The 143,204-nt window shown below is 47.7% G+C and overlaps 7 protein-coding genes, 1 long non-coding RNA gene and 1 pseudogene across 9 annotated transcripts; 3 read left to right on the top strand and 6 right to left on the bottom strand.

Annotated features, from left to right (window-relative positions):
• Window positions 1-43,625: 43,625 nt before the first annotated feature.
• Window positions 43,626-44,304, top strand: LOC125539385 (copper-transporting ATPase HMA5 pseudogene; annotated as a pseudogene).
• A 5,142-nt stretch (window positions 44,305-49,446) lies between these two features.
• HMA5 (heavy metal atpase 5) lies at window positions 49,447-55,080 on the top strand. 2 transcript variants are annotated; one of them, XM_048702825.2, is made up of 6 exons: window positions 49,447-49,894; window positions 51,847-53,238; window positions 53,316-53,570; window positions 53,659-53,781; window positions 53,885-54,361; window positions 54,455-55,080. In XM_048702825.2, exons 1-6 carry the CDS (start codon window positions 49,559-49,561, stop codon window positions 54,905-54,907), a joined length of 3,036 nt encoding a protein of 1,011 aa, XP_048558782.1. In that variant the 5' UTR covers window positions 49,447-49,558; the 3' UTR covers window positions 54,908-55,080. The 2 variants fall into 2 exon arrangements, with proteins under 2 accessions (XP_048558782.1, XP_048558783.1); XM_048702826.2 differs by having other exon boundaries at window positions 49,462-49,894; window positions 54,509-55,080.
• Window positions 55,081-59,434: 4,354 nt separating this feature from the next.
• LOC147986390 (uncharacterized) lies at window positions 59,435-61,251 on the bottom strand. The gene is made up of 3 exons (XM_087540036.1): window positions 61,092-61,251; window positions 60,188-60,547; window positions 59,435-60,105 (listed from the first exon to the last, which is right to left on the bottom strand). The coding sequence occupies exons 1-3, from the start codon at window positions 61,101-61,103 to the stop codon at window positions 59,557-59,559; spliced, it is 921 nt and encodes a 306-aa protein (XP_087396162.1). The 5' UTR covers window positions 61,104-61,251; the 3' UTR covers window positions 59,435-59,556.
• A 1,751-nt stretch (window positions 61,252-63,002) lies between these two features.
• On the top strand, window positions 63,003-64,869 carry GPX6 (glutathione peroxidase 6). The gene is made up of 6 exons (XM_048702824.2): window positions 63,003-63,176; window positions 63,466-63,542; window positions 63,839-63,900; window positions 64,080-64,198; window positions 64,376-64,543; window positions 64,638-64,869. Exons 1-6 carry the CDS (start codon window positions 63,129-63,131, stop codon window positions 64,668-64,670), a joined length of 507 nt encoding a protein of 168 aa, XP_048558781.1. The 5' UTR covers window positions 63,003-63,128; the 3' UTR covers window positions 64,671-64,869.
• A 152-nt stretch (window positions 64,870-65,021) lies between these two features.
• Window positions 65,022-68,373, bottom strand: LOC125539382 (AT-hook motif nuclear-localized protein 10-like). Its single transcript, XM_048702822.2, has 5 exons — window positions 67,945-68,373; window positions 67,227-67,285; window positions 66,178-66,315; window positions 65,789-65,950; window positions 65,022-65,592 (listed from the first exon to the last, which is right to left on the bottom strand). The coding sequence occupies exons 1-5, from the start codon at window positions 68,057-68,059 to the stop codon at window positions 65,389-65,391; spliced, it is 678 nt and encodes a 225-aa protein (XP_048558779.1). The 5' UTR covers window positions 68,060-68,373; the 3' UTR covers window positions 65,022-65,388.
• A 32,841-nt stretch (window positions 68,374-101,214) lies between these two features.
• On the bottom strand, window positions 101,215-103,199 carry LOC125533854 (cis-zeatin O-glucosyltransferase 2-like). Its single transcript, XM_048697185.2, has one exon. It carries the CDS (start codon window positions 102,877-102,879, stop codon window positions 101,485-101,487), a length of 1,395 nt encoding a protein of 464 aa, XP_048553142.1. The 5' UTR covers window positions 102,880-103,199; the 3' UTR covers window positions 101,215-101,484.
• A 25,575-nt stretch (window positions 103,200-128,774) lies between these two features.
• LOC125539380 (putative cis-zeatin O-glucosyltransferase) lies at window positions 128,775-133,033 on the bottom strand. Its single transcript, XM_048702820.2, has 5 exons — window positions 132,430-133,033; window positions 132,230-132,335; window positions 131,893-132,108; window positions 131,695-131,774; window positions 128,775-130,498 (listed from the first exon to the last, which is right to left on the bottom strand). Exon 5 carries the CDS (start codon window positions 130,493-130,495, stop codon window positions 129,092-129,094), a length of 1,404 nt encoding a protein of 467 aa, XP_048558777.1. The 5' UTR covers window positions 130,496-130,498; window positions 131,695-131,774; window positions 131,893-132,108; window positions 132,230-132,335; window positions 132,430-133,033; the 3' UTR covers window positions 128,775-129,091.
• Window positions 133,034-133,169: 136 nt separating this feature from the next.
• LOC125539381 (putative cis-zeatin O-glucosyltransferase) lies at window positions 133,170-135,041 on the bottom strand. Its single transcript, XM_048702821.2, has one exon. It carries the CDS (start codon window positions 134,988-134,990, stop codon window positions 133,590-133,592), a length of 1,401 nt encoding a protein of 466 aa, XP_048558778.1. The 5' UTR covers window positions 134,991-135,041; the 3' UTR covers window positions 133,170-133,589.
• A 3,550-nt stretch (window positions 135,042-138,591) lies between these two features.
• LOC147986389 (uncharacterized) lies at window positions 138,592-139,017 on the bottom strand. The gene is made up of 3 exons (XR_015615201.1): window positions 138,940-139,017; window positions 138,814-138,866; window positions 138,592-138,709 (listed from the first exon to the last, which is right to left on the bottom strand). It is a non-coding gene; the product is annotated as an uncharacterized LOC147986389 (long non-coding RNA).
• Between the last annotated feature and the right edge of the window lie 4,187 nt (window positions 139,018-143,204).

Raw genomic sequence — 143,204 nt, 5'->3', positions numbered from 1 at the left:
GCATTTATCACGCCATACGGCCCCTTCTGTTTTAACACAATGCCCTTCGGTCTCAAAAACGCTGGCGCAACATATCAGCGCATGATCTAGACATGTCTGGAAACGCAGATCGGTAAGACTGTGGAGGCATATGTAGATGATGTGGTCATTAAAACCAGACACGTCGACTCTTTAATAGACGACTTGAGGCTCACATTCACCAATCTCCGAACATACGACATTAAGCTCAATCCGAAAAATGTGTTTTCGGTGTTCCCGCCGGAAAGCTCTTGGGCTTCATCGTCTCCACTAGAGGAATTGAAGCAAATCTAGCTAAAATCCGAGCTCAGTCGCAGTTGGCTATCCCAACTTACCTCAAGCAAATCCAGAAATTAACTGGATGTGTGGCGGCTTTAAGCCGCTTTATCTCCCGATTAGGAGAAAAGGCACTTCCCCTTTATCGCCTTCTTCGGTGCACCGAACACTTCGAGTGGACGGACGCAGCCATGGCCGGACTGGAAGAAATAAAAGCCATCCTGGCCACCAACCCAATCTTGGTCGTGCCAACTGTTGGCGAACCAATGCTATTATATATAGCGGCAACTCATCAAGTTGTAAGTGCAGTGCTCGTCGTCGAACGAGAGATGGACGGACATAAATTCCCACTTCAAAAGCCGGTATATTATGTATCCACCGTCCTCACTCCATGCAAATCACGGTACCCACATTATCAAAAGATAGCATACGCGGTATTCATGGCATCCCAGAAATTACGACACTACTTTCAAGAGTGTTCAATCACGGTGGCCTCCGAAGTACCACTCAATGACATAATAAACAACCTCGATGCCACGGGCCGGATTGCCAAATGGGCCATCGAGCTCCTCCGGTTTGACATAACATACAAACCATGACGAGCCATTAAGTCGCAAGTATTGGCCGATTTCGCCGCCGAATGGACGGAAGCCGAACTCCCTACAGAGTACGGCGCATACTCCAATTGGATCATGCACTTCGACGGCTCTAAAGTGTTGGCTGGTCTGGGGGCTGGCGTCGTCCTGACGTCCCCCACCGGAGATACAGTGCAATACGTACTCCAAATACTATACACAGACTCCAATAGCGTAGCCGAATACGAGGTCCTATTACACGGTCTCCGGATGGCAGTCTCCATGGGCATCCAACACCTAGAGGTGCGTGGGGACTCGAACCTCGCAATATCCCAAATAAATGGAGACTTCGATGCCAAGGATCCGAAAATGGCGGCATATCGCAATGCCGTCCTCAAAATGTCAGCTCGGTTCGAGGGGCTTGAATTCCACCATGTGGCTTGGGAAAACAACTAGGCGGCGGACATCCTCGCCCGTATCGGTGCTAAACGCAACCCTGTCCCACCGAACATCTTCCTGGAAAGACTGTTTAAACCATCTGTGGTATAGGAATGGGACACCGGCAAAAACAGTCCGGACCTGGCCACAACCCCAGATACCGAACAATCTGACACAATCGGAGGCTCTGCCACCGAAATAACACCTTCAGCCCACGTGATAATGCCCGTCATCGCCCCATGGACAGAACCATTCCTGGCCTACCTAACTAGGCAAGAACTACCCGAGGACCAAAATGAGGCACATTGCATAGTGCGGCGATCTAAAGCCTACAAGGTCCACGAGGGAGAGCTTTATAAGAAAAGCACAACCGGAGTCCTTCAGAGGTGCATCTCCGAAGAGGAAGGGCGGAAGCTTTTGGCAGAAATCCATGCCGGACTCGGCGGCCATCACGCCGCAGCCCGGGCCCTTGTAAGCAAGGCCTTCCGTATAGGTTTTTATTGGCCGACGGCCCGAGCAGATGCACAACATCTGGTACAACATTGTGTCGGTTGCCAGCTTTTTGCAAACCAAAGCCACATGCCACCTACCGCCCTCCAAATAATCCCAATTACTTGGCCCTTTGCGGTCTGGGGGCTTGATATGGTCGGACCCCTCAAAGGGGGAACCCATAAGAAAAAATACTTACTGGTCATGGTGGATAAATTCACCAAATGGATAGAAGCCAAAACTGTCAAAACGGCTGAATCTGGACCGGTGATAAACTTCATATCCGGGGTTGTACACCGTTATGGCGTCCCCCACAGCATCATCACTGACAATGGCACGAACTTTACAGCCGACGAGGTGAAATTTTGGTGCAGCAACATGGGCATCAAGCTCGATTATGCTTCTGTCTATCATCCGCAAACTAATGGTCAAGTCGAACAAGCGAATGGTCTTATCATGAGCGGAATTAAACCCAGATTAGTGTGGTCCTTAAAGGAATCAGACACTCATTGGGTAGAGGAGCTCGACTCCGTACTATGGGGGTTGCGGACCACGCCGAATTGCACTACCAGATACACACCGTTTTTATGGTGTACAGCGCTGAGGCGGTGCTGCCTTGCGACATAATTCGTGACTCACCTCGAGTGCGCATGTACGAAGAAAGAGAGGTCGAGCTCGATCGGCAGGACAGTTCGGATGCCCTGGAGGAGGAGTGCGACGTGGCAAAAGCCCGTTCCGCATTCTATCATCAACAGGCTCGAAGGTATCAAAGTAGAGAAGTGCGGGACAAAACCTATAACGTTGGCAAACTAGTTCTACGTCTGCAGGAGAAGAAAAAGAACAAGCTCAAGCCCAAATGGGAAGGTCCCTTCATTAGCTAGGTTCTGACTGGCGGAGCATACCGTCTGTGGGACGCATTGGATAACCGACTCGAGCCAAACCCATGGAACGCAGCCAGACTCCGAAGATTCTACGCCTAGCACCGGACTCTATGTTCGTCTCCTTACCTCCATCAATTTTTTGCACATCTATTTTTTCTCTCTTTCTTTCTCTTTTTTCTCTTCAAGGCCCTAAAGGGCTAAACTTGTGTCTTGGTTACAGAATCTTGATGCGCTAACCGCGCTCAATATACTTGGGGGCTTCTTATACATAAGCTTAATCTAATTATCTTTCCAGGCTTTATGCCCCGCACATGTGTTATTCTTCCGCATGTACCTTTTTTGCCATTATATGCATCGATATGACTTAAGTTTTGGACAAGTTGGGTTGCCTGACTCTTGTATTTATGCCCTACATTCCCGTTAATTCGGCTAGGGCATAAGGGGAGCACCTCTGTGATTGTTACTGCCAGGTCAGCTGGACGTGTACCTCAGACTGGGTGAAGCCGAAAGCTAGCGTTCTTAAGGGAATATTCGGTCGGTGAATAAAAGACAACTTTCATTTAATTTACTACACGTCCCTAGATGTTTTTAGCCTGCGTCTCGCAGTTCGGACATGCACATTAGGGCATGCGTACCCAGGAAAGGAACCCTTAACGGAACTATTCTCCCTGGAAGATGTTTCTTACTATCCATGTAATATAACATAGCTAGTTGGGTACTTGTCTGTTCAAGCACTTATGACCCCTACGCCTGGTTTCCATGCATACCCCGATTTTTACATAACCGAGTGGGTATTCAGATACACTCCGGACTATCGGGTCCAGAGGTCGAAGCGAAAAGGTCCGCCATGACAAATGATTTATGATCCGGCTAGGGACATTACATATGTCACTTGAAGTACACAGTCACTAAGACTGATTAAATTCTTCCTCTATACCATCCAATAGGCTGTCTAGCCTACAATCCTGTTGGGAATACTTTGCGGCTAATTCGACTTGATCATACACTAAACTGACGGGGATCTCTTTCCCATCGGGCCCCACAGGTCCGACCTCGGCCATGTGGTTTCGGTCAGCCTTGGTATATCGTGTCTTCACCATAGCCCAGGCTTCCCTTGCACCTTGTCGGCGGGCTAATATCTTCCATAATCGGAAGCGCCACCGCGCTCCCTTGAGCTTCTCTATAAGCCCCCCCATGCCTCCTAGCACGGACGCGGATGGCCACAAGGCTTGGGCAATACCCTGCATCACCTGCCGAACTTGTTCGTGCAGTTGTGAGAGTTCTGGTAGAAGATCACCCGAAGACTCGGGCATCTCCTCCGCGGGACGACCCGTCAGCATACCTGCAGACATAACGCTGTTAGCAGGCTTCTTCGCTGAACTCCTTTAAAAAGTTCGTTCAAGCACTTACTAAAAATGCCATGCCGAAGCCGTTTATTCTCCTTCACGGAGTCCGCAAGCTGGGCTCGAACATCCTTCAGTTCCACGCCCAGTCGGATATTGGCATCTTGGAGATCATTTTTCTCCTACCTGACTCGCTTCAGCATGCGCTCGCCAGCATTTCGCTGTCGATCATCATGTGCCGTATCCGCCTCCACGGCCTCCGGATTCACTCCGGGGCCACCTGCAACATCTATTGTTAGGTGTGCATACATGCTGCATACTACCTGGTACCCATATTCTTTGCAATATACAAAAGTGTTACCAGGGAGACCCTTTTTGGACTCCTTCAATGCGGCAACAGCGGCTTCCAGCTGGGCCTTGCACTCGTCCAGCTCTTGAGACAATTGGGAATTCTTCTCCGTAAGAACCTGCACAAATAATGATCCTTAAATCAGTTGTGTCAACTGTTTCAAGTCTCAGGGGCTACTGATACATATAATCATCAGATTTGCTTACCCATATATCCCTTACATACTGGTCCGTGGCTCTGGCTAGACCATTTTGAGCATCACGGATGTACGCGTCTCCGGAATTGAAGGCATCAAATGCCTCTGGCGAGAAACAAGCGTCACGGAGTACGGCCCAGAGACGCCTGTGATTCATGGCGCTCTCCACTTCTGAATTTGTATCGGATAGTTGTCGGTTCAATATCCAGCGTATCTCGTAGTAGGGGTCCTAAGCTAGGCGTCTTGGAGCGATGGTAACATGGACAAGGATTTTACTCAGGTTCGGGCCCTCTTGGTGGAGGTAAAACCCTACGTCCTGCTTTTGATTGTATTCATATGGGGATAGTACAGAGTACATGTGTCTACCACGAGATGGTAATGAATATGAGATTTGTCTATTGACTAGCCTGGCCTCGGTTTATATATGCACCGTAGGCCTAGGGTTTAGAGGAGTCCTTGTCTTGGGCACCAAGTCTTGTGGAGTCTTCCTTGTATGCGGTAGGGGTTGTCCGAACTGGCCCATGAGTATGCAGCCATGGGGTCCTCGGCCCAATCTACCTGATCGGGAGATGACGTGGTGAGTACGCCTAGTCCAGGACACCGTCAGTAGCCCCCTGAACCGGTCTTCAAGTTGGGGACGCTCCTCAATTCTTCCGAACTGTTCTTTGTCTTCGGTCGTCGGTCTTGAAAACTGGTTCAACAAATCTTCCCATCTTCTATCTTGAGGGTTGCTGAGCTAAATCTGAAGATCTCACACGTCGGGTATCCCAGGAGCCCTTTGAGTCTTCGGCCCTTATCAATGCCTTGTTATTTTTATGCCACACCTCGGGTTTGAAGTCATTCCCGGGCGGCAGCGTCCTCTTGCGCCCGAGCTCCAATGCCGGACTGCATTCAAGGTATCTTTTGCAGCCAAGCACCAACGTCGGACCGCTTTCCGAGCTCCAACACCGGAATGTATCCGAGCTCCAACGCCGGACTATGTCCAAACTCCAACGCCGGATTGTATCCAGGCTCCAACGCCGGACTATATTCGAGGTGTCATATCACCTTGGTTCAAAAAAGTCGAAGGATTTTAGCCGTGCTTAATGCTAGAAATGCCCTCTATGGAGCCAGCCACTCGCGCCTGAGCTTTATGCCGGACTGCTTCCAAGGTGGTGCACCACCCCGACCGCGGGCTGATTTTTGTGAATATTTTTAACTGGTGCAGTTTATTCTCTGCCGATGTATATCCAGTAGCCCTCAAGGTGTGTATCAGTCTAAAACCCGAGATGCACCTGAAGGCAAGCATAAAACCGTTGTTCCTAGTAGCCCCTGAGACTCAGGTTGATGCGCGAAATCGGCCTGAGGATCAACTCCTAGCTCGACAGCATACATAGGAATAAAAACGCAGTGTAATATGTTAGAGATAATAGTGATCGGCGAATGGGCCCCTGAGAGAGGGTCGTGAGAAGTCGCCGTGATATATTAGCTTGATGCCAGATAGGTCCAGATGGTACTTATTGTTGTCCGAAGACGCACTTTCCCATAGTTCGATCAAGCCAAACACTAAGCCCTTTGAATTTCTGCATTGAATAGGCAATGCAGTAGCCCCCGAGACACTGGTCGGGTGGCAACACCAGATCAGGGGATCGATGTGCCCCTTTAATATTTGTAAATAATGAGCGCAAAGCCCAGTAGCCCCTGAGCCTTAATGTGGGCACGGGTTGCCGAATTAAGGATCGATATCCAGAGTAAAATCATAGATTATGTGTAATGATTCTATGTATGCAAGTACTTTACATCATTATTTTGACTCCATTGCGACCGTTTATCAGTTGAAAGTGGCCCATCGTCGACCTCTAACCCTTGGTAGATACTACGCAGGGTGTTTCTGCAATAACAAAACAACCCTTAGCCGACGTCTCGGTGCCCGAAGGCGGTTGTGTTAGCGGAAACGAGGCAATCAGATATGCGGGGTTTATAACTTTCGCTTAGTCATAGGAGCTTTAAACTAGGGAAGCTAGCTATGAGCCCCCGGTTAGTGTTCGGCAACATCCGAGGTCAAGCCATAAACACTTCGGCCAATGTTATGAATGGCCCGTGTCGGTGTCAAAACCGGCGGATCTCGGGTAGGGGGTCCCGAACTGTGCGTCTAGGCCGGATGGTAACAGGAGGCAAGGAACACGATGTTTTACCCAGGTTCGGGCCCTCTTGATGGAGGTAAAACCCTACGTCCTGCTTGATTAATATTGATGATATGGGTAGTACAAGAGTAGATCTACCACGAGATCAAGGAGGCTAAACCCTAGAAGCTAGCCTATGGTATGATTGTTGTATGATGAAGTTGTCCTACGGACTAAAATCCTCCGGTTTATATAGACACCGGGGAGGATTAGGGTTACACAAAGTCGGTTACAATGGTAGGAGATCTTGAATATCCACATCGCCAAGCTTGCCTTCCACGCCAAGGAAAGTCCCATCCGGACACGGGACGAAGTCTTCAATCTTGTATCTTCGTAGTCCTGGAGTCCGGCTGAAGGTATAGTTCGGCTACCCGAACACCCCCTAATCTAGGACTCCCTCAGTAGCCCCCGAACCAGGCTTCAATGACGACGAGTCCGGCGCGCAGATTGTCTTCGGCATTGCAAGGCGGGTTCTTCTCCAAATTCCGTGTACCTGCTAAATAATGTCCGATTTTCGTAATGTAGCGCACCTTGGCTTCCACGCCCAATAATGGCCGTCTTCCACATATCAAACGAATGCGAAAAGTCGGGGTATTTTTACATTCACACACCTAGCTGCATAAACGAGCCACCTATTTAATGGGATGGGGATTCAGATCCAAACCACACCTTCTCCTCTCCGCGAGTAATCATCAGAGCGCCTCCAGCAAAGGTCCATTCCAACATGGCCAGCCGTCGCAGCTCCTCCTCTCGCCCTTCCAGTCCTAAACCTGGAGACTGGGAGTGGTGCTCCATCCCGCACAGCGAGCTAGTGTCGCTTCAGGCCAAGGGATTTCTCCCTCAGGCCTATATGGTCCCAGTCCGAGCCGGACTCGCCACCTATAATGGCGGAGAGCACCCCCAATCCCTCCAAAGGAGAGCGGGCGTGCCTCGTCCCTTATCTCATAAGAGGACTTGGATTTCCAATTCATCCATTTCTCCGCGGGCTTCTGGAGTTCTACGGCCTCCAGCTGCACAATCTCACGCCCGGCTCTATATTGCATATCGCGGGCTTCGTCGCCCTTTGCGAGCTATTCCTGGGTGTTGAGGCTCATTTCGCGCTGTGGAAGAGGTTATTCTGCCTGGTGCCCCGCTCTAAGGAGGGGTCAATGTATCAAGTGGGCGGAGCCGAAGTGTGGCGCATCGCCGGGACCGGATATCTATCCGGAACCCCAAATAAGGCGTCCGAAGACTGGTCTTCGGAATGGTTTTATATAGAGGACGTCCCGCTGCCGGATCCTGTTTGGATCGGCCTCCCTGAGTTTGACAATGCTCCCTTAAAGAAGTGCCTAAGCTGGCGGCCACGGAGCCCTCAGAGGGAAAGTGACAGGGACATCATTTACCTGATGGGCCAAATAAGATTGTTAGCCCATTCTGGACTGACCATGATCAGGGTTATGGCCGAATGCATTATGCGGGGGGTGCAACCACTTCAGTATAGAAGCCACCCCATGTGGGACTTCAACGGGGAGGACGACGCCACCCGCTACGGCCATAAGGGGCCGGATTCGACTGCCGCTCTACTAAAGATCTTGTCCACTTTGTATAAGGGAGAAGAGGAGGAATTTCTCCGCGTCAACCCACAGGGTGGATTCTCTATGCACAATCCACCAAGCTGGGTAAGCGGCCGCATTTACTTGCCCATCCATTTTGTATTCCCACTGTTAAATATTTAGTCTAACAACTTCAACGCAGGAACTGCGCCGGGCTGTTAAGGAAATAAACAGCCCTCCTCCCCAACCCGAGGACCCAGGAAGGTCCCTCGACCCGGCCTCTCAAGAGGATCCAGACATATCTGTGGAGCTGATTGATGGAGTGTTCCATCAATTGAGCAAGGACAACGCCTTGGTGGCCATTACGGCCGATTACCCAGGGCTAATCCCGGCCTCCCAGGTAACTGAGATCGAAGTCCTAGTACCCCGAATAGGTGTCCGCCCTCTCGTGTTTGCAGTTTTCTGATTACAACCGAGCTTTGCAGGGGAGGTTTTTGAGACAGGAGGCCGAACCTGCGGCGGCAAGCCAACGAGGGGCCGCAGGGCCCCGTGGGCAAAAAAGAGGTGCAGTCCGGACCAAGGCGTCAGCGCAAAGGTATGGCGCGCCCCCTTATCCCAGGTGTTACACATGCGAGGCATATTAACACTCGCGCTCTCTTCAGGACAAAGAGACCTCGCCGGACTATACCCGGAGAGGCTGCCAACCGCGCCTCCACCAGCCAGGCTCCAAAGCCTGGTCCAGAGGCGGAGGCGAACACAAGGCGCGCACCGGATGCTCCTCCGATGGAGGATGTGGACAGGTTGTCTGCCACCAACTCTGAGGTGGAGAGTGCCATGAACCACAGGCGTCGCCGGACAACTCTTCGCGATGCTTGTTTCTCCCAAGAGGCATTAGATGCGTACCTCCGTGCCGCTCAAAATGGTCTAGCCAGAGCCACGGAGCAATATGTAAAAGACATATGGGTAAGAAAATTTTGGTAATTATATATATATACCAGTAGCCCCCGAGACTTGAAACAGTTAGAGTAACTGATTTAAGGATCATTTGTTATGCAAGTTCTTACAGAGAAGAATACCGTACTGTCCTAGGAGTTGGAAGAGTGCAAAGCCCAACTGGAGGCCGCACTAGCCGCGGTAGGGGAGCCCAAAGAGACCCCCTCTGGTAAGATACACTTTGAAATATTAGTATCTTGCGAAGTGCGGCGTGGGTGTAAATCTGACAAATCATATTGCAGATGGAGCCGGACTGGATCTGGAGAGGCAACAACTCTTACGCCGGCTAAAGGCCGGTGAGAGTATGCTGACAAGGGTGAGGCGGGAGAAGAATGATCTTCAGGACGCCAACACCAAGCTGGATGTTGAACTTAAAGATGTTCGTGGCCAGCTTTCGGACTCCACTAAGGAGAATCAGCGGCTTCGACGCGGCATATTTAGTAAGTGCTTAAGCGAATCTTTGAAAGAAAAGAGTTCGGCGAGGAAGTCGACTAACAGAGTAATGTCTATAGGTATGCTAACGGGTCGTCCTGCAGAGGAGATGCCCGGTTCTACGGGTGACCTTCTTCCCTAGCTCTCGCAACTGCACGAGTGAGTTCGGTAGGCGATGCGAGGCATTGTCCAAGCCTTATGGCCTTCCCACTCCATGCCCGAGGGCCTTAGAGAGCTTTCGGAGAAGCTTAAGGGAGCTCGGCGGCGCTTCCGGTTGTGGAAGATATCGGCCTGCCGACAAGGCGCTAGGGAGGCCTGGGCCATGGTGAAGACGCAGTACACGAAGTCTGACCCAAACCACATGGCCGAGGTCGGACCTGTGGGGCCTGACGGGAAGGAGATCCCTGTAAGCTTAGTGTACGGCCAAGTAGAATTGGCCGCAAAGTATTCCTAGCAGGACTGTAAGTTAGACAGCCTATTAGATGGTATTGAAGAGGAATACAATCAGTCAGAGTGACTATGTAATTTTAATTGACATGTGTAATACCTTCTAGCCGGATTGTAGATCATTTGTCGTTGCCGACCTTTTCGCTTCAACCTCAGGACCTGACGGTCTGGAGTGTGTCCGAATACCCTACCAGTTATGTAAGAACCGGGGTATGCATGGAGACCAGGCGTAGGGGTCATTAGTGCTTTATCAGACAAGTGCCCAACTAGTTATGTTATATTACATGGTTAGTAAGAAACATCTTCCAGAGAGAATAGTTCTGTTAGGGGTTCCTTCCTCTGGGAGGCATGCCCTAAAGTACATGTCCGGACTGCAAACGCAGGAAAATCATCTGGGGGCATATATATAAATAAGTAAAAAAGGTCATCTTTTAGTTCACCGACCGAATATTCCCTTAAGAACGCTAGCTTTCGGCTTCACCCAGTCTGAGGTACACATCCGGCTGATCCGACAGTGACAATCGCAGAGGTGCTCCCTTTACCACCTAGCCGAACAATCGGGAACGTAGGGGTAAGCACAGGAGCCAGGAAACCCAGCTTGGCCAAAACTTAAGTCATATCGATGCATATAATGGTGAAGAAAAGGTACATGCGGAAGTTTGACACATGTGGTGGGCGTGAAGCCCGAGTAAATAAGCTTCTGTTAAAGAAGCCCCCAGGTTTAATGAGCGCAAGTAGCACGTCACTTGAGGAGCCTTTAAGGGCTATAAAAGAAAAGAGGGGAAGGAGAGAAATGTAAGACAGAAAATGTAAAAAATGGACAGAGGAAGGAGACAAACACAGAGTCCGGCGCTAGGCATAGAATCTTCGGAGACGGGCTGCGTTCCATGGGTTCGGCTCGAGTCGGTTATCCGACGCATCTCGCAGGCGGTATGCTCCACCAGTCAGGACTTGGTCGATTATGAAGGGACCTTCCCACTTGGGCTTCACCTTGTCCTTTTTCTTGTCTGGCAGGCGTAGAACTAATTCGCCAACATTGTAGTTTTTGGCCCGCACTTCTCTGCTTTGATATCTTCGAGCCTGCTGTTGATAGAATGCGGAACGGGCTTTTGCCACGTCGCGCTCCTCCTCTAAGGCGTCCAAACTGTCCTGCCGATCGAGCTCGGCTTCCCTTTCTTCATACATGCGCACTCGAGGTGAGTCATGAATTATGTCGCAGGGCAAGACTGCCTCTGCGCCGTACACCATAAAAATGGTGTGTATCCGGTGGTGCGATTCGGCGTGGTCCGCACCCCAGAGTACGGAGTCGAGCTCCTCTACCCAGTGCGTGTTAGATTCCTTGAGGGACCGCACTAATCTGGGTTTGATGCCGCTCATGATGAGACCATTTGCACGTTCGACCTGACCGTTAGTTTGTGGGTGATAGACGGAAGCGTAATCGAGCTTGATGCCCATGTTTTTGCACCAGAGTTTTACCTCATCGGCCGTAAAGTTCGTGCCGTTATCGGTGATGATGCTGTGGGGGATGCCATAACGGTGTACGACCCCGGATATAAAGTCTATCACAGGTCCGGATTCGGCCGTCTTAACAGGCTTGGCTTCTATCCATTTGGTGAACTTATCCACCATGACCAGTAAGTATTTTTTCTTGTGGGTTCCGCATTTAAGGGGTCCCACCATGTCAAGCCCCCAGACCGCGAAAGTCCAAGTGATGGGGATAGTTTGGAGGGCGGTGGGTGGCATATGGCTTTCGTTTGCAAAAAGCTGGCAACCGACGCATTTTTGGACCAAGTCCTGAGCATCCGCCCGGGCCGTTGGCCAATAAAAGCCTGTACGGAAAGCCTTGATTACAAGGGACCGGGCTGCGGCGTGATGGCCACCGAGTCCGGCATGAATTTCAGCCAGCAGGTTCCGCCCTTCCTCTTCGGAGATGCACCTTTGAAGGACTCCGGTAGTGCTTTTCTTATAAAGTTCTCCCTCATGGACTTTATAGGCTTTAGATCGCCGCACTATACAGCGTGCCTCGTTTTGGTCCTCTGGGAGTTCCTGCCTAGTAAGGTAGGCTAGGAATGGTTCTGTCCACGGGGCGATAACGGCCATTAGTACGTGGGCTGAGGTTGTGATTTCATTGGCAGAGCCTCCGATTGTGTCAGATTGTTCGACGTCGGACAGTGCGGTTGGGTCTGGGCTAATATTGTCATGTTCCCCTTCCCATACTACGGATGGCTTGAACTGCCTTTCCAGGAAGATGTTGGGGGGGACCACATCGCGTTTTGCGCCGATGCGTGCCAGGACGTCTGCCGCCTGATTGTTTTCTCGGGCTATATGGTGAAATTCGAGCCCCTCAAACCGAGCTGACATTTTGAGGACGGCGTTGCGGTAAGCTGCCATTTTTGGATCCTTGGCATCGAAGTCTCCATTTATTTGGGATATCGCGAGGTTCGAATCCCCGCGCACCTCTAGGCGTTGAATGCCCATGGATACTGCCATCCGGAGACCATGTAAAAGGGCCTCATATTCGGCTGCATTGTTGGAGTTCGTGTACATAATCTGGAGTACATATTGAACTGTGTCTCATGTGGGGGACGTCAAAATGACGCCGGCCCCTAGTCCGGCCAACATTTTGGAACCGTCGAAGTGCATGATCTAGTTTGAATATGTGTCGTACTCTTTAGGGAGTTCGGCCTCCGTCCATTCTGCGACGAAGTCAGCCAAAACTTGCGACTTGATAGCTCGCCGTGGCCTATAAGTTATGTCGAACGGGAGGAGCTCGATGGCCCATTTTGCAATCCGGCCCGTTGCGTCACAGTTGTTTATAATATCGTTGAGTGGTACTTCCGATGCTACTATGATTGAACACTCTTGAAAGTAGTGTCATAGCTTCCGGGATGCCATGAATACCGCATATGCAATCTTTTGATAATGTGGGTACCGTGATTTGCATGGGGTGAGGACAGTGGACACATAGTAAACCAGATTTTGAAGGGGGGATTTGTGTCCGTCCGTTTCCCGCTCGACGACGAGTACTGCGCTGACAACTTGATGGGTTGCTCCAATGTACAATAGCATTGGTTCACCGATGTTTGGCGCGGCCAGGACAGGGTTTCTTGCCAATACGGCTTTTATTTCCTCGAGTCCGGCCATGGCGGCATCCGTCCACTCGAAGTGTTCGGTGCACCGAAGGAGGCGATAGAGGGGTAGCGCCTTTTCTCCCAAACGGGAGATAAAGCGGCTTAGAGCCCCCACGCATCCGGTTAATTTTTGTATTTGTTTGTGGTCCTTTAGGATATCCAATTGTGACAAAGCTCGGATCTTGGTTGGATTTGCTTCGATTCCACTACCGGATACAATGAAGCCCAAGAGCTTTCCGGCTGGAACGCCGAAAACGCATTTTTCCGGATTTAGCTTGATGTCATATGCTCGGAGGTTGTCAAATGTAAGCCTCAAGTCGTCTACTAGAGATTCGACATGTCTTGTTTTTACGACCACATCATCCACGTATGCCTCTACTGTTTTGCCGATCTGGTTTGCCAGACATGTATGAATCATGCGCTGATATGTTGCGCCGGCGTTTTTGAGCCCGAAAGGCATTGTGTTGAAGAAAAATGGGCCGTGTGGGGTGATGAATGCCGTTGCGGCTTGGTCTGACTCGGCCATCTTGATTTGATGGTAACCGGAGTATGCGTCGAGGAAGCACAACGAATCGTGTCCTGCAGTGGTGTCGATAATTTGATCGATGCGGGGGAGGGGGAAGGGATCCTTTGGGCAAGCCTTGTTAAGGTCTTTGAAGTCAACGCACAGGCGCCAGGATTTGTCCTTCTTTGGTACCATCACCAAGTTTGCTAGCCAGTCCGGATGTTTTATATCTCTGATGAATCCGGCCTCCGATAGTTTGGCTAGCTCCTCTCCCATTGCCTGTCTCTTGGGCTCAGAAAAACGCCGAAGGGCTTGTTTGATAGATTTGAATCCTTTTAGGATATTTAAGCTGTGTTCGGCCAGCCTGCGTGGGATTCCTGGCATGTCTGAAGGGTGCCAGGCAAAAATGTCCCAGTTCTCCCATAGGAATTCTCGCAGTGCGTCGTCTACATCAGGGTTTAATCGTGCCCTGATGGAAGCTGTTTTATTGGGGTCCATTGGATGGACCTGGAATTTGACTATTTCATCCGCTGGTTTAAAGGAGGTGGACTTGGATCTTTTGTCGAGTATCACATCGTCCCTATTTACCGTGGAGCGTAGCGTAGTCAGTTCCTCAGCTGCTAGGGCTTCGGACAGTGCCTCAAGGGCCAATGCGACTGTCTTGTTTTCGGCGCGGAGTGCTATGTCCGGATCACTAGCGAGAGTGCTGATTCTGTTCGGCCCGGGCATCTTGAGCTTCATGTACCCGTAATGCGGTATTGCTTGGAAGATTGTAAATGCTTCCCGCCCCAGCAGAGCGTGGTATCCGCTACTGAACGGGGCCACTTGGAATGTGACCTCTTCGGACATATAATTATCCGGCGTGCCGAACACCACATCTAGTGTGATTTTTCCTACACAGCGCGCTTCTTGACTAGGGATTATTCCTCTAAAGGTTGTGCTGCTTCGCTCAATGCGGTTCCAGTCTATTTCCATTTTTTGAAGGGTTTCCTCATAAATGAGGTTCAATCCGCTGCCTCCGTCCATGAGTACCTTGGTGAGGCGAAAGCCGTCCACTATAGGACTGAGTACCAATGCAGCTGGTGCTCGAGCTGTTCGGAATTTAGGTTCATCGCTGGCATTAAAAGTAATAGCTGTGTCACTCCATGGGTTTATTGTTGCTACTTGATAGACTTCGGCGAGGCTGCGGAGTGTTCTTTTTCGCATATTATTTGATGCGAAAGTCTCGAATACTGTTAAGACTGTACTGGAGTCCCTGAGGTGGCTTTCTGCGGCCTCCGGAATTAGGAGATCTTCGCCCCTTTTGGCCACCTGCCAGAGTATCCAACATGCTCTAAGGCTATGAGTTGGTGTGGCGTCCTCTGTACTATGAATTTTACAGGGTCCATTAAGCCATCCCTCCAGTACGGTTCCATGCCCTGTAGAGGGTTTTGGTTTTTTGGTTTTTAACCCGGGTGTCTGATGATGATGCACCCTTTTATTTCGGACGAGGTTTCTATTCAGGGCCGGATTGTCCCAAAATTTAGTTTCGGTTTTCCGGGCGCTTTCCATCGCACAGTACTTTTGTACTATGGACGCCAAGTCAGCGAAGCGTGTAAGATCACGACGACCTATGGCGTTGAGGATTCCCTTGTTCATGCAACTATTGCAAAAGATTGAGATTGTGTCTTCCTCGCGGCAGTCCTTTATCCTGTTCATAACCAGGAGGAACCTTGCCCAGTAATGATGTATTGTTTCTTCGGGCTTTTGCCTGATTTGGGATAGATCGCTCATGTTCGGGTGGGTGGGTGGAATTAAATCCGGAACTTCACCCAATCTAGGACTCAGAGGACAAGGAGTTTCCGAACTCTGAAGTTTGGATTCTTGGATGTTGTCCAGTGAATCTAGCCCGTTGCCTGATTCTAAGTTCAGGTCTTGAGTTACATCCTCCCCTCCTCGGGTATCCGGCTTGGAGGGATCGGGAATACTGACGTAGCTAGTCCTTAACATAGATGAAGAGTCGCCGCACTGTGCCTCTACCACGGCAACGTGATGGGTGACTTGGGGAGAATTAATTTCTCTTAGATCCGGTTTAAGCCCAACCTGGTCATAATCCGTAGTGACCCCCAAGGCGGCGATGCGATCCAAGAGCTCATTTACGGAAGAGAGCTCCATTGGATCAAACTGCTCGACAAGCTCTGAGCTGATGTGAAGATTGCTTTTGATGGCCCGAGAGGTCACCGTCGGCGCAACGGCCAAACAGGCGGTCATGAGAAAACCGCCTAGCCGGAGAGTTTGGCCGATAGCCAAGGCTCCCTTAGTAATGGCGCCGTCTTTAAAGACGGGAAGAGGCATCCTTCCTGATTGCGACGGCACGGAGGAACTCTCAATGAAAGCACCAATGTCGGTGTCAAAACCGGCGGATCTCGGGTAGGGGGTCCCGAACTGTGCGTCTAGGCCGGATGGTAACAGGAGGCAAGGAACACGATGTTTTACCCAGGTTCGGGCCCTGTTGATGGAGGTAAAACCCTACGTCCTGCTTGATTAATATTGATGATATGGGTAGTACAAGAGATCTACCACGAGATCAAGGAGGCTAAACCCTAGAAGCCAGCCTATGGTATGATTGTTGTATGATGAAGTTGTCCTACGGACTAAAATCCTCCGGTTTATATAGACACCGGGGAGGATTGGGGTTACAAGTCAGTTACAATGGTAGGAGATCTTGAATATCCGCATCGCCAAGCTTGCCTTCCACGCCAAGGAAAGTCCCATCCGGACACGGGACGAAGTCTTCAATCTTGTATCTTCATAGTCCTGGAGTCCGGCTGAAGGTATAGTCCGGCTACCCGAACACCCCCTAATCCAGGACTCCCTCAGCCCGTCATTTAACATAGTCATCGGATCGCTGACCAGTTTACGCCTATTGTGACAGTCAGTTTTCGGCTTTCTCCACTGAGGTGCTTAACCATGCGAGCTGGAAGCACAATCGCAATGGTTCTCCCTTTGCACACCTAGCCGAACAAAGCGGAACGTAGGATGCAAGCATAGGAGCCGAGCAACTCAACTATTGACCGAAGACACAATTCGAAACCGATGCATACATGGCAATATCCGAGAGTATTTTTGCCGAATCTCTAAAGGTGTCCGGCGTTGCACTATGAGACTGATGCTGGAAACACACAAATAGTTTAAAAGTGCCATAGGCTTGGAAAACCAAAAAACGTCAGTGAAAACCTGACGTCCGAATAAGATCAAGTATTCGGTGCCAATCTGAAAATTGGACTTTAGAAAAAAAAAAGTGCTTCTGTCGTGCTTTAACATGACACATCCTATCTCAAGACTTCAAGCGGGTCAGCCTACGGCTTCAACCTCCTATCCCGAAGGCGGAGTACTTCTCATTAGACCAGTTTAGCAAACTAAACTCTAGTGGCTTTGAGAGAGAAATTAGGCTCCCCAGCTAGTGACCGCACACTCGTGTCGAAAAAAGGAGTGATAAATAATAATAATTAAAAAAACTTTGCAACGACTAAGAAGAAGAACACTTATTATAAAACGGCTCATATAAATTTAAGAGCCCCCATGTGACTTGGGTAAAAGAATTTTATGTATAATGATTCTACGTACCGAAGTACTTATATCATATATGTGTTCACCTGAACTTTAAACGCGTCTTAACCGGCCGTCGGCTTCTCCCTCTTCGGTCAAGGGCCGAAAAGTGTTATGTACTCCACCTGTCGAGAATATCGATGGTGTTTCTGATAACCAGGCAATCAGGCCATAAGGCTGTAACAGACAAAGCGCGCTCAGGGAACTTATGCTATATTACTGACGAAGTGTAAGAAGCATCTTCGAAGAAAATAGTACCCCCACCGATACCTTTCTTCGGTTGCTCATTGCTAATATGAGACTTGTGCAATAGATTTTTTGTACTCATGAGTTCCGTTGTGTGCCGACCATAATTGAAAACAATAAGAGCGCTAGCTTTCGGCTTCACCCAGTCTGAGGTCCGGCTCGGATGACCCGATCGTGACAATCGCAAAGGTGCTCCCTTTACTCCCTAGCCGAACAATCGGGAACGTAGGGGCAAACACAGGAGCGAGGCAACCCATCTTGCAAATCTCTTAAGTCAACATGGTGCATATTGTGGCGTAATACACGAATAAGGAACGAAGCCGTACAAGTGTAATCATTTGCAAGAGGAAAGGCTTCATAAAGGAATCCCCCAAGTAAACGGGGTATTTGAATTTGTGTGTCACAAACAAAGTTTTGACAAGTTTCTCACAAACAACTTTGTGCCAAAAAAGTATAATGCTTGGTCGAACTGAACAAGATTTAAAACTGAAAGTTTTTGAGCATGAAAGCGACTTAGCTGGTTAATGTGCTCGATGTTGATGATGCAAGCCGAGATTGCGGCGGTACAAGGTCCCAGCCCCCGAGCCGGTTCCGAGATGGTAGAGCGAGGAGTTCGGCATTCCGAAGTGGTGACATAGCACGGTCGATGTGGCGAGGTGAAGCCCCTAGTCCGGTCGAGGCATGATGATGACGTCGGCACGCCGAGGTGAAAGCGTGTCGCAGCCGAAGTCGTTAACACAGGGATGCGCACTGAGGCGACGCCACAACTTGATCGATGCAGGCCGGACGGCGACGTTGGCCCACAGAGTTGACCGCGTGACGTAGTCGAAGTTGATTACATGAAATAAATTATTGGATGAGATGCGGCCTGGCGGGAGGACGATGTTGGCACGCCCTGATGAAGGCACGCTGAACCCGGGCGACATCGGATCCATAACGAGCCACAGTGCGTTATCATCAGATAAAATAGTGCACGGATGCCGCAGTCCAGATCCCGATTGAAATCTACGAACACAATTAAAAAAACTGGCAGAAAAAATTCTTGACGAACTCAACTGATGATTGATATGTCTAATTGAAAAGATAGCACCTGATTTCAAAAGTAGCTATAGGAGCAAAAGAAATCTGCACCGAAGTGTTGTAGAGAGCTTCACGTGAGATAGTAGCTTGACGGATTAGTACGATGCATCAATCAAACCTCGATTGATGTGCCCCAACTAGTAATACTAGTTGATTGCTTCATGGGAAAGCACATGAAAAAGGATCAGTGGCCAGAAGCATAAACAACCTCAGCTAGATTAAATAATAAAGAAAAGGGCCAAATCTCCCTGCGGCCGCCGCCCAGCCGAGCTTGTGTGCTGTTGAACCCAAGCAATACTACTCCATGCAACGTGGCTCCTCGGCTTGAGCGCCATTTGATGACTCCTCGGCTGCGGCACATGGGAGTCGCAGGGGAGGTCGGGCTTCGCATACGGCCAGTCGTCGGACACCTTTTTACTGAGCTTGATCGAACTGCGATAGGTAGCCCACGGCAACACCCGCAATCTTACAAAAAAGATAGTTTACTTTGAATAGATCTAACTGAAAAAATATCACCTGATCATCCCACTGATCCACGGCGACCACCCAGCAGGCTCTCAATGAAAGCACCAATGTCGGTTCAATATCTGGCGTATCTCGTAGTAGGGGTCCTAAGCTAGGCGTCTTGGAGCGATGGTAACATGGACACGGATTTTACCCAGGTTCGGGCCCTCTTGATGGAGGTAAAACCCTATGGGGATAGTATAGAGTACATGTGTCTACCACGAGATGGTAATGAATATGAGATATTGTCTATTGACTAGTCTGGCCTCGGTTTATATATGCACCGTAGGCCTAGGGTTTAGAGGAGTCCTTGTCTTGGGCGCCAAGTCTTGTGTGGTCTTCCTTGTATGCGGCAGGGGTTGTCCGAACTGGCCCATGAGTATGTGGCCATGGGGTTCTCGGCCCAATCTAACTGATCGGGAGATGACCTGGTGAGTACCCCCTAGTCCAGGACACCGTAATAGTACATCCGCATCCTATGTAGGAGGAGCATCCGGCATCCGCCCCATGTTGGCTTCCACCTCTATGTTCGGCCCTGGAGCCCGACTGGTGGAGGCATGATCGGCAGCCTCTCCGGATATAGTTCGGCAAGCGTTTTTTCTATTAAAGAAACATGGACGTCATTACATTTTGAGAAAGACGACAACCACGGAGCGAGGTTTCGTGTCATACCTCTACGTCGGCGTCTCTGTCCTAACCGCCTTCCTTTTTGGCCTACCCGGCTTTGGTGCCTCTTGTTGGCGAGTTGCTGCGGGTTCGGCATGGCGTCCCGAATGCCTTCCCTGTAAAACACCATATGTGTACGGTAGGTGAAGTGTCTAAAAGGGGATCCTATTTTTGGAGTTGGGATTTTGGTTTTTCATACGTGCGACATAGGGAGCAGTCCGGGATAGTCGGCCGTTATGGCCACCATGGCGTCATCGCAGCTCAATTGATAGAATTGCTTGTCTATCAGCTCCATGAATATGTCTAGATCCTCTTCGAGTCCAGGACCGAGGGCCCAGCCAGGGTCCTCTGGTTGTGGAGATGGGCTGTTGACCTCCCTTACAGCTTTTCGCAGTTCCTGCCGTGAAATGGCAAGGTTAGTACCTACGATGAAGAATGCGGGAAGAATGGGAGTAAAGAGGTATAACTCATCCAGCTTGGAGGGTTGTACATGGAGAATCCATCCCGTGGCTTGATACGGATGAGCTCCTCTTCCTCTCCCTTGAACAACTCAGACAGAATTTTTGCTAAAGCAGCAGCGGTGTCCGGTCCCTTACGCCCGCAATGGGTGGCATCATCTTCCCCGTTAAAACACCACAGGGGGTGCCCTCATATTGAAGTGGCTGCACTCCCCGCATTATGCATATTGACATAACCTCGATTATTGTCAAACCTGATTGAGCCAGCGCTTTAATCCGGTTCATCAGTTAAAGGACTTCTCCGTTGTCTTCCTCCTGGGGGCTCCGTGGGCGCCAGCTTCGGCGTTTCTTTAGAGGAGCATTGTTGAATTCAGGAAGATCCCGCCGAACAGGGTCTGGAAGGGGGACGTCCTCCATATAAAACCACTCCGAAGGCCAGTCTTCGGACATCTTCTTCGGAGTGACGGATAGGTATCCGGTCTCGCCGATGCGCCATATTTCAGCTCCGCCCACCTGATAAAGTGACCCCTTATGTGTGCGGGGCACAAGGCAAAATAACCTCTTCCATAGCTCGAAATGAGCCTCGCATCCCAAAAATAGCTCATAAAGGGCAACATAACCGGCTATGTGTAGTATGGAAGCAGGGGTGAAATTATGTAGTTAGAGGCCGTAGAACTCCAGGAGCCCGCGGAGGAATGGATGAATTGGAAATCCGAGTCCCCTTAGTAAGTAAGGGATGAGGCATACCCGCTCCCCCTTAGAGGGGCTGGGGAAGCTCTCCGCTTGCTCCCCACCATTATAAGTGGCGAGCCCGGCTCGGACGGGGGCCATATACTCTGGAGGGAGAAATCCCCGAGTCTGCAGCTCTACTAATCGATTGTGCGGCACGGAACACCTCTCCCAATCACCGGGCTTAGCGCTACAGGGGCGGGAGGAGGAGCTGCGGTGGTCGGCCATGTTGGAATGGATTTTTTCCGAGCGCGCTCCGATGGATTCTCGCCATGGGAGGATGGTGTGGATTGGATCTAAGAATCCCCATCCCTTTAATAGACAATTTATTTACTTGGCTAGGGGGCGGATGTAAAAATGCCCTGGCTCCTCGCATTCGCTCGACGCGTGGAAGATGGCCCTTATTGGGCACAGAAGCCAAGAAGTCCAACATTTATGGGAGCCGGACACTACTTAACAGATATTCAAGATTTGAGAAGAACCCGCCTTGCAATGCCGAAGACAATACTGCGTGCCGGACTCATCATCATTGAAGCCTGGTTCAGGGGCTACTGAGGGAGTCCTGGATTAGGGGGTCTCCGGACAGCCGGACTATATCCTTTGGTCGGACTGTTGGACTATGAAGATACAAGATTGAAGACTTCGTCTCGTGTCCGGATGGGACTCTCCTTAGCGTGGAAGGCAAGCTAGGCAATATGAATATGTATATCTCCTCCTTTGTAACCGACCTTGTGTAACCCTAGCCCCCTCCGGTGTCTATATAAACCGGAGGGTTTTCGTCCGTAGGACAACATACAATCATACCATAGGCTAGCTTCTAGGGTTTAGCCTCTTTGATCTCGTGGTAGATCAACTCTTGTAATACTCATATCATCAAGAACAATCAAGCAGGACATAGGGTATTACCTCCATCAAGTGGGCCCGAACCTGGGTAAACATCGTGTCCCCTGCCTCCTGTTACCATCTGCCTTAGACGCACAGTTCGGGACCCCCTACCCGAGATCCGCCGGTTTTGACACCGACAAGGAGGGCATTGGGAAGTAATAAGTAAATGATGGGTTGCTAGAGTGACAGAAGCTTAAACCCTAGTTTATGCGTTGCTTCGTAAGGGGCTGATTTGGATCCATATGTTTCATGCTATGGTTAGGTTTACCTTAATACTTCTGTTGTAGTTGCGGATGCTTTCAACAGGGGTTAATCATAAGTGGGATGCTTATCCAAGTAAGGGCAGTACCCAAGCACTGGTCCACCCACATATCAAATTATCAAAGTACCGAACGCGAATCATATGAGCGTGATGAAAACTAGCTTGACGATAATTCCCATGTGTCCTCGGGAGCGCTTTCCTTCATATGAGAGTTTGTCCAAGCTTTTCCTTTGCTACAAAAAGGATTGGGCCATCTTGCTGCACCTTATTTACCTTTATTACTTGCTACCCGTTACAAATTACCTTATCACAAAACTATCTGTTACCGATAATTTCAGTGCTTGCAGAGAATACCTTATTGAAAAGGCTACGATAGATCCCCTACACTTGTGGGTCATCAGCTGTTTTGGAGGGGTGTTGGGCTGCAAAGAGAGAGGGGGTTTTCGGGTAACGCAGTTAACCGTTGGGGCATCAAATGACCTCCAAATGGAACGAAATTTGACAGGCGGCCTACCGGTGATGTACCAAGGCCACTCGACAAATCTCGTCCCATTCCGAGAACATTTTTCTCCCGCTCATGAAACGAGATCTGAGGGGTGCAACGGGTGCATGTGTGAGTGTCGGATTCCGAAACGGACAACGGGGAATATGACCGGATGCATGAGACAAACATGAATGCAAATGAGATGCACATGACGACATGAGATGAAATGCATGACATGAACAAAATGCAAAACGAGGACAGAACCCAACCACGGAGGATATAAAATATCACATAGCCGGGAATGGCAAGAGTTGGAGTTACATAACGTCGTCTCGATTCAACCGAACAAGCACCGAATGTACGGCACCTCCGAGTTCTGCACATGTTCAGCTCGATGACGTCCCTCGAACTCTTGATCCAGCAAAGTGTCGAGTGAGAGTTTCATCAGCACGATGGTGTGGTGACGGTGATGGTGATGTGATCCGTGCAGGGCTTCTCCTAAGCACTACGACAATATGACCGGAGGAGTAAACGGTAGAGGGGGGCACCGCACAGGGCTAAGAAACAATTGATGTGCCTCTAGGAGGGGGGAAATCGTCGCCATCGTCATCACCAATGATCCTCTCATCGAGAGGGGATCATTCTCCATCAACATCTTCACCAGCACCATCTCCTCTCAAACCCTAGTTCATCTCTTCTATTCAAGCTTGGTCCCAAAACCTCAGATTGGTAACTGGGGGTTGCTAGTAGTGTTGATTACTCCTTGTAGTTGATGCTAGTTGGTTTATCCGGTGGAAGATTATAATTTCAGATCCTTAATGATAATTAATACTCCTCTGATTATGATTATGAATATGTTTGTGAGTAGTTATGTTTGTTCCTGAGGACATGGGAGAAGTCTTGTTATAAGTAATCATGTGAATTTGGTATTCATTCGATATTTTGATGAGATGTATGTTGTCTCTCCTCTAGTGGTGTTATGTGAACGTCGATTACATGAAAGTTCACTATTATTGGCCTAGGGGGAGGCATTGTAAAGTAATAAGTATATGATGAGTTGCTGGAGTGACCGAAACTTAAACCCTAGTTTATGCGTTGCTTCGTAAGGGGCTGATTTGGATCCATATGTTTCATTCTATGCTTAGGTTTATCTTAATTCTTCTTTCGTAGTTGCGGATGCTTGCGAGTGGGGTTAATCATAATTGGGAGGCTTGTCCAAGGAAGGGCAGTGCCCAAGCACCGGTCCACCCACATATCAAATTATCAAAGTAACGAACGTGAATCATATGAGCATGATGAAAACTAGCTTGACAACAATTCACATGTGTCCTCAGGAGCGCTTTGCATTATATAAGAGTTTGTGCAGGCTTGTCCTTTTCTACAAAAAGGATTGGGCCACCTTGTTGCACTTTAGTTACTTCATTTACTTGTCACCCGTTATGATTTATCTTATCACAAAACTATTTGTTACTGATATTTCAGTGCTTGCAGAGAATATCTTGCTGAAAACCACTTGTCATTTCCTTCTGCTCCTCGTTGGGTTCAACACTCTTACTTATCAAAAGGACTATGATAGATCCCCTATACTTGTGGGTCATCACTCTGTACCATAGTGTCCTGGTAGCTTGCAAATGATGCATCTAAGTGGTGAAAGAACATGCGGTGCCCCCATCTTTGGTTTTGGTAATTGATGACAATCTCTATGGACTAATGGTTTCCTTGAGTTATATTTGAAGGTTTTGTCCATAGGATTTTCTTGGAGTACATGTGTTGGTTTCAAGGAGAGTTTGTGTCGACCAAGGTGCTATTCAAGGAATTATCCAAAGATTGGTCATGTGAGTGTTGAGCTTATTGCAAGCATGTCTTGAAGAAGAAGATTGTGTGATCATTCATGTCTACCTTCAAGTCATCATCCAAATGAAGAGAATTGGAAAGATTCAAGTTGATCAAGATTAAGTCAAGAATGAATCAAGTTGATCAACACACAAAGCATACAAGATGTACTGAGGGATCAAGTGATCCCATGGTATGGTAAGCATTTTCCATTACGCTTTGTTTGCTAACCCATGGTTTTCGTGAGAGTTCTTTGTGGGGTTAGGTGGCGATGTGCAAGTTCAAGTGGAGCATCATGAAGAGATCAAATGCTTGAAGCTTGCCGTCCATTACGGTAAAAATGGATTTATGAAGATATGTCGAAGAGTGGCTCACCCATAGTGGAGTATGGGGGAGCAATCAACTAGTCTTCATCGAGCCAACACAATCAAGAAAGGTGGTCCAACTTGAGGAAGTCAAGATCGTCATCATCTAGCTCAAGTGGACTATGTGAAAGACAAAGGTTTGCCCTTGTTAGGTTTTCTATTTTACCGGTCTCATAGTGGTAGTTGGGAGACCGGGTTATAGGATCGATTGCCGTACTATCAAGGGGGGCTCTCGATGAGTAGCTTGATCGTATCGTTCATTGAGAGCTCAAACCATTGCATCCTTGCATCATCTTTCTTGGTTCTTGTTTGGTTCTCTTTGAGAGTTTTGGAGCTTATGGTCATCTTGATGACAAGCTCGAGTTCATCGAAAATGGAGTTCACTTGCATCTTCTATGATGTTTTCGATGTTGGAGGTTATGCCCGTTCTTCTCTGTTGGAGGTTTCACTCCTATCGTTGTTTTGATGCTACTCGTCATCTTGTTTCCAACAAGCTTGAGTTTGCTCAATTCGGAGCTCATATGCAGAAGTTATGGCAGTTCTTGTTTTCTTGGAAGTGGCTTTTGTCTGGTCCCAGCGGTAGTACCACGAGCCCAAGCGGTAGTACCGCTTGGAGCTCTCAGTCGTAGTACCACTGCAGTACCGCTCTACTACTGCCTCGATTTTGGGTCCTGCCTTTTCGTGTCGGGTTTAGCAGTAGTTGCACGGCAGTAAGGCACGGTAGTTCCGCCTATAAGCGGTAGTACCGCTCCGATCGGGCGGTAGTACCGCTACTGCACTACTGCCGCCGTACTCTGTTCTGCCCTGCCTATTTTGGTCCCGTGTTCTGCCCCTCTAGCTGTAGTACCACTGGGCTGAGCGGTAGTACCACTTATATGTGGTACTACCGCCCCAAGAGGTTCATGTTTTGTTGATCCATTTCCCTGCTTCTTCCGCCGGAGCGGTAGTACCGCTCTTGGAGCGGTAGTACCGCTCGTGTGCGGGCTGAGCACATAACGGTTGGATTCGGGAGGCCCTATAAAAGGGGGTCTTCGTCCCCAATGAACCTTATCCTTTGAGCTCGTGTTCTTCCCCCATTGTTGACCTTCTTCGAGCTTGCTTACTCTCAATCCCTCCATGGATTCTTGCTAGTCTTTGAGGGAAAAGAGAGAGGAGATCTAGATCCACATTTCCACCAATCACATTCTCCTCTATGTGAGGGGAACCCCTTGGATCTAGATCTTGGTGTTCTTGGTGTTCTCCTTCTTGTTCTTCCTCTCATTTTCCTCCCTAGCATTCGTTGCTTCGGTGGGATTTGAGAGAGAAGGACTTGGGCACTCCGTGTGCCCTTGCCATTGCATTTGGTGCATTGGTTTGAGTTCTCCACGGTGATACGTGGAAGTTACAAGTTGAGAAGCTTATTACTCTTGGGTGCTTGGTACCCTTGAGCTTGTTCCTCTTGGGTGCTTGGGCGCCCTAGACGGTTGGTGGTGTTCAGAGCTCAATCATTGTGGTGTAAAGCTCCGGGAAAGCGTCGGGGTCTCCAATTAGGTTGTGGAGATTGCCCCGAGCAATTTGACGGGTACCGGTGACCGCCCCCAAGGGTTGCCAAAGTGTACGGGTTCGGTGACCGCCCCTAAGGGTTTCCATTTGTATGGGTTCGGTGACCGCCCTCAAGGGTCCCTTAGTGGAATCACGACATCTTGCATTGTGCGAGGGCGTGAGGAGATTACGATGGCCCTAGTGGCTTCTTGGGGAGCATTGTGCCTCCACACGGCTCCAAACGGAGATTAGCATCCGCAAGGGTGTGAACTTCAGGATACATCATCGTCTCCACGTGCCTCGGTTATCTCTTACCCGAGCCCTTTACTTATGCACATTAATTTGTGATAGCTATATTGTTTCTTGTCATATATCTTGCTATCACTTTGTTGTCTATCTTGCTTAGCATAAGTTGTTGGTGCACATAGGTGAGCCTAGTTGTTGTAGGTTTTGTGCTTGACAAATTAACCGCTAGGTTTATTCCGCATTTGTTCAAGCCTAAACCGTAATTATTTTAAAGCTCCTATTCACCCCCCCCCCTCTAGGCGACATCCACTATCTTTCAAGTGGGTCTCTACAATCTATCCGGCGGTGCTCGGTGCAGAGGCAGCAGAAGCAGATGCCGTCGAAGCGGCTTAAGAAGGCCGCGCGCTCGTCATGGCCATTAATGGCAACGCCCTTGGCTGACCGACGTGGCCGCTGGCATGTGTTACGAAGCGTTGTCTTCTTTTCTACATTGCGCGCCTTCTGAGACTCGACCACCGTCCATCCGTCCTCATCGCAAGGAGGAAGAGTCTAGGGCGCGGGGAAGGGCCTAACTACGATGGATTTTAGTCTATGTTGCCCGAAGAGTGGAGCCACTGCTTGTACCGCCGGGGGAGTGGTGGTGTTGCGTGGGAGCACTTGATAATCCCCAAGTGCAGGGAATCATCATAGCAATTTCCAAAGGTGGAAGTGATAAGTATAGAGTGTCAAACCCACAAGGAGCTAAAGGTAAGATCAATATTCTCTCAAGCCCTATCTGCCACTGATACGACTCTACGTACACCGAACGTTTGCTTCCAACTAGCAATGAGAAATAAAACTACGTTGTGGGTATGAAGTGGATAGCTTTGTATGATATCGGAGAGCTAAAATATAAAAGTAGGTGCTGTTAGCATAAAGTTAGAATATATTACTGAATATTATAAATAGCGAGTGTGGAGTAATGGTGGATCGGTGTGCGGAATTGTCCTAGGCAATTGTTAACAAGACCGGTAATCACTATTGCAGTTTCATATGAGGGAGAGGCATAAGCTAACATACTTTCTCTATTTGGATCATATGCACTTATGATTGGAACTCTAGCAAGCATCCGCAACTACTAAAGATCATTAAGGTAAAACCCAACCATAGCATTAAAGCATCAAGTCCTCTTTATCCCATACACAACAACCCCCTTACTTGGGTTTGTGTTTCAGTCACTCACGCAACCCACTATAAGCGAATCATAAACGTATTGCAACACCCTACAGCAGGAATCCCTCACGCTTGCGCGACATGGAGGGCACCATAGGACAGCACCAAAGTAAAACATACAACTCATACCAATCTAGATCATCAATCAACCCAAAGACAAAGGATATCTACTCAAAACATCATAGGATGGCAACACATCATTGGATCATTATATGTGGCATAAAGCACCATGTTCAAGTAGGGATTACAGCAGGGTGCGGGAGAGTGGACCGTGTAAAAGAGATGAGGATGGTGATGATGATGGTGATGTTGATGAAGACGATCACTGCGGCGATGATTCCCCTCTCGTTGGCACTCCGGTGCCACCAAGAGAGAGGAGGAGAGGTTCTCCCCCTTGTGCTTCCTCCTCCATGGCCTCCTCCTAGATGGGGAGAGGTTCCCCTCTGGTCCTTGGCCTTCATGGTGATGATGGACCCTCCTCCATGCCCTCCGGTGATGATGGCCCCCTCCGACAGGCTGCCAGAGAGGGCCTAGATTGATTTTCGGTGGCTATGGAGGCTTCTGGCGGCGGAACTCCTGATCTAGGTTAATTTTCCGAGGTTTCTGTATTTATAGGAATTTTGGCGTCGGTCTCACGTCAAGGAGGTGCCCGAGGCATCCACGAGGCAGGCCCACGCGCCTGGGGGGTGGGCGCGCCCCCCACCCTCGTGGACGCCCCGGGACTCTCCTAGCCCAACTCTTTACTCCGGGGTCTTCTTTTGGTGCATAAAAAATCGTCAAAAATTGCCATGTCAATTGGACTCTGTTTGATATTCCTTTTCTGTAAAACTCAAAAACAAGGAAAAACAGAAACTGGCACTGGGCACTAGGTTAATAGGTTAGTCCCAAAAATCATATAAAATAGCATATAAATGCATATAAAACATCCAAGGTTGATAATATAATAGCATGGATACTTCATAAATTATAGATACGTTGGAGACGTATCAGCATCCCCAAGCTTAATTCCTGCTCGTCCTCGAGTAGGTAAATGATAAAAGAAATAATTTATGAAGTGTGAATGCTAGCAAGTGCATAAGATTAATCAATGATAGTTTCAATCACTTTTTATAGCATCATTATATATCATAACAGTAGCTCATCTTCATAAAACTTTTCATGATCAAGTAACAAGCTATTCACATGTTAAAGTATAGATCATAAACTTTCTTGAAACCAACAAACTATATTCTCAGTCATCAAACAATTGCAATTCATCTTATTTTCGGGAAGGGTCTATGTCAGAGCTTTGATTTAGCAAACTCCACATAATCAACTATCAGTTAATCTTTCATAATTGCTAACACTCACGTGGTATTTATGGGTTCAAAGTTTTAATCGGACACAGAGAAAGATAGGGGCTTATAGATTCGCCTCCCAACCTTTTACCTCAAGGGTAATGTCAACAAAAATAGTTCATGATAACTTACATCAAATTGGATATATATATACATATATCAGGATCTTTCCAACACAATGTGCTTGCCAAAGGATAAAATGTAAAAAGGTAAGGTGAAGATCACCATGACTCTTGCATAATGGTAGAAGATAAAAGTAAAAGATAGGCCCTTCGCAGAGGGAAGCAGAGGTTGTCATGCGCTTTTATGGTTGCATGCACAAAATCTTAATGCAAAAGAACGTCACTTTATATTGCCACTTGTGATATGGACCTTTATTATGCAGTCCGTCGCTTTTATTTCTTCCACATCACAAGAACGTATAAAGCTTATTTTCTCCACATTAATAGATCATACATATTTAGAGGGCATTTTTTTATTGCATGCACCGATGACAACTTACTTGAAGGATCTTACTCAATCCATAGGTAGGTATGGTGGACTCTCATGGCAAAACTGGTTTAAGGAATGTTTGGAAGCACAAGTAGTATCTCTACTTGGTGCAAAGAATTTGGCTAGCATGAGGGGGAAAAGCAAGCTCAACATGTTGGATGATCCAAGACAATATACTTTCTTTCGGATATAAGAAAACATAACCCATTACGTTGTCTTCCTTGTCCAACATCAACTTTTTAGCATGTCATATTTTAATGAGTGCTTACAATTACAAAAGGTGTCCAAGATAGTATATCTATATGTGAAATCTCTCTTCCTTCAATATTCTTTCATGAATTGTTCAAGTGACCAATTCTACGTTTGCTAACTTTCAATAAGTTTACTACCTATACTTATTCTATGTGAAGTCATTACTCCCCATGGTATAAGCATATGAAACATACATAAATTCAGATTTATAATATTCAATTATTCAACCATTTACTCATAGGATATACGTGAAGCACGTGAGTAAATGACAAACTACTCCAAAAGATAATAGTGAAGGACACTGAGTAGTCAAATAATTAACTAGCCATGGGAGGATTATTTTTCATTTAATATTTTAGATCCAATGATTTTATTCAAATAGCAAGTAAAATTGAAATTACGGTCCAAGCAAAACACATATCATGTGACGAATAAAAATATAGCTCCGAGTAAGGTATACCGATAGTTTTGAAGACAAAAGAGGGGATGCCTTACGGGGCATCCCCAAGCTTAGGTGATTGAGTCTTCCTTGAATATTACCTTGGGGTGCCTTGGGCATCCCCAAGCTTAGGGTCTTTCCACTCCTTATTCTCCTCATATCGATATCTCACCCAAAGCTTGAAAACTTCAATCACACAAAACTTAACGGAACTTCATGAGATAGGTTAGTATGATAAAGAGTAAACCATTCACCTTGGTAATATCAAAGACAAAGATCATAATTATTCTCACACAATGCCTACTGTACCATATCATTTCTACAATTTATATTGAGGAATATAAGTCATAGAAACTAGAAAACAAGTAAACTATGTAATGAAAACAGAATCTGTCATAAACAGAACAGTCTGTAATGATCTGAACACTATCCATACTTCTGCTACTCAAAAAATTATGAAATAAATTGGTTGACGTGAGGAATTTGTCTATTAATCTTCTGCAAAAAGGATCAGCACCAAAGCACTCTTCTGTAAAAAATGGCAGCTAATCTCGTGAGCGCAAATTTTCTGTTTTTTACAACAAGATCACATTAACTTTCACCCAAGTCTTCCCAAAGGTTTTACTTGGTACTTTATTGAAACAAAAGCTATAAAACATGATTACTACAGTATCTTAATCATGTAAACACATAGAAACAGTAAGGGTAAATATTAGGTTGTCTCCCAACAAGCGCTCTTCTTTAATGCCTTTTAGCTAGGCATGATGATTTCAATGATGCTCACATAAAAAATAAGACTTGAAAATAAAGAGAGCATCATGAAGAATATGACTAGCACATTTAAACTTAACCCACTTCCTATGCCTAGGGATTTTGTGAGAACACAATTTATGGGAACAAGAATCAACTAGCACAGGAAGGCAAAACAAGTATAACTTCAAAACTTTAAGCACATAGAGAGGAAAACTTGATATTATTGCACTCCTACAAGCATGTATTCCTCCCTCATAATAATTTTCAGCAGCATCATGAATGAGTTCAACAATATTAAAATCACATAAAGCATTCTTTTCATGATCTACGAGTATAGAAATTTTACTACTCTCCACATAAGCAAAATTCTCCTCATTCGGAATGGCGGGATCACTAGTTCCTAAAGTTGACACTCTTCCAAACCCGCTTTAGATGATAGTATTATTCATACTCCAAAAGATATAAGTGAAGTTCATGGAGCATACTACAATTAATATAAACTAACCAATGTCCAAGCTCAAAATGTATGAGTGAAGCACACGAAGCATTCTATAAAACCATACTCAAAAGATTTAAGTGAAGCACAAAGAGCAATTCTATAAGACCATACTTAAAAGATATAAGTGAAGCACATCAAGCATTCTATAAATCAACGAAGGGCTATCTCATACTAGCATGTTCCATAAAGGAAGAACAAAAAACACAAAGGACACAAATCATGTGAACGAAACAAAAACCGAGGTATACCGATAGTTATTGAAGAAGAAAGATGGGATGCCAACCGGGGCATCCCCAAGCTTAGATGCTTGAGTATCCTTAGAATATTTATTTGGGGTGCCTTGGGAATCCCCAAGCTTGAGCTCTTGCCTCTCTTTATTCTTCTCACATCGGTAACTCCTCGTTCTTCGAACACTTCTTCCACAAAAAACTTTAACAAAAACATCATGAGATCCGTTAGTATAATAAAGCAAACCACAACCTTTAGGTACTGTTGCAAACTCATTCCAATTTAATATTAGAACTATATCTACTGTATTCCAACTTCACCATGGTTCATACCCCCCGATACTACCCACAGATTCATCAAAATAAGCAAACAACACACGAAAAACAGAATCTGTCTAAAACAGGACAGTTTGTAGAAATCTGAAGGTTTAATAAACTTCTGTAACTCCAAAAATTATGAAATAAATTTGAAAATTTGAAAATTTTATACAGAAGTAATGTGCAAAAAGTTTCAGACCCATTTGACTATCCAGTAAAAAATGTAAAATCACGCGCTACAGCCAAAGTTTCTGTTTTTGTTCTGCACATAGTAAACAAGCAATCTAATCATCCTAAAACCAAGGCTTGGCATATTATTTTTATAATACAATGGATATATATATATAAAGGGATAATTATTTACAGAGAAACTTCCATGAAAAATTCTACATTGTTTCCGCGAGCATGAACACGAGTGCTGAAGGTCGACCCTCACTTCTTCAATGCATAACTTTCCAATCACTTCTCTTTTTGAAAAAAAATTAGGCATGAGAGGCAAGTAATTTTTTTTGTATTTTCATTATTTTAAAAAAAAAATATGTTTCACCCACAACTAAACATAAACAAAAAAGGAAAAACAAAATCTACTTAGTGAAGAAAGCAAACAAGCACACACGAGAATATCAACCCCACGCTATTGCTCCCCGACAACGGGGCCAGAAAAGAGCTTGATAATCCCCAAGTGCAGGGAATCATCGTAGCAATTTCCAAAGGTGTAAGTGATAAGTATGGAGTGTCGAACCCACAAGGAGCTAAAGGTAAGATCAATGTTCTCTCAAGCCCTATCTGCCACTGATACGACTCTACGTACACTGAACGTTTGCTTCCAACTAGCAATGAGAAATAAAACTACGTTGTGGGTATGAAGTGGATAACTTTGTATGATATCGGAGAGCTAAAATATAAAAGTAAGTGATGTTAGCATAAAGTTAGAATATATTACTAAATGTTATAAATAGTGAGTGTGGATTAATGGTGGATCGGTGTGCGGAATTGTCCTAGACAATTGTTAACAAGACCGGTAATCACTATTGCAGTTTCATATGAGGGAGAGGCATAAGCTAACATACTTTCTCTACTTGGATCATATGCACTTATGATTGGAACTCTAGCAAGCATCTGCAACTACTAAAGATCATTAAGGTAAAACCCAACCATAGCATTAAAGCATCAAGTCCTCTTTATCCCATACGCAACAACCCCCTTACTCGGGTTTGTGTTTCAGTCACTCACGCAACCCACTATAAGCGAATCATAAACGTATTGCAACACCCTACAGCGGGAATCCCTCACGCTTGCGCGACACGGAGGGCACCATAGGACAGCACCAGAGTAAAACATACAACTCATACCAATCTAGATCATCAATCAACCTGAAGACAAAGGATATCTACTGAAAACATCATAGGATGGCAACACATCATTGGATCATAATATGTGGCATAACGCACCATGTTTAAGTAGGGATTACAATAGGGTGCGGGAGAGTGGACCGTGTAAAAGAGATGAGGATGGTGATGTTGATGAAGACGATCACCGCAGCGATGATTCCCCTCTCGATGGCACTCCGGTGCCACCAAGAGAGAGGAGGAGAGGTTCTCCCCCTTGTGCTTCCTCCTCCATGGCCTCCCCCCCCCTAGATGGGGAGAGGTTCCCCCTCTGGTCCTTGGCCTTCATGGTGATGATGGCCCCTCCGGGATCCTCCTCCATGCCCTCCGGTGATGATGGCCCCCTCTGGCAGGGTGCCAGAGAGGGCCTAGATTGGTTTTCGGTGGCTATGGAGGCTCCTGGCGGCGGAACTCCCGATCTAGGTTAATTTTCCGAGGTTTCTGTATTTATAGGAATTTTGGCGTCGGTCTCACATCAAGGAGGTGCCCGAGGCGTCCACGAGGCAGGCCCACGCGCCTGGGGGGTGGGTGTGCCCCCCACCCTCCTGGACGCCCCAAGACTCTCCTGGCCCAACTCTTTTACTCCGGGGTCTTCTTTTGGTCCATAAAAATCGTCAAAAATTGGCACGTCAATTGGACTCCGTTTGATATTCCTTTTCTGTAAAACTCAAAAACAAGGAAAACCAAGAAACTGGCACTGGGCACTAGGTTAATAGGTTAGTCCCAAAAATCATATAAAATAGCATATAAATGCATATTAAACATGAAAGGTTGATAATATAATAGCATGAATACTTCATAAATTATAGATACGTTGGAGATGTATCAGCATCCCCAAGTTTAATTCATGCTCGTCCTCGAGTAGGTAAGTGATAAAAGAAATAATTTATGAAGTGTGAATGCTAGCAAGTGCATAAGTTTAATCAATGATAGTTTCAATCACTTTTTATAGCATCATTATATATCATAACAGTAGCTCATCTTCATAAAACTTTTCATGATCAAGTAACAAGCTATTCACATGTTAAAGTATAGATCATAAATTTTCTTGAAACAAACAAACTATATTCTCAGTCATCAAACAATTGCAATTCATCTTATTTTTCAGGAAGGGTCTATGTGAGAGCTTTGATTTAGCAAACTCCACATAATCAACTATCATCTAATCTTTCATAATTGCTAACACTCATGTGGTATTTATGGGTTCAAAGTTTTAATCGGACACAAAGAAAGAGAGGGTCTTATAGATTCGCCTCCCAACCTTTTACCTCAAGGGTAATGTCAACAAAAATAGTTCATGATAACTTACATCAAATTGGATATATATATATATATATATATATCAGGATCTTTCCAACACAATGTGCTTGCCAAAGGATAAAATGTAAAAAGGAAAGGTGAAGATCACCATGACTCTTACATAATGGTAGAAGATAAAAGTAAAAGATAGGCCCTTCGCAGAGGGAAGTATAGGTTGTCATGCGCTTTTATTGTTGGATGCACAAAATCTTAATGCAAAAGAATGTCATTTTATATTGCCACTTGTGATATGGACCTTTATTATGCAGTCCGTCGCTTTTATTTCTTCCACATCACAAGATCGTATAAATCTTATTTTCTCCACATTAATAGATCATACATATTTAGAGGGCAATTTTTTATTGCATGCAACGATGACAACTTACTTGAAGGATCTTACTCAATCCAAAGGTAGGTATGGTGGACTCTCATGGCAAAACTAGTTTAAGGAATGTTGGGAAGCACAAGTAGTATCTCTACTTGGTGCAAAGAATTTGGCTAGCATGAGGGGGGAAAGCAAGCTCAACATGTTGGATGATCCAAGACAATATACTTTATTTCGGATATAAGAAAACATAACCCATCACGTCGTCTTCCTTGTCCGACATCAACCTTTTAGCACGTCATATTTTAATGAGTGCTCACAATTACAAAAGATGTCCAAGATAGTATATTTATATGTGAAATCTCTCTTTTTCAATATTCTTTCATGAATTGTTCAAGTGACCAATTCTACGTTTGCTAACTTTCAATAAGTTTACTACCTATACTTATTCTATGTGAAGTCATTACTCCCCATGGTATAAGCATATGAAACATACATAAATTCAGATTTATGATATTCAATTATTCAACCATTTACTCATAGGATATACGTGAAGCACGTGAGTAAATGACAAACTACTCCAAAAGATAATAGTAGACACTGAGTAGTCAAATAATTAGCTAGCCATGGGAGGATTCTTTTTCATTTAATATTTCAGATCCAATGATTTTATTCAAATAGCAAGTAAAATTGAAATTACGGTCCAAGCAAAACACATATCATGTGACGAATAAAAATATAGCTCCGAGTAAGGTATACCGATAGTTTTGAAGATGAAAGACGGGATGTCTCCCGGGGCATCCCCAAGCTTACGTGCTTGAGTCTTCCTTGAATATTACCTTGGGGTGCCTTGGGCATCCCCAAGCTTAGGGTCTTTCCACTCCTTATTCTCCTCATATCGATATCTCACCCAAAGCTTGAAAACTTCAATCAGACAAAACTTAACGGAACTTCGTGAGATAGGTTAGTATGATAAAGAGTAAACCATTCACCTTGGTACTATCAAAGACAAAGATCATAATTGTTCTCACACAATTACTACTGTACCATATCATTTCTACAATTTATATTGAGGAATATAAGTCATAGAAACTAGAAAACAATTAAACTATGCAATGAAAACAGAATCTGTCAGAAACAGAACAGTCTGTAATGATCTGAACACTATCCATACTTCTGCTACTCAAAAAATTATGAAATAAATTGGTGGACGTGAGGAATTTGTCTATTAATCTTCTGCAAAAAGGATCAGCACCAAAGCACTCTTCTGTAAAAAATGGCAGCTAATCTCGTGAGCGCAAATTTTCTGTTTTTTACAGCAAGATCACATTAACTTTCACCCAAGTCTTCCCAAAGGTTTTACTTCGCACTTTATTGAAACAAAAGCTATAAGACATGATTACTACAGTATCTTAATCATGTAAACACACAAAAATATTAAGGGTAAATATTGGGTTGTCTCCCAACAAGCGCTCTTCTTTAATGCCTATTACCTAGGCATGATGATTTCAATGATGCTCACATAAAAGATAAGACTTGAACATAAAGAGAGCATCATGAAGAATATAACTAGCACATTTAAACTTAACCCACTTACTATGCCTAGGGATTTTTTGAGAACAATTTATGGGAACAAGAATCAACTAGCATAGGAAGGCAAAACAAGTATAACTTCAAAACTTTAAGCATGTAGAGAGGAAAACTTGATATTATTGCACTCCTACAAGCATGTATTCCTCCCTCATAATAATTTTCAGTAGCATCATGAATGAGTTCAACAATATTACAATCACATAAAGCATTCTTTTCATGATCTATGAGTATAGAAATTTTACTACTCTCCACATAAGCAAAATTCTCCTCATTCGGAATGGCGGGATCACTAGTTCCTAAAGTTGACACTCTTCCAAACCTGCTTTAGATGATAGTATTATTCATACTCCAAAAGATATAAGTGAAGTTCATGGAGCATTCTACAATTAATATAAACTAACCAATGTCCAAGCTCAAAATGTATGAGTGAAGCACACGAAGCATTCTATAAAACCATACTCAAAAGATTTAAGTGAAGCACAAAGAGCAATTCTATAAGATCATACTTAAAAGATATAAGTGAAGCACATGAAGCATTCTATAAATCAATGAAGGTTTATCTCATACTAGCATGTTCATAAAGTAAGAACAAAAAACACAAAGGACACAAATCATGTGAACGAAACAAAAACCGAGGTATACCGATAGTTATTGAAGAAGAAAGATGGGATGCCAACCGGGGCATCCCCAAGCTTAGATGCTTGAGTATCCTTAGACTATTTACTTGGGGTGCCTTGGGAATCCCAAAGCTTGAGATCTTGCCTCTCTTTATTCTTCTCACATCGGTAACTCCTCGTTCTTCGAACACTTCATCCACAAAAAACTTTAACGAAAACTTCGTGAGATCTGTTAGTATAATAAAGCAAACCACTACCTTTAGGTACTGTTGCAAACTCATTCCAATTTAATATTAAAACTATATCTACTTTATTCTAACTTCACCATGGTTCATACCCCCGATACTACCCATAGATTCATCAAAATAAGCAAACAACACACGAAAAACAGAATCTGTCTAAAACAGGACAGTCTGTAGAAATCTGAAGGTTTAGTAAACTTCTGTAACTCCAAAAATTATGAAATAAATTTGAAAATTTGAAAATTTGAAAAATTTATACAGAAGTAATGTGCAAAAAGTTTCAGACCCATTTTACTATCCAGTAAAAAATGTAAAATCACGCGCCACAGCCAAAGTTTCTGTTTTTGTTCTGCACATAGTAAACAAGCAATCTAATCATCCTAAAACCAAGGCTTGGTATATTATTTTTATAATACAATGGATATATATATATATATGAAGGGATAATTATTTACAGAGAAACTTCCATGAAAAATTCTACATTGTTTCCGCGAGCATGAACACAAGTGCTCAAGGTCGACCCTCACTTCTTCAATGCATAACTATCCAATCACTTCTCTTTTTGAAAACCTTTTTAGGCATGAGAGGCAAGTAATTTTTTTTGTATTTTCATTATTTAAATTTTTGGTATGTTTCACCAACAACTAAACAAAAACAAAAAACAAAAAACAAAATCTACTTAGTGAAGAAATCAAACAAGCACACACGAGAATATCAATCCCACGCTATTTCTCCCCGGCAACGGCGCCGGAAAAGAGCTTGATAATCCCCAAGTGCAGGGAATCATCGTAGCAATTTTCAAAGGTGGAAGTGATAAGTATGGAGTGTCGAACCCACAAGGAGCTAAAGGTAAGATCAATATTCTCTCAAGCCCTATCTGCCACTGATACAACTCTATGTACACCGAACGTTTGCTTCCAACTAGCAATGAGAAATAAAACTACATTGTGGGTATGAAGTGGATAACTTTGTATGATATCGAAGAGCTAAAATATAAAAGTTGGTGTTGTTAGCATAATGTTAGAATATATTACTAAATATTATAAGTAGCGAGTGTGGAATAATGATGGATCGATGTGCAGAATTGTCCTAGGCAATTGTTAACAAGACCGGTAATCACTATTGCAGTTTCATATGAGGGAGAGGCATAAGCTAACATACTTTCTCTACTTGGATCATACTTATGATTGGAACTCTAGCAACCATCCACAACTACTAAAGATCATTAAGGTAAAACCCAACCATAGCATTAAAGCATCAATCCTCTTTATCCCATACGCAACAACCCCCTTACTCGGGTTTGTGTTTCAGTCACTCATGCAACCCACTATAAGCGAATCATAAACGTATTGCAACACCCTACAGCGGGAATCCTTGCACTTGCGTGACACGGAGGGCACCATAGGACAGCACCAAAGTAAAACATACAACTCATACAATTCTAGATCATCAATCAACCTAAAGACAAAGGATATCTACTCAAAACATCATAGGATGGCAACACATCATTGGATCATAATATGTGGCATAAAGCACCATGTTCAAGTAGGGATTACAGCGGGGTGCGGGAGAGTGGACCGCGTAAAAGAGATGAGGATGGTGATGTTGATGAAGATGATCACCACGGCGATGATTCCCCTCTCGATGGCACTCCGGTGCCACCAAGAGAGAGGAGGAGAGGTTCTCCCCCTTGTGCTTCCTCCTCCATGGCCTCCCCCCTAGATGGGGAGAGGTTCCCCCTCTGGTCCTTGGCGTTCATGGTGATGATGGCCCCTCCGGGATCCTCCTCCATGCCCTCTGGTGATGATGGCCCCCTCCGGCAGGGTGCCAGAGAGGGTCTAGATTGGCTTTCGATGGCTACGGAGGCTTCTGGCGGCGGAACTCCCGATCTAGCTTAATTTTTCGATGTTTCTGTATTTATAGGAATTTTTGGCGTCGGTTTCACGTCAAGGAGGTGCCCGAGGCGTCCACGAGGCAGGCCCACGCGCCTGGGGGGGTGGGCGCGCCCCCCACCCTCGTGGACGCCCCGGGACTCTCCTGGCCCAACTCTTTTACTCCGGGGTCTTCTTTTGGTCCATAAAAAATCGTCAAAAATTGGCACGTCAATTGGACTCCGTTTGATATTCCTTTTCTGTAAAACTCAAAAGCAAGGAAAAAACAGAAAGTGGCACTAGGTTAATAGGTTAGTCCCAAAAATCATATAAAATAGCATATAAATGCATATAAAACATCCATGGTTGATAATATAATAGCATGAATACTTCATAAATTATAGATACGTTGGAGACTATCAGCACTCACCCCGCAGCTGGATACGCGGCGGATTGCCTAGATAAGTCGTTGACGCCGCTCGATGCAGGTGCAAGTCCGGCACCAGAGAAGGACCGCTGAAAGAAAGCGGATCTGGGCTCGAGGACGGCGTGCCCCATCAAGAGGCGTCGCACGAGTGGGAGCGCGGGGACCTGGTGGATCTGCGGGACTCGACATGGCCCATGCACTAGTAGATAAAGGGCCTTTAGTCCCGGTTCATAAGGGCCTTTAGTCCCGGTTCTGGAACCGGGACTAAAGGGTCAGTACTAAAGCCTCCCCCTTTAGTCCCGGTTCTTATACGAACCGGGACTAAAGGCCCTCCACGTGGCCGCTGCCTAGAGGTCCATCTTTAGTCCCGATTGGTAACACCAACCGGTACTAAAGGAAATTTTATGATTTTTTTAATTTTTATTTATTTTCAAATTTCTGAATTATTTTAACCTCTAATCTCTAATCACCCCTCATCACTGCTCAATTTAACCTTTAATCTCTAATCACCCCTCATCACTTCCCGAACGGTCACCCATCCTCTCACTACTCGAGTCTGAGCACGTTTAACTTCCGGGTTCTATTCTTCCTCGTTTCCAAGTCTGCACTTGTTGTTTTCCTCACAATAGTAAGATGTCAATCATATTCACCCTCAGGAATTTAGCTTGAGCATGTAGTCACACATTTCACTGTTTGAGTTTGAAACTATTGTTCTAAAAAACAATAATTATTTAGTAACACTAATATTTCTTGAATAAGTAGTTTGACCACAGTTTGACCCTAGTTTGACCATAGTTTGACCAGATTTGACCAAAATTCAAAAAAACTGAAATAATTATTTAGTAACACTAATATTTCTTGAATAAGTAGTTTGACCATTGTTTGACCACAGTTTGACCACAGTTTGACCATATTTGACCAAAATTCAAAAAAACTGAAATAATTATTTAGTAACACTAATATTCTTGAATAATTATTTAGTAACAGTAATACTTCTTAAATAAGTAGTTTGACCAGATTTAACAAAAATTCAAAAAAAAACTGAAATTTGAGGTTAACTTTTTTCCTTTTAGAATTTGAGGATTCTAAAAATTTGCAAACAGGCCGTAGGCGGTCAAAATCGGAAGCGGATTTTCGTTCTGAACATTTTGATATATTATACGTTTTTTTCCGACATCGTATGCAAAAGTTATAGCCGTTTTACATTTTCCCTACATTTTTTGCAAAACATGTCCGAATTTAAGTTTTTAAATTTTTCCTAACTAGTAGATGTAGTAATATAACTACCTCTCGAAGGAATTTTATTTTGAAGTTTTTATCATTTTCTTTTGATTTTTTCGAAACAAAAAAGGCGATCCATGGGGGAAGGGGGGTAGAGTTTGAAAATGAGACCTTTAGTCTCGGTTTGAGACACAAACCGGGACTAAAGGGCATTGCACCCTTTAGTCCCGGTTTGAGACACAAACTAGGACTAAAGGTCTAATCTTTAGTCCCGATTTGAGACACAAACCGGGACTAAAGGGCATCGCACCCTTTAGTCTCGATTCGTGTCTCAAACCGGGACTAAAGGGCTCAGGTGAACCGGGACTAATGCCTTAGCCGCACGAACCGGGACCAATGTTCACATTAGTCCCGGTTCGTGACTGAACCGGGACTAATGGGCTGAACCGGCCTGAACCTTTGCCCCCTTTTCTACTAGTGATGGGGTGCGGGGTGTTGGGCATAATAAGCCGTGGCGACGAGTCGGATGCGTCGAGCGCGTGTATGGGCGCACGCTAGGCATGTCGGACGCGTCGGGTCTACGACATAGGTGTGCGTGTGTGCATACGTGTGGTGCGCGGGCGTGTCCGTGCATGTGTGTGGGGCGATGCCATTGGCGATCGGGACGTGGTGATCACGTTGGTTCGTTGCAGGTTCGGCGCGACGGGTGCGTGGAGGCGCGGTCGTGGGCGCGCGTGGAGCGGGCCGAACCAGGCGCAGTAGTGGCTAGAGGCATGGGGTCTGTGGCCCAGCGCTGGCCCAGGTATAAGATCGCGGCATCGATCATTATAACGGCAGAGGTGTTGAGTTCGTGCTCAAGGAAACGCCGTAGTTGTGACAGGCGTTCGTGCGTTGGAAAAGCTCCCTGTTCATCGTGTCTTCCTCATTCTTCCTCCCCGGTTCGTGCCACATAGAGAAAGAGCTAGAGAAGAGCTAGGGCTAGCTAGGGTTAGGGTTTTTCCACCAACACGGGGTGGTGGCGCTGCTGCCCCGCGGGCTGCGACAGAGGTGGGGCGGTGGCCGCAGCGGCCGGAGTGGCGCCGCGTGGAGTCGAGGGTGGTGGCTACGCTCGAGCTCGCAGCTACGCTCCGTGTGAAACCAGAATTTGATGCCACGAGTTGCTACTTGCTACACCAAAGAATCAACCTACCCGTAACGAACCTAACCAGCCTATACAAATCAATCAGTTGTGACACATTAGTCAAGTCATTTGGTTGCCAGGTAAGTTATCTTCGTCCGACGATGCTGGGATGGTGTCAAAACAAGGAACACTTGATTATTTACCACGCAATCCCTCTCGTATTGGTCATCAATCTCCTATCTGAATTTGACTTCCCGGATATATATTTGGTTCAGGCTACGTGTGCACGTCGTTCCAAGCGATTCAAATATATTTTTTGTTCTCTCTGCAACGGATTCAACTTCAAACATCCATCAACCATATAATTCTCCCACACTCGTTCAACACTGCTAATACACTGCGGTGACTTCTATCGGGCGAAGACAGTGAAAAGCGTCCACGTACGCGTGACACTCTCAGCTTGCTTACATTTTCTGAGTTCTGAATTCTGAATTCATCTGATTGGGGTGGCTCCCTTGCATAAAAAAACGTCATCGCGACCATGCATGGGGTAGTTTAACGAAATGGCAACCTCAGGCTCTTATAATAACACAGAAGAAGCGAATGTCCAGGAATCAAAGATTCAGTGAACCAAGCCGTTTGATGAAACATTCAGTGAACCAAGACCGTCCTCCGTCCTCCGGGCGTTTTATGTCTCTGCGTTATTGCATGGATTTTTTCAAAGAAATGCACGAGAGGTTCCATGATTGGCTCCTGCTACCAGGGAGATTGGTCTACACTCCACGCACGTAGACGTACACCAGGGAGATGTGAAAACAGCGGCTGAATAATTTTACCAAGGTCACCTGTCGTGGCATTCGTTGCTTTTGAAACGGGGGACCTCCAAATGCAAAGGCAAATCGGAACCGGGGCTCGAATTTGATTCGTGGGCACCGGAGATCTTCCGATAATTTAATTCGAATTCGACATCACATCACGTTGCTTAGCTCCGATGCGATGTGCGTAGCAGCGTCCTGCTACCAGAAGCAACTCCAAGTCAAATTCGAATTGGGATTTTGTGTTGCGTGCTGCCTACAAATCATGCAACTTGCACTCTTTTTTAAAACACAAACCGACTGAATACGTGCAGTACTTTGTGTGAGCACGAATGTCAAAGTTTGAATGCCGTGTTTGGATCTAAGTGCGGATTTCTTGCCCGGCGTCATTAAGAAAAAGAAGGAAAGAAATATCGGTTTCTCCCCAGAGGAGCCCTGGGCTTCGTGTCGACGTTTTCGACAGTCCGAGGTCGTCGCAGCCCGCTTAAGAAACTAGCCGTCCAATCCCACACTTGCTTGCGGCCCAAGCCCACCCATTACAAAATGATGAGTTTTTTTAGCGTACGTGCAGTATTTTACGTTCGGGCGCGTCGGGCTGGTACGACTATAATAAATCTGCCAATGTTCGAACCATTTTTCCCACCCCCGATCAGAACCCCCAACCCAACCTAAAACCTTCTCTTCACGCTCCCAATGGCGGCGGCCACTCGGTCCCTCTTCCTCACATGCTTCCACAGCAGCGGCTCCGATGAGAGCGGCCACCTCACGCTGCGGCCGCGGTACCCGTCCATGCCGCGGCAACCGAGGGCGGCCGCGGTCGCCGGCGAGGGCGGTGGAGGAAAAGGCGGGTCAGCCGTGGTCGATCTGGAGGCAGCGGAGGAGGAAGAGGAGAAGGTGGCGGTGTTCGCGGTGTCCGGGATGACGTGCGCCGCGTGCGCCGGCTCGGTTGAGAAGGCCGTCAAGCGGCTCCCCGGCATCCATGAGGCCGCCGTCGACGTCCTCGGCGGCCGCGTGCAGGTCGCCTTCTACACGGCACTCGTCTCGGTGAGCATCGGATACTCTGATTATGTTCCTGCGCTTCCGCTGCCCGCTGGCATCTGTTTGTTGTGCCTGCACCTTTTTCGCGTGTTTTCTCGTGGGCTGTTTCCAAATGATCAGATCGATTGGTTCGAGTAGGCATATAATTTGATGCTTGTGCGCGTTTCTTTTCTGATTTTGTGACCAAAATTCGTGTTCATACTCCCTTCCCGAAAAAGTTTGTTCCAAACTTGTCCCTCAAATGGATGTATCTAACTCCAAGTTAGTACTAGATACATTCACTTAAGGAACAAATTTTTTCGGACCGAGGAAGTATTTACTATGCTAATTTAACCGCCTCGTATCTACAGAGAAAATAACAGCAAACTATAACTATAGCAAAGTAATTGATCCAAGCAAAGCTGGTGGGCAAGGGCGAGTAAATTCGGCCGTAGAAGTAGACATGGCTCACAAAGATATACTCCCTCTGTCTAAAAATATTTGTCAGAGAAATGAATCTATCTAGACGTATTTTAGTTCTAGATATATTTATTTTAATCTTTCTTTTATGAGACTTTTTTAATCTATTCATCAATCATAACAATACAGAAACACTAGAAGCAATAAAAAATACATCCAGATTCATGCACCACCTAGCAATGAGTACAAGCACTGGAGCGAGCCGAAGGGGCGCCGTCGTCATTGCCCCTACCTCACCGGAGCCGGGCAAACTTTGTTGTAGTAGACAGTCAGGAAGTCATCGTGCTAAGACCTTAAAAGACCAGCACACCAGAACAGCAATCATCACCAATGAAGAGAGTTGTAGACGGGAAAGATCAAACCTGTAAACACAAGAACGAAGACGAAAAAAATGGATTCAAACAGATCCAGCGAAGACCAGCACAGATCGAATCCCGTGAGATCTGATGGAGACACACCTCCACTCATCCTCCGATGATGCCTACTGGGGGGATAGGACGTGAGAGAATTATTCCTACTGAGGAATATCGTCACCGCCACACAGCCCTAACCAAGACGTTGAACCTAAAAAAACGAGAACGGGGTCCCTCACGCCTGCAGAGGGCCGACATCCTCCAGATCTCGACGGCTCAAAGTCCATCGGAGATGGGACGGATCGGCGGCGGCACCGGCGGGAGAAGGGCGCCATTTCTTCGACAAGTATTTTCAGATGGAGGGAGTATTCGTTGGTTTCTCAACTTAGCTGGAGTGCAACGTTTCACGTTTGGGCCTCGACCTCGGATAAATTTGGTTCCTTACGTGACCCAAGATGGTTTGATGAATGACATGGCAATGGTTTCACGCACATGACAGCCTACTAAAAAAACTAATACAATTTTGAAATAAAATTTAAATACATGCAGTAATGAAAAAAATTGGAACTGGGATAAGTTAGGAAATTACAAAATTATATTGCAACTCTGGAATTAAGATTAAAAAAAATGGTTTGGGAACTGTCATAGAGAATCACCACATTTGTTCATAAATTATTTGTGATTTTCTGAAAGAATATATAGCACTAGAATGAAATGTTTATAATCTTTTTCACCAAATATTTCTCTTCTTTAAATTATATCGTGTTAAACTGTAACTCTAGATTTAAAAAAAACACAAGCTCTTAAATTATTTGATTTTTTCTATAAATAATAATAAGTAACACGAGTATGGCAAGTTTTGTGACCTTTCGTCTGAATACTTTTTTTTATTTCTAAATTTTTGTATTGTCCAAACATCCCAAGATAATGCATTTGTGTGCATAGTGACGCGGTTGAGTTGACACAGATCTCTTGCTAAATGTGATTGGTGAGAGGAGAGGGAGAGAACAAATTACAACCTAATGCTACGAAAATCCAACTTGCTGCCTAGGCTCGTCTGAGCCCGGTGAACAGTAACACGATTTAAAATAGAAAAAATCCAAAATTCCAAAAAAGTTATTTGCAAGCAAGATGTGCATATGTGTAATGTTCGTGCAAAATTTGGTGATGTTTGGACAATCAAGTAGCACGCGGCAAAAAAGACAAATCCAGATGTGAACAAGTGCTATTTTTCAAATGTTTCTCTCATAACTGAATTTGTTTTTTCTCATGAGCTTCTCGAATGTTTAAACTTCTCCAAGTTTGTCATGGACATCACACACTCAAACATCTTTCACCACACAAATTTTTTAAAAAAAATTGATTTTTTTTCTATTTTAAAATAGCATTACTGTTCACTCACGGGCTCATCTAAGCCTGGGAGCCAAAACGTTGCTATCCTACTGCTATCTTTAAAAAAAATACAGTACAATTGCAAATGCTCACGTACATTTCTTTACATTGCACCGCCAAGGGCAGATCTATGGGTTGCTATGGGTGCCAATACAAAAAGTGCAAAACAATTTATACTATAACTTGATACTATTTTACTAGCATCTTAATGGTATTTTTAGGTTATATGTTGGAATTAAATGATGTTTTGTTTAAATTACACTATTCGTATTTAACTTTCACAAATTTTGGACTAATGTATTGAAATTATGTTTTCTATGCATTGCATATACCCTCTTTGTCGCAAAATAAGTGTCTTAACTCTAGTATAACTTTGTATTAAAGTTAGCACAAAGATGAGACAATTATTTTGGGACGGAGGGAGTATGAACTATGGCAATCCTAGTCAACACGAGATGTTTGTGTTGGCAAGTGGTTCTTGTTGCTCATATCGTAAAAAGTGTCCAAGTTATACCTCAATCCAGGTTATGAGAAAAGAAAACTCCAAATATATTTTGTGGCCGCACATGTTTAACCACGACTAGATAATTTGCCGTGTGTTGCAATCTAGGCATAAATATTGGATGTGAAGTTTCTACACCTGGGCTCAAATGCTCCTGGTGTGAATAGTAAAATAAAAAAATAGAAAAACATTTCAAGAAATTCTGAGTTCTTTTTGTGGTATACTTTAAGAGATGTTTGTCGTGCATGTAAAATTTCATCACAAAATGACATTGGTGGAAAGCTTGGTAAAAAAACAAAATCATTGTTTTAAAAATGCTACTTTCAAACGCATTTTGGAGCTCTGATTTTGTGTTTTTCTGCCACGACTTCGACAAATGTGATTTCGTGATAAAATTTTGCGTGCATAACAAACATTTCATAAAGTATGCCACAAAAAAATCAGAATTTTCTAAAAAAAATTATTTTACTGTCCACACCAGGAGCATTTGAGCTCGGGTGTAGAAAGGTACTTCCGATAAATATTTTAGTAGGTTCTCTTGTGATTTATTTGCCACCTATAAGTGTGATTGTGTTAAAAATAGGATTTTATTTGGTAAACCCTTATTAGTTAAGCATTTATGGGCTTATCAAAGTAAAATAAAATTTACCCCCTCTCTTGGCAACAATGGAAATGATGAAAATAAAATTTATGGGCTTATCAATTATGGCAGTTCAAAGAACATTAGAGATAATAAAAATTACAACCATGTTCATGGACCACCTAGCGACGAATACAAGCACTAGAGTGAGCCGAAGGTGCGCCGTCGTCATCGCCCTCCCTCACCGGAGCCGGACAATCAGGAAGTCATCGTGCTAAGGCCCCATAGGACCAGCGCACCATAGTAGGAATCATTGCCAAGAAAGGAAGTCGTAGATCATAAGGATCAAACCTGTAAACATCCAAACGAATACGGACAAAGACCGAATCCAACCAGGTCAACCGAAGACCAGCACCAACCGAACCATGCGAGATCCCACAGAGACAAACCTTCACACGCCCTCCGACTATACTAGACACACCATCGGGACAGGGATAGAACGTTAGAGACATTATTCATACTAAGGGAGATCGTCGCCGTCACACAGTCCCAACCAAGATGCCGAATCTAATAAGAATAAGAACGGGGTCCCTCCCACAGGCGGGGGCCCGAGATCCTCCGCATCTCCATGGCCTAGAGGCCATCGGAGATCGGGCGGACTGGAGGCAGCGCCAACAGGAGGAGAAGAGCTTTCTTTAATTAGGAGAAAAACTACTATACGGACACGTAAAATAAATGACAAAAAAATCACCTCACCCTACTACGGGATTTATTAGGACACTTCCCTTTTCATTACTGGACTCACTTTGCTATTTTTCTTTATCAATCCCAGAAATGCACCTCCTTTCCTTCTTTATTTTCTCTTCCTGAAATCCCTCCTTTCCTTCTTTATTTTCTCTTCCTGAAATCCCTCCTTTCCTTCTTTTTTTCTCCCCCTTCTTCTTTATTAGGACACTTTCTTCTTACTATGGGACGGCTGGCTTCCCACTTTCCTATTTCTCTGTCAATCGCCGAATCCCTCCTTTCCTTCTTATTATTATTATGGGACAGCTTCCTACTTTCCTTTTTTTCAATTCCCGAAATCCCTCCTTACCTTCTTATTACTTGACGGGTTCCCACTTTCCTATTTTGTTTTGTTGTCAATCCCGAAAAACCCTTCTTTCCTTCTTTATTTTTAGGAAACATGAGACCCGCACTTCACCATGTTCTCCAGATGGCTTTCTGGTACCAAGGAAATTGAAGATGTATATAAATTGTGTAGATTGGATGTGAGGGAGCGAGATGGGACTATTTAACATAGCTAGGCGTTAGTTTGGGGTTTGAATCCTCCCACCAGCATGTATTTTTTGCTTCAAACACGATAGGTGGGCCTGATTTATTGGGCCACAGAGCGCACCGGCGGGCTCGGTTGGCCTGGCTCGGACGAACTATACTCACCAACTACGGACGAAACGAACATGGACGAGTGAAATCAGTAACAGACAAAAATTAAGGAGGAAGAAATGTTACTCCTTTTATTAGTAAGCATAGATATAGATAAGAGATGTGACTATTGATGCGGCTTACACAAAAAGACTAAAATCTTTTACGCGAGGAAAAAAATCAAAACGAAGAGAGGAAGAGGCAGGAGGAGGGAGTGTGTAAGATTGGACGAAGGACGGACGGACGAGAGACCGGAGAGAGGAAAGATTGTGGTGGCCACGCGTAGGTTTATAAGTTCATGAAAGTTGCCAGCGTCTGTCTTGCGGCTCTACAAAATACAAGGCCGTGCACACCATGTGTTTGTTTTTCTTTGTTGATGAGAAGATTATGCACATCATGTGTTGGCCACGCGACGGAGCCCAAACAATACTGCCCGTGTCCGCAGTCTGATCTTTCTAAATCCGTTATACCGGAATCCTCCACCTTGCCTACGCGACTGACGTGTTAGCAGCCATATTCCGGTCCGACGCTGCGAGCACTACGAAATCGCCTTTGCTTTAACGGCGCCCTCCCACCGTCTCATTTTCGGGAAAAAGAGGCGCACGCGATCGGCGCCACCCTCCCCGCCCTATAAATCCGGCAATGCCCGACGCACTCTCAAGCGACTCCCCAGCCAGTGACCGTCGCCAGCCCCGGCGACCGCCGTTCCCGGACGGACACCCTCTCTCGGTATGGCGGCGGGAGCCCTCTTCCTCGCCTGCTTCCGCGGCGGCGGCGGCGGCGGCGAGGGGAGCGGCGGCGGCCGCCTCGCGCTGCGGCCGCGGTACGCGCCCGTGCCGCGGCGCACCAAGGCGGCCGCGGTCGCCGGCGATCTGGAGGCCGCCGCAGGGGGCGCCGAGGAGGAGGAGGAGGAGAAGGTGGCGGTGTTCGCGGTGACCGGCATGACCTGCGCCGCGTGCGCCGGGTCGGTGGAGAAGGCCGTCAAGCGGCTCCCCGGCATCCACGACGCCGCCGTCGACGTCCTCGGCTGCCGCGCGCAGGTCGCCTTCTACCCGGCATTCGTCTCGGTGAGCAGAGCAGAGCACCCTGATTTTTGGGCCCTTCCTCATCCATTGTTAAGCACGCTCAGCCCGGCAGTTTGGCATTTTAGGGGGGTGGGGGGTCGGCCGTGGGGTCGGATGAATTTAGGATTTCAGATGGTCGCGTGTGATTATTGTGAGGGTTTTTTTCAGTGAAAATGCTTTGCATACTTTTGTTGTACAGTTGTAGATGAGTACAAGGATTCATCCTCCGTTCATCGTTTGGGCGTGGTGGCCCATGGGTGCTGCCTGTGCTTATACGTCAAGTCACATGCATTGCTTCCTTACCGGAACCCTGAAAACTGATACACGGGCGTTTAGCTTTAGGAGGTCCCAGCATCACAAAATTGGCTGATATTGGGAGAATTGGCAACTTTCCGAGGTGATAGACCTTATGAGTGTGCATATCATACTTTGGGGATTTAGGCAGTATATATCTGGGAGAATACATTGGCAGAGGCTAAACAAAAACTCCTGCTAAACAGCCAATGCTGGTACGTATGGTTAATAGCATCACTCCAGGAGGGATTCATGTGGCCTTAATTGGTTTTCTTTTTTAGATGAGAAACTTTTAAAGGGGTGGTGGCCCGGAAAGTTCTTGCATTTATTGACTTTGTGTGGTTCAGAAGGCTACAGCTAGACAACTTTGCTTCTGATGTGAAACCGCTAACTACTTCGCGTGTCTTTAAAACATCGAGTGGTCGATTTGGTTTATCATTACATTCCTAGTTGTAAATACTGTGATGTGATCAAGGCTGCAGACTCGGTATGAAGCTTGATTTGGGAAAATAGATTGACGCTTCCTACTTATTGTTTATGTTTTTTACAAGTTTTTGACTATAAGTGCAGATAGCGATGCTTGTAGTTGTAAGGCATACAGAATTTCAAAGTTTAACGACTTAAGTTTGTGTCGTACCTCTGGAGATTGTTACCCTTAGGAATCAATCTTCTCAAAAAACTTTTACTTAGATGTTTCGAACCTGTGAGCTCTTGTGCCTTTGCTGAAGTAATGGAACTTGGCTACCTATGTACACCGTGTTCACATGGAAAAATGATCTACTCTTCCAGCGACCCTTTGCTTTTTCCTTATAACCGGGTTGTGGTGCACTCTGTTGCATAACTTCCAAGTTTTTTTATCTGTTCATTTGGTCTTCCTCCCACTAGACTTGAGCTTATGTCAACTGATTATTAAATTTTCAGGCTGGTAAATATTTTCTTATTCGTGAAAATCTTGCAACTCATGTTTCTCATCTCATGATTACTTTCTTTCATCAGTGGAGCATTTGGGGTGCAATCTTGTCCCACTCCCACCATTGTTATCTTTGATTATCTTTCGGGAAAGAACTGTTATTTTTGAGAAAACAAGAAATACATAAACTTTTTATCAGTATCGTGAAAATTATTGGAACGATAGGGGTACTTTTCCTATTATTGGAAGTCCTTTTCTTGCAGCGTAAGTGCACTACTGTAGTTGGATGATGAGAGATACTTCATTTGATTGGAATTTTAGGATCCAAAAAAGGTCCATCTCTATTTCAGCATAATGGCTGCTTGCTCACACACTTCCTTGTTGGATGGCACCTATGATTGGGCTGATGTCATTTCTTGCTGCATCTAGTAACTTTAATCAGTAATTGCTAGAAGATAGTGCCACACTTAGGTGTCCTATTGAATATAGCAGTACCATCTAGGGCTAAAGTATAGTGAGTAAGAGGCCAACATAGTGAAAAGTCGAAAGTGAGCCCGAGCTACACGGAGCCCTTTTTTAGAAGGGGGGAAACACAGTATTTGGCAACCTAAAAAAATTCTGGAAACAATTGTGCATGTACAGATAGATGTTTTTTCATGAACTTTACTCGATGCTCTTACAGAGAGTTTGTGTCTATTTATTGATAATTTTATTTGGAGATTGAAGTTCATGTCTGCCTTTTTCTTTACAGGAGGAAAAAATTAGGGAAACCATTGAAGATGTTGGTTTCGGAGCTAAACTGATCGATGAGGAGCTTAAGGAAAAGAGCATTCTAATATGCAGGCTGCACATAAAAGGAATGACCTGCACGTCTTGTGCAAATACAGTTGAATCCGCCTTGCAAGCTGTTCCAGGGGTTCAGAGAGCTTCCGTTGCATTGGCTATTGAAGAGGCGGAAATCCGTTATAATCGGAGGGTTGTTGCTGCTATCCAACTAGTCAATGCAGTTGAAGAATCTGGCTTTGAAGCAATACTGGTCACCGCAGGAGAAGATCGGAGCAGGATAGACCTCAAAGTTGATGGCATTCTCAATGAGAGATCAGTAATGATAGTGAAAAGTTCTGTCCAAGCTCTTCCTGGTGTGGAAGACATAAAAATTGATACCGAGCTCCAAAAGATAACCATCTCTTACAAGCCTGACCAAACAGGTCCACGAGACCTCATTGAAGTCATCGAGTCAGCTGGATCTGGTCATATTGCTGTATCAATATATCCAGAAGCCGATGGAAGAGAGCAGCATAGAAATGGGGAGATCACGCGGTACAGGCAGTCCTTTTTGTGGAGCTTACTGTTCACAATTCCAGTGTTCCTAACCTCCATGGTGTTCATGTACATCCCAGGGCTGAAGGAGGGGCTGGACAAAAAGGTTGTCAACATGATGAGCATTGGTGAACTATTGCGGTGGATTTTGTCAACTCCTGTCCAGTTTGTAATTGGCCGCAAATTTTACACTGGTGCTTACAAGGCAATGTGTCATGGCTCACCGAACATGGATGTGCTCATTGCTCTGGGGACCAACACAGCGTACTTCTACTCAGTTTACTCGGTTCTCCGAGCTGCCACTTCTGAGAATTATATGTCAACTGATTTTTTTGAGACAAGTTCCATGCTCATATCATTTATCCTTCTTGGAAAATACCTCGAGATCTTGGCAAAAGGAAAGACCTCTGAGGCTATTGCCAAGCTGATGGATCTTGCACCAGAAACTGCAACTGTGCTGATATACGACAACGAAGGTAATGTTGTAAGCGAGAAAGAGATCGACAGTCGGTTGATTCAGAAAAATGATGTGATCAAAGTCATACCTGGTGGAAAAGTTGCTTCCGATGGATTTGTTATTTGGGGCCAGAGCCATGTGAATGAAAGCATGATCACCGGAGAATCACGGCCCGTGGCAAAGAGGAAGGGCGACACTGTGATTGGAGGGACGGTGAACGAGAATGGTGTCCTCCATGTCAGGGCAACATTTGTTGGATCTGAGAGCGCCCTGGCACAGATTGTAAGGCTGGTAGAGTCAGCCCAAATGGCAAAAGCTCCTGTACAGAAGTTTGCTGATCAAATCTCTAAAGTCTTTGTCCCCCTGGTGAGTTCAGTTACATTGTGTTAATCCAGTAACATTGTACTCATACGAGTACTGAACAATCAGCTTTATGCTTGCAGGTCATCCTTCTTTCTTTGCTTACTTGGCTTACATGGTTCTTAGCTGGGAGGTTTCATGTCTACCCTAGCTCGTGGATACCATCTTCCATGGATAGCTTTCAGCTAGCTCTTCAGTTTGGGATATCGGTTATGGTGATCGCCTGCCCTTGTGCACTGGGACTTGCAACTCCAACTGCTGTGATGGTTGCAACTGGAGTCGGTGCCTCGCAAGGTGTTCTGATCAAGGGCGGGCAAGCTCTGGAGAGTGCGCAGAAGGTATTTAATAATAAGTATACAAGTGAAAACATGTTAGCAGATAGTGTTTCATATTGTTGACGAACATTATCTGTATGATATTTTACAGGTGGACTGCATTGTTTTCGACAAGACAGGAACACTAACCATTGGAAAGCCTATTGTCGTCAATACCAGGCTCTTTAAAAACATGGTCCTACGTGAATTCTATGACTATGTTGCAGCAGCAGAGGTATGCTTTCTAACTATATACTCATGTGTCTGCAGTGTCTTCTTAGTAGACTTTCTTGTACTGTCTTGGGAAGATACCTTGCTTAAATTTCATTGATTTTCAGGTCAACAGTGAGCATCCGCTAGCAAAAGCCGTAGTGGAGCATGCCAAGAACTTTCACTCGGAAGAAACCCATATCTGGCCTGAAGCAAGGGATTTCATTTCAGTCACCGGACACGGTGTCAAGGCAAAGATCAGCGACAGGAGTGTCATTGTGGGCAACAAGAGCTTTATGCTGTCGTTAGACATTGATGTCCCCGTGGAAGCTTCAGAGATCCTCATGGAAGAGGAAGAGAAGGCACACACAGGGATCATCGTGGCCATGGATCAAGAAATAGTCGGCATAATCTCTGTGTCTGATCCGATAAAACCGAACGCCCATGAAGTGATATCATACCTCAAGTCAATGAAGGTGGAGTGCATAATGGTGACCGGGGACAACTGGGGAACCGCCAACGCCATCGGCAAAGAGGTTGGCATCGAAAACATCATAGCCGAAGCGAAACCAGAGCAGAAGGCTGAGAAGGTGAAGGAGCTTCAGGTGAGCTAGACTAGAAGATATCCTTGCTTTGTGTCAAAGGGCCATATCCTTTGCTTTATTACTTTGACTGATGGTGCTGTCACACGGTAACAGGATACAGCCACGCATCCACTCACCGCCTTTAAATCTTTTGATCGATCACTGCAGCTGTCTGGCAAAACCGTCGCAATGGTTGGCGACGGGATCAACGACTCGCCGGCGCTGGTGGCGGCCAACGTCGGGATGGCCATCGGCGCGGGCACGGACGTGGCCATCGAGGCGGCGGACATCGTGCTCATGAAGAGCAACCTGGAGGACGTGATCACGGCCATCGACCTGTCCAGGAAGGCCTTCTTCCGCATACGGATGAACTACGTGTGGGCCCTGGGATACAACATCATCGGCATCCCGATCGCCGCGGGCGTGCTGTTCCCGTCGACCCGGTTCCGGCTGCCGCCGTGGGTCGCCGGCGCCGCCATGGCCGCGTCCTCCGTCAGCGTCGTCTGCTGGTCCCTCCTGCTGAGGTACTACAAGAGGCCGTTGATCACACAGGAGCGGCAGGCATAGAGAAGAGGGCCATCACCGTATAGATAATACTAGTACACACAGAATAAGCTGTAGATATCTGTAACAAGCGTGTGGTAGAATGACGAAGCAGCAGTCCTCTGATGAAAATGTATATAATTCTAGTACTCCAGGTGCAAATAATATGAATGTTCTTAGTGCAAGTTATGCAGGTATCATGCTGTGCCGGTTCGCTTTAACAGGTAGGGATAAATTACGTACGTAGTAGCTACTAGTCCACTATAGATCGCAACTTTGACCTTTGATGAAGGGAATTGAACGACTTTGGGCGGGGGTCAGGGGTCGTCAAGATGCTGTGACTGACCGGGGTCAAGTTCGAAAGCAATAAGTAAAGATGCATGGTGCTCTGTGACTGCGCTAGATTCGGGCAAGAAGCATGCCATCTTCACGGTGCGTTGTCCACTTGTCCTCCCTGTCGAGGGATGCGATGCCAGTCACCTAACTGAGCCGGTTAAGAACGCAATGCTGCGCAACTGATGTAACTTTGCGACCAAAAGGAACCTGATATAAAGTGATGCAGCTTTAATTTCTTTGGAGAGGATTGTAAAGCGAGCGCAGTAATAAAGCCGGTGTTTTTCCTACAATGAATCAATGATGATGCTTGCTTTGTGGTGATAGACAGTGGTCGCAGCAAAGACGGGGCAAAAGATGCTATAGACCGGATCCATCAAACAAAGCTCGCTCAACCGGTTCTTCGTCAGGGTAACCTGCCGTGTCGGCCTTCTTGTGGCCCGTCGGACGGCGACCGGCGAGCAGCATGCCGTCCACGTCTCTCAACGGCCCGAGGCATCGTCCATTCATTCAACCTTTTTCATATTCACCACTTGCTTGTGTTATATACTTATATTATATAGTTGCACCATAAACCAACCTGATCATCCACGTCCGTCCATCTCGAAGACATCGTTGATTATGCTGTTTTGCTGCTCGCTAGCTTATGCCACGTAAGCAGAAAACGGGACCCATCTGTCGTAAACACGCTCAACAGAGCCAAATCCGTCGATCAGTGATTTTTGCAAAAAGATTACGCTAGAGATGATGTCTTCTGCAACAAAAATATAGCGTAGTGTTTTCTACAAACCAAGCCTTCAAAATGATGATTTCATGCAATTTATTCCGCTTTGCAGCATCATTTACTCCGCTTTGCAGCATCTCGCAAGCAGAAAGGAATATAGCTCGCCTACCGACCGACCGCCCGCGTCGGGCCGGGCATATCCGCCCGCCCGGCCCTTCTAGACCGGCCCATTCAACTCGTGCGTCATGCGTGATGCGTGCGTCTATGGCAGGCCGCAAACGCACGGCGGAACGCTGGATTCCTGTTGTGATCGGTTGCGAGTTTGCGCGTACGGTGTGACTGGCGAGCAGCGACGACGGCCATACCATGCGGGTGCGGTGTGAATGTGAAAGGACGTGTGGTATGTGCGTGCGTGTGCGTGACGGCCGGGGCGGCAGGAGTAAAATGCTGCGCTGAAAGCTGTCCACGTGAGTTGCTCCGTACGTCCAAGCCAAGCACCTGGCCATCTCATCTCATCTGCATGCAGGAGGCGTGACCGCGCTTGCTCCGATCCAGCCGCCGACGGATGATGCTTCCAGAAGCTTCGTGCCTTCGGGAAAATCGGTGGTGAGAGTATCTACTGCCTGCCGGGCTTTGAGGACCCCTATACATCTGGGTCCGGACAAAACGGTCCGGTTTAGTGACCGATCTCAGAATCTCGATCCAGCCGCATTCCTCATAGCAGCTCTGTATATCCGGGCTGAGCGGCATCCCTTAGTGGTTGTTTGGATATCAATAATAAAACCTGAGATTTAGGAAAACGAGTTTTAGGAGTGTTTTTAGGAAAACCTGTTTTAAGGGAGAATTTTCGTTACCAGGAGTTTCTGGAATAACTCGTTTGGGTGAGAAAACGTTAAAACAAGTTTTGGTAAAAGCGTGTTTGGATTAGTTAGTACTCTGTAGACGCCGCTTACTTTCCCCTGTGTCTCTCTGAACTCAAGTCGCCTCCGCTTCTTCCCCAAATCGCCGCCGCAGCTTACCGTCTCTGTTCCTCGAGGAGCTCGACCTAGCCCAAGCTCCCCACGCCATCAACGGCTCCGGTGACCGCCGCCACGGCGACAAAGCCGTACGGTTGCGCGGCTGCCGCTTCCCGTTCCACTCTCCTCACACCGTCAACGGCCCCGGCTCCGGCGACCGACGCCACCACGGCGATGCCGTATGGTTCCGCGGCGTGCAGTGCAGACGTGGGGCGTCCCATCTGTTCTTCACGGTGGAGGCCTACCGGCGGGGAAGAAGGGCACGCTGTCGTGGTGGACGACTCGCGACTGTGGTTGGTGGCGGAGGACAAAATCCGCCCCATCTTCTAGACCCTTCACTACCGAGGCATCCAGGGAGTCCAGAGCGTGCTCGACGCAGTCCGAACTACTTCCAGTGGATGAGTATGAGCTGCCCTCTTCGTGGCATGCTGGATCTGGGACTATGGTGACAGACTCTTCATTCAGATAATGTGAGGTGAGCTTCTCTCTAGCTCAGTAATTTTATATTCTCAAGGTCCATACCGAACTTGCTGTATGATGTGTGAATGGACAAGAAAATGATTTTAGCATTGGAACATTGAATGTAAAGCTTGTGAACCTACAAATGAATGAAAAATCTGTCGATAGTTATCCAATGTACCTATAAATAAAAATGATAACAACTATTTTAGTGCTTAATTAATCATCTTCATCTTCTTCTTCCTGAGTGGCATGCTGTTGGAGATTACTCCACAACTGTCGAGCGATGCTTGCACGTACTCTTTCACCGGCAACTCGATCATCTTCTTGTAAGTTTGCTTGCCCTCGAACTTCTTGGTCACCGGTGTCAACATCTCCTTGTGTTCCCTCTTGTTCATAAAGCTCAAACAACTCATCATTCCTATCAACCTTCCTTATGAAGTTATGGATGATGCAACAAGCCATAACAATTTGGACCTGTTTTTTGTAAGGATAAGGGATTCCTCCATCCCTTGTTAATATTGGAAATCGAGCTTTTAGAACGCCAAAAGTACGTTCTACAACATTCCGTAGTTGTGCGTGACGATGATTGAACAAATCTTTCTCACTACTATATCGACGTTTAGTTCCACGAAAAGAACCAATGTGATAGCGATCTCCACGATAGGGGGCAATAAATCTTGGAGTATTTGCATAGCCCGAGTCCACGAGATAAAACTTACCTGCATGTAAAGTTTGATATCACTCTCAAATTTCCTATTATATCATTACATGTTTGATACAATGAGACAAACTTTACTTGCATGTAAATTCATGTATTTTTTATTTTTACCTTTTGGGACAACAAACCCACCATCAGTAACAGCCCACCTTAATACGGCTTGATCCGATGCGGAACCTTCCCATCCAGCAGCCACATATGAAAATGTCATGTCAAATGACACTACTGCCATTACATTTTGAGAGGGATAACCATGCCTATTTCTGTAAGGAGTTTGTTTATCAAGCTTGATTTTTGCATTAATATGTGTCCCATCAATTGCTCCCATACAGTTCTGTTGAGAAAAATTCAGAATTAGAATTGGAGATTTGAACTTTGCTGCAAGTAATATCCAAAAGGAACATGTTCTTGAGATAGAATATATACCTTGAAGTATGGGTAAAACCTTGAGCCGCCCAATATTTCGTTGGGAACTTCATTGGACGGATCTGTTATGTAAACATCACGTAAGCCATTAATGGCTTTTAATACTCTCTTGAAATGCCGACTTATTGTTTCTCCTGAATGTTGAAATCTATCCTGGATAACACGGTTCCTAATATTGTGACCAATTGTATGTAGAAATATGACTAGTTGTTCATTGACGTCCATCTGTTTTGTATCCGTAAGTAAATTCCTCTCGCACAATGCATCTCGCAATAAGTAGAAGGTGTGCTTATCAACACGAAGTTGTTCATAAAATCTAACTGGATGTCCTTCCAACCACTCTCTAGTATTTTGCGCACCAGTTAATTTAGAGGTATTACGTGGTGTTTTGAATAGCCTTCCGAACAGCACATGTTGCAAAAGTGACATTGCAGAAAGGTCATTAATAATCATTTGCTCAGAATCAGATTAGTCTCCATCTGCCATATCTTCCATGGTTTCCCTGCAAAATTTCATGTAGCAACTTCGGTTAACTGTCGGAATTTCTACAATGTTATTGTTCTAGAGCTGATAAATTTTCTGTTAAATGGTAGGACAAGAATCATTGAATGAGTGATAGGAGAACATTGAATGATTTCGGTGACAAATTTTACTCGCTAGGTTGATGATAAAACATGGAGATATGTACTGACGCAAAGAGCAACATTGCATCATTGCTGTTTAAACCAATGGACCAAAAGGAAAGGTATGCCATCAACTTCTCACTTATATCTTAAGCTTATGTATTTGTAGAACACACACACACACACAAATATAAATCCAAGTTCTGAAGAGGGATTTATATATGAGACCATATATAACTAGTAGCACGAACCAAATAAATATATAAATTTGCATATTGATTGTTTGAACACAAACTTACAGAAGGAATTTATGGAAATTGCAAATACAACCTATTCAGAAAACTAAACAGTACGCTACAACAGGTAAAAAACTACGCATTTTCAACCCAGAGAGACCGAGTCTCTTCATCCATCTCAATGAAAATAGCCCTTTTATCAACATGTTCAAATGCTTGTGCAGCTTTCAATTTTTTGTTTGGTTCAACATCAGGCATGCTATTTAATATCTGCATACATGCTTTCACTGAGTAAGCTTCTGTTTGCTGTGCTGCATTTTTCTTTGATTCAGCAATGATCAGTGATGCATCTGCCAGGCGATCAATTGCATTAATAGCATCATCAGCTGTTCGCTTTTGCCCTTTTGAAGTGTTTTGCGACCCACTTGCATTGCCCTTCTTCTTTTTCTCGACCTTAGTGGTGTTAGGCTTCTTAGGACAAGAAACAGGGGAATCATTTGTTCCATCAGATTCAACTTCTACTATCTCATTCAGATCAATTTCAATTTGTTCTTTGCTGGTTCCACCTTTCCCTTTGCTAGATATAGCACCAACTCCTGATGCGGTAGAGCTAGCACAAATGTCCTGAAGGTCTATCCAACTTGGCCACACTTTGTCTCGGTATTCTTGAATATTCTTGTCCTTCTGCAGTTTGTTAGTTTATTGTAAGTCCATTTTTCAACTGTATGATATAGCAATATTTAAAAATTAATGTGTTTCAACTTACCGATATGAGATCCGCCCGACTTTCTTCTGAAGCTTTGATCATTTTATCATCGTCATCCCAACCAAACCCTGTGTGCTTTAGAAGTCTGTCCATGCTAGCATAACAACTCCTGTAGTACTTATGACGATTTTTTATTTGTTGCAACTCAAGTTTGTCTACCTTTGACTCATTGAACTGTTCTAGGATTTCACGCCATGCTTTCTTTGTGTATCTTGTTCCTTCCTTACCTCCATTTTGAGTTTGATCTTTTAATATGTTGAGCAATATTTTGTCCTCTGAAGATTTCCATGTGTGGCGCTTTATGGGCTGCTTTTCGGTCTTTTCCTTCTTAATATTTTTGATTTGGTCGTCCATATTTTCCTACATGTAAACAAAACAATATAAACTACTACTAGTTAAATCACTTAAGCAGAAAAAAAGGATTTTTTATTACCTTTTGGCCCTACTTATCTGTACTAGTACTATTTACTGCCAATGGTCTTCCATTATGATGGAAGTAATTATGATCTACTAAAATCAGTAGAGCTGCGCTATACACACGACAAAATATGGACTATGTTTAAAATCCGGCCACACATGCGCGCATACATCGGGCACCGGCCGCTGGATTTCGATGCCGTGCATGCATCGGGCAGCAGGATCGTGCATGAAGCAATTTCTAAATCAATATCAAGGGTATCGCATCTATAAAAGAATTGTCAACTTTGTACTGAAATTACATGACTACGACTCAGGCTGAACTACGACTAGTGCATAGAAAAGGTTTGTCTATTCATCACTCGAGTAAAGACATGTTGGCGGAACTTTGCAATTTAAGTTCCATACTTACACTTGTTTCCTCAGAACATGAACAATTTTGCTATAAGTTTGAGTATGTTCATCAGTTTCTGATTATGAATCTTACCTGTAGGCTCATGAAGATTGATTTCTTGCTGCAAACAAGTCGAGGAGGTAGCTCTTGTTGTCCCAGCAGGGTCAGCGGCGTCTGATTGGAGATCTCAGCCTAGCGTCGATGGCCAGAAGATCGATGATCACAGCCGTTATCGCCGGCCAGCCATGGAAGAAGCACGTACCCAGATCCTGTTTGTTGATGTTTGTTATGCCGGCATCCCTGTATATATATAGAAGCTTGGAAAAAGGGCGCGTGCTAGTTGCGCGGGAAGGCACAGTTGGCGCCAACAAGTTTGTTGAGGAAGACGTAGAGGGGAAAAAAAGTCTGTTTTATGTAACCAGGTTTCTATAAAAACGAGTATTAGTCGTTTTTCACTAGACACACTTTCCTGGCTTTGTGGAAACCGAATTCTGCTTATCCACGTTTCTATTGGGCCACCCAAACGTGGTTTTAGTTTGTTACACGGTTAGATCGGATTACGGGAAACCAGCTCTGATAAAACAGCGTATCCAAACAAGGCCTTATATCCAGACCGTATACCTGAGCCGGATATGAGGACGCGTTCTCCACATCAGACTAGTGTGCGGGACCCACACGGACACTCGTTGAAACCTAGCGGTCCAGTGACAACGTCGCTCCGACACACCGCCCGAGAGGCAAAACCCGACTATTTAGGAGATGTTCGGAATACATCCGCTCTGCAACTCCGTTGCGGAGCGGAGCGACATGCAGTTACATTTCGAAGAGCGGTTCACCGGGTACTCCGCGCGCTCCACTCCGTACTGAAGGAGCAGAGGGTTGCCGAACACAGCCTTAAGGCAGACAACGACCCCCAACCCTAGCCGCACTCACATTTCTCTTCCCATCCGCTCGCGGCTCGGAGCTCCTCATCCGCCTGTAGCCATGGCCCGGGAGGGGAATAATACTTACGCAATGGTCACACTAGAGCGGCGGTTAGAGCTCCTTGAAGGAGATCTGGGCCCGTGAGCGAAGCTCGGATTGTAGCCGGCCCGCCTCTAGGCTCGCAGGAGCGGGAGGAGGAGGACGCGGAGCAGCAGACGTCGGACATGGCCATGAAGGGTGCGGAAGCGGGCCGGGGAGGAAGAAGATGAAGGTCATGTAGATCTGGCACATCTGGTTGCTGGATTTGGCATGGCCGACGTGCTAGGCGAGTTTGAGGTTGCTCAAGCGAAGGAGGCGATGTAGCACCAGACCATCATCGACTCCTTCCACTCGAAGACGAAGGTGGAGGCAAACCGCCGCTACCCTGCGAGAGGCACGAGCGAAGGTGGACGCAATCTTCGAGGACAACATAGAGTCCGATGAGGAGCCGGAGCTGCGGGAGGCGGTCATCCATCAGGAGGCTAGTTCGTCTGGCACTGCCGACACGGCTTCCCGCTCCAAAATGTCGTAAAAGAAAAAAATGACTTCCGGGTCCACGACTCAGCCACCCACAAGTTCTTTTCCGGCATGGTGCCGTGTCTCAAGCATTGCGAGTTTGTTTTCGCATTTTTATTCCGACGACAAGATTTGCCTTTTTTTTTGCAACGAGATTTGTTCAGCGAGAACACGAGAATACGACACGCGGGAAAGCGGACCACGTAGGTCCGGCGACTGCACGAGACCACGTACACGTACAGGGATGCATCCGTCCGATCCGATCGGACGGCCAGGCCTCAGCCGCCCAAGTTGACCCCGGCGCCTCGATTCCGTTCGCACGGGCGGGTCCCGGCGGCTACGTGCTTCCTCCGTCGCGGGCCACGCGCATTCATTATTCACTGCCGCGGGCGTTCACACCTCTGTCCATAACAAGATTCCAAGCCCCAACCTGCCCCCGGCCGTGGGCCTGGCCCTATAAATCTCCCGGTGACGTCCCGGCCCACCCTCCCATCCTCGTCGTCTCCACGCTACCGCCTCCTCCTCCCCCCCCCCCCCCCCCCCCCCAAACTCCCAACTACCCGCTCCGCTCCTGAGTTCCGAGCCCGCCCGATCTCCCGCCGCAGCCATCCCGCCGACGCCGCTCCGTCAGGTCGCACGGGGAACCTCGCCATGGCCGCCGCGTCCTCCGCCACCTCCGTCCACGACTTCACCGTCAAGGTCCGCCCCGCTCTCCCCTCCCCCCCTTCGGTCTCTGTATTTATCTCACACGCTGCTAGATCCCCTGCTCGGCTTGCCCCCGACTCCGAGATGGCTCTAGGTATGCTTGATCTTCGCTTTGCTTGTTCGGGTGGACCTTCGTGTGGACTTCTCCGCCGATCCGGTGGATTTAGACTGCCGAACCGTCTGAATTCGCTGACCGGTAGTTCGTTTAGCCTGATTTCTGGAAGGCGCGAGGTGAATTGTGCGGTAGTACGACTGTGTTGAACGGCTTTCCCTTGGTGTGCAGGATTCAAGCGGCAAGGACGTCGACCTCAGCGTCTACAAGGGGAAGGTTCTTCTCATTGTTAACGTCGCATCCCAGTGGTACGTACGACCTTTGACCTCGCATCCCATCCTTCTTCATTTTCAGCTCGGCTATGAGACACCTCCAACTTACAGGCAGTGCGTTGAATCAAATTATTTTGTCTGGTCCACCGCAAATGAAAAAAATAAGTACAGTCCAAATCAATAGGTTATTATATGCCGTGTTCTACTTGACTGTCCAAAATAATGATCGTCTACGACGTTAAACATGGACTCTGTACTAAATAAATTCCATACAGAACCTTACTTCTTCAGCTATTAGGCTGCTAATTATTGTCTGTGACCAATTGTTCCAGTGGCCTAACTAACTCCAACTACACCGAGCTGAGCCAGCTGTACCCAAAGTACAAGGACCAAGGTTTTTCCTTCATCCATTGTTTTTTGTACCTTTTACCTTGTTATTATATCTATGTCATATGGATTACTGGGTTTAATCTGCTTATTGCTTGATGATGTACTGGTTAGTCGATTTACACAACAAACTCCGGTTGTTGGATGCTAACCTCTGTGTTCTATTGCCAATTTGTGGTTTTACAGGCTTTGAGATCTTGGCTTTCCCATGCAATCAGTTTGGTGGGCAGGAGCCTGGCACCAATGATGAGATAGTTCAGTTTGCCTGCACTCGCTTCAAGGCTGAGTACCCCATTTTTGACAAGGTACATTTGTGCTGTGATCTTCCTAGGCGAAAGTAATGCATTTATCTGTTTCAGTGTGACAGCGTTGCAAATGTTTCAGTGGGATGCCCATGAATCTCCGTTTTATCTTAAGAGTTATCCATCCAAGAGGAATGATTTATGTTGCATTATTGAGCCCTAGTTCATATTGTCTGTCAGGTTGATGTCAACGGCAACAATGTTTCTCCCCTATACAAGTTCCTGAAGTCTAGCAAAGGTGGCCTTTTCGGCGACAGCATCAAGTGGAACTTCTCCAAGTTCTTGGTTGACAAGGAGGGTCACGTTGTGGACCGCTATGCCCCGACCACTTCCCCCCTGAGCATTGAGGTAACTAACAGCACGGTGATTCACATCCCCTTTGTACATGTTGAATCCTGAAGCGCTAGGCGGTCAACATAACACTTGCTTTGTGTATCTGCAGAAGGATATCAAGAAGCTGCTTGGGAGCTCTTAGACGCGCCGCTGGCCGGAGCGTCTCGAGAAATTGGCACTCTGTATTCTAGAAACAATAATAATGTTGTGTTGAAATAAAATCTGTACCCAGCATTTCAGAGGCTGCATCTGCTATGTTTTCAGCATCCTACTCTGTAGTTGTTGTATATGTGGTGTTAATGAATGAATTCAAATATTGTAGCTGTTCGGTATGCCTTTCATTGGATCGTGTTGTTGTCTGGTCAGGTTTCTGAAGAACATAATTTCTCACAGCTTGATAGCATGATGCAACTCTGCATTTAATAGCGACAACCACCAATAGGTGGTAATGGGTAGCACAGAAACTTAGCCTAATTTTGTGCCAAAACCATGGATAGCATAGATAAATCCCACGTATCACAAATGTTCAGAAGACGCTTCTGTGTTCTGAATGTGCATTTCATAACCCTTCGACATAAAATGACTTGCTATTACTAGTTTATAGCTCTCACCGATAAAAATCTGCAGAACTACACCGTCGTACCCGACTTAGCAAACGACATATCAATTTTACACGTCTCTAGAAGTCTTAGTTAGAATTTAGAACTACTCTTGCTCCGCGAATTTGAGTTTGGAAGTACACTTCCGCCCACAAAATATCTTTGGAAACCAAAGTTTTTAATAGCTTGCCCTTACAACTGTTACGTTATATCTCCATGTATTATCTTCATGCATATGTCGCAGCATGGTGAAGCCAGGTGCTAACCATTGGTCAGGTCAAAGTCATGGCGGTCAAGTTTGACATCTTCAATCCTGGACCACCCAAACAGAGGCAAAGGTGAAAATGGTTCATAAGGCATTGCATCCAGCTCCCAAGGTACTTTCAGCTCATTAAGTTGGCTGTCACTGGTCTTTGGCTCCTTCTTTTCCTCTGTCACCGTGTAATTGAAGCTTCCAGCAATTACCTGAGGTAACAAAACACGATACAAAAATTCACTCTGTGAGCTTCTACACAAGAGAGAACAAAGGCGGAAAAGAACATCAGGAAGATATCATCGACTGTGTCACCGCAACTGTTTGGAGAATTTACGCATTAGTTTTTTTTTACTGTGGCATGTGCCTGCAGTTCCACTTGGTAAGTGGCAAAATTATGTCATGTACCTGCACAGGGTCTGCAGCGATCAGCGGCCCTCCAACGCTACCTCCAAACAAGCTGCCACAAGGAGTAGAAACCATAATGCTTAAACCCCCATTGCTGTTTCCTGAGCCACCATCATCAGACAGCAGATAAGAGCCTTTTAGTGAAATTACCTCAAACTGACCCTGCAAAGTCAGTTCAAAGTAAGACCAAGAGATGGAAATGCTTTGTTTATGATATAAAATGGACTGAAGGAGGGGAACCATTTTTTTCCCACGCTACATAAGGGGATTAAGAATTTGTACTGGTCTATTAGCACACATCAAACTGATATAAGACAAGCAATTCATTAATTGCTGAAAATGGGGGGAATAGTAGTAGCCACTAGCCAATGTTGGACACTGAGGCAAACCTGGTAAACTGCATTGTCAAGGCCACCTGAATGTGAAGATAGACGGAGGGTTATAGCTGATAATGGGCCATTGGCTGATAGAATACAGATGGATTTGGAATGCAGCTCTGATAACAGCATAATCTTGGAGGTAATATCCTGTGCATAAAAGTACTTTCAGTATTGCTGTTAAATTATCGGCAACATATGAACAGTGTGCACTCAATGAATCTTCTATGGCCACACCAATTTTCTTTAGAAAAAGGAACTGGGTGCTAAAAGTAGAAAACAAGTGATTTTTCTATCACATGTTGAGACCAAACACAGCCACATCAAAGATCTGTGCAGAAGCCTGACAAGGACAAAATTCTTTAGCCCATCATATACGGATCAAGGACCTACCAGTGCATAAAACACGATGAACGGAAGATCCCGTACAGACTGCACTGCACCGCACAAGAACATGCAGAAAGAAGTAGACTGAAGTTCTGTTTGAAATGCTATGGGCTTATGGTAGTCAAATAAATAGTATGTATTACGTTAATGTTGAGAACCTGCAGTTTGGTAGAATGAAGTTCACACTTGTCTAAATTTGGAAATTTGCTACTCCCTCCGATCTGAAATAAGTGTTGTGGTTTTAGTTAAAATTTGAACTAAAATACGACACTTATTTTGGATCAGAGGGATAGTGAACAAGGAGAGAGGACAAAATTAACGTTGATCATCTTGCAGACAATACACTCCAAAGAGCAGTAAACTAAAGATAGTAGTACATGACATTCTTTTCACACATCAGTGACATCACATAGTAAATTATCGCAAAGTAATTTTGTAATTTTATTCACATCATACAGTAAATTATCTACAGGTTCAAGACCCAGGGAAACAGAAACAGAATAAACCAGGTTAGACGGAAAAAAATGGGAACATTCCTCAGCAGCTGAAGCGCCATATTAATCTAACTAATGCGTAATGAATAGTAAAACAACACACATACACAAAGCAAAATAAAAGTTGGCATTGTTCTTGTAATTTGCAACTTAGATGGGTAGGTGCCTGAAGCTGCATACCTCTCCCCGATTGATAAGCAGTATATGTGGAGCAAATGCATTTCCAGGTGAGCACCCCCCTGTTGATCATCAAAACATAAATTCAGGGCCACCTGATGAACACACAGAAGGGCAAGCCTTCTATCAAAGGAGATGAAATTTTGAAGCAGTAAACTTCGGCAGTACGATGTAACATCCAGTTATACTTATACACAAGCACAAAGACATCACGTTCTTTGACTGTCAAATTTCTAGACATTTAGAGTTGACACTCGTACCCGTTCTACTGTGAGAAGAAGCTAAACGACATTTATGATCACGCGGCGTTTGCACATCTCTTGGACACCATGGTGATAGATTGCACATGGAAAAGGAGCACCTTTATTTCAGAACAGGTTGCTGAGAACATTGTCCATGAACAATACCATCTAATTACTTTGACAGTGGCAACCATTACATCACCGCAGTAAAATCATGCGACTAAAAGCTCTAGTAGTTAGGATGTCGTTCTCTCGGCTCGCTTCCAAGATCACCCTTTTTAATTAGGGCCCCCTAATTAATTCCCCAGGCACCACCCCACAACCCGGCACCTAACAACTCTAAATAAAGACTACAGGCACAGCACCAAAACGAGGCCCCGCCACTAAAATATGGAGCTCCAAAGCCGAAAGAGCGCAAACAAATCAAGCGAACAGCGAGCAAACAAGGGGGCTCGCTGTTGCTCGCGAACGGCACTCACCGAGAAGCGCGAGCTGCGACTTCCTCCCTCGGGGCCTCGGTGGTCCGCTCCTCCGCTTCGCCGCCGCCTTCTTCTCCGACGAGGAGGCCGTCATCGCCGCGGGCGGCGGTCGCATTGCTGCGGGGCCCTCGGCGCCGCCGCCGATTTCGATGGGGGGCGGTGCCGAACCCTAGGCGCGTGATCTTTCCGCCGCCTGCGTGCGGAACAGTGGCGTTGCAGAGAGCTGCAGGGTTTTCAGGCTGATGGTGGGGGGTTAAAGTTGTGCGGTGTTTGCAGGTTGTGGATGGTTAAGTGGAAGAAGGTGGTTAGCGTGAGTCCATCATCCCTGTGACGAACTACTTACTGTCTGAGAGGGAGTAGAAGAAAAATTACCGCTGAGAAGTCATGGGCTTGGGCCTCGGCCATATCTTACTTTGGGCTTCGTTGGGCTCAAGTCCATCCCTATCCCCGCAAAAGAAGTCCATCCAATATCTTATAGTATTTCTCAAAAAAAATAAAAAAAATAACACATGTGCTGTTAGAAGCAAAGTAAGCACCCTCAATACCTAGCCGCCACCCCCTTAAAAAAAGCCTAGGGTTCCTCTACCTCTTGCCGGCACCGTCGTCGGTCCGCATCATCTCCGGTGGCCCTAGAGGCCATGGAGGCATGGTGAATTCCGGCCCTTGTCGGCGGGAGGGTTCCGTTTAAGATGTTTTTTTGAGTTTTGTTAGGATTTGTGTCCGGCTCAGGAAGGCGAGACGGTGGCGGCTTTCCGAAGATGGAATGAGGTTCTCCTCGCCTAGCCCGTCTCAATGGTGCATCTAGCATCACCGAAGGGCGTGTGGAGGTGTGTCTCTAGCGGATCTCACGGGATTCAGTCGGTGGTTGTCTTTGGTGGATCTACTCGGATTCGGTCTTCGTTCGTCTACGTTCTTTTGTTTTCAGGTTTGATCCTTCCGATCTACGTATTTCTTCATCGGCGACAGTTGTTATCCTGGTGCGTTAGTCATATGGGGCCTTAGCACGACGACTTCTCGACTGTCTACTACAACAAGTTTTTCCCGGCTCCGGCAAAGGAGGGGTGATGACGGTTGCGTGCCTTCGGCTCGCTTCAATGCTTGTAGTTGTCGCTAGGTGGTCTATGGATTTGGATGTAGTTTTTATTATTTTTTATGTTCGTTGTCCTATCATGATCGAAGATGAATAAATTGTAAGTTTTCTCGAAAAAAGAGAAACAAAGTAAGCAGCGACAATTAATATGGATCAGAGGGAATAATTTTTTCCTAGCAACAAACATTGTTAAATCTTCTACATATGTGCAAATTTCCGAAAAGAAAAACTTCTCCTAATGCTTTGAACAAATAAAATAAAATCAATGCTCCAAAAAGAACAAATATAAATGGGACTTCTTCATGGAAATTCTTATCACAGGATGCTGGGCCATTTGGAACCAAAGAAATGATGAAATATTTGAAGACACAAGATGCTCCTTACTACAATGCAGGATCAACTTCACAAGACACTTCAAAGACACAATGATCAGGGCTAGGCCTAGTATCAAGGAGGGTGAGGGAGTCCTGGATTAGGGGGTGTCCGGATGGCCGGACTATACCTTCAGTCGAACTCCTGGACTATGAAGATACAAGATTGAAGACTTCGTCCCGTGTCCGGAAGGGACTTTCCTAGGCGTGGAAGGCAAGCTTGGCGATACGGATATGTAGATCTCCTACCATTGTAACCGACATTGTGTAACCCTAACCATCTCCGTGTCTATATAAACCGGAGGGTTTTAGTCCGTAGGACAACATACAGAACAACAATCATACCATAGGCTAGCTTGTAGGGTTTAGCCTCTCCGATCTTGTGGTAGATCTACTCTTGTACTACCCATATCATCAATATTAATCAAGCAGGACGTAGGGTTTTACCTCCATCAAGAGGGCCCGAACCTGGGTAAAACTTCGTGTCCCTTGCCTCCTGTTACCATCCGGCCTAGACGCACAGTTCGGGACCCCCTACCCGAGATCTGCCGGTTTTGACACCGACATTGGTGCTTTCATTGAGAGGTCCTCTCTGTCGTCGCCATCAGGAAGGATGCCTCGTCCCGTCTTTAAAGACGGCACCGTTGCTAAGGGAGCTTTGACTGTCGGCCAAACCCTCCGGCGAGGTGGTTTTCTTATGACCGCCTGTTCGGCTTCTACGCCGACGATGACCTCTCAAGCCATCGAAAACAATCTTCATGTCAGTTCAGAACTCGCCGAGCAGTTAGATCCAATGGAGCTCTCCTCCATAAACGAGCTCTTGGATCGCATTGCCGCCCTGGGAGTCGCTACGGATTACGACCAGATTGGGCCTAAACCCGATCTGAGAGAGATTAACTCTCCCCAAGTCACCCATCACGTTGCCGTGGTAGAGGGACAGTGCGGCGACCCTTCATCTATCTTAAGGACTAGCTACGTCCTGATTCCTGATCCCTCCAAGCCGGATACCCGCGGAGGGGAGGATATCACTCAAGACCTGAACTTAGAGTCAGGCGACGGGTTGGATTCATTGGACAACATCCAGGAATCCAAATTTTCGAGTTCGGAAATTCCTCGGCCTCTGAGCCTCAGATTGGGTGAGGCTTCGGATTTAATTCCACCCACCCACCCGAACATAAGCGATCTATCCCAAATCAGGCAAGAGCCCGATGAAACAGTACATCATTACTGGGCCAGATTCCTCCTGGTTAGGAACAGGATAAGGGACTGCCGCGAGGAAGACGCAATCTCAATCTTCTGCAATAATTGCACGGACAAGGGAATCCTCAACGCCATAAGTCGCCATGATATTACACGCTTCGCTGACTTAGCGTCCATTGTACGAAAGTACTATGCGATGGAAAGCGCCTGGAAAATAGAAATAAAATTTTGGGACGATCCGGCCCTGAATACAAACCCAGTCCGAAATAAAATGGTGCATCATCGCCAGACACCCGGGTCAAACACCAAAAAGCAAAAACCCTCTACAGGGCATGGAACCGTACTGGAAGGATGGCTTAATGGACCCTGTAAAATTCACAGTACAAAGGACGCCACACCAACTCACAGCCTTAGAGCATGTTGGATACTCCGGCAGGTGGCCAAAATTGGCGAAGATCTCCTAATTCCGGAGGCCACAGAAAGCCACCCCAGAGACACCAATACGGTATTAACAGTCTTCGAGACTTTCGCATCAAATAATATGCGAAAAAGGACACTCCACAGCCTTGCCGAATTCTACCAAGTAGCAACAATAAATCCATGGAGTGACACGGCTATTACGTTTAACGCCAGTGATGAACCTAAATTTCGAACAGCCCGAGCACCAGCCGCATTGGTCCTCAGTCCAATAGTGGACGGCTTTCGTCTTACCAAGGTACTCATGGACGACGGCAGCGGATTGAACCTCATTTATGAGGAAACCCTTCAAAAAAATGGAAATAGACTGGAACCGCATTGAGCGAAGCAGCACAACCTTTATAGGAATAATCCCCAGTCGGGAATCGCGCTGTACAGGAAAAATCACACTAGATGTGGTGTTCGGCACGCCGGATAATTACAGGTCCGAAGAGGTCACGTTCCATGTGGCTCCGTTCAGCAGCGGTTATCACGCTCTACTAGGGCGGGAAGCGTTTACAATCTTCCAAGCAATACCCCATTACGGGTACATGAAGCTCAAGATGCCCGGGGCTAACGGGATCATCACTCTCGCTAGTGATCCGGACATAGCACTCCGCGCCGAAAACAAGACAGCCGCACTGGCCCTCGAGGCACTATCCGAAGCCCTAGCGGCTGAAGAACTGACTGCGCTGCGCTCCACGGTGAATAGGGACGATGTGGTACACGACAAAAGATCCAAGTCCACCTCCTTTAAACCGGCGGACGAAATAGTCAAATTCCAGGTCCATCCAATGGACCCCAATAAAACAGCTTCCATTGGGGCACAGTTAAACCCTGATGTAGACGTCGCACTGCGAGAGTTCCTACGAGAGAACTGGGACATTTTCGCCTGGCACCCTTCAGACATGCCAGGAATCCCACGCAGGCTGGCCGAGTACAGCTTAAATATCCTAAAAGTATTCAAACCTGTCAAACAAGCTCTTCGGCGTTTTTCCGAACCTAAGAGACAGGCCATGGGAGAGGAGCTAGCAAAGTTATTGGAGGCCGGATTCATCAGAGATATAAAACATCCGGACTGGCTAGCAAACCTGGTGATGGTACCAAAGAAGGACAAATCCTGGCGCCTGTGCGTTGATTTTAAAGACCTTAACAAGGCTTGCCCAAAGGATCCCTTCCCCCTACCCCGCATCGATCAAATTATCGACGCTACTGCAGGACACGATTCGTTGTGTTTCCTCGACGCATATTCTGGCTACCATCAAATCAAGATGGCAGAGTCAGACCAAGCCGCAACGACATTTATCACACCATACGGCCCATTCTGCTTCAACACAACGCCCTTCGGGCTCAAAAACGCCGGCGCAACATATCAGCGCATGATTCAGACATGTCTCGCAAACCAGATCGGCAAAAGAGTGGAGGCATATGTAGATGATGTGGTCGTCAAAACAAGACATGTCGAATCTCTAGTAGACGACTTGAGGCTCACATTTGATAACCTCCGAACATACGACATCAAGCTCAACCCGGAAAAATGCGTTTTCGGCGTCCCAGGCGGAAAGCTCTTGGGCTTCATTGTATCCGGTAGAGGAATTGAAGTAAATCCAGCCAAGATCCGAGCTCTGTCACAATTGGATATCCCAAAGAACCTCAAACAAATACAAAAGTTAACCGGATGCGTGGCGGCTCTAAGCCGCTTTATCTCCCGCTTGGGAGAAAAGGCCCTACCCCTTTACCGCCTCCTTCGGCGCACCGAACACTTCGAATGGACGAATGCAGCCACGGCCGAACTCGATGAAATAAAAGCCATATTGCCAACAAACCCAGTCCTGGCCGCGCCAAACATTGGCGAACCAATGCTATTGTACATTGTAGCAACACATCAGGTTGTAAGCGCAGTGCTCGTTGTCGAACGAGAAACGGACGGACACAAATCCCCCCTTCAAAAGCCGGTCTATTATGTGTCCACTGACCTCACTCCGTGCAAATCACGGTACCCGCATTATCAAAAGATCGCGTACGCGGAATTCATGGCATCCTGGAAGCTACGACACTACTTTCAAGAGTGTTCAATAACAGTAGCCTCGGAAGTACCACTTAACGATATTATAAACAACCGTGACGCAACGGGCCGGATTGCAAAATGGGCCATTGAGCTCCTCCCATTTGACATAACTTATAAGCCACGGCGGGACATCAAGTCGCAAGTTTTGGCCGACTTCATCGCAGAATGGACAGAGGCCGAACTCCCTAAAGAGTACGGCACATATTCAAATTGGATCATGCATTTCGACGGCTCCAAGATGTTGGCCGGACTAGGGGCTGGCGTCGTTTTGACGTCCCCCACAGGAGACACAGTTCAATACGTACTCCAGATTATGTACACAGACTCCAACAATGCAGCCGAATATGAGGCCCTTTTACATGGCCTCCGGATGGCAGTATCCATGGGCATTCAACGCCTAGAGGTGTGCGGGGACTCGAACCTCGCAATATCCCAAATAAATGGAGACTTCGATGCCAAGGATCCAAAAATGGCAGCTTACCGCAACGCCGTCCTAAAAATGTCAGCTCGGTTCGAAGGGCTCGAATTTCACCATATAGCCCGGGAAAATAATCAGGCGGCAGATGTCCTGGCACGCATCGGCGCAAAACGCGATATAGTCCCCCCAACATCTTCTTGGAAAGGCTGTTCAAGCCATCCGTAGTATGGGAAGGCGAGCCGAACAATAACAGCCCGGACCCAACCGTACTGCCCGACACCGAACATTCTGACACAATCGGAGGCTCTGCCAATGAAATAACACCTTCAGCCCACGTAATAATGGCCGTCATCGCCCTGTGGACAGAACCATTCCTCGCCTACCTTACTAGGTAGGAACTCCCCGAGGACCAAAATGAGGCACGCTGCATAGTGCGGCGATCCAAAGCCTACAAAGTCCACGAGGGAGAGCTTTATAAGAAAAGCACTACCGGCATCCTTCAAAGGTGCATCTCCGAAGAGGAAGGGCGGAACCTCCTGGCTGAAATTCATGCCGGACTCGGCGGTCATCACGCTGCAGCTCAGTCCCTTGTAAGCAAGGCATTTCGTACAGGCTTTTATTGGCCGACGGCCCGGGCAGACGCCCAGGACTTAGTCCAACGATGCGTCGGTTGCCAGCTCTTTGCAAACCAAAGCCATATGCCACCCACCGCCCTCCAAACTATCCCCATCACTTGGACCTTCGCGGTCTGGGGGCTTGACATGGTTGGACCCCTTAAAGGCGGAACCCACAAGCAAAAATACTTACTGGTCATGGTGGATAAGTTCACCAAATGGATAGAAGCCAAGCCTGTTAAGACGGCCGAATCCGGACCGGTGATAGACTTTATATCCGGGGTTGTACACCGTTACAGCGTCCCCCACAGCATCATCACTGATAACGGCACGAACTTTACGGCCGACGAGGTAAAACTCTGGTGCAAAAACATGGGCATCAAGCTCGATTATGCTTCCGTCTATCACCCACAAACTAACGGCCAGGTCGAACGTGCAAATGGTCTTATCATGAGCGGCATCAAACCCAGATTAGTGCGGTCCCTCAAGGAATCTAACACGCACTGGGTAGAGGAGCTCGACTCCGTACTCTGGGGGCTGCGGACCACGTTGAATCGCACCACCGGATACACACCATTCTTTATGGTGTGCGGCGTAGAGGCAGTTTTGCCTTGTGACATAATTCATGCCTCACCTCGAGTGCGCATGTACGAAGAAAGAGAAGCCGAGCTTGATCGGCAGGACAGTTTAGACGCATTGGAGGAGGAGCGTGACGTGGCAAAAGCCCGTTCCGCATTCTATCAACAGCAGGCTCGAAGATACCAAAGCAGAGAATTACGGGCCAAAAATTACAACGTTGGCGAATTAGTTCTATGCCTACCGGACAAGAAAAAGGACAAACTCAAGCCCAAGTGGGAAGGTCCCTTCATAATTGACCAAGTCCTGACTGGTGGAGCGTACTGCCTGCGAGATGCATCGGATAACCGACTTGAGCCGAACCCATGGAACGCAGCCCGTCTCCGAAGATTCTATGCCTAGCGCCGGACTCTGTGTTCGTCTCCTTCCTCTGTCCATTTTTTATATACTGTCTGTCTTACATTTCTCTCCTTCTCCCCTTCCTTTCTCTTATAGCCTTCAAAGGCTCATCAAATGACGTGCTATTCGCACTCATTAAACCTGGGGGCTTCTTTTAACAGAAGCTTATTTATATGGGCTTCATTCCCAACACATGTGTTACACTTCCGCATGTACCTTTTATTTCACCATTATATGCATCGATATGACTTAAGTTTTGGCCAAGCTGGGTTGCCTGGCTCCTGTGCTTACCCCTACGTTCCCGATTATTCGGCTAGGCGGTAAAGGGAGCACCTCTGCGATTGTTACTGCCGGATGAGCCGAATGTGTACCTTAGACTGGGTGAAGCCGAAAGCTAGCGTTCTTAAGGGAATATTCAGTCGGTGACCTAAAAGATGATCTTTTCACTTATTTATTTATGCGCCCCCAGATGCTTTTTCCCGCATCTTTTTCGAAGAATGGGCATGCACTTTAGGGCATGCCTCCCAGGGAAAGGAATCCCTAACGGAACTATTCTCCCTGGAAAATGTTTCTTACTAACCATGTAATATAACATAACTAGTCGGGCACTTGTCTGTTCACGCACTAATGACCCCTACGCCTGGTATCCATGCATTCCCCGGTTCTTATATAACCGCATGGGAATTCGGACACACTCCGGACCGTCAGGTCCCGAGGCTGAAGCGAAAAGATCGGCCATGACAAACGATCTACAATCCGGCTAGAAGGCATTATAAATGTCAATTAAATTACATAGTCATTCTGACTAATTGTATTCCTCTTCAATACCATCTAACAGGCTGTCTAATTTACAGTCCTGCTGGGAATACTTTGCGGCCAATTCTACTTGGCCATATACTAAGCTTATAGGGATCTCCTTCCCATCGGGCCCCACAGGACCGACCTCGGCCATGTGGTTGGGGTCAGCCTTTGTGTACCGCGTCTTCACCATGGCCCAAGCCTCCCTAGCGCCTTGACGGCAGGCCGATATCTTCCACAATCAGAAGTGCCGCCGTGCTCCCTTTAGCTTCTCCGCAAGCTCTCCAAGACCTTCGGGCATGGAGATGGATGGCCACAAGGCCTGGGCGACGCCTTGCATCGCCTGCCGAACTCGCTCGAGCAGTTGCGAGAGCTCGGGAAGAAGGTCACCCGTAGAACCGGGCATCTCCTCTACAGGACGACCTGTTAGCACACCTACATACATTACTCTGTTAGTCGACTTCCCCGCCGAAACTTTTTTCAAAGGTTCGTTCAAGCACTTACTAAATATGCCGCGCCGAAGTCGCTGATTCTCCTTAATGGAGTCTGACAGCTGGGCACGAACATCTTTCAGGTCGATGCCCAGCTTGGTGTTGGCATCTTGGAGATCGTTCTTCTCCCGCCTCACCTTTGTCAGCACCTTCTCACTAGCCTTCAGCTGGCATAGGAGTTGTTGCCTTTCCGGACTCAATCCGCCGCCATCTGCAAATTCATTTGTCAGATTCGTGAAGGAAATATGCCCTAGAGGCAATAATAAAGTTATTATTTATTTCCTTATATCATGATAAAAGTTTATTATTCATGCTAGAATTGTATTAACCGGAAACATAATACATGTGCGAATACATAGACAAACAGAGTGTCACTAGTATGCCTCTACTTGACTAGCTCGTTAATCAAAGATGGTTATGTTTCCTAACCATGGACAAAGAGTTGTCATTTGATTAACAGGATCACATCATTAGTTGAATGATCTGATTGACATGACCCATTCCATTAGCTTAGCACCCGATCGTTTAGTATGTTGCTATTGCTTTCTTCATGACTTATACATGTTCCTATGACTATGAGATTATGTAACTCCCGTGTGCCGGAGGAACACTTTGTGTGCTGCCAAACGTCACAACGTAACTGGGTGATTATAAAGGTGCTCTACAGGTGTCTCCAAAGGTACATGTTGGGTTGACGTATTTCGAGATTAGGATTTGTCACTCCGATCGTCAGAGAGGTATCTCTGGGCCCTCTCGGTAATGCACATCACTTAAGCCTTGCAAGCATTGCAACTAATGGGTTAGTTGCGGGATGATGTATTACGGAACGAGTAAAGAGACTTGCCGATAACGAGATTGAACTAGGTATTGGATACCGACGATCGAATCTCGGGCAAGTAACATACCGATGACAAAGGGAACAACGTATGTTGTTATGCGGTCTGACCGATAAAAGATCTTCGTAGAATATGTAGGAACCAATATGGGCATCCAGGTCCCGCTATTGGTTATTGACCGGAGACATGTCTCGGTCATGTCTACATTGTTCTCGAACCCGTAGGGTCCGCACGCTTAAGGTTTCGATGACAGTTATATTATGAGTTTATACGTTTTGATGTACCGAAGGTTGTTCGGAGTCCCGGATGAGATCACGGACATGACGAGGAGTCTCGAAATGGTCGAGACATAAAGATTGATATATTGGAAGCCTATGTTTGGATATCGGAAGTGTTCCGGGTGAAATCGGGATTTTACTGGAGTACCGGGAGGTTACCGGAACCCCCCGGGAGCTATATGGACCTTAGTGGGCCTTAGTGGAAGAAGAGGAGAGGCGGCCAGGGCTGGGCCGCGCGCCCCTCCCCCCTAGTCCGAATAGGACAAGGAGAGAGGGGGCCGGCGCCCCCCTCCTTCTCTCTCTCTCTTTTCCCACCTCGTGAATCCTATTCCAACTAGGAAAGGGGGGAGTCCTACTCCCGAAGGGAGTAGGACTCCTCCTGGCGCGCCCTATGATGGCCAGCTGGCCTCCCCCTCTTGAACCTTTATATACGGAGGCAGGGGCACCCCATAGAGACACAAGTTGATCCACGTGATCATATTCTTAGCCGTGTGCGGTGCCCCCTTCCACCATAGTCCTCGATATATTGTAGCGGTGCTTAGGCGAAGCCCTGCGACAGTAGTACATCAAGATCGTCACCACGCCGTCGTGCTGACGGAACTCTTCCCCGACACTTTGCTGGATCGGAGTCCGGGGATCGTCATCGAGCTGAACGTGTGCTAGAACTCGGAGGTGCCGTAGTTTCGGTGCTTGATCAGTCGGGCCGTGAAGACGTACGACTACATCAACCGCGTTGTGCTAACGCTTCCGCTGTCGATCTACAAGGGTACGTAGATCACACTCTCTCCTCTCGTTGCTATGCATCACCAAGATCTTGCGTGTGCGTAGGAAATTTTTTGAAATTACTACGTTCCCCAACAATTCGCACCCATGTCGTGCTTCGCAAAATACTTATCTTTCGAAGTGTATATTACCAGAGGGGGTCTCCTTGGGCTCCCCTGCCGCGGATAGTGCGGCCTCAAGTTGGGCTTTGCACTCTTTCAGCTCCTGGGACAGTAGGGAATTCTTTTCTGTAAGAACCTGCATAACAAATGATCCTTAAATCAGTTATTCTAACTGTTTCAAGTCTCGGGGGCTACTGGTATATATATATATATAATTGCCAAAATTTTCTTACCCGTATGTCTTTTACATATTGCTCCGTGGCTCTAGCTAGACCATTTTGAGTGGCACGGAGGTACGCATCTCCTGAATTGAAGACATCTAATGCCTCTCGGGAGAAACAAGCATCGCGAAGAATTGTTCGGCGACGCATGTGGTTCATGGCACTCTCCACCTCAGAGTTGGTGGCAGACAACCTGTCCACATCCTCCGTCGGAGGAGCATCCGGTGTGCGCCTTGTGTTCGCCTCCGCCTCCGGACCAGGCTTTGGAGCCTGGCTGGTGGAGGCGCGATTGGCAGCCTCTCCGGGTATAGTCCGGTGAGGTCTCTTTGTCCTGAAGAGAGCACGAGTGTCAATATGCCTTGAAGGTATAACACCTGGGATAAGGGGACGCGCCATACCTTTGCGCTGACACCTCGGTCTGGGCTGCACTTCTTTTCTACCCACGGGGCCCTGCGGCCCCTTGTTGGCTTGTCGCCGTAGATTCGGCCTCCCGTCTCAAAAACCTCCCCTGCAAAGCTCGGTTGTAATCAGGAAACTGAAAACACGAGAGGGCGGACCCCTATTCGGGGTACTGGGACTTCGATCTCAGTTACCTGGGAGGCCGGGATTAGCCCTGGGTAATCGACCGTAATGGCCACCAAGGCGTTGTCCTTGCTCAATTGATGGAACACTCCATCAATCAGCTCCACAGATAAGTCCGGATCCTCTTGAGAGGCCGGGTCGAGGGATCGTCCTGGGTCCTCGGGTTGTGGAGGAGGGTTGTTTATTTCTTTAACAGCCTGGCGCAGTTCCTGCATTGAAGTCGTTAGACTGAATATTTAACAATGGGAATATAAAACGGATGGGCAAGTAAACCACTTACCCAGCTTGGGGGGTTGTACATAGAAAATCCATCCTGTGGGTTGACGCGAAGAAATTCCTCCTCTTCTCCCTTGTACAAAGCGGACAAGGTCTTTGTTAGGGCCGCGGCCGAATCCGGTCCCTTACGGCCGTAGTGGGTGGCGTCGTCCTCCCCGTTGAAATCCCACATGGGGTGGCCTCTGTACTGTAGCGGCTGCACCCCTTGCATGATGCATGCGACCATGACCCCGATCATGGTCAGTCCGGAATGAGCTAACAATCTTATCCGGCCCATCAGGTAACGGACGTCCTTGCCACTTTCCCTCTGAGGGCTCTGTGGATGCCAACTTCGGCGCTTCTTTAGTGGAGCGCTGTCGAACTCAGGGAGGCCGATCCGGACAGGATCCGGCAGCGGGACATCCTCTATGTAAAACCATTCCGAAGGCCAGTCCTCGGACGCCTTCTTTGGGGTTTCAGATAGATATCCGGTCCCGGCGATGCGCCACACTTCGGCTCTGCCCACTTGATATATCGACCCCTTCTGAGAACGGGGCACAAGGCAGAATAGCTCTTTCCACAGCCCGAAATGAGCCTCAACACCCAAGAACAGCTCGCAGAGGGCTACGAAGCCCGCGATATGCAATACGGAGGCAGGCGTAAGATTGTGTAGCTGGAGACCATAGAACTCTAGGAGCCCCCGGAGAAATGGATGGATGGGAAATCCGAGCCCTCTTATTAAATAAGGGACGAGGCATACCCGCTCTCCTTTGGAGGGATTAGGGGCACTCTCCGCTTGCTCTCCGCCATTATAGATGGCAAGACCGGCTCGAACCGGGACCATATAGGCCGGGGGGAGAAATCCCTTGGTCTGGAGCGTCACTAGCTCGCTATGCGGGATGGAGCATCTCTCCCAATATCCAGGCTGAGGGCTGGAGGGGCGAAGGGAGCAGTTGCGACGGCTGGCCATGGTGGTATGGACCTTTGTCGGATGCGCTCTGATGAACACTCGCGAAGGGGAGAAGGTGTGGTTTGGATCTAAATCCTCGTCCCCTTAAATGGGCGGCTCATTTACGCGGCTAGGGGTGTGGATGTAAAAACACTCAGACTTTTCGTATTCATTTGAACACGTGGGAGACGGCCATTATTGGGCGTAGAAGCCAAGAAGCGCAACATTTACAAGAAACTGGACTTTATTCAACAGGTAGACGGAATTTGGAGGAGAACCCGCCTTGCAATGCCGAAGACAATCTGCGCGCCGGACTCATCGTCATTGAAGCCTGGTTCGGGGGCTACTGAGGGAGTCCTGGATTAGGGGGTGTCCGAATGGCCGGACTATACCTTCAGCCGGACTCCTGGACTATGAAGATACAAGATTGAAGACTTCGTCCCGTGTCCGGAAGGGACTTTCCTTGGCGTGGAAGGCAAGCTTGGCGATACGGATATGTAGATCTCCTACCATTGTAACCGACTTTGTGTAACCCTAACCCTCTCCGGTGTCTATATAAACCGGAGGGTTTTAGTCCGTAGGACAACATACAGAACAATAATCATACCATAGGCTAGCTTGTAGGGTTTAGCCTCTCCGATCTCGTGGTAGATCTACTCTTGTACTACCCATATCATCAATATTAATCAAGCAGGACGTAGGGTTTTACCTCCATCAAGAGGGCCCGAACCTGGGTAAAACTTCGTGTCCCTTGCCTCCTGTTACCATCTGGCCTAGACGCACAGTTCGGGACCCCCTACCCGAGATCCGCCGGTTTTGACACTGACAGAGGGCATGATTTCTTGGCTAGATAGTATGTAATAATTATATATGTAATCATGTTCCCTACTAACTGACTGTAATTGGCATGATCATGCCCCCTTGTAAACTCTTTTAACCCCTAATTTATAATGAAAAAGATCACAATAGGGATTTTCCCCTACTGTAAATGGTAAAAAAAAATGCTCCAAAAAGACTATTTTTGAAAGAGATTTGGAGTATTGATTTTGTTATTCTTGTCTAGAACTCCACGAATGTGATTTTATCACAAAATTTTGCACGCGAAAGAAAACTAAGCAATGTTTGTTGTAAAAATAATTATGTTTTTTTATTTTTGTTTCTGTTTTTCTTAGGATTGGACAAGCACTTTCGGGGTATAATTGTGAATTTTTATTATTAAAACATAGATTTCTCATATCACTATAATATTTAAACTTCTAAGCTCCCTAGAAATAGGGAGCTTTCAGTTCTCTGGGGCGTGGGTTTGATGTGAGCCATGCACATATTGACTAAGCAACATATATTACTGCATTGGTCTATACGCTATACCTGGGTTGCTCATACCGTTTGTCCTGAGAGTTCTAGTCTCTCTCCCCCTCTCTCTCGAGTCACCCATCCATCATCGGGGCCCCTCCTTCCGGACCGGAGTTGGGGTGGGGGAGGAGGACGTGCTAGCCATGTTTATAGTAGTAATATTAGTAGTATAGTTAGATTTTCTATGAGGTGGACTGGCAATATGTCATGCTGGTGGAGGCTGCAGGATCTCGGGCGAGTAGCTCTTGGTGGCTATCGGCAGTGATCCTCATGTAGATGGCGCTTTGGTGGTTTGAGCCAGAGGTGGACAGCGGCGTCATAGGCGACCCCCCCCCCCCCCCCCCCGAATAATGTCTTTAAGGCCCCAGATATGGGGAAAACCTATGCGCTTGGGCCACTCCTCCTACGCCTCCGAGGTGGGGGAAGGGAAGTTGGGCTTGGTGATGGCTCGATATTTTGCCACTTTTATAAGAGAGTTGTGATGTGGTTTTCACCAGGTTTCAATATTTTTTGCGTCTTTCTAAAGCTGATCTTCAAGAAAGAAAAAAACTTGTTTTCCTATTGTTGTGCGGAAATGGACGGAAACCAATCAAGATCCCATCAAATGAAGTCGAATGAAGCAACTTCCCTTTTTGGCAAAGTTGCATCAGAGTGCAAGATGGTGCGTGGTACGAGCGCAATAACTCATACCACCTGCCCCCAGCCCCACCTCATCTACAGGAACAACTTTCATGAAGCCTCACTACTTCTACGCCACCAAACAACTCGGTAGGCAGTCCCCGGCATTTCTTGAACCGTGGAGAGTAATTCGTGATGCTCCGAGCCTCCGACTCTATGGATGAGGATTGCTTCTTGTGGAGGTTCTCGGCGAATGTGCAGTACTCTACTAGCTTTGCTTATTCTATCGTATTTCTTGGATCCAAGGAGGGGATTATGCTAAGATGTTATGGAAGAACAAGGCACCTTTAAAGGAGAAGTTATTCATTTGGCTAGCAATGAGAAATAAATGTTGGAATACAAATCGTCTGGAGCGTAGCAGGTTTCCTTGATGCACCCAATGTTCGTTGTGTGACCAAGAGCAAGAATAATTGATGATCTTCTGACACAATGCTCGTTTGCGAGAGACGTGTGGTTCGGACTTCTTGGTTTCAGGAATATGACAAGTCTTGCTTCTCATAACCAAGATTCAGCTAGAGGTTGGTGGTGCTCCATTGAATCGAGGATCCCGAGGAATCGTATTGAAGAGATCTCTTATAATTGTGGGGATGAGAAAACTGAGCGCAACGCGGGTGTCTTTGAGGCTAAGTCGACCTCTTTTGTCACGGTTGCTTCCATCGCTTTTGAGGATTCCAGATTATGAATGGTGACCCATACCGTGAGTAGTAGTAGGTGATGGGAGTATTGGCTAGTGGTGGAAAATCTCATCTTGTAATTATCCTCCTTTTTTCCAATCCTAATAAGAACGACCAGCAACAATTTTCTTGTTCTTGGAAAAGAAATGTCCAATTGCTCTCCTGCCGCTCATGAGTATCGAACCCATCAATGTGCAGAGGACGTTTTTGCCACACCAGGGGCACTGGATCTTTATAGAAGAGGACATAACATGAAGACAAAGTGAAACATGCATACTATAGCAACATGAATTGCATGTGAAGTTATTGGGCCAAAGCTAGTGTCAGCGGTCTACACGTGAAAGCGTGTGATCGTCAACTAATCTATGCTTCTGATGAGTCTCTCACATCGTGAAAAGAACGACACAAAAGAATAACCAGTAGAGCATCACAACAGAACTTGCAATATTTGACGGGCAAATCACATTCCAAGGGACTCAATGTCTCCAGTTCAAGTGTCGTGGCGTTCCTGCAAAAAAAAGAGGTCACGGGGTTAAGATTTACTACGTGCGGATTTGTTTGCAAATCTGAATATTTCGAGCTGTACACATATTTTTCGAATCGAAGATGGTCAAATCTTTTAAACCAAAGTTTGCATGCCATATGCTCCATGTACATAATTTATTTAGAATGACTAATTCACATCTAGATGTTTTTAAGGATGTCACATCTAACTGTTTTTTTTTCTTCAACGCAGGTACAGCGATCCCATCCGGCATCGCTAGCTCGCAGCACAGCGATCGCATCCGGCATCGCTCGCTCGCAGCGCTGCCCTGTTGTGGGGTGGGCTTTCTTTTTTTGTTGTTTTGGGCCGAGTCTGTTGCTGGCTTTACATTTTTTGTTTTTGGGCCGCGCCTGTTTTGCGGGCTTTCTTTCTTTTTGGGTCGCGCTTGTTGCGGGCTGTCTTTTTTTTGGCCGCGTCTGTTGCTGGTCGTTAGTTTTCGTTTTGGGGCCAGTTTTTTATTTTCGAATATTCTTTTTTGCATACAACACATGAGACATTTTTTAAAAATAGATACCTTTTTTACTCATTTTTTTGTTTTTCTATTTTTTCGTGGATACATAAAATGCCAGATAGGGTTGCTACAAGCTTGAACATCGTCAAAAAAGGGATGTCTAGGCTTCGTCTAGTCAATTGGTCCCCTGTTGCATGTCAAGCATCGACTCACAACTAGGGTGTGTGTGTGTGTATGTGTGTTTTATTTGTGGCCCCCCAGTTGCAAATTCACCATCAACTCGCAATTATGGGACGTGTGTATGTGTGTCGAGGGTCCCTAATTATTGCATGTCGATAACCGACTTGCGACTAGAGTGTATGTGTGTGTGTGTTTTATTCGTGGCCTCCAGTTGCAAGCTGACCACCAACTCGCAACTAGGGGATGTGTGTCCAGGGTCTCCAATTGCATGTCGATAAATGACTTGCAACTAGGGGTGTGTGTGTGTGCCTTTTTTGTCAAGGGGTCCCGAGTTGCATGTCAAGCATCGACTTGCAACTAGGGGGTGTGTGTCTGTATGTGTGTTTTATTTTGTGGCCCCCCAGTTGCAAGTTGACCATCAACTCACAACTAGGGGATGTGTGTGTGTGTGTCGAGGGTCCCCAATTGCATGTTGATAACCAACTTGCAACTAGAGTGTGTGCGTGTTTGTCATTTTGTCAAGGGGTCCCCAGTTGCATGTCAAGCATCGACTCGCAACTAGGGGGATGTGTGTGTTTGTTGACGACCCCTAGTTGCATGTTGACCATCGACTCGCAACTAGGGGTGTGTGTGTGTGTATGTGTGTGTGTGTGTCTTTATTCGTGGCCCCCAGCTGCAACTTGACCATCAACTCGCAACTAGGGATTGTGTGTCTACATGTGTGTTTTGTTTGTGGCCCCCCAGTTGCAAGTTGACCATCAACTCGCAAATAGGGGACGTGTGTGTGTGTGTCTCGAGGGTCCCCAGTTGCATGTCGATAATCGACTTGCAACTAGAGTGTGTGCATGTTTGTCATTTTGTCAAGGGTCCCAGTTGCATGTTAAGCATCGACTCGCAACTAGGGGGATGTGTGTGTTTGTTGATGACCCCTAGTTACAAGCTAACCGTCGACTCGCAACTAGGGATGTGTGTGTATGTGTTTTGTCGTGGGTCCCCAGTTGCATGTCGAACCACTGACTGCAACTAGGGTGTGTGTGTGTGTGTCTGTATGTGTGTTTTATTTGTGGCCCCCAGTTGCAAGTTGACCATCAACTCGCAACTAGGGGATGTGTGTGTGTGTCGAGAGTCCCCAATTGCATGTCGATAACCGACTTGCAACTAGAGTGTGTGCGTGTTTGTCATTTTGTCAAGGGGTCCCCAGTTGCATGTCAAGCATCGACTCGCAACTAGGGTGTGTGTGTTTGTTGAGGACCCCCAGTTGCAAGTTGCCCATCAACTCGCAACTAGGGGTTGTGTGTATGTATGTGTGTTTTATTTGTGGCCCCCCAGTTGGAAGTTGACCATCAACTCACAACTAGGGGATGTGTGTGTGTGTCGAGAGATCCCCAATTGCATGTCGAAAACCAACTTGCAACTAGAGTGTGTGCGTGTTTGTCATTTTTTCAAGGGGTCCCCAGTTGCATGTCAAGCATCGACTCGCAACTAGGGTGCGCGTGTTTGTTGAGGACTCCCAGTTGCAAGTTGTCCATCAACTCGCAACTAGGGGTCGTGTGTATGTATGTGTGTTTTATTTGTGGCCCCCAGTTGCAAGTTGACCATCAACTCACAACTAGGGGATGTGTGTGTGTGTCGAGGGTCCCCAATTGCATATCGATAACCGACTTGCAACTAGAGTGTGTGTGTGTGTGTTTATCATTTTGTCAAGGGGTCCCCAGTTGCATGCCAAGCATCGACTCGCAACTAGGGGGATATGTGTGTTTGTTGATGACCCCTAGTTGCAAGTTGACCATTGACTCGCAACTAGGGTGTGTGTGTGTATGTGTGCGTGTGTGTCTTTATTCGTGGCCCCCAGTTGCAAGTTGACCATCAACTCGCAACTAGGGATTGTGTGTCTATATGTGTGTTTTATTTGTGGCCCCTAGTTGCAAGTTGACCATCAACTCGCAACTAGGGGATGTGTGTGTGTCGATGGTCCCCAATTGCATGTCGATAACCGACTTGCAACTAGAGCGTGTGCGTGTTTGTCATTTTTTCAAGGGGTCTCCAGTTGCATGTCAAGCATCGACTCGCAACTAGGAGGTGTGTGTGTGTGTTTGTTGACGACCCCTAGTTACATGCTAGTCTAATTTGTTTGTGCTTTTTTTCACGCTCGAGTGATCGCACGCGTCGCGATCGATCTGTGTCTCGTCGTATTATCTTGTCGGACTGGGAGGCCTGCAACGGAGTGCGACTATTTTTTTTGTTGGGCCGCCATCACCTTGGTTTGATATGGGCTGTTTTAGAATACGAAGAGTCTAGCCCCAGAGTATATTAAATCGATACGGCAGCCTCCACCGAGTTTTTCATTCTCCTTTCGCCTGTTCCCCTCACGCAGTTGTCCCGTTCCCCTCCCTTGTTCTTCCATTTTTTTTTCATTTATTTTTGTTTCAAAATCTGAAGAAGAACATCGACTCGCAACTATAGAAGGAGGGGGTGGTGTATGTGTGTTTATCGATGGCCCTAGTTACAACTCCATAATCGACTCGCGACTGAAGTTGTACCATCAACCCACAACTGGGGGGTGGTGTTTGTGTGTGTTTGTCGCGGTCCCCAATTGCATGTCACCCATCGACTCGCGACTAAGGATGTGTGTGCTTGTCGAGGGCCCCCAGTTGCAAGTCAACCATCGACTCGCAACTGGGGGGGCGTTGTCAATGTGTGTTTGTCGAGGGCTCCCAGTTGCAAGCCAACCATTGACTCACTACTCAGGAAGGGGAAGGGGACTATGTTTCTATGGGTCCAGTTGCATGTCAACCATCGACTCACAACTAAGGGTGTGTGTGTTTGTTGGGGGCCCCCGGTTGCAAGCAGATCATCGACTCGCAACTAGGTGAGTCTGTGTTTTGTCGAGGCTCCCCAGTTTCATGTCGACCATCGACTCACAACTAAGGGTGCTTTTTGTGTGTTTGTCATGGTCCCCAGTTGCATGATGACCATCGACTTGCAACTAGGGTGTGTGTGTGTGTTTTGTCGTGGGTCCCCAGTTGCATGTCGACCATCGACTCGCAACTAAGTGTGTGTGTGTGTGTGTGTCGAGGGTCCTCAGTTGCAAGCCGACCATCGACTCGCAACTAGAGGGTGTGTGTGTTTGTCGAGGGTCCTCGGTTGCATGACGACCATCGACTCATAACTAGGGGTGTGAGTGTTTGTCTGAGGGTCCCCAGTTGCAAGCAGATCATCGACTCGCAACTAGGCGAGTCTGTGTTTTGACGAGGCTCCCCAGTTTCATGTCGACCATCGACTCACAACTATGGGTGCTTTTTGTGTGTTTGTCGTGGTCCCCAGTTGAATGACGACCATCGACTTGCACTAAGGGTGTGTGTTTGTTTTGTCGCAAGTCCCCAGTTGCATGTTGGCCATCGACTCGCAACTAAGTGTGTGTGTGTGTGTGTTTGTCGAGGGTCCCCAGTTGCAAGCCAACCATCGACTCGCAACTAGAGGGTGTGTGTGTTTGTCGAGGGTCCCCAGTTGCATGACGCCCATGGACTCGCAACTAGGTGTGTGTGTGTGTGTGTTTGTCGACGGTCCCCATCTGTATGCTGACCATCCAGTCACAGCTAGGGGGTGTGTGTTTTGTCGTTGGTCCCCAATTGCATGTGGACCATCGACTCGCAACTAAGGATGTGTGTGTTTGTCGAGGGTCCCCAGTTGCAAGCAGACCATCGACTCGCAACTAGGGACGTGTGTGTGTTTGTCGAGGGTCCCCAGTTGCAAGCAGACCATCCACTCGCAACTAGGCGAGTCTGTGTTTTGTCGAGGCTCCCTAGTTTCATGTCGACCATCGACTCACAACTAAGGGCGCTTTTTGTGTGTTTGTCGTGGTCCACAGTTGCATGACGACCATCGACTTGCAACTAGGGGTGTGTGTGTGTGTTTTGTCGTGGGTCCCTAGTTGCATGTCGACCATCGACTCACAACTAAGGGTGTGTGTGTGTGTGTTTGTCGAGGGTCCCCAGTTGCAAGTTGACCATTGACTCGCAACTAGAGGGTGTGTGTGTTTGTCGAGGGTCCCCAGTTGCATGACGACCATGGACTCACAACTAGGGATGTGTGTTTTGTCAAGAGTCCCCAGCTGTATGCCGACCATCGACTCGCAACTAGGGTGTGTGTGTTTTGTCGTGGATCCCCATTTGCATGTCGACCATCGACTCGTAACTAAGTGTGTGTGTGTGTGTGTGTGTGTGTGTGTCGATGTGTGTTTGTCGAGGGTCCCCAGTTGCAAGCACACCATGGACTCGCAACTAGGCGAGTTAGTGTTTTTTCGAGGCTTCCCAGTTTCATGCCGACCATTGACTCGCAACTAAGGGTGTGTGTGTGTGTAGAGGGTCTCCAATTGCATGTCTACCATCAACTCAGAACTAAGGGTGTGTGTGCTTATCGAGGGTCCCCAATTGCATGTAAATTATCGACTCGCAACTACAAGGATGTGTCTTTGTCGAGGGTCCCCGGTCGCATGTCGACCATCGACTCACAACTAGAAGTGTGTATGTTTGTCGAGGGTCCCCAGTTGTAAGCCAACCATCAAACTCGCAACAAAGGGGTGTGTGTTTGTCGAGGGTCCCCAGTTGCATGACGAACATGGACTCGCAACTAGGGGTTGTGTATTTTGATTTTTTTACATATATTAGAACTGAAAGAAAACTACACCTGAAAGAAAAAAGAAAAAAATTGAAAATAAAAGAAACAAAAGGAATAGAAAGCACAAATCGTTACTACGTACGATCGGCTACAGCTACAGGCCGTAGAGTGAGCAAGCGTGTGAGGCACGCTGGGCCTTGCCCATGCGAGCGTGCTATGGTCACGCTGGTCACACACAAAAAAAAAGACAAGGCCCTAGTGATCCAATAACAAAAAGGAAAAACAACAAACAAACAAACAAACAAAAGGTTATAAACATACGGAATTGCTAACTCACATCTAGATGAAATTTAAGGATGTCACATCTAAGTCTCTGGCCATTGGATCTGTTTGTTGTAATCTCATGCAAAAATCTCGTTCTGTTGTTTGCATCTGTCGCTGTCGATTGTTGCACCCTGTCGTTCTTTTTTTCGGCCCATTCTTGTTTGTTGGCCCGTTATGGTCGTTAGACCAGGGAAGGGGCGGGCCACTTTTTTTGTTTGGTTGGAAAAAGAACTGCATGGTGTGCATGTTCGTGTCAGATAGCTGGACCATTTTTTTTGTCTTTCGAGCTTCATTTTCTTGTCTATTTTTTGTGGTGTGTCCACTCACTACAGAAATTTCATTTGTAAGCTCTTTTTTTTCTTCGTTGTTGCCCGTGTTGACATGTTGTATGCTGCTGCACTTTGGCATCTCTACGTGGGCTGCTGGCGTGTTTTTTTTTGCCCTCTCTTGTTCATTTTAGGCTTGGCTTTTTTCTCCTTTTGTTTTTTAGGCTGTGATGCTCAATTTTTTGCTTTTTTCTATTTCTATATATATATATGCAATTTTCAATATTCATATTTTTAGCACGGCTCACATGTTGTTGTTGTCCCAGCACGAGTGATCTGCGCATCCTTGTCCATGTGTTTTTCGGTCGTTTCCGTGTTTGTGTTTCTTTTTCTTAGTTTTTTGAGCGGGATTGCTAAAATACATCTAGACAAAATTTAGTGATCGCATATCTAGATGTCTAGCCGTCCGATCTAATGTGTCTTTGTTTTCGCACTAGAGTGATCACCCGTGTCATGAACGATCCGGGCCGTGTTGTATAGTCTGTCGGGCCGTGAGGCCTACAGCGGAGCAGGAGTATTTTGCCTTTTTCCTTTTTTGTTAGGCCGTGTTGCCTTTGTTTGTGTTTTCTTAGAATACAAAGAGTGTAGCCGAGAGAATATTACATGGATACGGCAGCCTCCCTCGAGTCGTCACTCCCGTCTTATGTTCTTCCATTTTTATTGTTTTGTTTCGAATCCAAAGGAGACGACCTGACCTGGCGGATCTGAGGCTCGGAGATGGCAGGGAACGTTGTTTTTTGGTTTTCCCCTATTTGTTTCATGCACTCTTTTTTCCATGTCATTTTTTTATATACTGCGTAAGCAAGTGTTTGCCTAGTTGTTTTTTCACACAAATAAAAATATCATGATTTTAGTTTGTATGTAAACCCCTCGACTCTAGAATAGAGCTATTTGTAGTTTTTGTAGTCGCCTCATTTGCAAGTAGCCATCTCGAAAATTGATTTTTTTTAGTTGTCTAAGTTGCAAGTCAACCATCGACTCGCAACTATGGGGACGTATGTTTGTACGGGCCCAGTTGTAAGTCAATCATCGACTCGCAACTAGAGGGGGGGTATGTTTGTAGGGCCCCTAGTTGCAAGTCAATCATCAACTCGCAACTAGGGTGGACGTATGTATGTAGGATCCCAGTTGCAAGTTAACCATCAATTCACAACTAGGATGCGTCATACTTTTTCTGTAGTTGCCCAAGTTGCATGTCAAACATCAGACTTGCAACTAGGGGGTGTGTGTTTGTAGGGGCCTAGTTGCAAGTCAACCATCAACACGCAATTAGGATGCTTCGTACTTTTTTGTAGTGGCCCCAATGCATGTCAACCAGCGACTCGCAACTAGGGGGGTGTATGTTTGTAGGGGCCAAGTTGCAAGTCAACCATCGACTCGCAACTAGGATGCATCGTACTTTTTTGTAGTGGCCCTAGTTGCATGTCAATGATCGACTCGCAACTAGGAGGGGCTTATGCTTGTAGGGGCTCAGTTACAAGTCAACCAACTAATCGCAAGTGGGACATGTCAAACTTTTTTGTAGTTATCCTAGTTAAAAGTCAACCATCGACTTGTAACTAGGGGGGACATATGTTTGTAGGGGCCCAGTTGCAAGTCAACCATCGACTCAGAACTAGGGGGTGTATGTTTGTGGGGACCCAGTTGCCAGTGAACCATCGACTCGCGTCATGCTTTTTTGTACGCCCCAGTTGCAAGTCAACCATCAACTCGCAACTAGGATGCCTTGTACTTTTTTGTAGTGCCTCCAGTTGCATGTCAACCATCGACTCGCAACTAGGGGGCGTATGTTTGTAGGGGGCTAGTTGTAAGTCAACCATCGACACGCAACTAGAGGGGGCATATGTTTGCAGGGCCCCTAGTTGCAATTCAAGCATCGACTCGCAAGTAGGGCGGACATATGTTTGTAGGAGCCCAGTTGCAAGTCAACCATCGACTTGAAACTAGGACGCGCCATAATTTTTGTAGTGGCCCTAGTTGCATGTCAACCATCGACTCGCAACTAGGGGGCGTATGTTTGTAGGGGCATACTTGCAAGTCAACCATCGACACGCAACTAGGACGCATCGTACTTTTTTGTAGTGGCCCTAGTTGCATGTCAACCACCGACTCGCAACTAGGAGGGGTGTATGTTTGTAGGGGGGCGGTGGCAAGTGAACCATCGACTCGCAAGTTGGACGTGTCATACTTTTTTGCAGTTACCCTAGTTGCAAGTCAACCATAGAATCACAACTAGGGGGTATGTTTGTAGGGGCCCAGTTGCAAGTCAACCATCGACTCGCGACTAGAATGTGTCTTAATTTTTTGTAGTGGCCCCAGTTGCATGTCAAACATCGATTCGCAACTAGGGGTCATATGTCTGTATTGGCTCAGATGAGTGTCAACCATCGAGTCACAACTAGGACGCGTCGTACTTTTTTTGTAGTGGCCCCAGTTGTATCCCAACCACTGACTCACAACTATAGGGGGTTGTATATTTGGAGGGGCTCGGTTGCAAGTCAACCATCGACTTGCAACTAGGACGCGTCGTACTTTCTTGTAGTAGCCTCAGTTGCATGTCAACCATCGACACACAACTAGGGGGTGTATGTTTGTAGGAGCCCAGTTGCAAGTTCATCATCGACTCGCAATTGGACGCATCATACTTTTTTGTAGTTGCCCCAGTTGCAAATCAACCATCGACTTGCAACTAGGACGAATTGTACTTTTTTGTAGTGGCCCTAGTTGCATGTCAACTGTCGACTCGCAACTAGGGAGGGGCGTATGTTTGTAGGGGCCAGTTGCAAGTTAACCATCGACTTTCAACTAGGATGCATCGTACTTTTTTGGAGTTACCCCAGTTGCAAGTCAATGATCGACTCGCAACTAGGGGGAGGGGCGTATGTTTGTAGGGGCCTAGTTGCAAGTCAACCATCAACTACCAACTAGGGGGGCAAATGTTTGTAGGGGCCCAGTTGCAAGTCAACCATCGACTCACAATTAGGGGTCAAATGTTTGTAGGGCCCAGTTGCAAGTCAAACGTCGACTCGCAACTAGGGGGCAAATGTTTGTAGGGTTCCAGTTACAAGTCAACCATCGACTCGCAACTAACTCTTTGATCTCCATATTAAGTTTAACCTTTTTTATTTTTCACTAAGACAATCATTGATACAAATTATTGGAAAGTAAAATGATTTTCTGTGTAACATGATAGAGATTAGCATGGCTCTCTCATTGAGGACTCAAAACAAACAGCCACCCATCCATGAGAAAATGTTTCTTTTTTTTCAAATTTTGAAAATGCTTGTGTTTCGAAAATGTATGCAAATTTTGGGGAAAAATCATGCTCATGTTCATGGTTCTATTTTTTATACACAAATTCAAATAATGTTTGCATTTTTAAAATTTTGTTCGGAGTTTTAAAAGACCTTCATGCTTATAAAAAATGTTCATGTTCATGTTTCAAAAAATGTTCGTATTTAATAATAATAATAATATAGGTTTGCATTTTCATGAAATGTCTGAGGTTTTACAAAGTATTTACAATTAAAAAAAGGTCAGTGTTTTAAAAATACTCATTTTTCTGAAGAAGAAAAAACATATTTTGAAGTTCCAAAAGCCGGTCTCTAATTTCTCGCTGTTGATGGTTTCTTAATGTTTGTCGTTCCATTTGGGACACGTAATCTGCTCATGTCAACTGGTTAGAGCATTACTAGTAGAGCCCTCAAACCCTCAAACCTCTAAAAATAACTGTTCTTTTACAGTTTTCGTCAAAAAAAGCCGTAGACTAGAACCCCTTAACCCTCAAACCCTCAAAAAATTTTAAAGGTCCAACCCTCAAACCCTCTCTCAATCCTCAAAAGTAAGGGTTGGGGAGCAAAACCTACCCCAAACCTCATTTGGCGGTTATACTCGCGCGGGAGGGAAAAATCCTCCCAACTCCCGCGTCCATACCCGCGACCGCCGCTGCTAGTCGCCCCCGTCGCCGGCGGCCGCCCCGTCGACCTCCCGCGTGCAACGACAACGTCGTTCATGGGGAATATTCCGTTATAAGGGTTGGGTTTGAGGGTTCTAATATTTGCCCCTGTTTTTCAATCCATAAAAGTGCACAAAAAAAATCATTTTTGGACCCTTAAAACGCTAGTGAGGGTTTGAGGGTTCTACTAGTAATGCTCTTAGTGGGGAGTGCAGGTAGTTTTCAGGTCCCTAGGTCGATCTATGGCAAAATGGGCTGGGCCAGTTGGGGGTACCCTGTACGAAGAAAAACACAGTTGGGCACTAGGCGTGAAGGATTGTCCCATAAAAAGAAACCAGCGCAAAGGAAAAATCATCATCGGACAAAAAACAAATAAAAAGACCACAAACAAAACTTAGATGTGACATAGTTATGTCACATCTAGATGTGTCTTAGACACACCCATAAACATATGATGATTTTAACTTAGATGTGACATAGTTATGTTACATCTAGATGCGTCCTAGACGGACCCTTGGGTGTGTCTAGGACACATCTAGATGTGAAATAATTATCTCACATCTAAATATGACATCATCCTCATCCTAGAAATTAGCACATCCCACCTCATGGTTGTTTGATTGTCTTTTTTTCTTCGTTTCTTCCGGCCTGCCTGTTCGACTGATCGTCTTACTCTTCCGGTGTCTGTTTCCTGTGGTATGAGTTGCAACATGCAGAACAGCAGAAGCACAGTACTCCGTCAGTTATATACACAAACTAGAGCATACCGAGTACATACACCAATCACTACAACGGATCACTAAAATAGCTCGACGTGCTAAAGCAATCATGGTGCACCGGGAGCCATTGTGTGGGTCCACTTCATCTCAAGCTACAGTAGCTAGCTCTAAATGGATGCCACTCAGACGTTTCATCATTCTTTTTTGCAACACCTTTTTCTTGGTCATTTATAAGGCACAAATTAAACTGAAAACCCAGGATAAAATACCCATGCAAGTAGTTTCGTGTTTGACAACTCATATAGAATTATTTGGGTCATCTATGGATAACATATATAGAAGTACAAACATATGGTAGGCTTGTTCTGCTTGCTGCCCTTGTTCACCTTCCACATACATGTGAGTTGCAAATTAAGAGTGACTATGCAACTAAGGAAAAAACAAAGGATCAAGCCCAATTGAGAGTCGATGGTGGACTTTTCAATTGAGACGAAATAAATTTCGGACCTAGTTGAGTCGAGGTTGTACTTGCAGCTGAGGCAACAAAAATGAGACCTCTTAATCGGCGCCTTCTGTGCTGATTAGGGTTTCGGGCGCCCACACAAGTGCACATATGAGCCAGCCAATCAGTGGCCGACGCGATCGCTTGGCAGACGTGACATCGTTTGCTTTTTGTCAATGGTTGACCACCTGACATGTCAACTATTGACTTTTAAAAAAATGCAAAAAAATTCAGAAAAGCAAATAAATTGCAAAAAAGGAAAAGTTTGTAAATTCAAAAAAGTTCATGGATTTGATTTTTTTACAAAATTCAAAATAAGTTCATGAATTTGAAAAATAAGCACAAAATTGGAAAAAAGTTGATGAGTTTGAAAAATTCATTGTTTTTGAAAAAAACATTCACGAATTTGAGAAAAGTTTGAGGATTTGAAAAAATAAACCACACAAATTTTGAAGGGATAAAGAGGTGGTAAAAGTGGAGAAACTGAAAGGGTTCAATACTGTTTAGCAAATATTGCAACAAAAAACCTGAAAGTAAAAAAGGTGGGCACTTGAATTAATACAAATTGGCCTTATATGTTCCTAAAAAAATGTTAAGTTGTTTTGAAAATAGCGATTACACAAAAGGTTATGAATGAAACGGTGTTTCTCATTTTGTATACAACAATGACATTTCCAAAAAAGGTCAAGAATTAAATCAATCGGCGGGGACTAAAAAACATATAAATGGTGGATTGCTTGAAAGGAAAACATAACATATGAAAAAATGGGACCCTGCGACTCTGTTGCATTTTTTTCAAAAAGTATAAAAAATGGGTAGAAGATGGGGCTTGCACATGGGACATTTGGAAAAAAATTGGTTGGGCCAAAAAATACATAACAAACAATGTTGAGCATCTAAATGCAAAAAAGAAAGGTGGACTAGTAACTGCTAGGGTTGGGGTCGCTCACATTTGTCTATTGAAGATAGAAAATGTAACTGGGATAAAAAATTGGTCGCTCCTCGGGTTGCAAGTTGATGTGAATTTGTAATCGCGACAACGAAAACTTAGAGCCCAGTTGCGAGTCACGTATGATCGACTTGCAATTGAGGTGGACGTGTACTTCAGGTGGCAACAAAAAACATTAAAGTCTAGTTGCAAGTCCATGGACTTGCAACTTGGGCAACAACCAAATTTCAGCTTACTTGCAAGTAGGGGTACTCGCGGCTGGGTGTGAACAAAAATAAGGTCGGGCCATGTTGCGAATCGAGGATGAACATGCGACTAGGCACAAAGTAAAAAAGGTCGGGCCATATTGCGAGTCAAGGGTAGGCTTGCAACTGAGGCAACAACAACTATAGTCCTAGTTGCGAGTCATGGGTGGGCTTGTAACTGGGATGAGAAAAAATGATGGCCCGCTTGCGTGGCGAGGTTGGAGTTGTAACTGGGATGACAAACACACAAGGGTGAACTTGCAACAGGGGCAACTACAATTACAAGTCCCAGTTGTGAGTCGGGGATGGACTTGCAACTCAGGCAACTACACAACTACAAAGCCCCCCAATTGCGAGTTTATGGTGGACTTGCAACTAGGGAAATTACAACTACAAAAATCCCTAGTTGCAAGTCCAGGTGGACTTGCAACTAGAGAAAAAACACGACTACAAAAGCCCCTAGTTGTGAGTCGAGGTTGTACTTGCAATGGAGCGGGAGCATTTGACGTACTGCCCCCTGACGTGGGGCCACTGACGAGTGGGCCCAGGTCTACATGCCAGTGTGCCAACGACATGTCAGGGAATCCGCGTCCACTTGCAACTGGGCAACTACACTACTACATACAAAGTCCCCAGTTACGAGTCGAGGTTGGACTTGCAACTAGGGCAACTGCACTAATATAAAGCCTGTAATTGCAAGTCGAATTGGACTTGCAATTGGGGCAACCACACAACTACAAGCCCCAACTTGCAAGTCGATGGTACACTTGCAACCGGGACAACTAAAACTACAAAAAGCCCCTAGTTACAAGTCGATGGTGGACTTGCAACTGGTCAAATACAACTACAAAAAAGCACCTAGTTGCGAGTCCATGATGGAATGACAACTAGGACAACTACAACTACCACAGGCCCCCAGTTGTGAGCGAGGATGGACTTGCAACTGGGGAAACTACGCTACTAGAAGCCCAATTACTAGTTGATGGTGGTCTTGCAACTGAGGCAACTACAACTACTGCAAGCCCCCTAGTTGTGAGTCGGTGGTGTACTTGCAAATTAAAACTACAAAAAAATCCCTAGTTGCAGTCAAGCGTGAGGTCCTCCAGTTACGTGTCGAGGGTGTACTTGCAATTGAGACAAAAATGGGTCAAACCCAATTGCATGTCGAGGGTGGACTTTCAACGGGGCCAAAAAAAGGGTGATACCCATTTACATATCAATGGTGGACTTGCAGCTAGGGAAAATTGGTTGGGCCACCTAGTTGCATGTCGAGGGTGAATTTGCAACCGTGACAAAAAAAGGGTCGGATATCCAGTTGCATGTCGGTTGTCAATGTGCAACTATAGGACAAAAATCGGTTGGACCCTAGTTGCATGTCGGCAGTTGACTTGCAACTGGGACAAGAAAAATAAAAGAGGCGTGCCCAGTTGCATGACAAGAGTGCACTTGCAATAATATAAAAATGTGTCAGGCCCAGTTACATGTCGGTGATTGACTTGCAACTGCGACAAGAAAAATAGAAGAGACGAGCTCCAGTTTGCATGTCGATGGTCGACTTGCAACTAGGAAAAGAAAATAAAGAGGCGACCCAGTTCAATATTGGGAGTACACTTGCACCAGAGACCAAAATGGGTTGGACCCAGTTGCATGTCGGTGATCAACTTGCAACTAGGATAAGAGAAAAAAAGGCTTAGACTTGCAAATAAAAACAAAAAATGGGTCATTGCGTGGCATTGTAGTATTTAGAAGGAGATCCATCCTCATGCCGCCTCTGCTCCAAAGACAAAGAGGAATGTGATAGAGAGATAGAAGGGAGGGAGGGAGGGAGGGGGGGAGAGAGAGAGAGAGAGCGAAGAACGAAACTGATGAGCCAGCGGTCAACTCATCTTTTCGACTTATACAAGCAACTCGTCTCTTCAATTATGACACAGAAAAAGGACAACAAATGCCTAACAAACAAAGACGCACTGTGCGATGGGTTGCAGAATGGACAACAAACGAGTGACATCAAATGCGCGGGACAAAACAACCCCGATCAAAGATTGCACGAAATTTATAGGGATGGATCAAACGGACTAAAACTTAAATGAGACATTGGTAAAACTCATGCAAGGTGATGGCTAGCTTGTAACTGGGGCCGCTACAAACATATGTTTCCCCTAGTTGCGAGCCGATGGTTCACTTGCAACTGGGGCAACTAAAAATATGTACGATGAGTCCTAGTTGCGAGTCGATGATTGGCTTGCAATTGGGCCCTTACAAACATAAGTCTCCTAGTTGCGAGTCGATGGTTGACTTGCAACTGCCCCCCTACAAACATACGCCCTCTAGTTGCAGGTCGATGGTTGACATGCAACTGGGGCCACTACAAAAAATTACAACACATGCTAGTTGAGATTTGGTTCACTTGTAAATAGCCCCCTACAAACATACGCCCCCCTTGTTGCGAGTCGATGGTTGACTTGCAACTCGGCCCCTAAAAATATACTTCCCCCTAGTTGCGAGTCGATGGTTGACTTGCAATTGGGTAACTACAAAAAAGTACGACGCGTCCTATTTGTGAGTCGATGGCTGACTTGCAATTGGGGTCGGCACAAACATACACTTCCTAGTTATGAGTGGATGTTTGATTTGCAACTAGGGCAAGTACAAAAAAGTATGACGCATCCTAATTGCGAGTCGATGGTTGACTTGCAATTGGGCCCCTACAAACATATGTCCCTCCTAGTTGCGAGTTGATGGTTGACTTGCAATTGGGCTTCTACAAACATATGTCGCCCCTAGTTGCCAGCTGATGGTTGACATGCAATTGGGGGCCCTTCAAACATATGCCACATAGTTGCGAGATGATGGTTGACTTGCAACTGCCCCCCTACAAACATACGCCCCCTAGTTGCAAGTCGATGGTTGGCATGCAACTAGGGCGACTACAAAAAAGTACGTCGCGTCCTTGTTGCAAGTCAATGGTTGACTTGCAACTGTCCCCTACAAACATGCGCCCCCCTTGTTGCGAGTCGATGGTTGAATTGCAACTGGGCCCCTACAAACATACTTTCCCCTAGTTGCGAGTCGATGGTTGACTTGCAACTGGGGCAACTACAAAAAAGTACGACGCATCCTAGTTGCGAGTCGATGGCTGACTTGCAACTGGGGCTGGTAGAAACATACACCCCTAGTTCTGAGTGGATTTTGACTTTCAATTGGGGCAATTACAAAAAATTATGGCACATCCTAGTTGCGAGTCGATGGTTGACTTGAAATTGGGCCCCTAATAACATATGTCCCTCCTAGTTGCGAGTTGATGGTTGACTTGCAACTGGGCCCCTAGAAACATATGTTCCCCTAGTTGCCAGCCGATGGTTAACATGAAACTAGGGGTCGTACAAACATATGCCCCCTAGTTGCAAGTCGATTGATGACTTGAAACTGGGGCAACTACAAAAATGTAAGACTTGTCCTAGTTGCGAGTCGATGGCTGACTTGCAACTGGGGTCAGTACAAACATACACCCCCTAGTTCTGAGTGGGTGGGTGACTTGCAATTGGGGCAAGTACAAAAAAGTACAACACGTCCTAGTTGCGAGTCGATGGTTGACTTGCAATTGGGCCCCTACAAACATACATCTCTCCTAGTTACGAGTCGATGGTTGATTTGCAGCTAGGCCCCTACAAACATATGCCCCCCTAGTTGACAACTGATGGTTGACATGCAACTAGGGGCCCTACAAACATATGTCCCCCTAGTTGCGAGTCAATTGTTGACTTGCAACTAGGCCCCATACAAACATGCAATTAGCAGACAACCCTGGTTGTAAAGGTGGCATGCAATTAGCTGACAACCCCAGTTGTAGTCGTATCTGAAGCATGTAGCTGCAGTCGACTTGCAACACTTATAATTATAAGTCTAGTGAAGGACATGCAAATAGCCGATAACCCTCTACCAGCCTAGTTGCAGTCATGGTGAGAGTCATATAGTTATAGTCGGGATACAACACTTTAAGCTGTTAAATAGTGGTTGAGACATGCTACTCGGTGAGAACCGTTGCATTTAGGGCATGCACAGTTGGGCGGCAACACTTGCAATTGTGTTTCTATTGATGAACATGCAACTGGCTGAGAAACCCCTACCAGTCCAATTGCTGTCATGTTGAGGGTCATGTAATTACAACCAAATTATAACACTTGCAGTTGTAAATCTAGTGAACCTCAACTAGTCACACCAAGATTTACAAAAAAAATCATAAATTTTTAACAGTTAATTTATCTAGAAAACATAACTTATATAAATTTGAAAGAGTGTTCAATTTTTTCAAAAAAGTGACGGATTCTAATTAGTGTCCGCACACTTCAAAAAACATCTTGTACAAAAAATATAATGGATTAAAAGTGGAAAAGAGAAGAAAAATAAAAAAAGTAAATAGCAAAAAAGAAAAGATAGAAACATCAATACAAAATTCTCCCAAAAAATAAAAAAATTGCAGCTCAAAATGACAGTGTGATGACAGACACACAAACATAAAAAAACAAAGAAAAATGAGGAAAAACAAAAGGAAATGGGCTAGCACATAAATGGATAAGCCCATGCATAAAGCATGTAGTAGGAAAAAAAATCTTGACTGTACATAGGGACAATCCCATGTGTGTAGACACGCACAGATAATTCCTACAAAATGTTCAAAAAATATTATGCCCACATGACAAAATAATCGTGACTTTGAAAATAAATTTCTTGTGGATCTCGACTGCAAATGTTGTGCCCGCATGAAAAACACACAAACACAAACACAAAAAATGTGGGAAAAAAAGAATGAACAATGCCACTCCTCGTAAAGAAACACAAAAATCGAAATATAATGATAAGAGCGTAAGAAAAAGGGGAATGTGAGAGTGAGAAGATATAATGGTGGATGGGAGCAGAAGGCACAAGAGATTTGGGATTGACTCAATTTCTAATAAACACATCAAGAATTTGAAATAAAAAGGCTCAGGATAAACAAATGATAAAAAAGAAAAACAACACGAAAAGGCCCAGACCTGAACAAAAAGCAGAACAAAGGCAGCCGGGCACCATCACATTTGACAAAAAAAAAAGCAAGCCCATATGCCCACGAAGGCTGAGCACTGCGCGTGATAGGAAAAGCAGACCAGAGGGATACTAGCGATGCGAGACATATCGAGAACACAAACTAAAAGAATTTTGCACGAATCTCACAGCCCCTTATCATATGGTGGACAAGTTAGATGTGACATAACTAAAAAACATCTAGATGTGAGTTAGTAAATCCGTAATTTATTTGTGCGATTTTACAGATTTTGTAGAACCATATAGGCACAATTTGTCCTTTCAGACCGCATGCTAGGACCACGGATGGACTTCAGAGTGCTGTTCGTGAATCCGAACGGAGCGAACGAAAGGAAACAAATCTACGAACGTGACACTAGAGACACCTCAAATCACACAGGTGTACTGCTCTGATTGACGCTGCAAGATCGAGCATGCACTGGTCACTTCAGAGTTTATTGACGCCAATCAGTCCTTCACTTTGTGATGCGGGCGACGAACTCCTCCATGTCCGCCCACGACGAGCCACCGTTCGCCACGGCGGCACGAACGTCCTCGGCGAGCGCCTTCGCCGCACTCCGCGCGGCGATGCCTTCGTCGGAGTCCATCGCCCTCTTGATGACCTCTTGAATGTCCTTGGCCGGCAGCGTCTCCCGGCTCTTCTCCCATGGCCTCATGACGATCCCGGCCTTGAGGTGGCCGCACACGTACCCAGCGTTCCACGGCTGGTCGGAGTGCATGGGCCACGCGAGGATCGGCTTCCCGTGGCTTAGCCCTTCCAGCAGCGAGTTCCAGCCGCAGTGGCTCACGAACGCCGCCGTGGCGCCGTGCGCCAGGATCTCCAGCTGCGGCGCCCACCCGGTGATCACCAGCCCCCTCCCTTCGGTCCGTTTGGTGAACTCGGACATCAGCTTGGCGTGCCGGCTCTCGCCGGCCTCCGCGAAGATGTCGGCGCGGTCGGCGTCGCGCAGCACCCAGATGAACCGCTGCTCGCAGCTCTGCAGCGCGCCGGCCAGCTCCTCGATCTGCTTGCCAGGCAGCGACGTCATTGTGCCGAAGCACAGGTACAGCACCGATGACGGCGGCTGCTTGTCAAGCCAGTCCATGCACTCATGCCGCGGCTGCATGGTCACGTCCAGCTCTAGCAGTGGGTTTAACGGGCCGATGGAGAATAGCTTCTTGCCGTCGAGGGACAGGGCCTCGGCTTGCGCGTCGACGAACTCTCCCTCGAGCGCGCGGCACGAGTTGAGGAGCAGCCCGGCGCCGGGCACGCCGAGCCCGCCCTGCCGCTCCACGAGCCCCATGAACGCCTCGGTGAGGAAGGACTCGGGTGACGGGACGGGCAGGCCGAGCGCGCGCACCAGGCGGTGGCTGGGGTCCTTGAACCCGGCGCCGAACGACTGCCCCACGCACTGGAGCGCGTACGCCTCGCCGTTGGGCAGCCGCGACGCCTCCGTCGCGGGGAAGGCCACGAGACTGTCGTGCACGACGACGACGCGGCGGTGCTCGGCGGCGAGGTCCTCGAGGAGGCGCCCGAGCGGGGCCGCGGCGTGGTCGCAGAACGCGTCGAAGAGCGGCTGCAGGTGGGCCGGGAACGCGACGGGGCTGTCGGGGTCGGGCGGCGGCGTGGCGTAGGGCGGGACGTCGAGGGCGGCGAAGTGGAGCGAGCGGACGGCGCGCGCGTCCCAGCCCTGCACGCGCGCGCGCGCCTGGCGGACGTGCGGCGCGGGCGCCGCGTAGTGCACGCCCAGGCCCCGGGACGCGAGCAGGAGCGACAGGTGCAGCATCTGGTTGAGGTGCCCCTGCGCCGGGAACGGCACGGCCACGACGGCGACGGGCGCTGGCGCGACCTCCATTGCCGCCGGAGCCATAGTACAGCAGTCCGGCGCCTCTCCGAGCCGCTCACCGTCTGATCGCGTGCTGGACTGCTAGTGCTGCGACCTCTTTACAGGTTCTGCATACCACAGGCGACCGTGCAACTGCATTTGTAGGGGTGTGACTGCCGGCTGACCGGGGCACGTTAGCCTGTCCCATTACTCATTCTGTAGATGTACGTGGGTGCGGTCGGAAGTGGGCCACCCATAGCACCCGCACCTCACAGCCGCCTCTGTCCTTGAGAGATGGCACCCATGCCGATCGCCGCCGCTCCTTGAGAGCTTGAGAGACGCTCCCGCCCATGCCCACTGCACTCGCTCCCAAATCTTATCAGCGCCGGGAGAAAAGTAAGGGTCCTCAAGCGGCCTCCGGGGGTCTTGGTTTGTTCTGTAGGCTGTAGCATGTGAGACATTGCCGGGTATGCATATAAACCTTGATAAAGCATCTCCGACCATCATGCCTTTTGAGGAATGGCTGAATCAGACCGTGTTCATCGAGCATCTAATGACAGAGCGAGTGTAAAAAAGCTCCACCTAATGCATCTTGTGGCTCTGACGGTGCGGGCTGGAAGGTTTGCACGTGCTTGTGTTGTGCTCGCCTGCTTGAATTAATCTTCTTCATCTAATACATTGTAGTTTACACAATAAGAGCAACGGCCGACCCAAACAAACGGCGATTTCGTCCGTTTTTTATTTGTTTGGGTCGGCCGCCTGCCCGACGTCCGTCCTATTTTTAATATGGGTCGGCAGCATGTTCAATGCGCCAATCCATATGTGGCGGCGTGGCCGCCCAATTTTACACAATTTGCATTCAACATATTGTCAAATGAAAATGTAAACAAGCCAAATAGTCTGGCCACTCAAATAAATAGTATAGTTTTACAAGTCAAATACAAATAAAAATGTTTCACATAGTTTTGCAAACGAATAAAAGAATATACATCTATTGGTTGCCAACATGAGCCCACATATACTCAACCAAATCATTTTGCAGTTGCACGTGAGTTTCCCAATCACGCATGTCTTCATGAAATTGAGTGAACTGCTTAAATGTTCCCGCTACTCCATGCTCAGGCACAACATTCTCACTCTGAAACTGAAAGCCTTGATCGTACAGATGTTCCGGGCGCTCGTCTTCTACGATTATATTGTGCATGATCACACAAGCAGTCATCACCTCTCACAGGTTCTGCGTGCTCCAAGTATTATCAGGATACCGAACGATGCCCCATCGAGATTGCAAAACACCAAAGGCACGCTCTACATCCTTTCTAGCACTCTCTTGCTCTTGGGTAAATCTTTTCCTTTCCCTCTAGTATGACAGTGCGAGCCCTGACATGTCCCTTATATTGCCCTTACCAAGCAGAAGGGCAGTTCTTCCACTCTCAGTGCATACAGTCTATGCTGCCAAGCATTCCCGGGAAGCCCCTGCTGGCATTCATCGCCAACAAACGGGTTGTATCTTCAGCTGTCGGCTCTCTCAAGTACTCAGGGCCAAACACAGCAATAACAGCCTTGCAAAACTTATACAGGGACTCTAGGCATGTAGACTCGCTCATACGGACGTACTCGTCAATGAGATCACCGGGCACTCCGTATGCAAGCATTCGGATGACGGCAGTGCATTTCTGATAAGAGGAGAAACCAATCTTGCCGACGGCCTCCTCTTTGCACTCGAAGTAGTCATCATAGCTGACTACTTCCTCTCTAATACGGTTGATGTTGAGGCATATCTCTCTCGATGTGGTTTTGGTGATTGATGACAACATGTTTGCGGACTAATCGTGTGCTTTGAGTATTTCAGAGATTCATCCTTGGCACGAGACGATTTCTTCCCCTCGGAGTGTCATTCAAGATGGTGTAGCTCTTTCGTTTCTCTTTTGGTGGGCTAGTTGCGTAGAGGGCACCATACTATCAAGAGGGGGTCCGCTGGGGTATTGCTTGGGTGGAATCAACATGTACACATCTGCTTCTCACCCTCAGAGCTCTTCCACTTCAATGGAGAGATCTTTTCTCTCTGTTGTGTCTTGTCTGGGTCCCAGCGGTAGTACCGTGCTACCCAGCGGTAGTACCGCTGAGGGGTCACAAGCGGCAGTACCGCTCCGCAGCGGTAGTATCGCCGGTGACTCCGCAGCTGTACTACCGCTGGCCTGCCTGGCCCTACCGCCTCGACTTCCACTTCAATGGAGAGATCTTTTCTCTCTGTTGTGTCTTATCTGGGTCACAGCGGTAGTACCGTGCTACCCAGCGGTAGTACCGCTGAGGGGTCACAAGCAGTAGTACCGCTCCGCAGCGGTAGTACCGCCGGTGACTCCGCAGCTGTACTACCGCTGGCCTGTTTGGCTCCTACCGCCTCGAATCGAGGGCTCTTTTTCTCGTGTCGGGTTTTGCGGCAGTAGAGGTGGTAGTACCGCTTCGCAGCGGTAGTACCGCCCTTACCACCGCGGTAGTACCGCTCTGGGTCCAGGTCCCTGCTTCTCTCCTCTGCGCGGCAATACCGCTAGCTGGAGCGGCAGTACCGCTGGCTCAGCGGTAGTACCGCCCCCAAGCGGTACTACCGCCCTCTGCGGGGATGGTTGGTGGGGCAACGATTGGATTGTTGCCCCCACTATAAAAGGGGGTCCCCTTCTTCCCCGTTGACCTACCTCTTCCCACTCAAGCTCCATTAATGCTCTAAGCTCCATTTTAGCCCGATCTATCTCTCTAGCCAATCAAACTTGTTGATTTTCTCGGGAGTGGTTGAGAAGGCCCCGATCTACACTTCCACCAAGAAATTTTCGATTCCCCCACCTATCCCTAGCGAATCTTGTTACTCTTCGGTGTTTGAGCACCCTAGACGGTTGACGTCACCACGGAGCCATAGTCCATTGTGGTGAAGCTTCGTGGTATTGTTGAGAGCCTCCGATTAAGTTGTGGAGATTGCCCCAACCTTGTTTGTAAAGGTCCGGTCGCCGCCTTCAAGGGCACCAATAGTGGAATCACGACATCTTGCATTGTGTGAGGGCGTGAGGAGAATACGGTGGCCCTAGTGGCTTCTTGGGGAGCATTGTGCCTCCACACTGCTCTAATGGAGGCGTACTTCCCTTCAAAAGGAAGGAACTTCGGTAACACATCCTCGTCTTCACCGGATCCACTCTTTGTTATTTCTTACCTTTACTTGTGCAAGCTCTTTAGTGTTACTTCTCTTGCTTGCTTGTTTGTTGTTATTGCATCATATAGGTTGCTCACCTAGTTGCACATCTAGACAACCTACTTTGATGCAAAGTTTAATTTGGTAAAGAAAAGTTAAAAATTGTTAGTTTCCTATTCACCCCCCTCTAGTCAACCATATCGATCCTTTCAATTGGTATCAGAGCCTCGTCTCTTTATTAAGGACTTTACCGTCCGAAGAGTATGGTTGATACCGTAGACGGTGTAGAGGAACACTCTGGTGTGAATCCGATCTCGTCTACGGGCGATGGGGGAACCTCGGTCTCTTGTGAGGAATTCAATGTGGCCTTGGAGACATTGAAAACCTCCATGACGACCGAGGTTGAAAGCATGTTTACTAAATTCCTTGAAGGGCTTAAACTATCCACCGCACCGTTGAATGTGGGTAGTCCCACCGACAAGGTGACGGATGCTACCTCCGATAAAGGGGAAGCTAGTAGCGAAAAGGCTCCTTCTTCTAGTGGTAAGAATGGCACCGACATATTTGCTCATGTGGAACCACCACTTGTTTATGGTGGACCGGTTCCTTCCACTCATTTGAGTCATGCCGGTCCTCCCCCTAAGATTGTGAAAAATGAGGACTTTGATTCTTGGGTTTACCGCTCTAAACGGCATTTAAATCATGTGAACACTAATCTTTGGAGAATCATTGAAGAAGGTTTCTATCCGCATGATCCAAGCAACTTCACTCCTCGAGAAGCCGCGGATAATCAATTCAATGAGAATGCTCTCTTCATCATTCAAGATGCAATTCCACCCGAAGATCTACCTCATCTTCGGCCCTTCGCCTTGGCCAAAGACGCATGGCTTTGTATTGTCTCACTCTACCGGGGAAGCGCAAGCATTCAACGCTCGAACTATGAAGTTGTGCAAGATTAGGCCGATGAGTTTGCAATGAAAGAATATGAAGAACCTCGTGAGCTTTATCGGAGAGTAACCAAACTCGCGGTCTCACTCCGAGATCACGGGAGTAAGGACACGGATGACAATTGGATCAAGCGCAAATTCCTCAAGGCAATGATGCCCTACCACAAGGCCATGTCCTCCGTCATTCGTCAAAGGCCGGACTTCCACACTTTGACCTCAAGCAAAGTGTTGGATGTGTCGGCGTTCTAGGAACGGGGGTCCCCAGACTTGCCTGCCTGCGGCCTGCGGCGTGGCTCAAATGAGGGCCCAGCACGGCCCATCTTCATCAACACAAGACTCAAGACCCTCGCGAGGGGCCAAGCCTCGCGAGAAGGATGACACGGCACATCCTCAGGCGAAGCCTCATCAGGCTGGCTCGCGAGGAGGTGGAGATATCAAGGCGGGGTACCTCGCGAGGTGCCCATGACGTAAGCCATGACGACTCAGGGTGCCAGGCGGGTGCCAGCGCGCGCAACGTCCTTCTTTCCTCTTTGGTGCAAAGGGGGCAAGCGCAGCCGCAGAGTACCGAGGCATCAGGCAAAGGTTGCCACTTCGGTGCAATGAGACCAAGACCAGGAGGACTACGAGACGGAGGTCACCATGGAGCCCAGCGCGGCGTCACCACCAGAGCCTTTGGCAGGCGAAGACTGCTTTAGTCAGGATAAGTGTACTCGATGTCCCCCTTCAAATTAGTCCGCCATTGTTGGCTCCCTTCTCGCTCAATATTTGGGAAGAGGACCAGGGCCTCTATAAATAGGACTAGCCACCCACGTAGCAAGGGGTTGGGTTCGGTTCGGTTCGGTGGGTTCATCTGGTTTGCAAGCAGAGAGAGAGAGTAAGTGAGAGAGAGAGAGAAAGGTGACTGAACTCCTCCTAGCAGTTCATCACCCCAGCCAAGAACAGACCCTCGCGAGACTGTTCTTCCTTATATTGTTCATCATCACCAGCCCCAGGAGGCAATCCACAAACCACACACTGGAGTAGGGTATTACACCACAACGGTGGCCCGAACCAGTATAAATCTTGTGTCTCTTGCGCAGTTCTTTTAGTAGTTTAGATCCTTGCGAGACGGTGAGGTTGAAGGCGTAATCTCCGCGCGCACCCCAGTGTTCGAACCTTAAGGGTCTGCCGGAACCCACGAAATCCGACATTTGGCGCGCCAGGTAGGGGTGCACCGGAATTTGTCTTCCACCACTCCGCTCTCCTCCGACCGCAGCATCCATGTCTGACGCTCGTCGGGCCCGCGCCGAGCGCCGGGCCGCCATCGCTTCTCGTGTCGCCCAGACGGCCCCCGTCGGTGGGCGTCCTCGTCGTTCCCCGTCGCCCGCCGTCAACGCCGCCACCGGCCCGGCAGGGGGCGAGCAGCAAGCGTCGTCTCAGCACCCGTCTGTGCGTCAAGACGGCCGCACCGCTACTCCATCGCTCGCACCAGCTGGGTCTTCGTCTCGCGCGCTCCGCGCGCCTTTGGAGGCTCGAGCTGCGCTCATCGCGGCAAACGAGCTCCTGCGCTACCGACCCGTCGACGACGTCTACGAGGAGTGGCTCGACCGCGTCGCCGAGCTCGTCCGTGCCGCGGGGGGCTCTCCTGCGCCGTCCGCTCCGCTGCACCGTACCAGCCGCCTCCTCTCCAAGAAGACGTCATGGCTCCAAGGCGCGTGGCCCCTGGGCGGAACCCGCTCTGCCAGGCGTCAGCGCAGCAAGAACGGAGCTGCCAAGAAATCCCTCGCCCGCAAGGGGCTGCCCGGGCGCTCCCTGCTCCAGCTCCGGCACGCCAAGACCCCGCTCTGCTCCTAGCTGCAGCGCGTGGGGACCCTCAAGGCCAAGCTCTCCACCAGCCGAAGCCTTTCGTGGCCACCACGGGCTGCCTCGCCTACACCACTGAGCTGCGTAGCATCGCGTGGCCCGGCAAGTTCAAGCCGGACCTGCCTCCTCGCTACGACGGCACAACTGATCCCGCGGAGTTCCTCCAGCTCTATGAGCTGGGCACCGAGGCCGCCAGCGGGGACGAGAAGGTCATGGAGAACTGGTTCCCCATGGCGCTGAAGGAAGGAGCTTGCACCTGGCTCCTGAATCTGGCTCCAGGAACGATCTCTTCCTGGGACCAGATGCGCACCCGCTTCATTGCCAACTTCCAAGGTACTCGCGACCGGCCACCCGCCGTGAGCGACATGCGCCGCATCAAGCAACAACCCGGAGAGACCCTGCAAAAGTACATCCAGCGCTTCAACAGCGCGCGCCTCAAGATCCCCAAGGTGTCCGAGGAGGCCATCATCTCGGCCTTCTCCGATGGCGTGCGCGACGTCAAGATGAAGGAGGAGCTGGCGATGCATGAAGACCTCTGCACCTCCCTGGAGCTGTTCAACTTAGCGAACAGGTGTGCCAGGGCTGAGGAGGGACGCCTCTCCCTCCTCGAGCTGCCTGCTGCGGACCCAGAAGAGAAGAAGCCCAAGGCCAAGGACGTGAAGCACAAGGGGGCTGTCGTACTCGCAGCCGAACCGGACACCAAGCGGGGCAAGGATCTGCCCGACTCCTCCAGAGGCAGCCGGTACTGCGTGTACCACGACCTCCACACCCACAACACCAACGAATGTCAAGAGCTCCGCGCCGTGCGAGAAGGAAGGATCGGCCGTCGCCCTGACCGTGCTGATAGGGGCTACGGCCGAGGAGGAGGAAGAAACCCAGGACGCTGGGAAGATCGCGGCCCGCGCCAGGGGTGGCGCGACCCACCTCGCGAGGACCGCTGGCGGGACCTGCCTCGCGAGGGAGACTGGAGGGTCAGCCTCATGAGGATCGCCCTCACGGCAACGCAGGCCTACCTCCGCTGCCGCCTCCGCCAAGAAGGAACGAAGACCGCCATCAAGACGAGGGGGCTGGGGGCTTCCAAGAGCCGCGCGCAATCGCCTGCATCCTGGGCGGAGCTCAAGCCCCAGCCTCCCAACGTATCTTCAAGCAGTTCGCCCGCAAGGTGAATGCAGTTCTCCCCAAGCTCGAAGCAACGCGCCCCCTTAGGAGGTCGGTGTGCGCCATCATGTTCAGCTCAGCAGACCAGCTCAAGTGCTCGGCCACAGCCGGAGTCCTCCCGATGCTTTGCTCCCCGGTCATCAGCAACGTGCTGGTCACCAAGACCCTCATCGACGGAGGGGCGGGGCTCAACGTCCTGTCCGTGGAAACCTTCAACAACCTCCAAGTGCCCTATGATCATCTTCAGCCAACCAAGCCTTTCTTCGGAGTCACCGACGGCTCCATAGTCCCGATCGGGCAGGTCTGCCTCCCTGTCACCTTCGGAGCCCGCAGCAACTACCGCACCGAGCTCATCGACTTCGACGTCGCCCACATCCGCCTGCCGTACAACGCCATCCTCGGGTACCCCGCGCTGGCCAAGTTCATGGCCATGACTCACCACGGCTACAACGTCCTCAAGATGCCAGGAAGTGGCGGCGTCATCACGGTGCCCTGTGAAGATAGAGATGCAGTGTGTTCCCTGGAGCGAGCCTTTCAGGCCGCGTCACTAGAAGACCCAGATCGCGGAAGCAGGAGGCTTCCTGAGACCACCCCCAAGAAGAAGAAGACGTTGCCAGGCTCAGCCCCTCAGGAAGCAGGCCCCTCAGGGCCCGTGTCTGCCCGGGAGGACCCTCCTTCCATCGCATAGGAAAGCGCGCCCGGCGCCCTCCTCAGGCAGGGCTCGGGGGCTCTCACCTGGAGGGCCACCGACCTAGCCAGGGTCATGAGGGAGGTGCTTGGGCACCATGTGGAGGCGTGCTTCGAAGCACGTTTCCCTCAAGAAGGAGCCAAGCAAGGAAGGCCAGACCAGCATGAGTTCGTCAACGAGGCCATTCAAGAACTGCAGGAGTCAAGGATCATGAGGGGTTGCCGTCGTCCACCAGCTGTGGCCCCACATCCAGGCGAGGATGGTGGGCTACGCGTCTGCGTCGACATACCAGGGCTCAATCAGATCGCCACAACGGAGCGCCTCTGGCCCTCGCAAGTGGGGCGCTGCGGAGGTCCACCCCACAGCCGTGTTCGCATGCCTTACGGCCTGCCGAGCGTGGCTGCGGCGTGCCAGCGCCTCATGAGGGGCATCATGGAGGCTCAGGAAGATAGGCGTTCCGCGGCCATGGCGGAGATGAAGACAGCTCGCGAGGAGCCACCAGTGCCTCCGGAGCCTCCTGAGGCCCCGGGGCCTGGGGGCTCATGAGGATCAGCTCCGCAGCCCACCGAGCCTGCTACACCAACGCCACTTCACCGACGACATCCTCAGGTGATATCTTCCAAGCCTCATTCCCAGCTGGGAGCGCCCTCCTAGGGTTGCATCACTCCCAGGCCGCGTGGGTCCGTCCCTGCGGCATGTATCTGCCTTTATTTCCCGGTCGTTAGTTTACCTTGTTGGGGGCGCCCCTCGGGCTGCATCATCCCCAAGCCGCTGGGGCTAGGCCCAGCGGTGTGTCTCTCCATCGCGTTTATTTCCAACTATGCATTCGCCTATCACGCTTGATTGCTTGATGCCCGTTCACGGCAACCCTTCTTCTCCATGTCGACTACTTGCACGTTAAAGGGGGGGGTGCCTGAGCATCGCGACTCAGGGCTCTTACTGGCTCTCCAACCCTCACCCTCTGGCCTTGTCCACGGCATCACGACCTGGCATACCAGCGACGGCTGAGACAAGCTCGAGGGTCGGGACCCGAGGACGTAGAGTACCGGCATCTAACCAAACTTTGTAGGGACACATCTCAAGATACGACCCAGTGCCAGGCGCAACCCGCCTAGAGGTAGGGCCTCGTGAGTCCCGCGCTGGCTCTCGGGTGCCCTAACACACCTCACCTGCTCCAACCAGCAAGCTCTTGAGTGACTAACGGTCGACTAATGGCCGCCATGGCAACACCATCTTCTTTTTGTGATGACTGTGCAGGATCCTTGGAGGGAACGGCGCTAGCCAAGGCCCTCACGAGGTTCCCTTCGCCCTCGCCCGCGCGAACCGCTTGCACGTTAAAGGGGGGGCGCCCGAGCATCGTGACTCAGGGCTCCTACTGGCTCTCCAGCCCTCACCCTCTGGCCTTGTCCACGGCATCGCGACCTGGCATACCAGCGACGGCTGAGACCAGCTCGAGGGCCGGGACCCGAGGACGTAGAGCAGAAAGGGGAGCAGAGGCGAGGGAGAAGGGGCTCGCGAGGACCTTGCCGAGCAATTCCGTTCCTGCCTACGCGCGGACCCGACGGCACACCAGGGATAATCCCTGATCCTCAAGATAAGTCACCATCCAAAGCACTGGCTACCGTGGCACTACCCCCGCACATAAAGCAATTCCGTACTAGCGACGTTGCTTCCCTTTCTCACCAAGCGACGGCTGCTTGGGCGCCAAAGGGGACCTCCTGAGCATCACGACTCAGGGGCTCTTACCGGACCCTGGGTCGCTCACCTCCTGGCCTTGACCACGGCATCGCGACCTGGCATACCAGCGACGGCTGACGCCGCCTTGGGACTGGGACCTGTCGACGCAGAGCACCAAGCCCTCGCGAGGTGCGAAAGGGAGGGCTGAACTATAACGGAATTAGCGACTCGCACAGATCCATGGCAAAAGGTCATATATCTTAACAAACAGGACTACAGACGCCTTACAAGCCCCCACGGGGCGCATTCTGATTCCTCGCAGGGAACGAATCCTAAGGAAAGCTAACTACACGAGCTCCTGCAGAAGACGCCATCATCAACAGTGGGTCGTCAAGCACCGGCGCCAACTCCATCCAGATCAGGGTCGGCGACGGCCTGACGAGTCCACCCTGCTCCGGGAGCGGCGCCGACTCGGGGGCTCGTAGTTGTCGTCGCTCGTCTCCGGAGTCGCGAAGCCTTCGCTGGAGTCGCTGGACCCTCCGGCGCCTTCGCCAAGGGAGCGGTCGACAGGCCTGGCCCTCACCAGGGCAAGGTCCTGGCCACCTCTCCCGCGCCAACACTCCAGCCGGCGCCCGTTCGCGTTGAAGACCTTGAAGAACATTACCGCGGCGCCGTCGTACTCCAGGTGGACCGCGAAGACGCCCCTTTCCCTGCAGACCCGGGCGATCTCCCTCCAGCCGCGGGACATGAAGACCTCGCCCGGGGCGGCGACCACGACCTCCGCCTCGGTCGCGAGAGCGCTGCAGTCGGCGTGCTGCACCCAGAGCTCCAGGGGCCCTCCTGGAGGAACGATGGAGGCGAAGAAGGGAGGAAGACGGATCCAGGACTGAAGAGGAATGGCGACGTGGAGCACGCCCTCCTGGGAGGAGCCCTCGGCGTGGACTCCAGGGGGAACCACCCACGCCTGCGTGACCCGACGACGCCGACGACGGCGCTGACCGCGGGGATCAGCATCGACACCTTCAGGGCCCTCGGCGTGGGCATACAAGGGGAGCGGGAACCCCGGCGGAGCCCGCTCGCCCCAGGGCCTCGCCACCACCTGACGATCCTCCTCGTCCCGGCTGCAAAGGGCAAGTCGCTTCTTCGGCAGGAGAGGGTCTGGTCCCTCTCGAGGGGCCTTTCCCTTCTCCACTGCGGAAAACTGGCGAATCGGAGCCATCACACCAAGACGGAGCAAGAACTGAGGCGAAGGAGAGAACAAGAAGAGATGGACTGGAAGGGCACGCGCGGTGCCGTACTTATAGCCGGCGAAGGCCAACCGCCGGCCTCCACGATCACTGGTAATCATAACACGTTCTGCATGCAGGGACTTGTCCAACTCGCACGACCACCGAGGCGTCGTGGGGAAGTGGAGACGCCCACGTCCCATCAACCGCCACGCGGCGCCCAAGGCCGCAGGCTGTTAGGGCCCGCGGCGCTTCGCCATTGCCCTCTCGCCCCTCGGCACGGCCAAGTCCATGCGCGCGCCATGCGTTCTGGGAACGGGGGTCCCCAGACTTGCCTGCCTGCGGCCTGCGGCGTGGCTCAAATGAGGGCCCAGCACGGCCCATCTTCATCAACACAAGGCTCAAGACCCTCGCGAGGGGCCAAGCCTCGCGAGGAGGACGACACGGCGCATCCTCAGGCGAAGCCTCATCAGGCTGGCTCGTGAGGAGGTGGAGATATCAAGGCGGGGTACCTCGCGAGGTGCCCATGACGTAAGCCATGACGACTCAGGGTGCCAGGCGGGTGCCAGCGCGCGCAGCGTCCTTCTTTCCTCTTTGGTGCAAAGGGGGCAAGCGCAGCCGCGGAGTACCGAGGCATCAGGAAAAGGTTGCCACTTTGGTGCAACGAGACCAAGACCAGGAGGACTACGAGACGGAGGTCACCATGGAGCCCAGCGTGGCGTCACCACCAGAGCCTTTGGCAGGCGAAGACTGCTTTAGTCAGGATAAGTGTACTCGATGTCCCCCTTCAAATTAGCCCGCCATTGTTGGCTCCCTTCCCACTCAATATTTGGGAAGAGGACCAGGGCCTCTATAAATAGGACTAGCCACCCACGTAGCAAGGGGTTGGGTTCGGTTCGGTTCGGTCGGTTCATCTGGTTCGCAAGCAGAGAGAGAGAGAGTAAGTGAGAGAGAGAGAGAGAAAGGTGACTGAACTCCTCCTAGCAGTTCATCACCCCAGCCAAGAACAGACCCTCGCGAGACTGTTCTTCCTTGTATTGTTCATCATCACCAGCCCCAGGAGGCAATCCACAAACCACACACTGGAGTAGGGTATTACACCACAACGGTGGCCCGAACCAGTATAAATCTTGTGTCTCTTGCGCAGTTCTTTTAGTAGTTTAGATCCTTGCGAGACGGTGAGGTTGAAGGCGTAATCTCCGCGCGCACCCCAGTGTTCGAACCTTAAGGGTTTGCCGGAACCCACGAAATCCGACAGGATGAGTTTGTGGCCATGAACATTTTGGACAAGACCGCCGACAATGGGGTGCTTCGTTCTCAAAGGGAAAAGAAGCCCAACCTTGCATTGAAGGCCAAGCTCTGCGTTGAAGAAGAAGAAGAGGAAGAAGAGGAGAGCAACCCCGAAGATACAAAGTATGCATATCATGAACACATGTCACTTGCTTCAAGGCAATTTTGGAGCAAGAAAAACTCAAGGCCAAACTTTAACAAAAACAACTCAAGTGGCACGAAGAGCAAGCAACGTGTAAGGACTTGCTACAATTGTGGCAATGTGAGTCATTTTGTTGCGGAGTGCCCATATGAGAAGAGGGAAGACAATGGTGGCAAGCTCATCCTAAAGGACAAGGCTAAGTCGTTCCCCAACAAGAGCAACTTCACCAAGAAGACTTCCCCCAAGGCATTGGTGGTACAAGAAGAGTACAATGAGGATGATGACAATGATGAAGATGGTGAGTCGGTTGCCATGGCCTCTGTTGCCATTGCAACGACTCCACGGGTGTCTCTCTTCGACTCACCCAATGAGAGCATCACCGCCAAGTGCCTCATGGCCAAATCCACCAACAAGGTAACCTCCAACATCAAAACTACCATCATTAATCATCCTTCTTCGACGGATAGCATTGATGAACATGAGGGAGCTAATGTGGAGGTGAATGAGTTTGATGCCTTTATGGGCAAACTTAAGGGTAAATCCAAGAAGCACTTTGTTGCTCTCTTGGAACAACTTGGTGAAGCCAATGACATGATCGAGGCTCACGAAGATACCATCTCTAAGATGGAAGGGCATAGTTGTGACTGTGCGGATGAGATCTCGGATCTTTCCAATGCTCTTGAGGAAGAGCGTGGTCTTCGTTTGGCTCTTGAGGAGTCACACAACGTTGATCATGCTAAGTTAAAGAAAGATTGTGATCATGCTCTCATTGTGTCTCGTGTGCTAAAATCCGAGAAGGCCGAACTTGAGGTTGATCTTGCTAGACTCAAAGAGGAGTTTGATGTACTTGACAAGGCTCACAAGGTCTTGAAGGGTGCTCATGCTAGCCTCAAAGAGTCTCATGATCTACTTCAAGTAAAGCTAACCAAGGAAAAAGCCACTTTTCCTCGTATGATGTTAATTGATAATGCAAATGCTACTAACCCGTGTTGTGAGCATGTGCATCTTGTTGAGGAGAACGCTAAGCTAAAGGTTCAACTTGAGAAAGGTCTTGCGTCTTGCATACAAGGCAAGAAAAACCTCAACGACCTCTTGACCAACCAAAAGGGAGTTGTGGCCAAGGAAGGGATTGGGTACGTGCCCGAGTCCAAGAACAAGAAGAAGAATTACAAGACCAAACGACCTCCTCCTCTCATGCAAACCTTTGTGAAGGAGGGAGAGAGTGCTTCCAAGGAGAAGAAGAACAATGCGAAGGGTGGCTGTGTCAAAAAGGGCAATGCCACTCCTCCCATCAAAGCCGGCGACTTTAATCCTTCTTATGTGTTATGTCGGGCTAGTGATGGGCATGTCTATGCCAAATTTGTTGGTTCCCCTCATGAGTACATTGAATGGTCTATTTGGGTTCCAAAGACCCTTGTTACTAACATCAAAGGACCCATTACAAAATGGGTACCTAAAACCAAGCATTGATCTCTTGTAGGTGTTTGCTTCCGGTGGGGGATCATGGTTGCTCGATAGCGGAGCCACAAATCATATGACCGGAAGCAAGGACTTGGTGGTGGACGTGCACACAATTCCATCTATGCCCACCAATGTCGGGTGGGGTGACGCCTCATCTTCTAAGGTATTGGGACTTGGCAAGGTAGTCATTTCTCATGATCTCATGATCGAGAAGGTCATGCTTGTTGAGTCCCTTGCATACAATTTACTTTCCGTTCGTCAACTTGCAATCATGGGCTTTGCCACTTTCTTTGATATCGATACCGTGGCCCTCTTGTGGAGCAAGACTCTTAAAGTAGCCTTTGTTGGGCATGTCGAGAACGGTCTATATGTGATTAACTTTTCGAAGCGACCCACTAAGACCGTGACATGCCTAATGGCTAAAGTTGATGTGGGATGGCTTTGGCATCGCCGTTTAGCCCATGTCAATATGAGATCTTTACAAAGTCTTCTCAAGGGGGACCATGTCCGTGGACTAACGAATGTTAGTTTTGCTAAAGATCGTGCTTGCAGTGCTTGTATCGAAGGAAAGCTACATGAGAAGGCTCACCCTCCCACGACTATCATTTACTCAAAGAGGCCTTTGGAGCTCCTTCACTTGGATCTCTTTGGGCCTCCATCCTTCGATAGTCTTGGGGGTAGGAAGTATTGCTTGGTGATTGTGGATGACTACTCAAGATACACTTGGGTGTATTTCTTCAAGAGGAAGAGCGAGACCCAACAAACCGTCATTGACTTTGCAAATGAAGCACACGTCAACACAATGCAAAGATCTTGACAATAAGAAGTGACAACGGCACCGAGTTCAAGAACTACACCTTGGATGAGTTTCTTAGTGATGAGGGGATCAAGCATCAATATTCCGCACCTTACACCCCTCAACAAAACGGTGTTGCAGAGAGGAAGAACCGGACATTGATGGATGCGGCAAGGACCATGATGGCGGAGTTCAAGTCTCCATACAACTTTTGGGCCGAAGCCATCAACACCGCGTGTCATGCATCCAATCAGCTCTACCTCCGCAAGGGCTTGAACAAGACTTCATATGAGATACTCACCGGTAACAAGCCCAACCTCAAGTACTTTCGGGTGTTCGGGTGTAAGTGTTTCATTCTCAAGAAAGGTGTTCGGTTGTCTAAATTTGAAGCTAGAGCTTATGAGGGCATATTTGTTGGTTATGCTACAAAATCTCATGCTTACCGTGTCCTCAATAAATCTACGGGACTTATTGAGGAGACGTGTAACGTGGAGTTTGATGAAAATAACGGCTCCCAAGTGGAGCAAAGTGGCACTTGTGATGTAGGTGATGAAATTCCTCCTCAAGCCATAAGAAGAATGGGTGTTGGCTTTATCCTACCCATTGAGGAACCCCTTGTGGCCGAAGGAGAAGGACAATGCTCCACTCAAGTGGAGCCATCACCAACCCAAGGCCCACACGCTTCCGAAGAACAACATGAAGACCCTCATCCTCAAGAACAAGACCAAGGGCAAGATCATGCTCAAGACGGTGTTGACACACCAAGTGATGCCCAAAGTCAAGTTCTCTCCTCCGAGCAAGTTCAAGAACAAGAACACGCTCAAGACGACGCTCAAGATGATCAAGTGACCACTTCTCGTCTCACCCCCGAGGAGGAATTGGAGCGTCGTGCTGCCAAGGTTGCTTCCAAGCTCTCCACCAAGGATCATCTCATGATGAATGTGCTTGGAAGCTTAATAAAGGGGGTAAGCACTCGTAGATAATTAGCAAACTATTGTGAGCATCACGCGTTTGTCTCTTGTGTCGAACCCCACAAGGTCTATGAGGCGCTCGAAGATCCGGATTGGCTCAATGCCATGCATGAAGAACTCAACAACTTCGAGCGCAACAAAGTGTGGAGATTGGTGCCAAGACCGACGGGGAACCACAATGTCATTGGAACCAAGTGGATATTTAAGAACAAGCAAGACGCCCATGGGATTATCATTCGCAACAAGACTCGTTTGGTAGCACAAGGCTACTCCCAAGTCGAGGGTATCGACTACGGTGAAACCTTTGCTCCCGTTGCTCGTCTTGAATCCATTCGCATGTTGATTGCATATGCTTCTCATCACAACTTTAAGTTACAACAAATGGATGTGAAGAGTGTTTTTCTTAATGGTCCTATTAATGAATTGGTTTATGTCAAGCAACCCCCCGGGTTCGAGGATCCCTACTTTCCCGATCATGTGTATCAACTCGATAAGGCACTCTATGGCCTTAAACAAGCCCCACGTGCATGGTATGACCACCTTACCGAGTTGTTACAAGACCGTGGTTTTGAAGTTGGGCTAATCGACCCCACTCTTTTTACTAAGAAGGTCAAAGGGGAGTTGTTTGTGTGCCAATTATATGTTGATGATATTATCTTTGGTTCCCCTAACAAAGCTTTCAATGAGGAATTTGTCGCTCTCATGACCTCAAAGTTCGAGATGTCTTCCATGGGAGAGTTGAAGTTATTTCTAGGGTTTGAAGTGAAGCAAAGAAGAGAAGGAACCTTCATCAACCAAGCCAAATACACTCAAGACATGCTCAAGAGATTCAAGCTAAGTGACGTCAAGCCGACTTCCACTCCAATGCCCACCAAGTGCCAACTTGACATAGATCCCAATGGTAAAGCGGTGGATCAAAAGGTATATCGCTCCATGATTGGATCTTTGCTTTACCTTTGTGCATCTAGACCGGATATCATGTTGAGTGTGGGAATTTGTGCACGTTTTCAAGCCGCACCTAAGGAAAGTCACTATGTGGCGGTCAAACGAATCTTTCGATATTTGGCTCATACCCCAAACTTTGGCTTATGGTACCCAAGAGGATCAAACTTCAAGCTTGTAGGGTATTTGGATTCCGATTGGGTGGGAGACAAAGTGGATAGGAAGTCCACTTCCGGAGGGTGCCAATTCCTTGGTTGCTCTTTGGAAAGTTGGTCTTTCAAAAAGCAAATTTGTGTGTCTCTCTCATCCACCGAAGCGGAGTATGTAGCGGCCGGTAGTTGTTGTGCACAACTCCTATGGATGAGACAAACTTTAAAGGATTACGGTGTCATTTGTGACAAAGTGCCTCTTTGGTGTGACAATGAAAGTGCTATCAAGATCTCTCTCAACCCGGTGCAACACTTCAAGACGAAGCATATTGAGATTCGGTATCACTTCATCCGGGATCACATTAGGTGAGGAGAGATCGAGCTCAACTATGTCAACACTCACGATAACCTTGCAGATATTTTCATGAAGCCCTTGGATGAAGCAAGATTTCGCGAGTTAAGGCATGAGCTAAATGTCATTGATTCGAGCAATGTGACTTGAACCCTTGCACACCCCACGACACTCAATTTGTTGTCTAGTTTAGATGTAGGCATGGACATAGGGGGAGTGTTGTTCTCTCAATGAACTCTCCCTCCCCCCATTATGCATAAATTGATTAAGTCTTTCACATTAGCCATTGTTGATGGTACTTGTGATTCAAAGACGAGTTTTGTTCATGGGCCCAAGGTTAAAATCTTCGCGGCGCCATACCTCTTGACTCAAACATAGGTGGCCTCGGCCACCGCCCTCTCTCGAAGAGGTGTGTCTTGGCCTTTTGCTGGTGTGGCCTCTCTTCTTCTTGCCTTTTGTTCTCTCTTTTTTTTCTTTTTTTCGAGCTAAGCCATGTAGTTTAGTTGCCGTGGCGTGTTGGGTGGTACTACCGCTCATAAGCGGTACTACCGCCCCCAGCGCGGTACTAGCGCTGCGGGAAGGGACCAGGGGGTTATATCGGGGCAGGGGGAGGTTTCTTCTCCCCCATACCCATACCCATTCGCTTCGCCCCCTCGTTCCTCTTCCTCTCTCCAGCCACGCATCGCCATGGGAGGGCTTCGACGGATCTTTGTCTCCGGGGCGTCCCTCTCCATTTCCTTCGGTGGAGTCGATCCCCACCTCGTTCTCTTGCCATGGATGCCGGTATTGCCCCCGTTCCTTCTCTCCTTTTGTCTCGTTTTCAGATCTTGCTTCTTAGGGGCAATGGTGGTTGCATCTCTAGATTTTTTGCTAAATCTAAGCTTGAGTAGGTTGGAGAAGGCAACTAGACTTTCTAGATTAGAGTTTGGTAGGAATATTTTTGAATTTGGCAGGCCGGTAGTGCCGGATCTGACCACGGTAGTAGGGAACTGCTGTTTCCCCGCCTCGAGCGGTACCACCGCTCTCTTTGGAGCGGTACTACCGCTTGGCCTCAAGCGGTACTACCGCTCTCTTTGGAGCGGTACTACCGCGTGCATGTCACGGTACTACCACTGCCTGCCAAGTTCCATCATGTTCCTGCCATACCTTGATCCTTTTGTTGAGTTTGTTGGCTTATGCTCGTTCTTTCTGGTTGTTTTGCGTGTTCTTGTGTTTGGTTCCAGGTGATGAACATCTTGAGCATAAAGCTCGCCGTGTCAACCCCGGGCGTGCAACGTCGAAGTGCTATCGCACCTCTGAGCTAGCAGGTGGTTCTTCTAGCACTCAACCGCCACCAGCAGGCGCATCCGCAAGTGCTCCTCCACCACCTCAGAAGTCGAAGAGATCCACCAACAAGCCAAAGGGAAAGACTGTGACTGAGATGACTGCCAAGGAGTTTTGGGAAAAGTATCGCCGCAACCCCTATGAGGCCGACCAAGATCCCACTTTGGTCAACCGCCCGTTCTGGAACCACTTTCAGTTTGCCATCTATTTTGATGTGATCAAGGCCAAGAAGAATCTCTATGTGGATGTTCGCTCCATCGACACTGATGCCATGGAGAAGGACCCTAAGTACTTTGGCGAAGCCCTTCAGATGTGTAATCAGTTGAACATTCTCAGGATCATGCAGTTCAACAAGGATTTCTATGCAGACTTGGTGGCCCAATTCTTTGCTACCGTTCATCTTGGAACTGATGCCGACAGGACTCTGACTTGGATGACCAATGGCAAGTTGCTCTCCGTCAAGTGGAAGGACTTCATGGAGTTACTGGATGTGGAAGATCGCGGGTTTGAGACTCCAGTGGGCTTCCGCCCTCACCGCAATACTACATCCACTCACAAGCAAGCCCTTTGGCCCTACTGCTCTGTGAAGGTTCACCCAATGACTAAGAAGGAAACCTATGAGCTGTCTACATATCTGGACATTCTTCATCGTGTCTTCCGTGAGACTCTCTTCCCTCGCATCGGGAATCTGGATATGGTCCACTCCTATCTCGTGGACATACTTCTTTTCTGCCAGTATGAGAAGGAAGCAAACACTGGAGAGAGCCTGGACATTTCTCATGTTATGTGGTCTGAACTTCTCTCTGCCGTTTCTGAGCGCAAGTGCCCGATATATGGTCCATTCATCATGAGGCTCATTGAGAAGGCCTGGGCACATGTCTATCCCAGAGTGATGCTGGAAACTGGAGACTTGGTTTCTCATGAGATCAAGCGTCTGAGGAAGAAGGACAATTGGAGCACCCCAGTGCCTAAACCCGGGGGTCCATCGACTGCTGTTGCTGCCATGGAGACTGAGGGTGGGGCTGCCACTGATGATCACGAGGAGGACTTTGGGCCCTCTAGTGCAGAACCTTCTTGGGCAAAGAAGCTTAAACGCAAGATGAAGAAGCTTTTCTGCATGGAGTCTCATGGTCAGTACATGACTCATGTGGCGGAGAAGCAGGCCAGGGTGCACCACAAGGAGCTCATGCGTCACCTGGGTGCGACCGTTGCCAGCGGTTCTGAGGGATAGATCACTAAAGAGGAGGAATGAATTCACCAGCATTGCCCTTGGACCGATTCAGACGCTGAGCAGTTTCTGACCAACGACGGAGATGCAGACGATCACGCTGAGATGTGATGTTCGAGATCCTCAGCTTGCCATCACCTAGAGTCGTAGCGTCACTCTTTGCCCTTTTGGTGTCTCGATGCCAAAGGGGGAGAGAGTTTAGGAAATTGTGTTGTTGTCGTGCTGCGAGTGTGTCTTTGTGTCTTGTGTTTTCTCGTGTGTTCTCTCGTTGTCTTTTGTTTGGTTTGGTTTGGTGCCTGTGAGACCTAAGTTCTAGACATATGGTGTGAGACATATGCTCCCTATCGCTACCTTATTACTTATGTCTATTCAGCACTGTAGTATCTTATGAGTTGCATGCTTGTCCTGTTTTATACCCTACTCTCATATATCATGAGCTTAGAATTGTTGGACTATAAAATATAGGGGGAGTGTTGATCCGGATGTGTGTGTCTTGCATTCCAAAGGCTCCACTAACTAGGTGCACACATTCAGGGGGAGCCTTGTGCAAATCCCTAGTTGTCATCAATCCACCAAAAAGGGGGAGATTGTTGAGGCATATCTCTCTCGATGTGGTTTTGGTGATTGATGACAACGTGTTTGCGGACTAATCGTGTGCTTTGAGTATTTCAGAGATTCATCCTTGGCATGAGACGATTTCTTCCCCTCGGAGTGTCATTCAAGACGGTGTAGCTCTTTCGTTTCTCTTTCAGTGGACTAGTTGCATAGAGGGCACCGTACTATCAAGAGGGGGTCCGCTGGGGTATTGCTTGGGTGGAATCAACACGTACACATCTGCTTCTCACCCTCAGAGCTCTTCCACTTCAATGGAGAGATCTTTTCTCTCTGTTTGTGTCTTGTCTAGGTCCCAGCGGTAGTACCGTGCTACCCAGCGGTAGTACCGCTGAGGGGTCACAAGCGGCAGTACCGCTCCGCAGTGGTAGTGCCGCCGGTGACTCTGCATCTATACTACCGCTGGTGTAGGATCGAAAGTATGTCTAGAGGGGGGTGATTAGACTACTTGACCAAATAAAAACTTAACCTTTTCCCAATTTTAGTTCTTGGCAGATTTTAGCTACTTTAGGACAAGTCAAGCAATCATCACACAATTCAAGCAAGCATGCAAAGAGTATATTGGCAGCGGAAAGTAAAGCATGCAACTTGCAAGAATGTAAAGGGAAGGGTTTGGAGAATTCAAACGCAATTGGAGACACAGATGTTTTTCCCGTGGTTCGGATAGGTGGTGCTATCCTACATCCACGTTGATGGAGACTTCAACCCACGAAGGGTAACGGTTGCGCGAGTCCACGGAGGGCTCCACCCACGAAGGGTCCACGAAGAAGCAACCTTGTCTATCCCACCATGGCCATCGCCCACGAAGGACTTGCCTCACTAGCGGTAGATCTTCACGAAGTAGGCGATCTCCTTGCCCTTACAAACTCCTTGGTTCAACTCCACAATCTTGTCGGAGGCTCCCAAGTGACACCTAGCCAATCTAGGAGACACCACTCTCCAAGAAGTAACAAATGGTGTGTTGATGATGAACTCCTTGCTCTTGTGCTTCAAATGATAGTCTCCCCAACACTCAACTCTCTCTCACAGGATTTGGATTTGGTGGAAAGAAGATTTGAGTGGAAAGCAACTTGGGGAAGGCTAGAGATCAAGATTCATATGGAAGGAATGGAATATCATGGTCTCAACACATGAGTAGGTGGTTCTCTCTCAGAACATATGAGTTGGAAGTGTAGATGTGTTCTGATGGCTCTCTCCACGAGTGAAGAGGAGGTGGAGAGGTATTTATAGCCTCCACACAAAATCTAACCGTTACATACAATTTACCAATCTCGATGGGACCAAATCAACAAACTCGGTCAGACCGAAATAGTAAACCTAGTGACCGTTAGAGATTTTCGGTGGGACTGACATGCAACTCGGTAGGACCGATATGGTTAGGGTTAGGGCATAACATAATCTCGGTGAGACCGATTACACAAACTCGGTGAGACCGATTTTGGTAATAAGCTAACCAGAGAGTTGGTCAGGTAAACTCGGTGGGACCGATTTGCTCTTTCGGTGAGACCGAAATGTTACAAAAAGGAAACAGAGAGTTTACATTGCAATCTCGGTGGGACCGATCCGCTCTTTCGGTGAGACCGAAAAGTTACGAAAGGGAAACAGAGAGTTTGCAATCCCATCTCGGTGAGACCGAGATCCCTATCGGTAGAACCGATTTGCTAGGGTTTGGCAATGGCTATGACAAGTGAAACTCGGTGGCGCCGGGTTGAAAGAATCGGTAGGGCCGAGTTTGGCTTTGGGTTTAGGTCAAATGTGGATATGGGAAAGTAGTTAAGGGTTTTGGAGCATATCACTAAGCACATGAAGCAAGAGGCTCATTAAGCAACACCTCATCCCTCCTTGATAGTATTGGCTTTTCCTAAAGACTCAATGTGATCTTGGATCACTAAAATATAAAATGAAGAGTCTTGAGCTTTTGAGCTTGAGCCAATCCTTTGTCCTTAGCATTTTGAGGGATCCACTTTCAACATCCATGCCATGCCAATCATTGAGCTTTCCTGAAATAATCATCTTGGAATAGCATTAGCTCAATGAGCTATATGTTGTTATGAATTACCAAAACCACCTAGGGATAGTTGCACTTTCAGCAGGCCTGCCTGGCCCTACCGCCTCGACTTCCACTTCAATGGAGAGATCTTTTCTCTCTGTTGTGTCTTGTCTGGGTCCTAGCGGTAGTACCGTGCTACCCAGCGGTAGTACCGCTGAGGGGTCACAAGCGGCAGTACCGCTCCACAGCGGTAGTACCGCCGGTGACTCCGCAGCTGTACTACCGCTGGCCTGTTTGGCTCCTACCGCCTCGAATCGAGGGCTCTTTTTCTCGTGTCGGGTTTTGCGGCACTAGTTGCGGCAGTAGAGGCAGTAGTACCGCTTCGCAGCGGTAGTACCGCCCTTACCACCGCGGTAGTACCGCTCTGGGTCCAGGTCCCTGCTTCTCTCCTCTGCGCGGCAGTACCGCTAGCTGGAGCGGCAGTACCGCTGGCTCAGCGGTACTACCGCCCCCAAGCGGTACTACCGCCCTCTGCGGGGCTGGTTGGTGGGGCAACGGTTGGATTGTTGCCCCCACTATAAAAGGGGGTCCCTTTCTTCCCCATTGACCTACCTCTTCCCACTCAAGCTCCATTAATGCCCCAATCTCCATTTTAGCCTGATCTATCTCTCTAGCCAATCAAACTTGTTGATTTGCTCGGGAGTGGTTGAGAAGGCCCCGATCTACACTTCCACCAAGAGATTTTCGATTCCCCCACCTATCCCTAGAGGATCTTGTTACTCTTCGGTGTTTGAGCACCCTAGACGGTTGAGGTCACCACGGAGCCATAGTCCATTGTGGTGATGCTTCGTGGTATTGTTGGGAGCCTCCGATTAAGTTGTGGAGATTGCCCCAACCTAGTTTGTAAAGTTCCGGTTGCCGCCCTCAAGGGCGCCAATCATGGAATCACGGCATCTCGCATTGTGTGAGGGCGTGTGGAGAATACGGTGGCCCTAGTGGCTTCTTGGGGAGCATTGTGCCTCCACACCGCTCTAACGGAGACGTACTTCCCTTCAAAAGGAAGGAACTTCGGTAACACATCCTTGTCTTCACCGGATCCACTCTTGGTTATTTCTTACCTTTACTTGTGCAAGCTCTTTAGTGTTACTTCTCTTGCTTGCTTGTTTGTTTGTTGTTATTGCATCATATAGGTTGCTCACCTAGTTGCACATCTAGACAACCTACTTTGATGCAAAGTTTAATTTGGTAAAAAAAAGTTAAAAATTGTTAGTTGTCTATTCACCCCCCTCTAGTCAACCATATCGATCCTTTCAGTTGAAAACATGCCTACTCATATGGAACCGGCGGCGGAATTTGTGATGTTTGAACAACGGGTTTGTTGTATCAAAGTAGTCCTTCCAGAGAAGGAAACGCCCACTCTCTCAGTTGCGATTCAACACCGGAAGGTGGCCCGGAATGGAGCCACGGAACAACGGCCGCTGGTTGTTGAGGTGGTGATGGACCAACACGGCAGCCAATATGTCCTCCTCGTCGTCGGACGACGAATCGTCGGAGTCGCAAAGAAAATTCTGGAAAAAGAACTCGTCGGCGGACTCCATTTCGTACCTTGGCAAACTGTCGAACAATTTGCGGGCGTCGACATTGGAGACGACCGGCGAGGGGAGTCGCGCCGCCCACAGACAAGCTAGCTGCCCTGCCGACGTCCGACGAGTGTGACGGTGTCCGATGAGCGTGCCGGTCGGATGTGGCAGGGGCGGCGAGGCGGCTTCTTGGTCGTGGGCGGCTGTGCGATGGGGAAAGCGGCGGTGGGAAGCAGTTTGCTCCTCGCGGCAAAAACGGCATCGGAGGGCAACGGGGGGGGGGGGGCGTTGCTGGGCAGATGTGGAGGCGGCGGCAGCTAGAAGAGTCGCCGGAAAAAAATGGACGGCGACGGAGGAGGCGGGAGGGTTGCTTGTTGGCCAGAGGGTGTGAGACAGGAGGCCAATGTGCCACAAACCAGCGGGCCCGAGAAGAGGAGTAAGCGAGCGCGCGCGTCCGTCGCGTGTCCACACCGACGCAAATCCGGCTTAAAAATGGGCCGAGAATGGGTCGCCCGCGGACGAAAAACGGACGCGCGTCCGTTTGGGTCGGCGCGTTGGGCCGCCTTTTGTGTCTGCGCCGACCCAAACGGACGGCCGCAGACGAAATGAATCGCCTCATTGGAGTTGCTCTAATGCTATGATTTGAGATAAACTCTACACCAAAAAGATCAAAAGATGCACGTCAATGTTGTGGTTTCTTTCGCATGGTCGATTTCTAGTTTCGTTGGCTGTAAATCTTCCATTTTGCGTCTATGTTTGAAGATTTTATAGACGAGTTTGTCAAATTTGTCTTGCAAGGGCGATTATTTGAAATTTTCTTTTAGGAGTAGCTTCATCTCGCATTTTCACATATTTTTCGCGTTGTAAATATTTTGTTTTGACGATCATAGTCGAATAGACCTATAATATCTCTCCACTAGACTGTACAAATGTGCTAAAGTGTGTATGCTGTTCTAGACACATTTGAGAAAATTCATCGCACGTGGTTGAACATTGTTTGACCATTCATATAACTTTCATGTAAGCGTTTTATTTTGACGCTCATAGACAAAGTTGTTCAAGTGTAGTGATGTGGGGTAAGTTCACGGTGCGAAAAAGATGAGATTAATCATGGTTAATCAAACAATCACATGTTGCATTTGAGGGGCACAAACATACAACCAAACTTCGTGTTTGTGTTTTTACTCATACACTTTGAGGCTTCGTGTGCAACCAAATAAGATGCAAAACATGACCAAGAATTTGTATCAACCAAGCTGTATTGAGCCACACACGCAAGGAAGACGATATCCGTCTACTTATTAATTTGTATCAGACCCTGAGTGAACCGCCACTTGTCTTTCCGGCTACCATGGCCTCATCGCACAAACGTCCGTGCCGATCACCTCGCCAACCATGATGACGCCAGAAGTCGAGCCATGGTCTTCGTTAGGGTATCTCCAACGCCGATCCTCAAATCACCCGCAACTGTTCGGACATAGTTGTTTGGACCCCGAAGCCATCTAACGCCAACCCCATCCGTCTGCGGAGCAGTCCGGGCCACAATTTTCCTGTAAAGCGAAACCAAACATTGGGAGATTTGCGGGAGTCTGGACACGAGACACATCGGACTCTGACACCCATGCTCCGACGCGTCCCTCTTCCATGCATGCTGCCTCTCGCAGCTCGCGGCGCGCGCCGGAGTGCGCGTGCGGGCCGGCTGCGCGGGCACTAGCACCCACCGCTGCCCGCATGGAGGAGCGGACAGCGGGGGAAGGAGATGGCGTGAGGGCGGTGCGGACTGTGCTGTCCTGACGTCGATGCGCGCGGGTCGAGATTGTCCAGCTCTGGCGTCCGCGCTGCGCCGACACGGGACCTGCGGCGATGCTCCAGATCCGGAGATGCCACCGGTCTCCACCTTGAACCGCTCCGACGCAATGCGGAGGGCCATCTCCTCCTCGTAGTCGAGCTCAGAGCCAGATTCGTTGCCGGAGCTAGACATCGCAGTGGACGGGATCGGAATCGACGAGGGAGGGGAGAGGAGGAAGCGAGAGAGAGTGAGCTAGGGTCCGTAGTGAGGCACCCGGGCTGAGAGTTTTGTGGGGTAGCTATGGGGTCGATAGTGGGCCGGGCCTGTCAGGTGGACGCGCCGCATGTCTTGGCAGCCCCATGTCCGCCCTATATTTGGGCTGAATATGAGGGATGCTGGTCAGCCCGGGCATTTGTCCACAGTTTGAGAAGTTTGGTTGGTGACCGGATGGTCTGTCCAGACGTTTGAAACGAGTACGATAGGTCTGACTATAGATGCTCTAAAGACCGGAGAATCTAAGATGGTAGCAACGCTTTTTCAAACTCATTTTATGTTTGTTTTTTCGCGCAACCATGTGCCAATCCTTGCAATCTGAACACTTTGGTCAAACAAGATATTTTTTAAGATAGTCAAAGATTACAGGAAGAATACATTAGAAAAGGCAGACAAGTCTTCTAATCCGTGATCCCAAAGAGACAGTGTCAACCAAAGAAAATACTGGGCCATTCATGCTTGTTTAGTACTACTCCTAATACTATCACTCCATTCCATAATTCTAAACTAAAACCACGACAAGAATTACGAAATGAAATTTCCTCTCAAGTGATACAATCCAAGCTCAACTCAAACTGCTCAAAGTTTATTTAAACAGAAACTACAGCATTCTTCATCAGTGTAAAATTTCCATCATCATACATCACCTTGTCATGTATGATATGAAGTCGTCCATTTCCTTGTGCGATGATCCGCCCTGAGCCGCCGACGAACGGACGGCCTCCCCGAGCACCTCTGCCCGCTGCCTCACCGCGAGCCCTTCCTCGGCGACCATCATCGTTTCAATGGCCTCCTGTATGGTTGTCGCCGGTATCACCTCGCCGTGTTTCTCCCACGGCCTCACAAGGAGGCCGGCCTTGAGGTAGCTGCACACTAGCTCCGCGTCCCACGGCTGGTCGGAGTGCATGGGCCAGGCCAGAATTGGCTTCCCGTGGCTCATGCTCTCCATGGTCGAGTTCCAGCCGCAGTGGCTCATGAACGCCGCCGTGGCGCGGTGTGCCAGGATCTCCAGCTGCGGCGCCCACCCCGTGATCACCAGCCCCATGCCTTCGGTCTGCTTGGTGAACTGGGACAGCAGCTCGGCGTGCCGGTTGTCGCCAGCGTCCGTGAATATGTCGCCGCGGTCGGCGTCACGCAGCACCCAGATGAAGCGCTGCTTGCTGCCGTGCAGCGCCGCCGCAAGCTCCGCGGCTTGCTCCTCCCGGAGCGAGGAGCTCGAGCCGAACGACACGTAGAGCACCGATGACGGGGGCTGCTGGTCAAGCCAGCTCAGGCACTCGTGCCGCTGCGTCTTCCCCTGGTTCGACGCCGTCGCCTCGAGCAGCGGGTTCAACGGCCCGATGGCAAATAGCTTCTTGCCGTCGGCCGCCGTCTGCTCCGCAACAACGTCGACGAACTCGCCCTCAAGCGCGCGGCACGTGTTGACGACGATGCCGGCGCCGTCCGAAATCGACCGCGCCACCATCGCGCGTTTGCTGGCGTAGTCCAGGAACTCCTGGGACACGCGGGTGGGGAGGTGCGTGAGGCCGTTGTCGCGCAGGAGCCGGTGCCCGGCGTCCATCCGCCCGACGATGGACGACACGGCGGTGCAGTAAAACCCGAAGGCCTCCCCGTTGGGCAGCTGCGCCGCCTCCTCGGACGCGAAGGCGTTCATGAGGTCGTGCACGACGACGACGCGGCGGCGAGAAGCAGAGAGCTCGCGCAGGACGGCCGCGAGCGGGGCGCGCGCGCCCGCGGTGAAGGCCTCGAACATGGGCATGAGGTGGGAGGGGAAGGGCGGGTCGGCGGCGGGGTCTGGAGGCGGGGAGACGTAGGTGGAGATGGCGAGGTCGTGGAAGTGGATCGAGCGGAGCGCGTCGTCGTCCCAGCCGTGCACGCGCGCGCGAGCCTGGCGGACGTGCGGCGGGGACGCGGCGTAGTGCACGTCCAGCCCGCGCGAGGCTAGCTCCAGAGACAGGTGCAGGAGCTGGTTGAGGTGGCCCTGCGCCGGGAACGGCACCGCCACGACGGCCACCGACGCCGCTGGGTTCTTCGCCCTCCCTTCCATTCTCTGTGTTGACCGTGAGTGTCAGTGGAGCCGGAAAGAATTGGACGTCGTGGAGTACCGGAGACTTGGAGTACGATTTATGCAATGAATGGCGTACTAGCCTCTATGGTGGGTGCAGTAGGTAGTGGACTAGTAGTGAAACCAAATCACTGGCAATGCGAGTGTGCAGTTTATTTGTTGTTTGTTACTATTTCTTTTCAAGAAAGTCTTTCGACGTAGGAGTTTTTATATTACAGTATGTGACAGCAGGCCTAGGGTTAAAAATATTGGATGTGACAGCAGGACTCACAAAAGTAACAAAAAAAATAAGATCCATGGGCACTAGCACCCAGGACATATTTTTATAGAAAGAGCCTATCTGGATAATGATCACGGAAAATTCACTCCCGACGAGAGTCAAACCCAGGTCTGCAATGAAGCGCCACTACGCCCTTGCCGCTGGGCTATTGCCCATCCTCAAAGATCACAAAAGTAACGAACACATAATCCCTCCCTCATTACATAATCCCGTCTATGAACATGGACCACCTAACGACGACTATTCATCATCCCTTTCTCATTAGATACGGGCAAACCTTGTTGAAGCTGATAGTTGAAAAACTGTCTTGCTAAGACTTCAAAGGGCCAACGCACCGTAACAACAATCATCACCATTAAAGAAAAATATATATTAGAAGGATGTACATGTAAACACATCAATGACCACAAGCGCTAGCTAGAGACCAACGTCGGTCGGATCCAAGCAAACTCGACGGAGGCCAACATCGACCAAATCCGTCGGAAACAAACCTCTGCGCGCTCTTTGTTGGTACTAGGTGCAGACCTGAAGTGGGGATAAACTGAAGAAGGCATTATTCTAACTCTACGACTTCTCCGCCTCCTCACCGCCCAGATAAAGGAGACAAAAACTATGTAAGGAATGGAAAAACCCTACTCCAAGTCCCATAGCGACACTGGGGCAGGGCGGACCAAAGGGGGCAACAACGAGAGGAAAGAAAATCCTAATCGTGTAGTTTGTTTGTTAGCCACATAACCTCGTCGTGGATTTGGAAAACTTTGCGACTAAACAATGAAAATCTTCGTTTGTCAGTCATAACCTCGTGGATAAGACATGTTTTTACCATGTAACAATATTATTGTAAATCTAATCCAGCCAGATCCTTATGGTGATAATCAGTTGAATTAACAACCAAGTTTACCTCAGCCACTTGTACTCAAAAGTGTAGCTAGGGCAACCGGTGCTTTCATAGATAAAATGACTTCAGCCGAAGAAGGATTTCTGCAATAACAAACGACCATGTTAGGGATCACATACTTGAAGCTCCATGAGAGAGAGAGGGAGAGAGAGAGAGAGAGAGAGAGAGAGAGAGAGAGAGAGAGAGATGATATTTGCATACCTTTATATCATCAACTGTTTCTACTACTTCCTGCTGACTTGTGCGAACTCCCCTAAGTTCCTGCCTCATTAGTGCCACTTCCTCATGTAGTAATTCAATGTACCTATCCAGTTCTTGGATCTTCATGGAGCTTCGTGAACGGCTCATCCCATTATCTGAGAGCTCCCCAGGGCATTCTGCCGGGAACTTTGCATCACTGACTGATGAAAGTCTTTCCTGAAACAAGAATGGATGCAGATAAGAGTTGCTCATAATTCCTACACAAACAAACGGTATATCTGCCTCGGCCGACGGCCCTTTGAACTCACACCCAGAAAAAGTGAGAAAAGGGGCTCACATTTGTGCCCTCCATCGCATCTCCATTGTACAGACTTGTCAAGAGCGTATACGCTATCCAGTCTCCACTCTGTGAGCCGGAGCTTGTCGAGTATTTGCTCACACGTCTAAAATGACTCATAGAAGCAATTAAAGAGATAAAGAAATATCAGAAACCTTTGGCATATGTGTTCTTAACAACTTGATAAGAACACTTGCTACCTTTTAGGGATTTGCACCAGAGAGCATAAAAGGTGAAGGCAAGCTCCGCTAGCTCAATAGTTTTATGCAGCGCCGACCTCCAGAACATGCGCGTTGTAGCAAGCTTAACTGCAATTAACTTGGAATCAGATTGCAAAGAACATGAATCGAGATCAAGCATTCCAAAATCGGCATTGCTTGCCGCCTATTTCGGTATGGTTTCGATATATACCTAATTTACCAAAGGTGACATGAATTTGAAAGTGATGCAAGAACTTTGCAGTTATGTTTGTAACTTTTGATGACTAAATATCTCCATATCTATCCTTTTTTAACCAAATGGAGGCATCTGCATTCTGCTGTCTGCAGTTCTGTACGTATAGCGCAAAAGGCAAGCATAACTACTAGCTATGTACTCCCTCCGTTCTGAATTACTTGTCTTGGATTTGTCTAGATACAGATGTAACTAAACTCATTTTAGTGTTAGATACCTCCGTATCTAGACAAATCTAAGACAAATAATTCGGAACGGAGGGAGTATAACCAAGTAGTAATATAACACGACCTCCCACGGCGTATGGTCATTAGGTTCGGTTTCAGTATATACCATACTAGTATTTCGGTATGTTTTGACAGATGCCAAACTACAATGTTCATGGCAGGTTAGCTTCATGACAACAGTTCAGTCCAATTCAGAAATATAACAACAGTAAGTTGAACTGTAACAATCATCTCAACATATACACACGCATAGCCAGGAATCAGGAGAATGCAACTCAGAGCATTGTTTCATGGTGGTAAGAAAAATACTACTCCCTCCGTCACAGAAATAGATGTATTTAGAACTAAAATACATCTAGATACATCCATACCTGAGACAAGTAATTCGGAACGGAGGGAGTAGAATGTACAAAGAGGAAAAAGCAAAGATAGGGAGTAATAAACTTTGTGTTCTCAAAGCATCTCTATGGCAATCCCAACTTTTACCAGCAGAAAGAACCTAAAAGAAGTTCAGAAAAATGTTCCGTTGGTGCAGCTTCGCATCAGCAACTGCTATTGCAACCTATAATTTTATTTTTGGATTCACCAATAGTGAAGAACTACATATCGGACAGTGTACCATCAGCAGGTAGAAACTGTGTCGGCGTGAAAGGCCATCGTCCCAGATGGCATTTTGTCGATCACCTTGTGATGTGAGCAGTGAAATCATCTAGGTCCTTGCGCGACGAACCGCCGTCAACCACGGAGGCGCGGACGGCCTCCCCGAGCGCACTTGCCCGTTGCCGCATGGCCATTCCTTTGTCGGAGAGCATGGCCTCCTCGATGACTTCCTGTATGGCCTTCGCCGTGACCACCTCGCCGTGCTTCTCCCATGGCCGCACGAGGACGCCGGCCTTGAGGTAGTTGCAGACAAGCTCCGCGTCCCACGGCTGGTCGCAGTGCATGGGCCATGCCAGAATCGGCTTGCCGTGGCTCATGCTCTCCATGGTCGAGTTCCAGCCACAGTGGCTCATGAACGCCGCCGTGGCGCTGTGCGCTAGGATCTCCAGCTGCGGCGCCCACCCGGTGACCACCAGCCCCGTCCCTTCCGTCTGCTTGGTGAACTCTGATAGGAACTTGTCGTGGCGGCTCTCGCCGGCCTCGGCAAATATGTCGCCGCGGTCTGCGTCGCGCAGCACCCATATGAACCGTTGGTTGCTGCCGCGCAGTGCTGCTGCGAGCTCTTCAATTTGCTCGGCTCGCAGGGACGACGTGGTGCCGAAGGACACATACAGCACCGACGCCGGAGGCTGCTCGTCCAGCCAGTTCAGGCACTCGTGGCGCTGCTTGCTCTGCCTCGGCGCGCTGTCGTGGAGCAGTGGGTTTAACGGCCCGATGGCGAAGAGCTTCTTGCCGTCGGCGGCCAGGTGCCCGGCGACGACGTCGATGAAATCACCCTCCAGCGCGCGGCACGTGTTTGCCAGGATGCCCGCGCCGGTCGAGATGTGCTTCGCCGGTCTGGCCCGGTTGGCGTACTCTATGAACTCCTTGGTCGCATAGCGCTCGACGGCGCCGAAGACGACGCCGTTCTGACGCAGTAGCCGGTGGTCGGCGTCGATTCTTCCGACGAGCATGGAGACGGCCACGCAGTTGAGCCCGAACGCCTCGCCGTTGGGCAGCCGCGCGGCCTCCTCGGCGGCGAAGGCGTTGATGCGGTCGTGCACTACGACCACGCGGCGGCAGGAACCGGAGAGGTCCTGGAGGAGGGCCGCGAGCGGGGCGCGCGCGCTGGCGGTGTAGGCCTTGAAGAGGGGCATGAGGTGGGAGGGGAAGGGCGAGTCGGCGGCGGGGTCTGGAGGCGGCGAGACGTAGCTGGCGATGCCGAGGTCGTGGAAGTGGATCGAGCGGAGCGCCTCGTCGCCCCAGCCGTGCACGCGCGTGCGCGCCTGCCGGACGTGCTGCGCCGCCGCGGCGTAGTGCACGCCCAGGCCGCGCGACGCCAGCTGCAGCGACAGGTGCAGCAGCTGGTTGAGGTGGCCCTGCGCCGGGAACGGCACCGCCACGACGGCCACGGAATCCATCGCGTGCTTCTCTCTCCCCATCGCCGTTCGTTGTGTGGTGCTGAGTGGCCGATGAGACTGAACGGGCTACACAGTGTGGGCGGGCTATATGTAGGAACTGTGGAAGCCAGCAAATGTCGGGTGAATCTCCAAATCTCCGGCATTTATTTTCTCAGGATCGAACATGATTCGCAGATTAATTCACTTACCAAGTCAAATCTTCCACGAAATGGTTATCGTCATGGCTATGTCATGGCATGGCAATCGCCGGGTCGCCGATTAATACACTTACCACATTAGTAGAACGCTGTGCGTTGCTACGGGCTTTTAATTTATTTATTTTAGATTACACCTAGTTAAATGACCATGCGTTACTACGGGTAACAAAACCTCTTACCGAAATTAAAGCTTGGCATGAGATACCTGTCGCAGTATGTTTTGTGTGTACATGTACAATTTATACATATATCTATGCATCATTGGCGTATTCACCTTTTTGACCTCATCTCCAGTGAGCATCCCATCATCGTTCTTGTCGCGCCTGCTAATGTCACACTCCCAAAGGATTTTTTTTCCAGTAGGTTCAATTGATTTAATCCAAAACGGAGATGCGAACATAACTTAGCCCAACAATGTGGAGTCAAAGACTTTCCCACAAAAAAACAAGTAAGATCTGGCCAATCGTCTCCATCAAGAACTCCTTGAGCTGATACTTGTTATTGCCTTTCTCCGGCATTATGTTCCTTTTCCTCGACATGTACCGAGTTCTCCATGCCTTGGATTAAAAGACATGTCCATTAGTCCACATGCCATGAGTCGTTTAGTCTATCAATGAAAGTATTGCTTCTTTTGGTCTAACAAGGTATGGGCATTAATTATTAACATATCATGGTATATGAAAAGACAGTCGCAAGGAATATGTGTCCTTTATATGGGAATAAAGAGGTATTTTGCACTGTCCAGTAGTCTCGTCCTTCAATTTTTTTTGAACATCAGTACAAACACAAGCGCTCATATACACGCGCACACACTTACCCCTATGAACGCACACACGCACACCCTACCCTTATGAGCACCTCCGAAAGACTGAGCCGGCATATCATTTTGAAATTTACGAAGTCCGTAGGCACCTCTCGTCGACGGGAACGTCTCCTCCCACTGAATGTGCATAACCGAAAATCTTGAAATAAATCCAGGAATAAATGCGAGCACCAAGATTTGAACCCTGATGGGATGGAGATACCACAGTACCTCTAACCATCCACCCACAGGTTGGTTCGTAGTCTCATCCTTGAATTGTTTTGCTATAATTACTCAAGTTTTGTGCTCCTGAGGTAACATAGAACCGCCAAATCCAAAAGGAAGTGTGTGTGTCATGTCTCATGTGTGTGTTTCTGGGTGGATGTCTGTCTGCGATAAACTTTACATTAAGACAAAAAAATAGCTTTGAATATCACTATAATTATATATAACAGTGGTAGTCTCGTCCACTGTCCACTTCTCCAATGTTCAGATTCAAGTTCCATAATTTGTATAGATATCTTGCCATCTGGGAAAATTTGCTCATCTACCCACCCTTACTACTTGTGACAGATTATATGATTAGATAACCCTGTTATGTTAAAAAAACAGATACTTCACAGTCTAGACTAATTAGAAATTGAAATGTACTGAATGTGTGATCTATTGCAGGTTTAATGAGATTATGATGTTGTTGCAAGGCACACAAAATGAATAGTTGCTTGTTGTATACAACAAAAGTGGCACCATATAAAACCAGATGGGTGTTGATCATCATGCTGGGCCATACAAAAGAAGTTTGCTTAGTCGAGGAAATATCACATGTCCAAATTGCCCTAGTTCCCTAGATGTATAAACTGTCACCCTACAAACAAACATGACCTATCAGACTAGACCACAAGATGCAATAATAACAAGATTGAACACGCAAGCACAACGGGAGAAAAAACAATGGCGAAACCATATGAAGGTCATTATGCAGTTGGCTTAAGTTACTACGGGCTATGATTGATAGAAATGATAGCCCGTAAAAGTAATTGAAAATTCACTTCACTTGTAATGTAAGTTGATAAAAAAACCTTAATAGAACGATGTGTACACACAGAGCAGTGATCCAACTAATTATCTTTTACGAACTAAGATCTACTTGATGTGTTTAAAATATTTATGTATGTGAGGAATATTGTTTTTAGCTTCATTCGTGTGGTACAATGTAAGTCACATCCTGATTTTAGTGATCTTTAAATTGTAGGCTGCCTATAGATCATTCCGTTGATGTTTTCCTAAAAATAAATTGCTAGACTATGTGACATTGATGTCACCGCATAGAAACTGCTCCTTTCTTCTTTTCTTGACGGAGAAAAAAGTAGTCCTCTGCTCACTCACCGCATAGCTGCCTCCTACTATTCCCGCATAGCCAGCCAACCATCGGTTATCACTGCATCTCATCTCCTCGCCACAACATCGTCAATCCCATCTCTCCTAGGAACCACCCCTCCATGCCATGGTGAAGCCCATCCACTCCTCTCTCCATCCCGTAGCAACGCACAGGCTGAGTCTTTCTTCCATTTGCCAACGCAAGCAATCTAAAAAAATTAAAAAGAAAAAAATGCAAATAGGAAAAGGAGGGGACCTTCTGTGTGAAAATTTGAAGGCTTATTAATGGATTGTGTGCCCAGCCACAACCATCCACGCAGATGAGCCGCCCCAAAGTCTTCTAGACTCATACGATCTATGGTCATGCCATCATGATTAGAACATCGATGCATCCGAGGAAACGCCAGCCTGTGAGCCTACTAACCCCCGCCGACCCGGCTGAATCAGCGTCGCGGTCGTACCAAGGAGGCGCCGCTCCTTGCAGGAAGGGCCACGCTGATGCCATGGTGGGTACGACCGCGCCTGACGCCACCGAGATGAGCAGCGGGCGGCTGCCTCAAAGAGGGGGGCGAGGGAGACAAGCTTGGAGGGAAGTGAGGGGCAAGGCATGACCACCAATATCTGTAGATGGACAACTAAGCTACAAAAATGAGTATATGAAAGGAGATTAGCAATTGTTTTCTTGCTCCACTCGTAAACATAACAAGCAATTTTTCTTCAAAGTAGGTCTTACCCTATTTTTGTAAAAGAAAGGCCAGGCACCTTCATGTCTAATAAAACGTTCTATAGCAAATCAATGGAACCAATCAGGCTTCTCTTAATATGCTGATATGCATGGTACTAAATTCCAAACTGGAACTACAACTGACTTCAATATATGCAAGTTCGACAATGAAAATAGTACTAAGCTTAGCAACGGCCTGCCCAATACCTACTTTCTACCCAGATGCGCAATTGCAAGGTTCAGCTGATTAAGATGCTCGAGTTTATCTGCAATGGTAGAGCATTATCTTTCTTATTCAAATTCAAAGCTAACAATCACAACAGAATATAACTATCACTATGGCAACTGTTAGGAAGATGAATCCCTCCTTTCTCAAAGTCGATACGCAAGTTATTTGCTGCCTTCCCATATTCCTCTGGTAGGCAGGGCACCTTCACTCTCAGCGTTTAGCACCGCATTTTATAAAGTAGTATATTTGTTCAGGTACTGCAGAAAATCATAGAAAATGAATGTTACCGTTCTGGTTTGGTCATTTCACTCTGCTCTCTCCCTTTTCACAGATGCCATTTATGTTATAGACCTTACTTGAAGATGCTCATAATTCGTCATTGATGCCTTATCTGCTTCCTCCGTAAACTCCCTAGTTCACATACATATTTATATTCAGTAAAAGAAAACTGAAAACACTTTGCTGCAGAGCTTCCAAATTATTACACAAGAAGCAAGCAGACGTCATCCAATCACCTATCTGAGTGCGTGTCCCTGCACAGCTCCGCCGAATCAATGACCGAGCAAACCTAGCCAATCATCAGCCAACCCACATCAAACTACACAGATTAAATAAAACGTAACCAAAGAAGAGTAACTTACAGTGTTGGAGATCTCATCCATGGTGTGAACAATCTCAGCAGAGGGCGGCGGCTACCCAATGTGGCCAACGAGCTTGTCCAACCTGCAAATTTAACCAGACAGTCATAGAAAATTTAGCAATGGATTGTTGTGGTGGGGTAGTGTTAGGGATCGAAGGGGGTTTTCCCCTTACTGCTGGATGACCTTGTCGAGCGACGGAAGCCCTTTGCGGTGCGCAGCACATCGAAGCCGTACAGCCGCCGACCCGGCCGGGTCGAGCAGACCGTCGAGAGGCACGCGCACCTACCCGGCCACGCACCCGGCGCTGGCCAGCGCCCACACGAACGTGGTCTCCGACGGTAACGACGCCATCGACACAACCAGTTCCAGCGTGCCCGCCCACGCCGCCGGGCCCCAGCACGGCCACCAACATCGCTCCTCGCCCCCCACCAGCAATGCCCCCACGAGCGGATGCATCAATCGGAGGAAGAACCAACACCTCCCCTTGTGGTCTCCCCCGCTGGTGGCTGCTCTCCTTCCCGACTCCGGCTTCCAGCGGACGGCACTCCGATGAAGAGTGCGCCGACGAGGGCGTCTTGGGGGATGGCAGGGAGGGGAGAGAGGATATCGCTTGGGGAGTTGGGGAGAGGCAGGGAGGGGTTGCGTGATTGATGGGTCTTTTTTTCTAGGTGGAGCGGTGAAAAAGGAAAGAGGAAGAGGGCTTATTAGGATTTGAGAAAGATCGACGTATTAGGAAAATTAGGATTTGGAATTGATTGTCATGAAACTAAATTTTATTGATTGGTAACGTGCTATCAGTTCCTGCCCGTTTATAACGTGTCTAGTTAGGAAACTTTGGAAAGGTTAGGAAACTTTTTATTGTGAGGGTAAAAAAAATTAACGTGAGTAGATATGGTGGTGGGATGTGAGACGAAAATAAACCGGACTATTCAACCAACTCGTCCATTAGGAGTAGAGATAGAGATTATTATTATTATTAGAGATTAGAGATTAGAGATTAGAGATTAGGGATTAGAGATTAGAGATAGAGATTAGAGACAGAGATTAGAGATTAGAGATTATTTGTTTCCTGAAAATCTATTATTTGTTTCCTAAAGCAAATTGCATTAATGAGAGAGATCCGTTGATTTGGCTAAGGTAGGAAAGAATCTATTATTTGTTTGCTAAAGCAAATTGCATTAATGGGAGAGGTCCGTTGATTTGGCTAAGGTAGGAAAGAATCTATTATTTGTTTCCTAAAGAAAATTGCATTAATGAGAGAGATTTGTTGATTTGGCTAAGGTAGGCGGTTTTTGCGGTTCGTGGCGGCTCAGTGTGAGGTGGGACGAGGTACCAAAAAAAACCATGGGAGGTGGGACGAAAAAAAACCTGGGAGGTGGGAGTTGTCCCTGGTTAACCTACGAAATTTCGTAGATTTTTTTAGGACAAAAATAAACCGTGGGAGGTGGGACTAAAAAAACCTGGAAGCGAGACTACCAACTGCTCCCTTAGGAGTAGAGATCTCTACTCCTACAGCGTGTTTGGCAATATTTGGGAAGAGGAATGGGAGTTTAGAGGATGAAGAAGAAGCTGGTGGCATAGAAGGAATCAGAGTGTGCAGAAATGCACCATCAGTATCACACCTATTATTCGCTGATGATTCTTTGATTCTAATGAAAGCAGATACTTTAAATGCAGCTTCCTTACAGCATGTTCTAGAGACCTACTGTCAGAGTTCGGGACAATTGGTGAGTTTGTCGAAATCTAGTGTCTTTTTCAGTCCAAACACTCCTGTCGTATCTAGGACTGAAATTTGCCAACAGTTAAACATTGATACTGAAGCTTTATCTGACAAGTATCTCGGGCTTCCGGCGATGGTGGGAGCAGATAGAAGTGACTGTTTTAGGCACTTTTGTGAAAGAATTAAAGAAAGGCTGCGAGGATGGATGGAGAAACAATTGTCCACTGGTGGCAAGGAAATTCTTATTAAATCTGTAACTCAAGCAATCCCAGTTTTTGCCATGTCAGTCTTTAGTATACCTAAAGGGATTTGTAAAGAGATCACTGATTTGATTGCTCAGTTTTGGTGGGGGGATAATGAGGAACACAAAAGGATGCATTGGTACACTTGGTGGAAACTTTGCTATCCAAAAAATGAAGGTGGGATGGGCTTTAGGGACCTCCACTCTTTCAATTTGGCAATGCTCTCGAAACAATGTTGGCGACTTACCACCAACCCAGATTCTCTTTGTGCTCGAGTTTTGAAAGCAAAATATTATCCAAATGTAAATTTACTCGAAGCAACACTGAAAAGCGGAGCATCATTTACATGGCAAAGTATTATGAAGGGGTTAGAAACTTTTAAGTTGGGATATATATGGCGCATCGGAACTGGAGAGAATGTGAATATATGGAGTGATCCTTGGGTGCCAGCCAGCCCGGATAGGAAGGTTATCTCAAACCAAGGTCAAACTATTCTCTCGGTCGTCAGTGATCTCATTGACCCTCATACGGGAGCATGGGACGAGCCCTTGATCCGTTCTATTTTTAATCCTGTTGATGCTAGAAGGATCATGCAAATCCCAATTAATCATAATGCATTTGATGATTTTATTGCCTGGAACCCAGATCGAAGGGGTATTTTTTCAGTTCGTTCGGCGTACCGTTTACAATGGATTCATTCTTTTCATGCGCATGCAAATGTATTGGCACGCCCAGCTGGATCAAACTTACCGGAAGTATGGTCTACACTGTGGAAACTGCAGGTTCCACGTAAGATTCAGATTTTTTGTTGGCGTGCACTTCATGGAATTATCCCCCTAAGATCCATACTCATTAATAGACATGTGGGTACCAATGGCTCATGTCCAATTTGTCACCAGGACGCAGAAGATGTACGCCATCTGCTTTTTGACTGTACACATGCAAAGGAATTGTGGCTTCGACTGGGTATACTGGATATTGTTGAAGAAGCGAAGTTAATTGATCGCTCTGGTTCAATCATACTCGAACACCTGATCCTAGCTGACTCCAGACCGATCCCTATAAAGCCTAATTTGGATGTAAAGCAAGTGATAGCGGTTGGGGCTTGGTACTTATGGTGGGTGCGCTGTGAGCTCACCCATGATGGATCACCGCCACCTCCCTCGAGATGGCCTATTTCGGTCCTGGCAATTGCAAATAATTTTCATCAAGCCAACTTAAAAATTTGCGTTGTACATGAACATAAATGGAGCAAGCCGGAACCCAAGTTTGTGAAGCTAAACATGGATGCCTCTTTCCATATGGATGAGGGTGCAGGAGCCATTGCAGCTGTTCTTAGAGATAGTAATGTTAATTTTTTGGCGGCACAATGTCGGTTTATACCTTACGCAGCAGATGTGGTGACAACGGAGGCTATGGCTATGCGTGATGGACTAATCTTTGCAAATTCTCTGGGGTTCCCTCGAGTGGAAGCTGAGTCTGACTCCTTGACGGTAATTGATTATTGTACTGGACAGACAAGATGGTGGGATGCTGCGGCCGCGATCTTTGCGGAATGTGTGGACGTGTCTTCGTCAATCGGGAAGGTCAAATTTAAACATTGTTATCGTTCTTCTAATCAAGCGGCGCATGTGCTAGCTAATCATGGTTTTTGTAATAAGATTTCTAGTTGTTGGATGGGGGAGCCTCGGGCTGCCTAGTTCCAAACCTTGTGGACGATGTAATCCTTGTTTAATTTTTAGTAAAGCTAGCCATGATGGCCTTTCCTCAAAAAAAAATTAGACATGAGATGAGTCGTTTTATTCCCATTCCTTTGTTTGGTGCATGATAGAAATTATGTGTGAGAACATGAGGAGAAATTATACTCCTTTGTTTGGTTCGTGGGAATTGACATGGGACTAGACAAGGGAAATTAGGATGAAGAGTTAAGATTGACTCACTAAAACAATTCTTAAAGGACTTCCACCCCCTCCCCTGTTAATAAAACAGTGGGAGTTGGAGTCTCAAGTCCCATGTCTATTCCTTTGTGAATTCCCAATACCTTCAACCAAATAATAGGTTTGAAGTCTCGTATCCCTTCACTTCTCGTTCCTAACTCTAATTTCCTCCAACCAAACACGTTAATGTAAAAGGGAAAGTTGGTAGTCCCGTACATTTATTTTTTTATCGGTTTTTTGTCTCATCTCTTAGCGCCCCTTCTCATTGGTTTTTCTCCTTCCCATTAAAAATCAAATCCCATTAAAGGGGGAGATCTTGTTTTGTGCTTGATTTGGAAGGTGTTGATTCATTTTAATCACGTTAAT

This window comes from Triticum urartu, chromosome 2A, assembly GCF_056163025.1.
Source record: "Triticum urartu cultivar PI428250 chromosome 2A, HENAU_Tu73, whole genome shotgun sequence".
Lineage (NCBI taxonomy): Eukaryota > Viridiplantae > Streptophyta > Magnoliopsida > Poales > Poaceae > Triticum > Triticum urartu.
This window is presented reverse-complemented; position numbering and strand designations above follow the sequence as displayed.

Bases quoted from the DNA above. Each gene is read 5' to 3' on its own strand.
- LOC125533854 (XM_048697185.2), bottom strand. From the start codon at position 102,879: ATGGCTCCGGCGGCAATGGAGGTCGCGCCAGCGCCCGTCGCCGTCGTG.
- HMA5 (XM_048702825.2), top strand. From the start codon at position 49,559: ATGGCGGCGGGAGCCCTCTTCCTCGCCTGCTTCCGCGGCGGCGGCGGC. The intron at 49,895-51,846 runs GTGAGCAGAGCA...TTTTCTTTACAG, and splicing joins TCTACCCGGCATTCGTCTCG to GAGGAAAAAATTAGGGAAAC. The intron at 53,782-53,884 runs GTATGCTTTCTA...ATTGATTTTCAG, and splicing joins ACTATGTTGCAGCAGCAGAG to GTCAACAGTGAGCATCCGCT.
- LOC125539380 (XM_048702820.2), bottom strand. From the start codon at position 130,495: ATGGAAGGGAGGGCGAAGAACCCAGCGGCGTCGGTGGCCGTCGTGGCG.
- LOC125539382 (XM_048702822.2), bottom strand. From the start codon at position 68,059: ATGCGACCGCCGCCCGCGGCGATGACGGCCTCCTCGTCGGAGAAGAAG. The intron at 66,316-67,226 runs GTATGCAGCTTC...TTTTATGCACAG, and splicing joins TGCTTATCAATCGGGGAGAG to GATATTACCTCCAAGATTAT. The intron at 65,593-65,788 runs GTACATGACATA...TTGTTACCTCAG, and splicing joins TCGCTGCAGACCCTGTGCAG to GTAATTGCTGGAAGCTTCAA.
- GPX6 (XM_048702824.2), top strand. From the start codon at position 63,129: ATGGCCGCCGCGTCCTCCGCCACCTCCGTCCACGACTTCACCGTCAAG. The intron at 63,543-63,838 runs GTACGTACGACC...CAATTGTTCCAG, and splicing joins GTTAACGTCGCATCCCAGTG to TGGCCTAACTAACTCCAACT. The intron at 63,901-64,079 runs GTTTTTCCTTCA...GTGGTTTTACAG, and splicing joins CCCAAAGTACAAGGACCAAG to GCTTTGAGATCTTGGCTTTC.
- LOC147986390 (XM_087540036.1), bottom strand. The intron at 60,106-60,187 runs GTAAGTTGAAAC...AACAAACTGCAG, and splicing joins GTCGGGCGGATCTCATATCG to AAGGACAAGAATATTCAAGA.
- LOC125539381 (XM_048702821.2), bottom strand. From the start codon at position 134,990: ATGGGGAGAGAGAAGCACGCGATGGATTCCGTGGCCGTCGTGGCGGTG.